Source organism: Rutidosis leptorrhynchoides, chromosome 11, assembly GCF_046630445.1.
Source record: "Rutidosis leptorrhynchoides isolate AG116_Rl617_1_P2 chromosome 11, CSIRO_AGI_Rlap_v1, whole genome shotgun sequence".
NCBI classification, from domain to species: Eukaryota; Viridiplantae; Streptophyta; class Magnoliopsida; order Asterales; family Asteraceae; genus Rutidosis; species Rutidosis leptorrhynchoides.
Genome location: NC_092343.1, coordinates 335,284,201 through 335,428,379, shown reverse-complemented (window position 1 = coordinate 335,428,379; position 144,179 = coordinate 335,284,201). Strand labels below are relative to the sequence as shown.

Here is a 144,179-nt window from a genome sequence, read left to right as displayed (position 1 = left end):
TAGATTTTACTCGAATGGGTTCTCTGTCCTTCCTGCTCAAGGCATCGGCTACCACATTTGCCTTCCCCGGGTGGTAACGAATCTCAAAGTCGTAATCATTCAATAATTCAATCCACCTACGCTGCCTCATATTCAGTTGTTTCTGATTAAATATGTGTTGAAGACTTTTGTGGTCGGTATATATAATACTTTTGACCCCATATAAGTAGTGCCTCCAAGTCTTTAATGCAAAAACAACCGCGCCTAATTCCAAATCATGCGTCGTATAATTTTGTTCGTGAATCTTCAATTGTCTAGACGCAAAAGCAATCACCTTCGTTCGTTGCATTAATACACAACCGAGACCTTGCTTTGATGCATCACAATAAATCACAAAATCATCATTCCCTTCAGGCAATGACAATATAGGTGCCGTAGTTAGCTTTTTCTTCAATAACTGAAACGCTTTCTCTTGTTCATCATTCCATTCAAATTTCTTCCCTTTATGCGTTAATGCAGTCAAGGGTTTTGCTATTCTGGAAAAGTCTTGGATGAACCTTCTGTAGTAACCAGCTAGTCCTAAAAACTGGCGTATGTGTTTCGGAGTTTTCGGGGTTTCCCACTTTTCAACAGTTTCTATCTTTGCCGGATCCACCTTAATACCTTCTTTGTTCACTATGTGACCGAGGAATTGAACTTCTTCCAACCAAAATGCACACTTTGAAAACTTAGCGTACAATTCTTCCTTCCTCAATACTTCTAACACCTTTCTCAAATGTTCATCGTGTTCTTGGTCATTCTTTGAGTAAATAAGTATGTCATCAATGAAAACAATGACAAACTTGTCAAGGTATGGTCCACACACTCGGTTCATAAGGTCCATGAACACAGCTGGTGCATTAGTTAAACCAAACGGCATGACCATAAACTCGTAATGACCGTAACGTGTTCTGAAAGCAGTCTTTGGAATATCATCTTCTTTCACCCGCATTTGATGATACCCGGAACGTAAGTCAATCTTTGAATAAACAGACGAGCCTTGTAGTTGATCAAATAAGTCATCGATTCTCGGTAGTGGGTAGCGGTTCTTGATGGTAAGTTTGTTCAACTCTCGGTAGTCGATACACAACCTGAATGTACCATCTTTCTTCTTGACAAACAAAACAGGAGCTCCCCACGGTGATGTGCTTGGTTGAATGAAACCACGCTCTAAAAGTTCTTGTAATTGGCTTTGTAGTTCTTTCATCTCGCTGGGTGCGAGTCTGTAAGGAGCACGAGCTATTGGTGCAGCTCCTGGTACAAGATCTATTTGAAATTCAACGGATCGATGTGGCGGTAATCCCGGTAATTCTTTCAGAAATACATCAGGAAATTCTTTTGCGACGGGAACATCATTGATGCTCTTTTCTTCAGTTTGTACTTTCTCGACGTGTGCTAGAACAGCATAGCAACCTTTTCTTATTAGTTTTTGTGCCTTCAAATTACTAATAAGATGTAGCTTCGTGTTGCCCTTTTCTCCGTACACCATTAAGGGTTTTCCTTTTTCTCGTATAATGCGAATTGCATTTTTGTAACAAACGATCTCTGCTTTCACTTCTTTCAACCAGTCCATACCGATTATCACATCAAAACTCCCTAACTCTACTGGTATCAAGTCAATCTTAAATGTTTCGCTAACCAGTTTAATTTCTCGATTCCGACATATATTATCTGCTGAAATTAATTTACCATTTGCTAATTCGAGTAAAAATTTACTATCCAAAGGCGTCAATGGACAACTTAATTTAGCACAAAAATCTCTACTCATATAGCTTCTATCCGCACCCGAATCAAATAAAACGTAAGCAGATTTATTGTCAATAAGAAACGTACCCGTAACAAGCTCCGGGTCTTCCTGTGCCTCTGCCGCATTAATATTGAAAACTCTTCCACGGCCTTGTCCATTCGTGTTCTCCTGGTTCGGGCAATTTCTAATAATGTTGCCCGGTTTTCCACATTTATAACAAACTACATTGGCATAACTTGCTCCGACACTACTTGCTCCGCCATTACTCGTTCCGACACCATTTGTTCCTTTCGTTCTATTAACCCCTGGTCCGTAGACCTCACACTTCGCCGCGCTATGACCATTTCTTTTACACTTGTTGCAAAATTTAGTGCAGAACCCCGAGTGATTCTTTTCACACCTTTGGCATAGCTGCTTCTGATTGTTGTTGTTGTTGCGGTTATTATTGTTGTTGTGATGATTGTTGTAGTTGCTGTTGTTGTTGTTGTTGTTGTTGTTGGGCCGTTTGTTGTAGTTGCGATTGATGTTGCGATTGTTGGGATAATTGTTGCGATTATTTTTGTAATTGCTGTTGTTGTTGTATTGGTGATTCTTATCACCGTTTTCCTCCCACTTTCTTTTGAATTGCTTCACATTGGCCTCTTCAGCAGTATGTTCTTTAATTCTTTCTTCAATTTGGTTCACGAGTTTGTGAGCCATTCTACATGCCTGTTGTATGGGGGCGGGCTCGTGTGAACTTATATCTTCTTGGATTCTTTTCGGTAATCCTTTCACAAACGCGTCGATCTTCTCTTCCTCATCTTCGAATGCTCCCGGACACAATAGGCACAATTCTGTGAATCGTCTTTCGTACGTGGTAATATCAAATCCTTGGGTTCGTAACCCTCTAAGTTCTGTCTTGAGCTTATTGACCTCGGTTCTGGGACGATACTTCTCGTTCATCAAGGGCTTGAATGCTGACCACGGTAGTGCGTACGCATCATCTTGTCCCACTTGCTCTAGATAGGTATTCCACCATGTTAACGCAGAACCTGTGAAGGTATGCGTAGCGTACTTTACTTTGTCCTCTTCAGTACACTTACTTATGGCAAACACCGATTCGACCTTCTCGGTCCACCGTTTCAATCCGATCGGTCCTTCGGTTCCATCAAATTCCAAAGGTTTGCAGGCAGTGAATTCTTTGTAGGTGCATCCTACACGATTTCCTGTACTGCTAGATCCAAGGTTATTGTTGGTATGTAGCGCAGCCTGTACTGCGGCTATGTTTAAAGCTAGAAAAGTACGGAATTCCTCTTCATTCATATTCACGGTGTGTCGAGTAGTCGGTGCCATTTCCTTCAAAATAGTTAAATGGAACAAGTTAATCATACAGAATATTAAGAGTAGTTAATAGTATTTCGTAGCATAATATGAACTCATTTATAAAAGCTTTTTCTTCATATTAGCGTTTTATAAGTTTAAATTCGGGTAGTACATACCCGTTAAGTTCATACTTAGTAGCTAATATACAATTCAACTACTACAATTCTATATGAAAAACTGATTATAATAATATTTCGCGTTCAAACTTTTATACAATATTTTACAAACTTACAATACCGCTTATTTTACATAAAGCATGAAATATAGCACACAATAACTTTGATACAAGATAGTTGTGAAGATAATTCTAGCTAGTACACAAGTCGTTCAGCAAAGGCAATAAAGACACGTAATTCATACGTCCAGAAACAAGTCATGCATTCTGGTTTTACTAGGACTACTTCCCATCCTTGGTCTTGTGCAACATAACCGTTATGGCCGTTGATAAGACAGCGTGTTGTAACGTCGTCAAAGGGACGAGGGTTACGTAATGTCCAACAGTCCCGTAATAATCTAAAAACCTCATTTCTTACCCCAATTACCGACTCCGTCACTTGTGAAAACGTTTTGTTTAATAGTTGTAGCCCGATGTTCTTGTTCTCACTTTGGTGAGAAGCGAACATTACTAATCCGTAAGCATAACATGCTTCTTTATGTTGCATGTTAGCCGCTTTTTCTAAATCACGAAGTCCAATATTCGGATATATTGAGTCAAAATAATTTCTTAACCCGTTGCGTAAAATAGCATTTGGGTTCCCCGCAATATATGCGTCAAAATAAACACATCGTAACTTATGGGTTTCCCAATGTGATATCCCCCATCTTTCAAACGAAAGTCTCTTATAAACCAAGACATTCTTGGAATGTTCTTCGAATGTCTTACAAACTGATCTCGCCTTAAATAGTTGTGCCGAGGAATTCTAGCCGACTCTAGACAAGATTTCATCAATCATGTCTCCGGGTAGGTCTCTTAAAATATTGGGTTGTCTATCCATTTTGTGTTTTTAAACTGTAAAATAGACAAGAGTTAGATTCATAAAAAAATACTTATTAATACAAGAAATTTTTACACATATCATAAAGCATAAGAACACTATATTACATATATTACACCACACGAATACAACTATCTAATTCCGACTCGCTCGTTTCTTCTTCTTCGGTTTTGGTTCGTTTTGCCAAGTTTCTAGGGATATATGATGTTCCCCTAATACGAGCCGCCGTTGTCCACATTGGTTTAGAAAAACCTGGTGGTTTAGAGGTTCCCGGGTCATTGTTACAACTTAAGGACTTCGGGCGTTGACGATACATATAAAGTTCATCGGGGTTGGAATTAGATTTCTCTATTTTTATGCCCTTTCCCTTATTATTTTCTTTTGCCTTTTTAAATTCAGTTGGGGTAATTTCTATAATATCATCGGAATTCTCGTCGGAATCCGATTCATCGGAGAATTGGTAATCCTCCCAATATTTTGCTTCCTTGGCGGAAACACCATTGACCATAATTAACCTTGGTCGGTTGGTTGAGGATTTTCTTTTACTTAACCGTTTTATTATTTCCCCCACCGGTTCTATTTCTTCATCCGGTTCCGATTCTTCTTCCGGTTCCGATTCTTCTTCCGGTTCCGACTCTTCTTCCGGTTCCTCTTCGGGAACTTGTGAATCAGTCCACGAATCATTCCAATTTACATTTGACTCTTCATTATTATTAGGTGAGTCAATGGAACTTGTTCTAGAGGTAGACATCTATCACATAATATCAAACGCGTTAAGAGATTAATATATCACATAATATTCACATGTTAAAAATATATAGTTTTCAACAAAATTTGTTAAGCAATCATTTTTCAAGTAAACACGGTCGAAGTCCAGACTCACTAATGCATCCTAACAAACTCGATAAGACACACTAATGCAAAATTCTGGTTCTCTAAGACCAACGCTCGGATACCAACTGAAATGTCCCGTTCTTATTGATTAAAAACGTTCCATATTAATTGATTTCGTTGCGAGGTTTTGACCTCTATATGAGACGTTTTTCAAAGACTGCATTCATTTTTAAAACAAACCATAACCTTTATTTCATAAATAAAGGTTTAAAAAGCTTTATGTAGATTATCAAATAATGATAATCTAAAATATCCTGTTTACACACGACCATTACATAATGGTTTACAATACAAATATGTTACATCGAAATCAGTTTCTTGAATGCAGTTTTTACACAATATCATACAAACATGGACTCCAAATCTTTTCCTTATTTTAGTATGCAACAGCGGAAGCTCTTAATATTCACCTGAGAATAAACATGCTTTAAACGTCAACAAAAATGTTGGTGAGTTATAGGTTTAACCTATATATATCAAATCGTAACAATAGACCACAAGATTTCATATTTCAATACACATCCCATACATAGAGATAAAAATCATTCATATGGTGAACACCTGGTAACCGACATTAACAAGATGCATATATAAGAATATCCCCATCATTCCGGGACACCCTTCGGATATGATATAAATTTCGAAGTACTAAAGCATCCGGTACTTTGGATGGGGTTTGTTAAGCCCAATAGATCTATCTTTAGGATTCGCGTCAATTAGGGTGTCTGTTCCCAAATTCTTAGATTACCAGACTTAATAAAAAGGGGCATATTCGATTTCGATAATTCAACCATAGAATGTAGTTTCACGTACTTGTGTCTATTTTGTAAATCATTTATAAAACCTGCATGTATTCTCATCCCAAAAATATTAGATTTTAAAAGTGGGACTATAACTCACTTTCACAGATTTTTACTTCGTCGGGAAGTAAGACTTGGCCACTGGTTGATTCACGAACCTATAACAATATATACATATATATCAAAGTATGTTCAAAATATATTTACAACACTTTTAATATATTTTGATGTTTTAAGTTTATTAAGTCAGCTGTCCTCGTTAGTAACCTACAACTAGTTGTCCACAGTTAGATGTACAGAAATAAATCGATAAATATTATCTTGAATCAATCCACGACCCAGTGTATACGTATCTCAGTATTGATCACAACTCAAACTATATATATTTTGGAATCAACCTCAACCCTGTATAGCTAACTCCAACATTCACATATAGAGTGTCTATGGTTGTTCCAAAATATATATAGATGTGTCGACATGATAGGTCGAAACATTGTATACGTGTCTATGGTATCTCAAGATTACATAATATACAATACAAGTTGATTAAGTTATGGTTGGAATAGATTTGTTACCAATTTTCACGTAGCTAAAATGAGAAAAATTATCCAATCTTGTTTTACCCATAACTTCTTCATTTTAAATCCGTTTTGAGTGAATCAAATTGCTATGGTTTCATATTGAACTCTATTTTATGAATCTAAACAGAAAAGTATAGGTTTATAGTCGGAAAATTAAGTTACAAGTCGTTTTTGTAAAGGTAGTCATTTCAGTCGAAAGAACGACGTCTAGATGACCATTTTAGAAAACATACTTCCACTTTGAGTTTAATCATAATTTTTGGATATAGTTTCATGTTCATAATAAAAATCATTTTCTCATAATAACAACTTTAAAATCAAAGTTTATCATAGTTTTTAATTAACTAACCCAAAACAGCCCGCGGTGTTACTACGACGGCGTAAATCCGGTTTTACGGTGTTTTTCGTGTTTCCAGGTTTTAAATCATTAAGTTAGCATATCATATAGATATAGAACATGTGTTTAGTTGATTTTAAAAGTCAAGTTAGAAGGATTAACTTTTGTTTGCGAACAAGTTTAGAATTAACTAAACTATGTTCTAGTGATTACAAGTTTAAACCTTCGAATAAGATAGCTTTATATGTATGAATCGAATGATGTTATGAACATCATTACTACCTTAAGTTCCTTGGATAAACCTACTGGAAAATAGAAAAATGGATCTAGCTTCAATGGATCCTTGGATGGCTCGAAGTTCTTGAAGCAGAATCATGACACGAAAACAAGTTCAAGTAAGATCATCACTTGAAATAAGATTGTTATAGTTATAGAAATTGAACCAAAATTTGAATATGATTATTACCTTGTATTAGAATGATAACCTACTGTAAGAAACAAAGATTTCTTGAGGTTGGATGATCACCTTACAAGATTGGAAGTGAGCTAGCAAACTTGAAAGTATTCTTGATTTTATGAAACTAGAACTTTTGGAATTTATGAAGAACACTTAGAACTTGAAGATAGAACTTGAGAGAGATCAATTAGATGAAGAAAATTGAAGAATGAAAGTGTTTGTAGGTGTTTTTGGTTGTTGGTGTATGGATTAGATATAAAGGATATGTAATTTTGTTTTCATGTAAATAAGTCATGAATGATTACTCATATTTTTGTAATTTTATGAGATATTTCATGCTAGTTGCCAAATGATGGTTCCCACATGTGTTAGGTGACTCACATGGGCTGCTAAGAGATGATCATTGGAGTGTATATACCAATAGTACATACATCTAAAAGCTGTGTATTGTACGAGTACGAATACGGGTGCATACGAGTAGAATTGTTGATGAAACTGAACGAGGATGTAATTGTAAGCATTTTTGTTAAGTAGAAGTATTTTGATAAGTGTATTGAAGTCTTTCAAAAGTGTATAAATACATATTAAAACACTACATGTATATACATTTTAACTGAGTCGTTAAGTCATCGTTAGTCGTTACATGTAAGTGTTGTTTTGAAACCTTTAGGTTAACGATCTTGTTAAATGTTGTTAACCCAATGTTTATAATATCAAATGAGATTTTAAATTATTATATTATCATGATATTATCATGTATGAATATCTCTTAATATGATATATATACATTAAATGTCTTTACAACGATAATCGTTACATATATGTCTCGTTTAAAAATCATTAAGTTAGTAGTCTTGTTTTTACATATGTAGTTCATTGTTAATATACTTAATGATATGTTTACTTATCATAGTATCATGTTAACTATATATATATCCATATATATGTCATCATATAGTGTTTACAAGTTTTAACGTTCGTGAATCACCGGTCAACTTGGGTGGTCAATTGTCTATATGAAACATATTTCAATTAATCAAGTCTTAACAAGTTTGATTGCTTAACATGTTGGAAACATTTAATCATGTAAATATCAATCTCAATTAATATATATAAACATGGAAAAGTTCGGGTCACTACACTCTGGACTTCTGGAAAGTTTATTTTCAGATAGTTCGTCTCGAGTATATGACTTTTCATTTAAGACTCACCTAAATCCGATATACGGTTTAGGATTTATAGCCTTTTTAAAACCACTACACCTTTGTAACGTTGTGCTGAAAATTCTGACCTACTCGCACTTAAACCGTCGCACGGTTAAACGAAGATGAGTTAGGTTCTGAAAATTTGTCAGCGGTTAGAGGACTCACATACGGAGCCTTGGACACTAACTACGCATCTTTTCGTTTTGTATATAGGTCGTAGCAGCTTATCGAAGTCAGCCTTTTGTTTCGATCTCTATTCTTGTTAAACTTACTTAGCTTTTATGATGATGAATGATGATGATGACACTTAAACGTAATTTATGTTGTGACCTGAACTTTTCCATGAGTATATATTAATTGAAAACTATATTTGCATGATTAAATGTTTCCAACATGTTAAGCAATCAAACTTGTTAAGACTTGATTATTTAAAATGAGTTTCATGTAGACAATTGACCACCCAAGTTGATTGGCGATTCACGAACGTTAAAACTTGTAAAAACTATATGATGACATAAATATGGATATATATATAGTTATCATGATATTATGATAAGTATGTACCTCATTAAGTATTTTAACAATGAGTTATATACATAAAAATGAGACTATGGAATTAAGAAACTTGAAAATGGTATATATAACGATTATCGTTATAACAACGTCTTACTAATTACATATGAATCATTTTAAGATATTGATACACTATATATAAACACGTTAAATGATAAGTAAACATATCATTAAGTATAATAACAATGAGCTACATATGTAAAAACAAGACTATTAACTTAAGGATTTCGAAACGAGACATATATGTTACGATTATCGTTGTAACGACATTTAACTGTATATATATCATATTAAGATATATTAATACGTCATTATATCATGATAATGTAATAATTTAACATCTCATTAGATATAATAAACAATGTGTTAACAACATTTAACAAGATCGTTAACTTAAAGGTTTCAAAACAACATTTACATGTAACGACTAACGATGACTTAACGATTCAGTTAAAATGTATATACATGTAGTGTATTTAGATGTATTAGTACACTTTTGAAAGACTTCAAGACATATATCAAAGTACTTATACTTAACAAATATGCTTACGATTACATCCTCATTCATTTTCATCAACAATTCTACTCGTATGCACTTGTATTTGTACTTGTACAATACACAGCTTCTAAATGTATTTACTATTGGTATATACACTCCAATGATCAGCTCTTAGCAGCCCATGTGAGTCACCTAACCATGTGGGAACCATCATTTAACATCTAGCATGATTTATGAGCAAAGAAACAAAAACAAGAACTCCTTTTAACCCCACTCACCTTCACCACTCACCACCTACTCCATTTCACTTCCAATTTTCTTTCCAATTCTCTCTCAAAACACACACACTCTTCCATAAACGTCTAAGTTACTATTTTTCTAGCAAAAATTATCAAATACAAGCTTTGGTTATTACCTATAATCATCATAAAAACAATTACTCAAGAAACAATCAAGAACACTTCCAAGTTTACAAGTTTACTTCCAAGTTTCCTAATCCATTCCAAGCAATCATCTAAGATCAAGAAACCTTTATTATTTACAGTAGGTTATCTTTATAAATCAAGGTAATATTCATATTAAAGCTTTGATTCAATTTCTATAACTATAACTATCTTAATTCGAGTAATAATCTTACTTGAACTTGTTTTTGTGTAATGATTCTATTTCAAGAACTTCCAAGCCATCAAAGATCCTTTGAAGCTCAAGTTATTTTTTCATCATTTCCAGTAGGTTTACCTACTAAACTTGAGGTAGTAATGATGTTCATAACATCATTCGATTCATATATATATAACTACCTTATTCGAAGGTTTAAACTTGTAATCACTAGAACATAGTTTAGTTAATTATAAACTTGTTCGCAAACAAAAGTTAATCCTTCTAACTTGACTTTTAAAATCAACTAAACACATGTTCTATATATATATGATATGCTAACTTAATGATTTAAAACCTGAAAACACGAAAAATACCGTAAAACTGGATATACGCCGTCGTAGTAACACCGTGGGCTGTTTTGGGTTAGTTAATTAAAAACTATGATAAACTTTGATTTAAAAGTTGTTCTTCTAGGAAAATGAATTTTCTTATGAACATGAAACTATATCTCAAAATCATGGTTAAACTCAAAGTGGAAGTATGTTTTCCAAAATGGTCATCTAGACGTCGTTCTTTCGACTGAAATGACTACCTTTACAAAAACGACTTGTAACCTGTATTTCTGAATATAAACTTATACTTTTTCTGTTTTATATTCATAAACTTAAGTTCAATATGAAACCATAGTAACTTGAATCACTCAAAACAGATTTAAAACGAAGAAGTTATGGGTAAAACAAGATTGAATATTTTTGCTTGTTGTAACTACGTGAAAATTGGTAATAGATCTATATTAATCATATCCTAGCTAACTCATATTGTATTATACATGTATTCTAATATATTATGTAATCTTGAGATACCATAGACACGTATGCAAATGTTTTGACATATCATATCCACCCATGTATATATATTATTTGGAACAACCATAGACACTCTATATGCAGTAATGTTGGAGTTAGCTATATAGGATTGAGGTTGATTCCAAAAATATATATACTTTGAGTTGTGATCTAGCCTGAGACGTGTATACACTGGGTCGTGGATTGATTCATGATAATATATATCGATTTATTTCTGTACATCTAACTGTGGATAACTAGTTGTAGGATACTAACGAGGACAGCTGACTTAATAAACTTAAAACAGTAAAACGTATTAAAAATGTTGTAAATATATTTTGAACATACTTTGATATATATGTACATATTTGTTATAGGTTCGTGAATCGACCAGTGGCCAAGTCTTACTTCCCGACGAAGTAAAAATCTGTGAAAGTGAGTTATAGTCCCACTTTTAAAATCTATTATTTTTGGGATGAGAATACATGCAGTTTTATAAATGTTTTACAAAATAGACACAAGTGATCAAAATTATATTCTATGTTGAATTATTGAACCGAATATACCCCTTTTTAGCTTGGTAGCCTAAGAATTGGTGTTTATTATAATTGCCACCAATTGACGCGAATCCAAAAGATAGATCTATTAGGCCCAGCAAGCCTCATCCGAGTTACGGATGCTTTAGTACTTCGATTTATCATGTTCGATGAGAGTCCCAGAATGATGGGGATATTCTATATGCATCATGTTAAGGTCGGTTACCAGGTGTTCATCATATGAATGATTTTTATGCAGATTGCATGTTGTTTATGAGAAATGAAAATATGAAATCTTGTGGTCTATTATTACGATTTGATATATATGTAGGTTAAACCTATAACTCACCAACATTTTTGTTGACGTTTAAAGCATGTTTATTCTCAGGTGATTATTAAGAGCTTCCGCTGTTGCATGCTAATTTATGGACAAGAGTTGGAGTCAGCATGATTGTATAATATTGTTTAAAAACTGCATTCGAAGACTTAAATTGATGTGTAATATTATTGTAAACCATTATGTAATAATTGTGTGAAAACGCTATATTTTAGATTATCATTATTTGATAATCGTCGTAATATTTTTATACGTTTATCGATAAAATAAAGGTTATGGTTTGTTTTAAAATCAAATGCAGTCTTTGAAAAACGTCTCATATAGAGGTCAAAACCTCGCAATGAAATCAATTAATATGGAACGTTTATAAATCGATATGTACGGGACATTTCAATTTATGCACTTTTAAACTTATGGGGACAACATACTGGCCCAGTGACCTTTGACTTAGGTTGACGACCTTTCGGACCGACTTACTACTTGCATACTTTTCGTATCGAATTTTACTGCTTATTCACTGTGAGTTATAGCATCCCTTTACTACTTTTTACTATTTTTGGGACTGAGAATAAAAAGCGCATGTATTCTCAGTCCCAAAAATAGTAAAAAGTAGTAAAGGGATGCTATAACTCACAATGAATAAGCAGTAAAAGTCGATACGAAAAGTGTCTTGAAGTCTTTCAAAAGTGTATGAATACATATTAAAACACTACATGTATATACATTTTAACTGAGTCGTTAAGTCATCGTTAGTCGTTACATGTAAATGTTGTTTTGAAACCTTTAGGTTAACGATCTTGTTAAATGTTGTTAACCCATTGTTTATTATATCTAAAGAGATGTTAAATTATTACATTATCATGATATTATGATATATTAATATATCTTAGTATGATATATATACAGTTAAATGTTGTTACAACGATAATCGTTACATATATGTCTCGTTTCGAAATCATTAAGTTAGTAGTCTTGTTTTTACATATGCAGTTCATTGTTAATACACTTAATGACATGTTTACTTATCATTTATCATGATTAAACATAGTGTATCAATATCTTAATATGATTCATATGTATTTAGTAAGACGTTGTTATAACGATAATCGTTATATATATCGTTTCGAGTTTCTTAATTCAATAAACTCAATTTTATGTATATAACTCATTGTTAAAATACCTAATGAGATACTTACTTATTATAATATCATGTTAACTATATATATAATCATATATATGTCATCATATAGTTTTTACAAGTTTTAACGTTCGTGAATTACCTGTCAACTTGGGTGGTCAATTGTCTATATGAAACCTATTTCAATTAATCAAGTCTTAACAAGTTTTATTGATTAACATGTTGGAAACACTTAATCATGTAAATAACAATTTCATTTAATATATATATAAACATGGAAAAGTTCGGGTCACTACAGTACCTACCCGTTAAATAAATTTTTTCCCGATATTTTAAGCAGTTGGAGGTGTTAACGTATCTTCTGGAAATAAGTGCGGGTATTTCTTCTTCATATGATCTTCTTGTTCCCAGGTGAACTCGAGTCCTCTACAAGCATTCCATCGAACTTTAACAATTGGTATCTTGTTTTGCTTAAGTCTTTTAACCTCACGATCCATTATTTCGACGGGTTCTTCGACGAATTGAAGTTTTTCGTTGATTTGGATTTCGTCTAACGGAATAGTGAGATCTTCTTTAGCAAAACATTTCTTCAAAATTGAGACGTGGAAAGTGTTATGTACAGCCGCAAGTTGTTGTGGTAATTCAAGTCGGTAAGCTACTGGTCCGACACGATCAATAATCTTGAATGGTCATATATACCTTGGATTTAATTTCCCTCGTTTACCAAATCGAACAACGCCTTTCCAAGGTACAACCTTAAGCATGACCATCTCTCCAATTTCAAATTCTATATCTTTTCTTTTAATGTCGGTGTAGCTCTTTTGTCGACTTTGGGCTGTTTTCAACCGTTGTTGAATTTGGATGGTCTTCTAGGTAGTTTATGGTATTATCTCCGGACCTGTAATCTGTCTATCCCCCACTTCACTACAACAAATCGGAGACCTGCACTTTCTACCATAAAGTGCTTCAAACGGCGCCATCTCAATGCTTGAATGGTAGCTGTTGTTGTAGGAAAATTCTGCTAACGGTAGATGTCGATCCCAACCGTTTCCGAAATCAATAACACATGCTCGTAGCATGTATTCAAGCGTTTGTATCGTCCTTTCGCTCTGCCCATCAGTTTGTGGATGATAGGCAGTACTCATGTCTAGACGAGTTCCTAATGTTTGCTATAATGTATGCCAGAATCTTGAAATAAATCTGTCATCCCTATCAGAGATAATAGAGATTGGTATTCATGTCTGGAGACGACTTCCTTCAAATACAGTCATGCTAACTTCTTCATCTTGTCATCTTCTCTTATTGGTAGGAAGTGTGCTGATTTGGTGAGACGATCAACTATTACCTAAATAGTATCAAAACCACTTGCAGTCCTTGGAAATTTAGTGAAGAAATCTATGGTAATGTTTTCCCATTTCCATTCAATGATTTCGGGTTGTTGAAGTAGACCTGATGGTTTCTGATGCTCAGCTTTGACCTTAGAACACGTCAAACATTCTCCTACGTATTTAGCAACATCGGCTTTCATACCCGGCCACCAAAAATGTTTCTTGAGATCCTTGTACATCTTCCACGTTCCAAGATGTATTGAGTATCTGATTTTATGAGCTTCTCTAAGTACAATTTCTCTCATATCTCCAAATTTTGGTACCCAAATCCTTTCAGCCCTATACCGGGTTCCGTCTTCCCGAATATTAAGATGCTTCTCCGATCCTTTGGAAATTTCATCCTTTAAATTTTCCTCTTTTAAAACTCCTTGTTGCGCCTCCTTTATTTGAGTAGTAAGGTTAGTGTGAATCATTATATTCATAGCTTTTACTCGAATGGGTTCTCTGTCCTTTCTGCTCAAGGCGTCGGCTACCACATTTGCCTTCCCCGTGTGATAACAAATCTCAAAGTCGTAATCATTCAACAATTCAATCCATCTGCGCTGCCTCATGTTCAGTTGTTTCTGATTAAATATGTGTTGAAGACTTTTGTGGTCGGTATATATAATACTTTTGACTCCATATAAGTAGTGCCTCCAAGTCTTTAATGCAAAAACAACCGCGCCTAATTTCAAATCATGCGTCGTATAATTCTGCTCGTGAATCTTTAATTGTCTAGACGCATAAGTAATTACTTTCGTTCGTTGCATTAATACACAACCGAGACCTTGCTTTAAGGCGTCACAATATATCACAAAATCATGATTCCCTTCAGGTAATGACAATATAGGTGCCGTAGTTAACTTTTTCTTCAACAATTGAAATGCTTTTTCTTGTTCATCCTTCCATTCAAATTTCCTCCCTTTATGCGTTAATGCAGTCAAGGGTTTTGCTATTTTGGGAAAATCTTGGATGAATCTCTTGTAATAACCAGCTAGCCCTAAAAATTGGCGTATGTGTTTCGGAGTTTTTGGGGTTTCCCACTTTTCAACGGTTTCAATCTTTGCTGGATCCACCTGAATACCTTCTTTGTTCACTATATGACCGAGGAATTGAACTTCTTCCAACCAAAATGCATACTTTGAAAACTTAGCGTACAGTTTTTCTTTTCTCAGCAACTCTAGTACTTTTCTTAAATGTTCTTGGTGCTCTTGATCATTCTTCGAGTAAATAAGTATGTCATCGATGAAAATAATGACAAACTTGTCAAGATATGGCCCACACACTCGGTTCACGAGGTCCATGAACACAGCTGGTGCGTTAGTCAATCCAAACGGCATAACCATAAACTCGTAATGATCGTAACGCGTCCTAAAAGCAGTCTTCGGAATGTCATCCTCTTTCACCCGCATTTGGTGATATCCAGAACGTAAATCGATCTTCGAATAAATCGATGAGCCTTGTAGTTGATCAAATAAGTCGTCGATTCTCGGTAATGGGTAACGGTTCTTGATGGTAAGTTTGTATAACTCTCGGTATTCGATACATAACCTGAATGTACCATCTTTCTTCTTGGAAAACAGAACAGGAGCTCCCCATGGTGATGTACTTGGTCGAATGAAACCACGCTCTAAAAGTTCCTGTAACTGACTTTGTAATTCTTTCATTTCGCTGGGTGTGAGTATGTATGGAGCACGAGCTATTGGTGCAGCTCCTGATACAAGGTCTATTTGAAATTCAACGGATCGATGTGGGGGTAATCCCGGTAATTCTTTCAGAAATACATCAAAAAATTCTTTTGCGACGGGAACATCACTGATGTTCTTTTCTTCAGGTTTAACTTCCTCGATGTGTGCTAGAATGACATAACAACCTTTTCTTATTAGTTTTTATGCCTTCAAACTACTAATAAGATTTAACTTCGCGTTGTTCTTTTCTCCGTACACCATTAAAGGTTTTCCCTTTTCACGCATAATGCGAATCGCATTTTTGTAACAAACGACCTCTGCTCTTACCTTCTTCAACTAGTCCATGCCAATGATTACATCAAAACTCCCTAAATCGACTGGTATTAAATCAATCTTAAACGTTTCATCACCCAGTTTAATTTCTCTATCTCGACATATATTATCTGCTGAAATTAATTTACCATTTGCTAATTCGAGTAAAAATTTATTATCTAAAGGCGTCAATGGGCAACTTAATTTAGCACAAAATTCTCTACTCATATAGCTTCTATCCGAACCCGAATCAAATAAAATATAAGCAGATTTATTGTCAATAAGAAACGTACCCGTAACAAGCTCCGGGTCATCCTGTGCTTCTGCCGCATTAATATTGAAAACTCTTCCACGGCCCTGCCCATTAGTATTCCCCTGATTCGGGTAATTTATGATAATGTGGCTTGGTTTTCCACATTTATAACAAACAGCGTTGGTATTAGTTGTTCCAACACTATTCGTTCCGGCATTACTTGTTCCGACACTATTTGTTCCATTAGTTCTGTTAAACTTTGGTCCGTAGACCTCACACTTTGTCGCGCTATGACCATTTATTTTACACCTGTTGCAAAATGTCGTGCAAAACCCCTGAAGATTTTCTTCACACCTATGACATGGCTGTTTTTGGTTTTTGTTGCCGTTGTTGTTATTGAGGTTGTTGTTGGGATTGTTATTGTTGTTGAAACGGTTGTTGTAGTTGTTATTGTTGTTGGGATGTTTGTTGTAATTATTGTTAGGATTGCGTTTATTGTTGCGATTGTTGTTGCGGTTGTTGGGATAGTTGTTGCGATTGTGGTTGTAATTGTTATTGTTGTTGTACTGGTGACTCTTGTCACCATTTTCCTCCCACGTCCTCTTGAGTTGTTTCGTGTTGGCTTCTTCGGCCGCCTGCTCTTTAATTCTTCCCTTAATCTAATTTATGAGTTTATGAGCCATTCGACTTGCCTTTTCTATCGAAGCAGGCTCGTGTGAACTCACATCTTCTTGAATCCTTACCGGTAACCCTTTTACAAACGCGTCGATCTTCTCTTCTTCATCTTCGAACGCTCCCGGACACAATAGGCACAACTCCGTGAATCGTCGTTCATACGTGGTAATGTCGAACCCTTGTGTTCTTAACTCTCTAAGCTCTACCTTGAGCTTATTGACTTCGTTTCTAGGACGGTACTGCTTGTTCATCAATTGCTTGAATGCCGACCACGGTAGTGCGTAAGCAGCATTTTGTCATACCTGTTCCACCACGTTAACGCAGTACCTGTGAAGGTATGCGTAGCGTACTTAACTTTGTCATCTTCAGTACAATTACTTATGGAAAACACCGATTCGACTTTCTCGGTCCACCGTTTCAATCCAATTGGTCCTTCGGTTCCATCAAATTCCAAAGGTTTGCAGGCAATGAATTCTTTGTAGGAGCATCCTACACGATTTCTTGCGCCGTTAGCTGCATTGCTAGATTCAGAGTTATTGTTGGTAGGTAGTGAAATGTCCCGTTCTTATTGATTAAAAACGTTCCATATTAATTGATTTCGTTGCGAGGTTTTGACCTCTATATGAGACGTTTTTCAAAGACTGCATTCATTTTAAAACAAACCATAACCTTTATTTTATCAATAAAGGTTTAAAAAGCTTTACGTAGATTATCAAATAATGATAATCTAAAATATCCTGTTTACACACGACCATTACATAATGGTTTACAATACAAATATGTTACATCGAAATCAGTTTCTTGAATGCAGTTTTTACACAATATCATACAAACATGGACTCCAAATCTTGTCCTTATTTTAGTATGCAACAGCGGAAGCTCTTAATAATCACCTGAGAATAAACATGCTTAAAACGTCAACAAAAATGTTGGTGAGTTATAGGTTTAACCTATATATATCAAATCATAATAATAGACCACAAGATTTCATATTTCAATACACATCCCATACATAGAGATAAAAATTATTCATATGGTGAACACCTGGTAACCGACATTAACAAGATACATATATAAGAATATCTCCATCATTCCGGGACACCCTTCGGATATGATATAAATTTCGAAGTACTAAAGCATCCGGTACTTTGGATGGGGTTTGTTAGGCCCAATATATCTATCTTTAGGATTCGCGTCAATTAGGGTGTCTGTTCCCTAATTCTTAGATTACCAGACTTAATAAAAAGGGGCATATTCAATTTCGATAATTCAACCAGAGAATGTAGTTTCACGTACTTGTGTCTATTTTGTAAATCATTTATAAAACCTGCATGTATTCTCATCCCAAAAATATTAGATTTTAAAAGTGGGACTATAACTCACTTTCACAGATTTTTACTTCGTCGGGAAGTAAGACTTGGCCACTGGTTGATTCACGAACCTATAACAATATATACATATATATCAAAGTATGTTCAAAATATATTTACAACACTTTTAATATATTTTGATGTTTTAAGTTTATTAAGTCAGCTGTCCTCGTTAGTAACCTACAACTAGTTGTCCACAGTTAGATGTACAGAAATAAATCGATAAATATTATCTTGAATCAATCCACGACCCAGTGTATACATATCTCAGTATTGATCACAACTCAAACTATATATATTTTGGAATCAACCTCAACCCTGTATAGCTAACTCCAACATTCACATATAGAGTGTCTATGGTTGTTCCGAAATATATATAGATGTGTCGACATGATAGGTCGAAACATTGTATACGTGTCTATGGTATCTTAAGATTACATAATATATAATACAAGTTGATTAAGTTATGGTTGGAATAGATTTGTTACCAATTTTCACGTAGCTAAAATGAGAAAAATTATTCAATCTTGTTTTACCCATAACTTCTTCATTTTAAATCCGTTTTGAGTGAATTAAATTGCTATGGTTTCATATTGAACTCTATTTTATGAATCTAAACAGAAAAAGTATAGTTTTATAGTCGGAAAAATAAGTTACAAGTTGTTTTTGTAAAGGTAGTCATTTCAGTCGAAAGAACGACGTCTAGATGACTATTTTAGAAAACATGCTTCCACTTTGAGTTTAACCATAATTTTTGGATATAGTTTCATGTTCATAATAAAAATCATTTTCTCAGAATAACAACTTTTAAATCAAAGTTTATCATAGTTTTTAATTAACTAACCCAAAACAGCCCGCGGTGTTACTACGACGGCGTAAATCCGGTTTTACGGTGTTTTTCGTGTTTCCAGGTTTTAAATCATTAAGTTAGCATATCATATAGAACATGTGTTTAGTTGATTTTAAAAGTCAATTTAGAAGGATTAACTTTTATTTGCGAACAAGTTTAGAATTAACTAAACTATGTTCTAGTGATTACAAGTTTAAACTTTCGAATAAGATAGCTTTATATGTATGAATCGAATGATGTTATGAACATCATTACTATCTTAAGTTCCTTGGATAAACCTACTGGAAAATAGAAAAATGGATCTAGCTTCAACGGATCCTTGGATGGCTCGAAGTTCTTGAAGCAGAATCATGACACGAAAACAAGTTCAAGTAAGATCATCACTTGAAATAAGATTGTTATAGTTATAGAAATTGAACCAAAGTTTGAATATGATTATTACCTTGTATTAGAATGATAACCTACTGTAAGACACAAAGATTTCTTGAGGTTGGATGATCACCTTACAAGATTGGAAGTGAGCTAGCAAACTTGAAAGTATTCTTGATTTTATGTAACTAGAACTTGTAGAATTTATGAAGAACACTTAGAACTTGAAGATAGAACTTGAGAGAGATCAATTAGATGAAGAAAATTGAAGAATGAAAGTGTTTGTAGGTGTTTTTGGTCGTTGGTGTATGGATTAGATATAAAGGATATGTAATTTTGTTTTCATGTAAATAAGTCATGAATGATTACTCATATTTTTGTAATTTTATGAGATATTTCATGCTAGTTGCCAAATGATGGTTCCCACATGTGTTAGATGACTCACATGGGCTGCTAAGAGCTGATCATTGGAGTGTATATATGATAGTGCTCCAAATGAACATATATTTAGTAGCAATATCCTCCCAATATGTAAATTAATTAGTTGTAATTGTCCTATTTTAAGTTGTAATCGTTTATATTAAATAAGTGCGAAGACAAAAGGCGAAAACGACGATTTGAAAACGCAAATGACCAAAAAGCTCAAATGTACAAGATACAATCCAAGTGGTTCAATTTATTGATGAGAGACGTCTAAAAATGACATGAGTACAAGTTGCAGAACGCAAAGTACACGATATAAAATAATACGCAAGGACGTTCGAAAATTCGGAACCGGGACCTGAGCCAACTATCAACGCCCGACGCAATGGACCAAAAATTATGAGTCAACTATGCACAAGAATAAAATATAATATATAAATAATTATATAAATTATTTATATATTATAAATATATATATAATCATGTCGACAAGCTATGAGACAAAGGATTCTGAGCTGGATTTTTAAACTCCACGACTCGCGGAGTTTGAAGGCCAAAAACTCCACGACTCGCGGAGCTGTCAGAAATCAAAACGCCTATAAAAGGCCATGCATTCTGCCGAAAAAAATAATAAAAAATAATAATAATAATACTCTGTAATAAATAAATAAATATATATATATATAATATATATAGTATAGGGTAGTTTTATATTAGATTAGTTCGGGTTATGTAAAGGTTATTTTACGGATTTTTGAAGTCGAAATTCTGTCCGTGTAACACTACGCGATAAATACTCAATGTAAGTTATGTTCTCCTTTTTAAATTAATGTCTCGTACTTAAGTTATTATTATGATTATTTGAGCCAAAGTAATCATGATGTTGGACTAAATATTAAAGACGGGGTAATTGGGCTTTGTACCATAATTGGGGTTTGGACAAAAGAACGACACTTGTGGAAATTAGACTATGGGCTATTAATGGACTTTATATTTGTTTAACTAAATGATAGTTTGTTAATTTTAATATAAAGATTTACAATTGGACGTCCCTATAAATAACCATATACACTCGATCGGACACGATGGGCGGGGTATTTATATGTACGAATAATAGTTCATTTAACCGGACACGGAAATGGATTAATAGTCACTAGAATTATTAAAACAGGGGTGAAATTATGTACAAGGACACTTGGCATAATTGATAACAAAGTATTAAAACCTTGGGTTACACGCAGTCGATAACCTGGTGTAATTATTAAACAAAGTATTAAAATCTTGTTACAGTTTAAGTCCCCAATTAGTTGGAATATTTGACTTCGGGTATAAGGTTAAATTTGCCGAGCTGTTTATAATTATGACCGATGAACTATTATGGACAAAAACCAGATAGGTTTCAAATACATCCAGGACAAAGGACAATTAACCCAGGACAATAAATTAAAATCAAAACGTCAAACATCATGGTTACGGAAGTTTAAATAAGCATAATATATTTTATTTCATATTTCCTCGTACTTTTATTTATTATCATTTTAATTATTGTTGTTTATTTTATATTGTTATTTAAATATCGTCATTTACTATACGCTTCGCTTAAAATATAAATCGACAAACCGGTCATTAAACGGTAAACCCCCTTTTATATATTATTATATATAATTATATATATTTTGTACAAATATAGTTGTTTAAAAATATAGTGTGCAATAAGCCCGCTCCCTGTGGAACGAACCGGACTTACTAAAAACTATACTACTCTACGATTAGGTACACTGCCTATAGTGTTGTAGCAAGGTTTAGGTATATCCCATTTGTAAATAAATAATTAAAACTTGTGTAATCTGTATCGCTTTTCGTATAAAAAATATAATACTATTTCGTACCCCCACGCTACCACATCAATATACCAATAGTACATACATCTAAAAGCTGTGTATTGTACGAGTACGAATACGGGTGCATACGAGTAGAATTGTTGATGAAACTGAACGAGGATGTAATTGTAAGCATTTCTGTTAAGTAGAAGTATTTTGATAAGTGTATTGAAGTCTTTCAAAAGTGTATAAATACATATTAAAACACTACATGTATATACATTTTAACTGAGTCGTTAAGTCATCGTTAGTCGTTACATGTAAGTGTTGTTTTGAAACCTTTAGGTTAACGATCTTGTTAAATGTTGTTAACCCAATGTTTATAATATCAAATGAGATTTTAAATTATTATACTATCATGATATTATCATGTATGAATATCTCTTAATATGATATATATACATTAAATGTCTTTACAACGATAATCGTTACATATATGTCTCGTTTAAAAATCATTAAGTTAGTAGTCTTGTTTTTACATATGTAGTTCATTGTTAATATACTTAATGATATGTTTACTTATCATAGTATCATGTTAACTATATATATATATATATATCCATATATATGTCATCATATAGTTTTTACAAGTTTTAACGTTCGTGAATCACCGGTCAACTTGGGTGGTCAATTGTCTATATGAAACATATTTCAATTAATCAAGTCTTAACAAGTTTGATTGCTTAACATGTTGGAAACATTTAATCATGTAAATATCAATCTCAATTAATATATATAAACATGGAAAAGTTTGGGTCACTACAGTACCTACCCGTTAAATAAATTTCGTCCCGAAATTTTAAGCTGTTGAAGGTGTTGACGAATCTTCTGGAAATAGATGCGGGTATTTCTTCTTCATCTGATCTTCACGCTCCCAGGTGAACTCGGGTCCTCTACGAGCATTCCATCGAACCTTAACAATTGGTATCTTGTTTTGCTTAAGTCTTTTAACCTCACGATCCATTATTTCGACGGGTTCTTCGATGAATTGGAGTTTTTCGTTGATTTGGATTTCATCTAACGGAATAGTGAGATCTTCTTTAGCAAAACATTTCTTCAAATAGTGTTATGTACAGCCGTGAGTTGTTGAGGTAACTCAAGTCGGTAAGCTACTGGTCCGACACGATCAATAATCTTGAATGGTCCAATATACCTTGGATTTAATTTCCCTCGTTTACCAAATCGAACAACGCCTTTCCAAGGTGCAACTTTAAGCATGACCATCTCTCCAATTTCAAATTCTATATCTTTTCTTTTAATGTCAGCGTAGCTCTTTTATCGACTTTGGGCGGTTTTCAACCGTTGTTGAATTTGGATGATCTTCTCGGTAGTTTCTTGTATAATCTCCGGACCCGTAATCTAACTATCCCCCACTTCACTCCAACAAATCGGAGACCTGCACTTTCTACCATAAAGTGCTTCAAACGGCGCCATCTCAATGTTTGAATGGTAGCTGTTGTTGTAGGAAAATTCTGCTAACGGTAGATGTCGATCCCAACTGTTTCCGAAATCAATAACACATGCTCATAGCATGTCTTCAAGCGTTTGTATCATCCTTTTGCTCTGCCCATCAGTTTGTGGATGATAGGCAGTACTCATGTCTAGACAAGTTCCTAATGCTTGCTGTAATGTCTGCCAGAATCTTGAAATAAATCTGCCATCCCTATCAGAGATAATAGAGATTGGTATTCCATGTCTGGAGACGACTTCCTTCAAATACAGTCGTGCTAACTTCTCCATCTTGTCATCTTCTCTTATTGGCAGGAAGTGTGCTGATTTGGTGAGACGATCAACTATTACCCAAATAGTATCAAAACCACTTGCAGTCCTTGGCAATTTATTGATGAAATCCATGGTAATGTTTTCCCATTTCCATTCTGGGATTTCGGGTTGTTAAAGTAGACCTGATGGTTTCTGATGCTCAGCTTTGACCTTAGAACACGTCAAACATTCTCCTACGTATTTAGCAACATCGGCTTTCATACCCGGCCACCAAAAATGTTTCTTGAGATCCTTGTACATCTTCCCCGTTCCAGGATGTATTGAGTATCTGGTTTTATGAGCTTCTCTAAGTACCATTTCTCTCATATCTCCAAATTTTGGTACCCAAATCCTTTCAGCCCTATACCGGGTTCCGTCTTCCCGAATATTAAGATGCTTCTCTGATCCTTTGGGTATTTCATCCTTTAAATTTCCCTCTTTTAAAACTCCTTGTTGCGCCTCCTTTATTTGAGTAGTAAGGTTATTATGAATCATTATATTCATAGATTTTACTCGAATGGGTTCTCTGTCCTTCCTGCTCAAGGCATCGGCTACCACATTTGCCTTCCCTGGGTGGTAACGAATCTCCAAGTCGTAATCATTCAACAATTCAATCCACCTACGCTGCCTCATATTCAGTTGTTTCTGATTAAATATGTGTTGAAGACTTTTGTGGTCGGTATATATAATACTTTTGACCCCATATAAGTAGTGCCTCCACGTCTTTAATGCAAAAACAACCACGCCTAATTCCAAATCATGCGTCGTATAATTTTGTTCGTGAATCTTCAATTGTCTAGACGCATAAGCAATCACCTTCGTTCGTTGCATTAATACACAACCGAGACCTTGCTTTGATGCGTCACAATAAATCACAAAATCATCATTCCCTTCAGGCAATGACAATATAGGTGCCGTAGTTAGCTTTTTCTTCAATAACTGAAACGCTTTCTCTTGTTCATCATTCCATTCAAATTTCTTCCCTTTATGCGTTAATGCAGTCAAGAGTTTTGCTATTCTGGAAAAGTCTTGGATGAACCTTCTGTAGTAACCAGCTAGTCCTAAAAACTGGCGTATGTGTTTTGGAGTTTTTGGGGTTTCCCACTTTTCAACAGTTTCTATCTTTGCCGGATCCACCTTAATACCTTCTTTGTTCACTATGTGACCGAGGAATTGAACTTCTTCCAACTAAAATGCACACTTTGAAAACTTAGCGTACAATTCTTCCTTCCTCAATACTTCTAACACCTTTCTCAAATGTTCACCGTGTTCTTGGTCATTCTTTGAGTAAATAAGTATGTCATCAATGAAAACAATGACAAACTTGTCAAGGTATGGTCCTCACACTCGGTTCATAAGGTCCATGAACACAGCTGGTGCATTAGTTAAACCAAACGGCATGACCATAAACTCGTAATGAACGTAACGTGTTCTGAAAGCAGTCTTTGGAATATCATCTTCTTTCACCCGCATTTGATGATACCCGGAACATAAGTCAATCTTTGAATAAACAGACGAGCCTTGTAGTTGATCAAATAAGTCGTCGATTCTGGGTAGTGGGTAGCGGTTCTTGATGGTAAGTTTGTTCAACTCTCGGTAGTCGATACACAACCTGAATGTACCATCTTTCTTCTTGACAAACAAAACAGGAGCTCCCCACGGTGATGTGCTTGGTCGAATAAAACCACGCTCTAAAAGTTCTTGTAATTGGCTTTGCAGTTCTTTCATCTCGCTGGGTGCGAGTCTGTAAGGAGCACGAGCTATTGGTGCAGCTCCTGGTACAAGATCTATTTGAAATTCAACGGATCGATGTGGGGGTAATCCCGGTAATTCTTTCGGAAATACATCGGGAAATTCTTTTGCAATGGGAACATCATTGATGCTCTTTTCTTCAGTTTGTACTTTCTCGACGTGTGCTAGAACAGCATAGCAACCTTTTCTTATTAGTTTTTGTGCCTTCAAATTACTAATAAGATGTAGCTTCGTGTTGCCCTTTTCTCCGTACACCATTAAGGGTTTTCCTTTTTCTCGTATAATGCGAATTGCATTTTTGTAACAAACAATCTCTGCTTTCACTTCTTTCAACCAGTCCATACCGATTATCACATTAAAACTCCCTAACTCTTCTGGTATCAAATCAATCTTAAATGTTTCGCTAACCAGTTTAATTTCTCGATTCCGACATATATTATCTGCTGAAATTAATTTACCATTTGCTAATTCGAGTAAAAATTTACTATCCAAAGGCGTCAATGGACAACTTAATTTAGCACAAAAATCTCTACTCATATAGCTTCTATCCGCACTCGAATCAAATAAAACGTAAGCAGATTTATTGTCAATAAGAAACGTACCTGTAACAAGCTCCGGGTCTTCCTGTGCCTCTGCCGCATTAATATTGAAAACTCTTCCGCGGCCTTTTCCATTCGTGTTCTCCTGGTTCGGGCAATTTCTAATAATGTGGCCCGGTTTTCCACATTTATAACAAACTACATTGGCATAACTTGCTCCGACACTACTTGCTCCGCCATTACTCGTTCCGACACCATTTGTTCCTTTCGTTCTATTAACCCCTGGTCCGTAGACCTCACGCTTTGCCGCGCTATGACCATTTCTTTTACACTTGTTGCAAAATTTGGTGCAGAACCCCGAGTGATACTTTTCACACCTTTGGCATAGCTGCTTCTGATTGTTGTTGTTGTTGCGGTTATTATTGTTGTTGGGATGATTTTTGTAGTTGCTGTTGTTGTTGTTGTTGTTGTCGTTGTTGTTGTTGTTGTTGTTGTTGGGCCGTTTGTTGTAGTTGCGATTGATGTTGCGATTGTTGGGATAATTGTTGCGATTATTGTTGTAATTGCTGTTGTTGTTGTATTGGTGATTCTTATCACCGTTTTCCTCCCACTTTCTTTTGACTTGCTTCACATTGGCCTCTTCAGCAGTCTGTTCTTTAATTCTTTCTTCAGTCTGGTTCACTAGTTTGTGAGCCATTCTACATGCCTGTTGTATGGAAGAGGGCTCGTGTGAAATTATATCTTCTTGGATTCTTTCCGGTAATCCTTTCACAAATGCGTCGATCTTCTCTTCCTCATCTTCGAATGCTCCCGGACACAATAGGCACAATTCTGTGAATCGTCTTTCGTACGTGGTAATATCAAATCCTTGGGTTCGTAACCCTCTAAGTTCTGTCTTGAGCTTATTGACCTCAGTTCCGGGACAGTACTTCTCGTTCATCAAGTGTTTGAATGCTGACCACGGTAGTGCGTACGCATCGTCTTGTCCCACTTGTTCTAGATAGGTATTCCACCATGTTAACGCAGAACCTGTGAAGGTATGCGTAGCTTACTTCACTTTGTCCTCTTCAGTACACTTACTTATGGCAAACACCGATTCGACCTTCTCGGTCCACCGTTTCAATCCGATCGGTCCTTCGATTCCATCAAATTCCAAAGGTTTGCAGGCAGTGAATTCTTTGCAGGTGCATCCTACACGATTTCCTGTACTGCTAGATCCAAGGTTATTGTTGGTATGTAGCGCAGCCTGTACTGCGGCTATGTTTGAAGCTAAAAAAGTACGGAATTCCTCTTCATTCATATTCACGGTGTGTCGAGTAGTCGGTGCCATTTCCTTCAAAATAGTCAAATGGAACAAGTTAATCATACATAATATTAAGAGTAGTTAATAGTATTTCGTAGCATAATATGAACTCATTTATAAAAGCTTTTTCTTCATATTAGCGTTTTATAAGTTTAAATTCGGGTAGTACCTACCCGTTAAGTTCATACTTAGTAGCTAATATACAATTCAACTACTACAATTCTATATGAAAAACTGATTATAATAATATTTCGCGTTCAAACTTTTACACAATATTTTACAAACTTACAATACCGCTTATTTTACATATAGCATGAAATATAGCACACAATAAATTTGATACAAGATGGTTGTGAAGAAAATTCTAGCTAGTACACAAGTCGTTCAGCAAAGGCAATAAAGACACGTAATTCATACGTCCAGAAACAAGTCATGCATTCTGGTTTTACTAGGATTACTTCCCATCCTTGGTCTTGTGGAACATAACCGTTATGGCCGTTGATAAGACAGCGTGTTGTAACGTCGTCAAATGGACGAGGGTTACGTAATGTCCAACAGTCCCGTAACAATCTAAAAACCTCATTTCTTATCCCAATTACCGACTCCGTCACTTGTGGGAACATTTTGTTTAATAGTTGTAGCCCGATGTTCTTGTTCTCACTTTGGTGAGAAGCGAATATTACTAATCCGTAAGCATAACATGCTTCTTTATGTTGCATGTTAGCCACTTTTTCTAAATCATGAAGTCTAATATTCGGATATATTGAGTCAAAATAATTTCTTAACCCATTGCGTAAAATAGCATTTGGGTTCCCCGCAATATATGCGTCAAAGTAAACACATCGTAACTTATGGATTTCCCAATGTGATTTCCCCCAACGAAAGCCTTTTATAAACTAAGGCATTCTTGGAACGTTCTTCGAATGTCTTACAAACTGATCTCGCCTTAAATAGTTGTGCCGAAGAATTCTGACCGAGCCTAGACAAGATTTCATCAATCATGTCTCCGGGTAGGTCTCTTAAAATATTGGGTTGTCTATCCATTTTGTGTTTTTATACTGTAAAATAGACAAGAGTTAGATTCATAAAAAAATACTTATTAATACAAGCAATTTTTACATATATCATAAAGCATAAGCACACTATATTACATATATTACACCACACGAATACAACTATCTTATTCCGACTCGCTTGTTTCTTCTTCTTCGGTTTTGGTTCGTTTTGCCAAGTTTCTAGGGATATATGATGTTCCCCTAATACGAGCCGTCGTTTTCCACATTGGTTTAGAAAAACTTGGTGGTTTAGAGGTTCCTGGGTCATTGTTACAACTTAAGGACTTCGGGGGTTGACGATACATATAAAGTTCATCGGGGTTGGAATTAGATTTCTCTATTTTTATGCCCTTTCCCTTATTATTTTCTTTTGCCTTTTTAAATTCAGTTGGGGTAATTTCTATAACATCATCGGAATTCTCGTCGGAATCCGATTCATCGGAGAATTGGTAATCCTCCCAATATTTTGATTCCTTGGCGAAAACACCATTGACCATAATTAACCTTGGTCGGTTGGTTGAGGATTTTCTTTTACTTAACCATTTTATTATTTCCTCCACCGGTTCTATTTCTTCATCCGGTTCCGATTCTTCTCCCGGTTCCGATTCTTCTTCCGGTTCCGACTCTTCTTCCGGTTCCTCTTCGGGAACTTGTGAATCAGTCCACGAATCATTCCAATTTACATTTGACTCTTCATTATTATTAGGTGAGTCAATGGGACTTGTTCTAGAGGTAGACATCTATCACATAATATCAAACGCGTTAAGAGATTAATATATCACATAATATTCACATGTTAAAAATATATAGTTTCCAACAAAATTTGTTAAGCAATCGTTTTTCAAGTAAACACGGTCGAAGTCCAGACTCACTAATGCATCCTAACAAACTCGATAAGACACACTAATGCAAAATTCTGGTTCTCTAAGACCAACGCTCGGATACCAACTGAAATGTCCCGTTCTTATTGATTAAAAACGTTCCATATTAATTGATTTCATTGCGAGGTTTTGACCTCTATATGAGACGTTTTTCAAAGACTGCATTCATTTTAAAACAAACCATAACCTTTATTTTATCAATAAAGGTTTAAAAAGCTTTACGTAGATTATCAAATAATGATAATCTAAAATATCCTGTTTACACACGACCATTACATAATGGTTTACAATACAAATATGTTACAACAAAATAAGTTTTTTTTGAATGCAGTTTTTACACAATATCATACAAGCATGGACTCCAAATCTCGTCCTTATTTAAGTATGCGACAGCGGAAGCTCTTAATAATCACCTGAGAATAAACATGCTTAAAACGTCAACAAAAATGTTGGTGAGTTATAGGTTTAACCTATATATATCAAATCATAATAATAGACCACAAGATTTCATATTTCAATACACATCCCATACATAGAGATAAAAATCATTCATATGGTGAACACCTGGTAACCGACATTAACAAGATGCATATATAAGAATATCCCCATCATTCCGGGACACCCTTCGGATATGATATAAATTTCGAAGTACTAAAGCATCTGGTACTTTGGATGGGGTTTGTTAGGCCCAATAAATCTATCTTTAGGATTCGCGTCAATTAGGGTGTCTGTTCCCTAATTCTTAGATTACCAGACTTAATAAAAAGGGGCATATTCGATTTCGATAATTCAACCATAGAATGTAGTTTCACGTACTTGTGTCTATTTTGTAAATCATTTATAAAACCTGCATGTATTCTCATCCCAAAAATATTAGATTTTAAAAGTGGGACTATAACTCACTTTCACAGATTTTTACTTCGTCGGGAAGTAAGACTTGGCCACTGGTTGATTCACGAACCTATAACAATATATACATATATATCAAAGTATGTTCAAAATATATTTACAACACTTTTAATATATTTTGATGTTTTAAGTTTATTAAGTCAGCTGTCCTCGTTAGTAACCTACAACTAGTTGTCCACAGTTAGATGTACAGAAATAAATCGATAAATATTATCTTGAATCAATCCACGACCCAGTGTATACGTATCTCAGTATTGATCACAACTCAAACTATATATATTTTAGAATCAACCTCAACCCTGTATAGCTAACTCCAACATTCACATATAGAGTGTCTATGGTTGTTCCAAAATATATATAGATGTGTCGACATGATAGGTCGAAACATTGTATACGTGTCTATGGTATCTCAAGATTACATAATATATAATACAAGTTGATTAAGTTATGGTTGGAATAGATTTGTTACCAATTTTCACGTAGCTAAAATGAGAAAAATTATTCAATCTTGTTTTACCCATAACTTCTTCATTTTAAATCCGTTTTGAGTGAATCAAATTGCTATGGTTTCATATTGAACTCTATTTTATGAATCTAAACAGAAAAAGTATAGGTTTATAGTCGGAAAAATAAGTTACAAGTCGTTTTTGTAAAGGTAGTCATTTCAGTCGAAAGAACGACGTCTTTATGACCATTTTGAAAAACATACTTCCACTTTGAGTTTAACCATGATTTTTGGATATAGTTTCATGTTCATAAGAAAAATCATTTTCCCAGAAGAACAACTTTTAAATCAAATTTTATCATAGTTTTTAATTATCAAACCCAAAACAGCTCGCGGTGTTACTACGACGGCGTATGTCCAGTTTTACGGTGTTTTTCGTGTTTACAGGTTTTAAATCATTAAGTTAGCTTATAAAATAGATATAGAACATGTGTTTAGTTGATTTTAAAAGTCAATTTAGAAGGATTAACTTTTGTTTGCGAACAAGTTTAGAATTAACTAAACTATGTTCTAGTGATTACAAGTTTAAACCTTCGAATAAGATAGCTTTATATGTATGAATCGAATGATGTTATGAACATCATTACTACCTTAAGTTCCTTGGATAAACCTACTGGAAAATAGAAAAATGGATCTAGCTTCAACGGATCCTTGGATGGCTCGAAGTTCTTGAAGCAGAATCATGACACGAAAACAAGTTCAAGTAAGATCATCACTTGAAATAAGATTGTTATAGTTATATAAATTGAACCAAAGTTTGAATATGATTATTACCTTGTATTAGAATGATAACCTACTGTAAGAAACAAAGATTTCTTGAGGTTGAATGATCACCTTACAAGATTGGAAGTGAGCTAGCAAACTTGAAAGTATTCTTGATTTTATGTAACTAGAACTTGTAGAATTTATGAAGAACACTTAGAACTTGAAGATAGAACTTGAGAGAGATCAATTAGATGAAGAAAATTGAAGAATGAAAGTGTTTGTAGGTGTTTTTGGTCGTTGGTGTATGGATTAGATATAAAGGATATGTAATTTTGTTTTCATGTAAATAAGTCATGAATGATTACTCATATTTTTGTAATTTTATGAGATATTTCATGCTAGTTGCCAAATGATGGTTCCCACATGTGTTAGGTGACTCACATGGGCTGCTAAGAGCTGATCATTGGAGTATATATACCAATAGTACATACATCTAAAAGCTGTGTATTGTACGAGTACGAATACGGGTGCATACGAGTAGAATTGTTGATGAAACTGAACGAGGATGTAATTGTAAGAATTTTTGTTAAGTAGAAGTATTTTGATAAGTGTATTGAAGTCTTTCAAAAGTGTATAAATACATATTAAAACATTACATGTATATACATTTTAACTTAGTCGTTAAGTCATCGTTAGTCGTTACATGTAAGTGTTGTTTTGAAACCTTTAGGTTAACGATCTTGTTAAATGTTGTTAACCCAATGTTTATAATATCAAATGAGATTTTAAATTATTATACTATCATGATATTATCATGTATGAATATCTCTTAATATGATATATATACATTAAATGTCTTTACAACTATAATCGTTACATATATGTCTCGTTTAAAAATCATTAAGTTAGTAGTCTTGTTTTTACATATGTAGTTCATTGTTAATATACTTAATGATATGTTTACTTATCATAGTATCATGTTAACTATATATATATCCATATATATGTCATCATATAGTTTTTACAAGTTTTAACGTTCGTGAATCACCGGTCAACTTGGGTGGTCAATTGTCTATATGAAACATATTTCAATTAATCAAGTCTTAACAAGTTTGATTGCTTAACATGTTGGAAACATTTAATCATGTAAATATCAATCTCAATTAATATATATAAACATGGAAAAGTTCGGGTCACTACAGGTAGCGCAGCCTGTATTGCGGCTATGTTTGCAGCAAGAAAGGTACGAAATTACTCTTCGCTCATATTCATGGTGTGTCGAGTAGTCGGTGTCATTTCCTTCAAAATATCCAACTGAGTTGAGTTAATCATACAGAATATTAAGAGTAGTCAATAGTATTTCGTAGCATAATATGAACTCATTTATAAAAGCTTTTTCTTCATATTAGCGTTTTATAAGTTTAAATTCGGGTACTACCTACCCATTAAGTTCATACTTAGTAGCTAATATACAATTCAACTACTACAATTCCATATGAAAAACAGATTATAATAATATATCACACATAAATATTCTTCAAACTTACAACATCGCTATATTACATATAACATGAAATATAGTAAACTTTGATACATGACAGTTTTGAACATAAATCTAGTTAATACGCAAGTTATTCAACAAAGGAAATAAAGACACGTAATTCATAAGTCCAGAAACAAGTCATGCATTCTGGTTTTACTAAGATGACTTTCCATCCTTGGTCTTGTGGAAAATAACCGTTATGACCATTGGCTAGGCAGCATGTTGTAATGTCGTCAAAAGGACGAGGGTTTCGTAATGTCTAACAGCCCCGTAATAATCTAAAAACCTTGTTTCTCACCCCAACTACTGAATCCGTCACTTGTGGAAAGGTTTTATTTAAAAGCTGCAATCCGGTGTTCTTTTTCTCACTTTGGTGAGAAGCGAACATCACTAACCCGTAAGCATAACATGCTTCTTTATGTTGCATGTTATAAGCACTTTCTAATTCACGAAATCCTATGTTGGAATATGTTGAGTCAAAATAGGTTCTTAACCCGTAGCGTAAAATTGCATTTGGGTTCCCCGCATTTAACGCTTTAAAGAAAACACGGCGTAACTTACGGTCTCCCCAATGTGATATACCCCACCTATCAAAGGAAAGCCTTTTATAAACTAAGGCATTTCTGGAAAGTCTTTCAAATGTTTGACAAGTTAATTTTGCCATAATTAATTGTGCTGATGAATTCTGACCAACTCTAGACAAGATTTCCTCAATCATATCCTCTGGTAGATCTTCTAAAATATTCGGTTGTCTACCCTTAACGTCAATTTTGTTTTTATACTGTAAAATAGACAAGGATTAGATTCGTAAAAGATAATTAACAAACAATACAAGTAATTTTTACATAGAACATAAAAGTACAAGCACACTACAATACATATAATATACAACATGATTACTACCCTCTAATCTAAATCACTGGTTTCTTCTTCTTCGGACTTGGTTCGTTTTCCTAATTTTCTAGGAATATATGGTGTTCCTCTAATACGAGCCATCGTTTTCCACAATGGTTTAGAAAAACCTGGTGGTTTAGAGGTTCCCGGGTCATTATTACATTTTAGAAAATACGGATGTTGCCGATACATATAAAGTTCATCGGGGTTGGAATCGGGTTTCTCTATTTTTATACCTTTTCCCTTATTATTTTCTTTCGCTTTATTAAATTGGGTCGAGATAATTTCAATAACATCATCGAAATCCTCATCGGGATCCGATTCATCGGAAAATCGGTAATCTTCCCAATATTTAGCTTCCTCGGCGGAAACACCATTGACCATTATTAACTTTGGTCCGTTGGTTGAGAATTTTCTTTTATTTAATCGATTTACTATAGGTATCAATATTTCTTCCTCCGGAACATCTTCTTCTTCCGGTTCCTCCTCTTCCGGTTCCTCTTCTTCCGATTCCTCCTCTTCCGGTTCCTCCTCTTCCGATTCCTCTTCTTCCGGTTTCTCTTCGAGAATTTGTGAATTTTCCTAAAATATATTCGATTCTTCATTATTATTAGGTGAATCGATGGGATTTGTACTAGTGGTAGACATCTATCACAGAATATCAAACACATTAAGAGGTTAATATATCACATAATATTTACATGTTAATAATATATACAGTAGTTTCCAACAAAAGTGTTAAGCAATCGTTTTTAAAGAAAACACGGACGAAGTCCAGACTCACTAATATATCCTAACAAACTCGATAAGACACACTAATGCAAATTTCTGGTTCTCTAAGACCAACGCTCTGATACCAACTGAAATGTCCCGTTCATATTGATTATTAACGTTCCATATTAATTGATTTCGTCGCGAGGTTTTGACCTCTATATGAGATGTTTTCCAAAGACTGCATTCATTTTTAAAACAACCATAACCTTTATTTTATCTATAAAGGTTTAAAAAGCATTACGTAGATTATCAAATAATGATAATCTAAAATATACCATTTACACATGACCATTACGTAATGGTTTACAATAAGAATATATTACATCAAAAATAAGTTTCTTGAATGCAGTTTTTACATAATATCATACAAGAATGGACTCCAAATCTTGTCCTGATTTTAGTATGCAACAACGGAAGCTCTTAATAATCACCTAAGAATAAACATGCTTAAAACGTCAACAAAAATATTGGTAAGAATATCCCCTATCATTTCGGGAAATCCTTCGGACATGATAAAAACGAATTCGAAGTACTAAAGCATCCGGTACTTTGGATGGGGTTCTTTAGGCCCAATAGATCTATCTTTAGGATTTGCATCAATTAGTAGATCGGTTTACTAATTCTTAGGCTACCAAGCAAAAGGGGCATATTCGGCTTCGATCATTCACCCATATAATGTAGTTTCATTTACTTGTGTCTATTTCGTAAAACATTTATAAAACAGCATGTCTATTTCGTAAAACATTTTTGTTGACGTTTTAAGCATGTTTATTCTCAGGTGATTATTAAGAGCTTCCGCTGTTGCATACTAAAATAAGGACAAGATTTGGAGTCCATGCTTGTATGATATTATGTAAAAACTGCATTCAAGAAACTTATTTTTGATGTAATATATTCTTATTGTAAACCATTATGTAATGGTCTTGTGTAAACGGTATATTTTAGATTATCATTATTTGATAATCTACGTAATTCTTTTTAAACCTTTATCGATAAAATAAAGGTTATGGTTGTTTTAAAAATGAATGCAGTCTTTGAAAAACGTCTCATATAGAGGTCAAAACCTCGCGATGAAATCAATTAATATGGAACGTTTATAATCAATATGAACGGGACATTTCAGTTGGTATCCGAGCGTTGGTCTTAGAGAACCAGAAAATTTGCATTAGTGTTTCTTATCGAGTTTGTTATGATGCATTAGTGAATCTGGACTTCGACCGTATTTTCTTTAAAAATGATTGCTTAACATTTTTGTTGGAAACTATATATTATTAACATGTAAATATTATGTGATATATTAATCTCTTAACATATTTGATATTGTGTGATAGATGTCTACCTCTAGCACAAATCCCATTGACTCACCTAATAATAACGAAGAGTCGAATATATATTGGCAAGATTCACAAGTTCCCGAAGAACCGGAAGAAGAGGAACCGGAAGAAGAGGAACCAGAAGAAGAGGAACCGGAAGAAGAAGAGGTTCTGGAGGGGGAATAGTAGGAACCACAGAAAACCGGTCAAATAAAAGAAAATCCTCAACCAATGGACCAAAGTTAATAATGGTCAATGGTGTTTCCGCTAAGGAAGCAAAATATTGGGAAAAATTACCAATTTTTCGATGAATTGGATCCTGACGAGGATTCTGATGATGTTATAGAAATTACCCCAACCCAATTTAATGAGGCAAAAGAAAATAATAAGGGAAAAGGTATCAAAATAGAGAAATCTGATTCCGACCCCGATGAACTTTATATGTACCGTCAACACCCGTATTTTCAATATCGTGACAATAACCCGGGAACCTCTAAACCACCAGGTTTTTCTAAACCAATGTGGAAAATGACGACTCCTATTAGAGGAACATCATATATCCCTAGAAGATTAGGAAAAAGAACCAAGTCCGAAGAAGAAGAAACCAGTGATTCAGATTAAAGGGGTGTGAGCATGTTGTGTAATAAATGTATTGTAGTGTGCTTGTACTTTTATGTTCTGTGTAAAAATTGCTTGTATTATTTGTTATTACGAATCTAATCCTTGTCTATTTTACAGTATAAAAACAAAATGGACGTTAAGGGTAGACAACTGAATATTTTAGAAGACCTACCAGAGGATATGATTGAGGAAATCTTGTCTAGAGTCGGTCAGAATTCATCAGCACATTTAGTTATGGCGAAATTAACTTGTCAAACATTTGAAAGACTTTCCGGAAATGCCTTAGTTTATAAAAGGCTTTCCTTTGATAGGTGGGGTATATCACATTGGGGAGACCGTAAGTTACGCCGTGTTTTCTTTAAAGCGTTAAATGCGGGGAACCCAAATGCAATTTTACGCTACGGGTTAAGAACCTATTTTGACTCAACATATTCCAACATAGGATTTCATGAATTAGAAAGAGCTTATAACATGCAACATAAAGAAGCATGTTATGCTTACGGGTTAGTGATGTTCGCTTCTCACCAAAGTGAGAAAAAGAACATCGGATTGCAGCTTTTAAATAAAACCTTCCCACAAGTGACGGATTCAGTAGTTGGGGTGAGAAACAAGGTTTTTAGATTATTATGGGGCTGTTGGACATTACGAAACCCTCGTCCTTTTGACGACGTTACAACATGCCACCTAGCCAATGGTCATAATGGTTATTTTCCACAAGACCAAGGATGGGAAGTCATCTTAGTAAAACCAGAATACATGACTTGTTTCTGGACTTATGAATTACGTGTCTTTATTTCCTTTGCTGAACAACTTGCGTATTAACTATATTTATCTTCAAAACTGTCCTGTATCATAGTGTACTATATTTCATGTTATATGTAATATAGTGAAGTTGTAAGTTTGAAGAATATTCGTATGTGATATATTATTATAATCAGTTTTTCATATGGAATTGTAGTAGTTAAATTGTATATTAGCTAATAAGTATGAACTTAACGGGTAGGTAGTACCCGAATTTAAACTTATAAAACGCTAACATGAAGAAAAAGCTTTTATAAATGAGTTCATATTATGCTACGAAGTACTATTGACTACTCTTAATACTCTGTATGATTAACTCGATTCAGTTGTCTATTTTGAAGGAAATGGTACCGACTACTCGACACACCATGAATATGAACGAAGAGGAATTTCGTACCTTTCTTGCTGCAAATATAGCTGCAGTACAGGCTGTGCTACATACCAACAATAACGCTGAATCTAGCAATGCAGCTAACGGCGCAAGAAATCGTGTAGGATGAACCTACAAAGAATTCACTGCCTGTAAACCTTTGGAATTTGATGGAACTGAAGGACCAATTGGATTGAAATGGTGGACCGAGAAAGTCGAATCGGTGTTTGCCATAAGTAAGTGTACTGAAGAGGACAAAGTTAAGTACGCTAAGCATACCTTCACAGGTACTGCGTTAACATGGTAGAACACCTATCTTGAACAGGTAGGACAAAATGCTGCTTACGCACTACCGTGGTCGGCATTCAAGCAATTGATGAACGAGCAGTACCGTCCTAGAAACGAAGTCAATAAACTCAAGGCATAACTTAGAGAGTTACGAACACAAGGGTTCGACGTTACCACATATGAACGACGATTCACAGAGTTGTGCCTATTGTGCCCGGGAGCATTCGAAGATGAAGAAGAGAAGATCGACGCGTTTATAAAAGGGTTACCAGTAAGGATTCAAGAAGATGTAAGTTCACATGAGCTCGCTTCTATACAGAAGGCAAGTCGAATGGCTCATAAACTCATAAATCAGATTGAGGGAAGAATTAAAGAGCAGGCGGCCGAAGAAGCCAACATGAAATAACTCAAGAGAAAGTGGGAGGAAAACGGTGACAAGAGTCACCAGTACAACAACAATAACAATTACAAACACAATCGCAACAACTATCCCAACAACCGCAACAACAATCGCAACAATAACCGCAATCCTAACAATAACTACAACAAACATCCCAACAACAACAACAACAACTACAACAACCGTTTCAACAACAATAACAATCCCAGCAACAACCTCAATAACAACAACGGCAACAAAAACCAAAAACAGCCATGTCATAGGTGTGAAGAAAATCACCAGGGGTTTTGCACGACATTTTGCAACAGGTGTAAAATAAATGGTCATAGCACGACAAAGTGTGAGGTCTATGGACCAAAGTTTAATAGAACTAAGGGAGCAAATAATGTCGGAACAAGTAATGCCGAAACGAATAGTGTCGGAGCAAGTAATACCAATGCTGTTTGTTATAAATGTGGAAAACCGGGCCACATTATTAGAAATTGCCCGAATCAGGGGAATACTAATGGGCAGGGCCGTGGAAGAGTTTTCAATATTAATGCGGCAGAAGCACATGAAGACCCGGAGCTTGTTACGGGTACGTTTCTTATTGACGATAAATCTGCTTATGTTTTATTTAATTCGGGTGCGGATAGAAGCTATATGAGTAGAGAATTTTGTGCTAAATTAAGTTGCCCATTGACGCCTTTGGATAGTAAATTTTTACTCGAATTAGCAAATGGTAAATTAATTTCAGCAGATAATATATGTCGGAATCGAGAAATTAAACTGGTTAGCGAAACATTTAAGATTGACTTGATACCAGTAGAGTTAGGGAGTTTTGATGTGATAATCGGTATGGACTGGTTGAAAGAAGTGAAAGCAGAGATCGTTTGTTACAAAAATGCAATTCGCATTATACGAGAAAAAGTAAAACCCTTAATGGTGTACGGAGAAAAGAGCAACGCAAAGTTAAATCTTATTAGTAACCTGAAGGCACAAAAACTAATAAGAAAAGGTTGCCATGATGTGATAGCACATGTCGAGAAAGTCAATTCCGAAGAAAAGAACATCAATGATATTCCCGTCACAAAAGAATTTTCCGATGTATTTTCAAAAGAATTACCGGGACTACCTCCACACCGATCCGTTGAATTTCAAATAGACCTTGTACCGGGAGCTGCAGCAATAGCTCGTGCTCCATACAGACTCGTACCTAGCGAAATGAAGAAACTTCAGAGCCAATTACAAGAACTTTTAGAGCGTGGTTTCATTCGACCAAGCACATCATCGTGGGGAGCTCCTGTTTTGTTTGTCAAGAAGAAAGATGGTACATTCAGGTTGTGTATCGACTACCGAGATTTGAACAAACTTACCATCAAGAACCGCTACCCACTACCGAGAATCGATGACTTATTTGATCAACTACAAGGCTCGTATGTTTATTCGAAGATTGATTTACGTTCTGGATATCATCAAATGCGGGTGAAGGAGGATGATATTCTAAAGACTGCTTTTAGGACGTGTTACGGTCATTACGAGTTTATGGTTATGCCATTTGGATTGACTAACGCACCAGCTGTGTTCATGGACCTCATGAAACGAGTGTGTGGGCCATATCTTGACAAGTTTGTCATTGTTTTCATCGATGACATACTTATTTACTCGAAGAATGATCAAGAGCACGAAGAACACTTGAAAAAAGTGCTAGAGTTGTTAAGGAAAGAAAAACTGTACGCTAAGTTTTCAAAGTGTGCATTTTGGTTGGAAGAAGTTCAATTCTTCGGTCACATAGTGAACAAAGAAGGTATTCAGGTGGATCCAGCAAAGATTGAAACCGTTAAAAAGTGGGAAACCCCGAAAACTCCGAAACACATACACCAGTTTTTAGGACTAGCTAGTTACTACAGAAGGTTCATCCAAGACTTTTCCAGAATCGCAAAACCCTTGACTGCATTAACGCATAAAGGGAAGAAATTTGAATGGAAGGATGAACAAGAGAAAGCGTTTCAGTTATTGAAGAAAAAGTTAACTACGGCACCTATATTGTCATTACCTAAAGGGAATGATGATTTTGTGATATATTGTGACGCCTCAAAGCAAGGTCTCGGTTTTGTATTAATGCAACGAATGAAAGTAATTGCTTATGCGTCTAGACAATTGAAGATTCACTAACAAAATTATACAACGCATGATTTGGAATTAGGTGCAGTTGTTTTTGCATTAAAGACTTGGAGGCACTACTTATATGGGGTCAAAAGTATTATATATACCGACCACAAAAGTCTTCAACACATATTTAATCAGAAACAACTGAATATGAGACAGCGTAGGTGGATTGAATTGTTGAATGATTACGACTTTGAGATTCATTACCACCCGGGGAAGGCAAATGTGGTAGTCGACACCTTGAGCAGGAAGGACAGAGAACCCATTCGAGTAAAATATATTAATATAATGATTCACAATAACCTTACTACTCAAATAAAGGAGGCGCAACAAGGAGTTTTAAAAGAGAGAAATTTAAAGGATGAAATACCCAAAGGATATGAGAAGCATCTTAATATTCGGGAAGACGGAACCCGGTATAGGGCTGAAAGGATTTGGGTACCAAAATTTGGAGATATGAGAGAAATGGTACTTAGAGAAGCTCATAAAACCAGATACTCAATACATCCTGGAACGGGGAAGATGTACAAGGATCTCAAGAAATATTTTTAGTGGCCGGGTATGAAAGTCGATGTTGCTAAATACGTAGGAGAATGTTTGACGTGTTCTAAGGTCAAAGCTGAGCATCAGAAACTATCAAGTCTACTTCAACAACCCGAAATCCCAGAATGGAAATGGGAAAACATTACCATGGATTTCATCACTAAATTGCCAAGGACTGGAAGTGGTTTTGATACTATTTGGGTAATAGTTGACCGTCTCACCAAATCAGCACACTTCCTGCCAATAAGAGAAGATGACAAGATGGAGAAGTTAGCACGACTGTATTTGAAGGAAGTCGTCTCCAGACATGGAATACCAATCTCTATTATCTCTGATAGGGATGGCAGATTTATTTCAAGATTCTGGCAGACATTACAGCAAGCATTAGGAACTCGTCTAGACATGAGTACTGCCTATCATCCACAAAATGATGGGCAAAGCGAAAGGACGATACAAACGCTTGAAGACATGCTACGAGCATGTGTTATTGATTTCGGAAACAGTTGGGATCGACATCTACCGTTAGCAGAATTTTCCTACAACAACAGCTACCATTCAAGCATTGAGATGGCGCCGTTTGAAGCACTTTATGGTAGAAAGTGCAGGTCTCCGATTTTTTAGAGTGAAGTGGGGGGATAGACAGATTACGGGTCCGGATATAATATAAGAAACTACCGAGAAGATCATCCAAATTCAACAACGGTTGAAAATCGCCCAAAGTCGACAAAAGAGCTACGCTGACATTAAGAAAAAAAGATATCGAATTTGAAATTGGAGAGATGGTCATGCTTAAAGTTGCACCTTGGAAAGGCGTTGTTCGATTTGGTAAACGAGGGAAATTAAATCCAAGGTATATCGGACCATTCAAGATTATTGATCGTGTCGGACCAGTAGCTTACCGACTTGAGTTACCTCAACAACTCGTGGTTGTACATAACACTTTCCACGTCTCGAATTTGAAGAAATGTTTTGCTAAAGAAGATCTCACTATTCCGTTAGATGAAATCCAAATCAACTAAAAACTTCAATTCATCGAAGAACCGGTCGAAATAATGGATCGCGAGGTTAAAAGACTTAAGCAAAATAAGATACCAATTGTTAAGGTTCGATGGAATGCTCATAGAGGACCCTAGTTCACCTAGGAATGAGAAGATCAGATAAATAAGAAATACCCGCATTTATTTCCAGAAGATACGTCAACACCTCCAACTGCTTAAAATTTCGGGACGAAATTTATTTAACGGGTAGGTACTGTAGTGACCCGAACTTTTTCATGTTTATATATATATATTAAATGAAATTGTTATTTACATGATTAAGTGTTTCAAACATGTTAAGCAATCAAACTTGTTAAGACTTGATTAATTGAAATAGGTTTCATATAGACAATTGACCACCCAAGTTGACCGGTGATTCACGAATGTTAAAACTTATAAAAACTATATGATGACATATATATGGATATATATATAGTTAACATGATATTATGATAAGTAAACATATCATTAAGTATGTCAAACCCCGTCCAAGTCCCCCTGGACGAAATCATCAATATCTGGTTCCATTGCGATGATCGACGCCAAGTAATGCCCTTAACATGAGCTAATGCACAGCGGAAGACTTAATTTGTACCTGAGAATAAACATGCTTTAAAATGTCAACACAAAGTTGGTGAGATATATAGGTTTGATGCTAGTAGCGTTATAACAATGGACCACAAGATTTCATGTTTATACATAATACACTCCTCGTGTATGGAAAAGTCGTTGAGCACTTGGTAACCATACTTAACATTTAAATTACAGCAGCATATTCTTAAATAAACCCTACACCGTACCAAGTGTAGTAACGAAACGAAGTACTGTGCAACCGTTTAAAACTGGTCGTCCAGCCCGGTTGGGGTTGTCAGGCCCGATAGATCTATCAACAGGATTCGCGTTTAAGCTCCTCACGTAAATATTAGCTACCAAGTATAAAGAAATATGCCATGGTACAACTCAACGTAGATTTTATTTTTGATCACTTGTGTCCATAATGTAAATCATTTATAAAAACAGCGCATGTATTCTCAGCCCAAAAATATTTAGAGTTTAAAAGGGATCTATATACTCACCATACTGTATTTTGTAGTAAAAATACATATAACACCATTGATCAATTATAAGGTTGGCCTTGGATTCATGAACCTATATCAGGTATATATATTAACACGTATAATTGTAACCGAACAAATTTATATATTATATCTGGAAATATATATTTTATTTTAATATTTATATAGTTTTATTTACATATGTTTTTAATTCGTTATATATAATTATTTATATAAATAAATAGTTATATGTAACATCATGGTATTTGTAATAAATATACTCTTATTTTAAAAAAATTTATTTGTAACATTGATATTGTTATTATGAAAGTAATAATAATAATGAAAGTAATAATAATATTATTGTTAATAATAATAATCTTAAATGATAATTTTAATAATAATAATAATAATACTAGTAAAAATTAATAATAACTATGTTAATAATAATTTCACTAAAAATATGATAGTTTTAACAATCATGATAATAATAATATTTATATTGTTAATAATGATAATCTTAATAATGATAATAATAATTAATAATAATAAATAGAATAGGTTACCTTAAAAGAATTTGGCCAAAAAAATATAAAGCCACAAGAGGGACTCGAACCCTAGACCTTCCGCTACCCCGACACTCCTCTTAACCAGCTGGGCTATTGCCCAATTTCTCAAATAAACGCATGTCCAATTTTATTTAACACATACTTTCTGTTTCCCCTATTTCTCCTTCATCTTCTTCAATGATTAATTCGAACAGGGAGATCAAAACTCAATTTAACGGATTTATAGACTAACTTAAGACTTATAAACAATAATACAATCATAAAGTGTGATCTTGGAAAAAAAAAAAAAAAAACAAAAAAAAAACAGAAACAGCTTGGTTGCTGCTATCGCAAGTTTTAAAAAAAAAAACAAAATTTGATTTTTGATTTTTAAACGTTTTTAGATAAAGCTTTTAACACAAATTGTGTTCCAAATCGTTCCTAAAAACTTTATAAGTTTCCAATTTAACCTGAAACATAACTGAAGGTTCGAATTTGATTAAAGAACGAAGGTTAACTTTTTAAATCCAAAACTTTGTCTTAAGAATTAGAAGTTAATAGAAGGAATTGGAAGCTAGGAATTTGCAGATAGTTTAAACGTTTTATTCCTAACACATCTACATTAATACATTTTACAAATTCATTCAAAGTCGAGGTTTTTGTATAATGAGTGAAGAACAGGGGTATCGATGAGGCTGTGTCCCCTTTATTTTCTGTTTTTAATCTTTGAAAAGTAGTGATATAATATATAGTGTGGAGAAAGTGAGATAATTGAATTACAGTGTGGATTGAATCGATCATATACAGGATTATATTGACAGGATATTCGGTTCAGTGAATTACAAAACAGAAAATTACAATTTTTAGATAAGAACATGTAACTATATTTGGATTGTTTTTGATGACAGATGTCGACTGAAATTTTTCAGTACAAATTACCAACAGTAAACCAAATTATGCACAGTTTGATGATGTTTACTTGAAACTGTTTTCCTTCTTTTGATATATAAAATGGTATATAAAAATAAATAGATAGATTAGAATGAATCAATAATGGTAAATAAATAAAATTTATAAAAGGTTAATTCGTTTGTTAACATATTTTGTTTATTTTCTGAATTGAATTCGATCCAATCAAAGACAGGATTAAAGATTGATAGGAATTGGAAACTGATTTCGATCTTATTCTGATTTTGTATCTAAAACATTAATACTAATAATTATTATATAAATGTAATGATAACAAAAATAGTACTTTTATTATTTAAAAAAAAATAACAATAATAATACAAATTACAAATATAATGGTAATTATTAATAATTTTGTAAATACTGATATATAATATTTTAACTTGTAATTATAAATTATTAATTAAGTAATATTTAATAATCATATTATGTAATAACTTTTACTGAATCTTTAATATTTATAATTTTTATACATAGAACGTATATTTTATATCTATATATATATATATATATATATATATATACACTTAATTATTTTGTATCTTATTTTACATATATAAATCTAATATTTAATTTATATTTTATAATTTCAAATTATTATATATATACATTTATATATCTACATATTTATTTACAACAATCGTTCGTGAATCGTCAGGCTTGGTCAAAAAGGTAACTGATTGTCCGAATATAGATTTCAACTTTCTAGACTCAACATTACAGGTTTTTGATTATCGTGTCGGAAACATATAGAGATTAGGGTTCAAATTTGGTCGGAAATTTCCGGGTCATTACAGTACCCACCCGTTAAAGAAATTTCGTCCCCGAAATTTGATGGAGGTTGTCATGGATAACAATAGGAATATTTTCACGACGAACATGAGGTAATATTGGAGTTTTATCATTATTGAGAGATTTTGAATAAAATGATTCGATCATGTGAAACGCACGAGTGGAGCTATCACAAAAGAGTGAGATGAGTAAATAAATATATTCGTTTCAAACGATGACGTAGTTACTATTGACTTCCGTGATTTAAGGGATATAAAGAAAATCTTACGTAATAAGATTTGGTTCTTCGGCGATCAGGATCTTCTTTGATTTAATGCGGCAATCTGTTTCGATTTCTTTGTCGGATATTTCACTATATCTCCATTCCCTTCTTTCCTTATTTCCATACCTCACATCTCTTATTCTTTCTTCCTTAATTCATACCTTAAAGCATTCGTCTTTATGCTCTATCCCATTCTAATCCTTGATATCCTCCTAACTTTCATATCTATCATTTTTTTTTTCATCTTCCACCAGAATAATCTATTTACTTCTACTATACTCTTGTGTTCATAGTGTTTCTAGTTCTCCCGTGTCTCTATATTGCTATTTGTATTGATATACACAGTTTGTAATTTCCGAGTAGTTATTGAGTTTTATATCTTCCCTTATACTTCGATGTCCCTGCTTCTGTCCTCTATAATCATTGTCATCCACAGTTAATGCTCTCTCCTAATTGCTGTGATTTTTACTTCAATTTTTATTTCGGAGCTTCATTCTTTTTCTTTTCCTCTTCTTCAACTATGCATCTCTTGTAATGGTCCAGAATTCACACATATAGATTTCGGAATGAACATTGTTAAGGTTTTGAGAAGGAAATGGTATTGGCACGATCTTGATTTGTCAAATTACCAGAATATCTGAAAAGATAGAACTATCAAGATGATATGTTCTTTATATGTTTGAAGATTGGATAGAATGTAAGAGCCGTGTAACATGGCACATGATGATGGTACTGTGAATCATTACATTCCATTAGAAACTTAACATAACTTACTGTAATATAATGAAGTTGATCAAGTTTCATTATATTATACTAATTCATGCATCAGTTCCTAACACTACTTCAAAACATTCATATTTTAAATTTGGAGGTTTCAGAATTTAGAAACTAACACAGTTTCTTTTATGATGTGATACAGATAGCGCGAGAAGATAGATGATTTCCGATAAGAATAGTTATAAAAATATCTTCAGAAACATTGAGGATATTTATAATGAAAGATATTATAATATCTTGGAACTTCTAATGCCGAAGGATGATGATGAAGAATAGTGTCAGCAAAGGTTTTAGAGTAAGGAGTAGGGTATGTACTAAGGATTTCAGCAGGCACTGAATCTTTTAAATTCTTTGAAGTCAAACTTATTCTTTGTGATTTGTCCACGGCTTACTTCATAGTTTCGCATAATCCGCTTTTCGGTACTAAATTTTCTATTGAGTGTTTCCAATACTCCGTTCTTTATCATCAACTTTTGGCTATTAAGACCATCTACAACATGCTGCTTCGTCAGTATTCTCAAAGTTAACGGATCTGGGTCATCGGTTATCAAACTGAGGTGGTTTCAGGAGAATTGTATTTTTAGATGGTTAAACGCTGATGATGGAATATAAAAGATTCTTCGGTAACGACAGCGAAAGAATAACGTGTATATATATCGAAACTAACCTTTCTGAGAAGTCGAGGTTAACTTGCTGGAGCTGTGACAAAATTGGCTAATTTGAAAAGGGATTGCAAAGTTATTTTGGGTAATAATAACACTAAAGAAATTAACACTGCTGCGTGTTAAACGTTGACTCAGTCTCCGAGAGTCTTACAGGAGCATAAGTCTTTTCTTCCGTAGATGAAACGCGGTTGGTTCATCCTCTCGATTGAGGGGTTTTCAAGAATCATGAAAGATTTGAACACGCATTGTAATTGTCGAGATACAAATGAGATTTAAGATGAAATCAAGTGGCAAGCTTGAAGAATTATTTAGTTTTATATGTTATAATCAATATTTTAATTTAATTCATTTTAATTGTCCAAAGTTAGCAGTCCAATAATCCGATGGTTCAATGATTCATATATAATTTAATATATAATATTCGAATTAAATAATACGTATCGTGACCCGTGTACCGGTCTCGGTGTCGATCACAACTCAAAGTATATATATTTTGGAATCAACTCCGACCCTGTATAGCCAACTCCCACCTTCACATATAGAGTGTCTACGGTTGTTCCGAAATATATATATATAGATGGGTCGATATGATAAGTCGAAACCTTGCATACGTGTCCCGTTATTTAAAGTGCGTAAAATAAATAAATGTATATCATGACCCATTATACAACGTGTTGTCTCAGAATTAATCCGACGTATTGTTGTACATGTGTCCCGACAGTATGTACAGTGCAGAAATTTAAAATTGCGAGAATGTAAATTGCAATAAATTAAATGTTAATCAGTTAGCTGGGAACAGTTAGCCGGAACAGTTAGCGTGTAATCCTATCACAATTTCAATTAATTAATTCATTTGTTTCTAACACTTTTTATTTTTGTCCAATGTTTTCCTCGTTATGCCACTTGTTGGATTCTGATAGGTTAAAATCCAAATATGAATATTGAATAGAGATGGTTATTCTGTGGTGAACAGATACGTATATCGGTAGTCGTAAGTAGGATAGTAAATGATCGTTGAATCAGATTCGAAGAATGTACAATGTAACTTATTAATGTGAATTCTAAATATTCCTCAGGTACTACCCACCCGTTAAAATATTTTCATCATTAACAGTTTGTACGAAAGAATTTTTAATTACAATTTTTATAAAAATATACTTGCATATATATTTTCTTCAGACGTAATTATGGATTTAATGAGTCAATAAGATATTAAACTCATTTGATTTATCGTTAATACTGAATTATATGATCTCTAAAACATTAGAGATTTCATAATCACCATGTCGAACGAAGATATATGAGGTAGAACGTTACGTAAAGCGAAGGTAATCGATGTAAAACGATATGTAGAACGAGAATTATACTTGAAGTACAGATGATGATATTGAGGCGTGTGATGTTGATATCCGAGGTACAGATCGTGATGTTGAGATTTACGACGTGATTGTGGTTGAGGTGTTAAGAGTATTGTCGGCGTTGATGATGGTGGTACGGTTATGCTGCTGGTGCTGCTGCTGGTGTTTGTAACCTCCGCACCAGATTTTCCAAAGCCATTACTCGAGCACGTAGTTCGTTAACTTCTTATATTATGTCGAGATGATTGACGATTGAAACGAGCGGGTGAGTAAGATTCAAATATAGGAGAATATATAATCGTGACGAGATATTCTAGAAATGAGAGGGTAAATGGTTTCTCGAACAGGTTCGCCGGTAAGTGCTTCCAGGTTCATCGCCAAGAGGGCAATTTGAGAAGGATCTTTGATGTGAAATGATTTTCGAATATAGGATGATATTCTACCTTCATAGAATATCTATAATACTAAAGATTTCGTAGCCTACAGAGGAACTTACGGCATATGACAAGCAAGTCTACAGATGCGCTAAGATATGAATTTTTGTCTATACACTATCGATGCACTAAATGCAGTAAGACGTGTCTAGACTAAAGAATGATAAGCAGACAATTCCCTAAGGATGATAAACAGATGGTTTCCGACTAGAAATGATAAGCAAAACTTTTGACAGGCAGACACGATCAAAGTCCAGACTTACTAATGTATCCTAACAACTACCAGTTAGACACACTAATGCAAGGTCTGGTTCGCTAAGACCAACGCTCTGATACCATTCTGTCAAACCCCGTCCAAGTCCCCCTGGACGAAATCATCAATATCTGGTTCCATTGCGATGATCGACGCCAAGTAATGCCCTTAACATGAGCTAATGCACAGCGGAAGACTTAATTTGTACCTGAGAATAAACATGCTTTAAAATGTCAACACAAAGTTGGTGAGATATATAGGTTTGATGCTAGTAGCGTTATAACAATGGACCACAAGATTTCATGTTTATACATAATACACTCCTCGTGTATGAAAAAGTCGTTGAGCACTTGGTAACCATACTTAACATTTAAATTACAGCAACATATTCTTAAATAAACCCTACACCGTACCAAGTGTAGTAACGAAACGAAGTACTGTGCAACCGTTTAAAACTGGTCGTCCAGCCCGGTTGGGGTTGTCAGGCCCGATAGATCTATCAACAGGATTCGCGTTTACGCTCCTCACGTAAATATTAGCTACCAAGTATAAAGAAATATGCCATGGTACAACTCAACGTAGATTTTATTTTTGATCACTTGTGTCCATAACGTAAATCATTTATAAAAACAGCGCATGTATTCTCAGCCCAAAAATATTTAGAGTTTAAAAGGGATCTATATACTCACCATACTGTATTTTGTAGTAAAAATACATATAACACCATTGATCAATTATAAGGTTGGCCTTGGATTCACGAACCTATATCAGGTATATATATTAACACGTATAATTGTAACCGAACAAATTTATATATTATATCTGGAAATATATATTTTATTTTAATATTTATATAGTTTTATTTACATATGTTTTTAATTCGTTATATATAATTATTTATATAAATAAATAGTTATATGTAACATCATGGTATTTGTAATAAATATACTCTTATTTTAAAAAAATTTATTTGTTACATTGATATTGTTATTATGAAAGTAATAATAATAATGAAAGTAATAATAATATTATTGTTAATAATAATAATCTTAAATGATAATTTTAATAATAATAATAATAATAATACTAGTAAAAATTAATAATAACTATGTTAATAATAATTTCACTAAAAATATGATAGTTTTAACAATCATGATAATAATAATATTTATATTGTTAATAATGATAATCTTAATAATGATAATAATAATTAATAATAATAAATAGAATAGGTTACCTTAAAAGAATTTGGCCAAAAAAATAAAAAGCCACAAGAGGGACTCGAACCCTAGACCTTCCGCTACCCCGACACTCCTCTTAACCAGCTGGGCTATTGCCCAATTTCTCAAATAAACGCATGTCCAATTTTATTTAACACATACTTTATGTTTCCCCTATTTCTCCTTCATCTTCTTCAATGATTAATTCGAACAGGGAGATCAAAACTCAATTTAACGGATTTATAGACTAACTTAAGACTTATAAACAATAATACAATCATAAAGTGTGATCTTGGAAAAAAAAAAAAAAAAAAAAACAAAAAAAAACAGAAACAGCTTGGTTGCTGCTATCGCAAGTTTTAAAAAAAAAAACAAAATTTGATTTTTGATTTTTAAACGTTTTTAGATAAAGCTTTTAACACAAATTGTGTTCCAAATCGTTCCTAAAAACTTTATAAGTTTCCAATTTAACCTGAAACATAACTGAAGGTTCGAATTTGATTAAAGAACGAAGGTTAACTTTTTAAATCCAAAACTTTGTCTTAAGAATTAGAAGTTAATAGAAGGAATTGGAAGCTAGGAATTTGCAGATAGTTTAAACGTTTTATTCCTAACACATCTACATTAATACATTTTACAAATTCATTCAAAGTCGAGGTTTTTGTATAATGAGTGAAGAACAGGGGTATCGATGAGGCTGTGTCCCCTTTATTTTCTGTTTTTAATCTTTGAAAAGCAGTGATATAATATATAGTGTGGAGAAAGTGAGATAATTGAATTACAGTGTGGATTGAATCGATCATATACAGGATTATATTGACAGGATATTCGGTTCAGTGAATTACAAAACAGAAAATTACAATTTTTAGATAAGAACATGTAACTATATTTGGATTGTTTTTGATGACAGATGTCGACTGAAATTTTTCAGTACAAATTACCAACAGTAAACCAAATTATGCACAGTTTGATGATGTTTACTTGAAACTGTTTTCCTTCTTTTGATATATAAAATGGTATATAAAAATAAATAGATAGATTAGAATGAATCAATAATGGTAAATAAATAAAATTTATAAAAGGTTAATTCGTTTGTTAACATATTTTGTTTATTTTCTGAATTGAATTTGATCCAATCAAAGACAGGATTAAAGATTGATAGGAATTGGAAACTGATTTCGATCTTATTCTGATTTTGTATCTAAAACATTAATACTAATAATTATTATATAAATGTAATGATAACAAAAATAGTACTTTTATTATTTAAAAAAAAATAACAATAATAATACAAATTACAAATATAATGGTAATTATTAATAATTTTGTAAATACTGATATATAATATTTTAACTTGTAATTATAAATTATTAATTAAGTAATATTTAATAATCATATTATGTAATAACTTTTACTGAATCTTTAATATTTATAATTTTTATACATAGAACGTATATTTTATATCTATATATATATATATATTCATTTTTAATTACACTTAATTATTTTGTATCTTATTTTACATATATAAATCTAATATTTAATTTATATTTTATAATTTCAAATTATTATATATATACATTTATATATCTACATATTTATTTACAACAATCGTTCGTGAATCGTCAGGCTTGGTCAAAAAGGTAACTGATTGTCCGAATATAGATTTCAACTTTCTAGACTCAACATTACAGGTTTTTGATTATCGTGTCGGAAACATATAGAGATTAGGGTTCAAATTTGGTCAGAAATTTCCGGGTCATTACAAAGTATATTAACAATGAACTACATATGTAAAAACAAGACTACTAACTTAATGATTTTGAAACGAGACATATATGTAACGATTATCGTTGTAACGACATTTAATGTATATATATCATATTAAGAGATATTCATACATCATAATATCATGATAATATAATAATTTAAAATCTCATTTGATATTATAAACATTGGGTTAACAACATTTAACAAGATCGTTAACCTAAAGGTTTCAAAACAACACTTACATGTAACGACTAACGATGACTTAACGACTCAGTTAAAATGTATATACATGTAGTGTTTTAATATGTATTCATACACTTTTTAAAGACTTCAAGACACTTATCAAAATACTTCTACTTAACAAAAATGCTTACAATTACATCCTCGTTCAGTTTCATCAACAATTCTACTCGTATGCACCCGTATTCGTACTCGTACAATACACAGCTTTTAGATGTATGTACTATTGGTATATACACTCCAATGATCAGCTCTTAGCAGCCCATGTGAGTCACCTAACACATGTGGGAACCATCATTTGGCAACTAGCATGAAATATCTCATAAAATTACAAAAATATGAGTAATCATTCATGACTTATTTACATGAAAACAAAATTACATATCGTTTATATCTAATCCATACACCAATGACCAAAAACACCTACAAACACTTTCATTCTTCAATTTTATTCATCTAATTAATCTCTCTCAAGTTCTATCTTGAAGTTCTAAGTGTTCTTCATAAATACTACAAGTTCTAGTTTCATAAAATCAAGAATACTTCCAAGTTTGCTAGTTTACTTCCAATCTTGTAGAGTGATCATCCAACCTCAAGAAATATTTCTTATTTATAGTAAGATATCTTTCTAATACAAGGTAATACTCATATTCAAACTTTGATTCAATTTATATAACTATAACAATCTTATTTCGAGTGGAAATCTTACTTGAACTTGTTTTCGTGTCATGATTCTACTTCAAGAACTTTCAAGCCATCCAAGATCCTTTGAAGCTAGATCCATTTGTCTCTTTTCCAGTAGATTTATCCACAAAACTTGAGATAGTAATAATGCTCATAACATCATTCGATTCATACATATAAAGCTATCTTATTCGAAGGTTTAAACTTGAAATCACTAGAACATAGTTTAGTTAATTCTAAACTTGTTCGCAAACAAAAGTTAATCCTTCTAACTTGACTTTTAAAATCAACTAAACACATGTTCTATATCTATTTGATAAGGTAACTTAATTATTTAAAACCTGGAAACACGAAAAACACCGTAAAACTGGACATACACCGTCGTAGTAACACCGCGAGCTGTTTTGGGTTTGATAATTAAAAACTATGATAAAATTTGATTTAAAAGTTGTTCTTCTCGGAAAATGATTTTTCTTATGAACATGAAACTATATCCAAAAATCATGGTTAAACTCAAAGTGGAAGTATGTTTTTCAAAATGGTCATCAAGACGTCGTTCTTTCGACTGAAATGACTACCTCTTACAAAAATGACTTGTAACTTATATTTCCGACTATAAACCTATACTTTTTGTATTTATATTCATAAAATAGAGTTCAATATGAAACCATAGCAATTTTATTCACTCAAAACGGATTTAAAATGAAGAAGTTATGGGTAAAAGAAGATTGGATATTTAAAATGAAGAAGTTATGAGATATTTCATGCTAGTTGCCAAATAATGGTTCCCACATGTGTTAGGTGACTCACAAGGGCTGCTAAGAGCTGATAATTGGAGTGTATATACCAATAGTACATACATTTAAAAGTTGTGTATTGTACGAGTACGAATACGGGTGCATACGAGTAGAATTGTTGATGAAACTGAACGAGGATGTAATTGTAAGCATTTTTGTTAAGTAGAAGTATTTTGATAAGTGTCTTGAAGTCTTTCAAAAGTGTATGAACACATATTAAAACACTACATGTATATACATTTTAACTGAGTCGTTAAGTCATCCTTAGTCGTTACATGTAAATGTTGTTTTGAAACCTTTAGGTTAACGATCTTGTTAAATGTTGTTAACCTATTGTTTATTATATCTAAAGAGATGTTAAATTATTACATTATCATGATATTATGATATATTAATATATCTTAGTATGATATATATACAGTTAAATGTTGTTACAACGATAATCGTTACATATATGTCTCGTTTCGAAATCATTAAGTTAGTAGTCTTATTTTTACATATGTAGTTTATTGTTAATACACTTAATGACATGTTTAATTATCATTTATCATGATTAAACATAGTGTATAAATATCTTAATATGATTCATATGTATTTAGTAAGACGTTGTTATAACGATAATCGTTATATATATCGTTTCGAGTTTCTTAATTCAATAAACTCAATTTTATGTATATAACTCATGGTTAAAATACCTAATGAGATACTTACTCATCATAATATCATGTTAACTATATATATAATCATATATATGTCATCATATAGTTTTTACAAGTTTTAACGTTCGTGAATCACCGGTCAACTTGGGTGGTCAATTGTCTATATGAAACCTATTTCAATTAATCAAGTATTAACAAGTTTGATTACTTAACATGTTGGAAACACTTAATCATGTAAATAACAATTTCATTTAATATATATAAACATGTAAAAGTTCGGGTCACTACATCATGAACCTATATCATTTGTATATTTATTAATACACATAATCGTAATCGAACAACTTTATTTATTATATCTTAATTTATATATTATATATTTAATTTATGTATATATTCAAAAATGATTAATATCTATATAGTTATATTAATATATATATATATCTGATTTGTAATATATTAAAAATACTTAATTTGTTATTTATGAATATTTACATAAAATTATTAATATGATTAGTACATACTTATAACCTTAATAATACCTTTAAAACTTTTATTTTCATAATAATTTTAATGTTAATAATATTGATAATACTAATAATAATAATACTGATAGCTTTAGTGATAATAACATAATGTTTGTTATCAATGATTAAAATTTTTATTAATAGCAATACTAATAGTGGTAATTATATTAATAATAAAAATGTTAATATTTATAATGATACTTATGTTTGTAATATAAATAAAAATTCTAATAATTATGAAATGGTATTAATACTAATAAAAATAATAATAAAGTTAATATTCATAATCATAGTGGTAAGGGTAATATCTATAATGATAATAATAGTGATTCTAAGGTTTTAATAAAAATACTCTTATTGATTTTGATATAAATAATAATAATAACAATAACAATGTTAATGAATATGTAATAATAATAATCTTAATCATAACCATGATAATAATAATAATAATAATAATACTTATTCTATTAAAATAACTAAGTTCATAATACTCATAATAATAATACTAATAATAATAATAATAATAATAATAATAATAATAATAATAATAATAATAATAATAATAACATTAATAATAGTAACAATAATAATTTATAACAATAACAACAACAACAACAATAATAATAATAATAATAATAATAATAATAATAATAATAATAATAATAATAATAATAATAATAATAATAAAAATGACAAGTAAACTACCTTAAAAATTGGACCAAAAAGGAATATTGTGACCCTGCCAGGGTTCGAACCCAAGACCTCTCGCTCAACCCACAACACTTCATACCATTACTCTATCTGCTTTCTTTCTGTTTTAATCTTAACCTTATTTCTATTTATCCCGTTTATTTTTATTTCGGCCCAACATTCAAGCAATCCAAATAGAAGGTGATTTAACTCGGTCCAACAGTTTAAAATAAGCCCAAGAGAGGAAACACCCATGGCCCGTCATGATAAATGGATCATGAACCCATATATTGATTTAATAAGCCCGATATAAAAAAAAAATTCTGTTGCTCGATTAGGATAAATCACGGCCGCCAAGTTCTTCATCCTTCATCGTTTCCCTTTTTTTTTTCACCGTCGCTGTAGCAGTAACAGTATCGCAATTATATCATCATACATTACTTTCTTCATCATTCGATATAATTATCAATAATAGCAATCGTAACCATCATCATAAGATTATCATCATCAACACCACATCTCATCATCATCATTCCTCATCATCATCATAATCATTATCGAGTATCACGGTTACTGTTAACCTCATCATCATGCATAATCTTCATCTTCAACACCCATCATCATCTTTTTCGTGTGTTAATACAGAAACAGCAGCATCCGAAGAAAAAAAAGGGTTTTGCTAAGTTAAATCGAATAATTAGTGACAGAAAACTATCTGGAAGCAGCGGCAATTAAACAGAAATACACAGGAGTAGCTACAGTAGATTGCAGGCGAGTTTCAAAGGGGTGTTCTCAGATTTAGTTGCAACAGAAGACCATGCTTTATTAGTTTTCATATGTAGCTGGGTCTTCTTTTTGGATCGACTGGAACAGAAGCACGTAGAAATAGATGCAGTTAGCAACTTCTGAGGTTTTAAATGGCTTTTATATTGATCAATAATGGTGTGAAGGTGGTTTACGGTGGTTGTAATGACCCGGAATTTTCCGACCAAATTATACTTATGAGATTAATATTTACATAAATTAAACCATACCAACATGATAAGAAATCCAAATTGTTGAGACTTGTGTTTTTGAAAAGAGTTTTACACAACGTTTGACCGTCCAATATGACCGATGATATCACGAACTATATAACATACGATAATTATATGTTTGTGTATATATATGTATTTATATATATTTAACATGATTTAAGGATGGTTTAACATCTCATTGTGTACTAATGACAATGAGTTATAAGTATATTTTGAAACTACTAACTTAAGTTTTCAAAACGATGACTATACGTAACATTCTTTGATATATATACTTATAATCTATAATGCTTATACATGTATCGTATATATAATGTATTTAATCACTTTTTAAGGACTTAAATACATAAAACAATATAAGTATATTCACAAAAGATAGCTATATTTGAATTCTCGTTCCGTTTCCTCAAGATTTCTATACGTATATCTAGGGTATATGTACCCGTATCATACCCAGCTTCTATATGTATTTACTATTGGTATATACACATAAAATCAACATCCTAATCAACATTATTACTGCCCTAGATATGAGGTAACTAGGATTTGTCAAGTAGTATGAATTATTAGTAAGAAAACAAAATTAGGAATCCTTTTCTTTCTTTATAAACTAAAAACGTTTTTATAAATGAACACCATTTCTTCACTCCATTTTCTCATATCTACACCCTCATTTATCTCTCAAAATACTCCTAACTTCATACTTGATCATCTCCAAGCATTTTCCCCATCATTTAGCTTCAATTACAAGCCTTAAACACCATAAGAAAACTCTTTCAAGAACATATCAAAATAACCACCCATTTGAAGAAGTTTACTTCCAACCTTTTGATCTAACTCCACCACTCTTTGATTCCAAGATTATTTTTTATATTTTGCAGTAACTTTTTCCAAGTAACTTGAGGTAGTAACCTTGTTCATAATCTTATTCAATTCATATTCATATAGCTATCTTATTTTGTGGTATAAAATTTTAACAACAAGAACATGGTTTGAATGATTTCAAACTTGTTCGCAAACTAAATAGATCCTTCTAACTTGACTTTTAAAACACTTCAAGACCTGTAATATATCATAATGATATGCTAACCTAACAAAATATAACTTGGTTTTACAAAGAACATCTTAAAAACTGAATCTACGTCGTCAGAGTGCAACCGGGGGCTGTTTTGGGTTGGATAATTAAAAACCATCTTGAACTTTGAATTGGAAGTTCATGTTCTGGAAAAATGATATTTCTTATGAATATGTTAACACATAAAAATTTCATGGTTTAACTCAAAGTGTAAGTATTTTTAGAAAAATGATCATTAAATGTTGTTTTTATGATGGAAAATGATCACTTTCATAAGTTTCACCAAAGTTTGACCTATGACCTATGATTTCGAATATAAACTAAGGTATTTTCAGTTCATATTCTTAAAATTTGATTCGATCCAAGGAAGTGGCAAGTTGAACCAACAAAAACGGAGTTGTAATGAAGAAATTACGACTAAAACAAGATTGGGTATCCGAAGCTAGTTTAGCTACGAAAATATTTGGAGAAAAAGTAAATTAATCATATCTTTTCTAATTAATATGATATTTTATATATAATTACTTTTGATTTGATTTTATATATTTCAGGACCACCCGTAAACAACACGAGAAGATTAATCATAAGACCTCATGATTGTACGCAACACGTCATTTGACAACACGGTACTTTATGTACGCAACATGTCATTTGACAACATGGTACCATGGGTCGAGATTAATTCTGATCAATATGAATACGATGGGGTCTTTATTTATTTTATTTAAGCAACTAATTGTGGACCACTAACATCGGACTGCTAACTACGGACTAAGAAAATATTAAAAGTATTAAAAGTATATATATATGTAACGATTACTTAAAAAGAAAATATGTTGATATATTATATATATGGTTAGGTTCGTGATATCTATCGGAGACCAAGTCGAATTAAATACCTTCAAGGCAAAAGTGAGTTTCATTTGCTCCCTTTTTAATTGCTTTTGCAATATATATTTTTGGGCTGAGAATACATGCGCTGCTTTTATAAATGTTTACAAAATAGACACGAGTACTTAAAAATATATTCTACGTTGAGTTGTACCACTGGCATATTTCCCTGTAGCTTGGTAACTACTATTTACATGGGTATTGTAAACGCGAATCCTGTTGATAGATCTATCGGGCCTGACAACCCCAACCGGACTGGACGACCAGTATTCAACGGTTGCACAGTACTTCGTTTTGGTGACTACACTTGGTACGGTGTAGTGAGATTTCATAATAAAGGGAATATGCGACGTTGATTAAATGTTAAGTATGGTTACCAAGTGCTCAACCACTTAGAATGCTTTACATACACTTGCGAGTGTATTATGTTTATGATTATGAAATCTTGTGATCTATTAACATATTGAAATGATTGTTATGATAAACCTATGAACTCACCAACCTTTTGGTTGACACTTTAAAGCATGTTTATTCTCAGGTACGAATTAAGTCTTCCGCTGTGCATTTGCTCAATATAAGGACATTACTTGGAGCCGATCATCGTAATGGGACCAAATGTTGATGACTTCGTCCAGGTGGATTAGGACGGGTCCTTTCAGTGGTAACATAAATAGGAGAGAGATAGAGAGAGTAAGTGATATAGAGAGAGATTTAGAGAGTGAAGAGGTGGTTTTTTGTGTGATTTCATTGAACAAGAAATATAGAGAAAGAGAGGGGTGGCTAGGGTGTCTCACGGTGATGGTGGCCGGCGGTGATGAAATTGGTAAGTCAAAGGTGTTGATCACAACTAGAATAGATGAAAGCAAAGACTCTTGGCTTTTTGGGTTAATAAACGTACAGAAACATAAACATGTTGTGTAGTTATGTATGTATATAATATAAATATATATATATATGCATTATTAATTCAAAAGTTAATCATTTTAAGATACAGAAAGTGATTGGGTTTGGTGGCTTTTGATCAAGATTGAAACAGTTTCGATATATTTTAAATGGTGGGTGTAAGATAGCAAAAAGTCTTTAATGTTTGTTGTCCCACTCCATAATCATAATCATCAAAAATTCGCTTGTCTCCTTTTATGATTCAAGTTGCATACTAAGTGATAATGACACTCAATTAACAGTATTAGTTAACTAAATTTGTATTCCAAAGTGGTTATATTTGTAGGTTGAACAATAATAGGAAAGAAAACGAATGGTTGCAGTTTGGCTAGTAGAACATAAACGTTAACAGCTATAAAGTTGGTGGTTGTGGTGTTTGATCGAAAAAGAAAACAGACTAATAAAATGAACTGGGTTTATGGTAGAAGGAGAGTGGTGATAATTAATCTCTTGTATATGTTTATATATATATATTCACTTACATATGAATGATAATGATTTGTTGTAGGAGTCAAAAGGAACCACAGTATTCGATCATATACTGTGAGGCTTGTGATAATTTAACAAGGACATATAACAAAATATTAGTATAGTAATATATGTATATATGTGAAGTGTTAAAAAAAATTTCGTGCAACACAGTATAGCCATCTCACAAATTGAATCACTCTACCGACAACAATTCACAGAATAGTATATCGTGCTCCATTGAAAATTAGTGGCGGATAAAAGTACTCAGAAAAATCTCATATTTTAAAATTAAATAGCTTTATTTATTTTGATCATTATGGTATAAAATTCAGTCATTAACTATTAAATAAAAATTACATTAATTATTCACTCCCAACCCCAAGTAAAATATGATAAATGTAAAAATTAACAATTAGCTCCTAAATATACTTTTAATAAGCCTATAATTTATATCACTCATTTTCGGATCACCGATTATTTTAAAATTATATAAGTTTGAATTTAACTTGCTTAATATCAATCGGAACATCAAACGAGTATTACAATCATTTAATAATTATTTTTAATATACTTTATTTATATATAGAGATATATTTTAAATCATAATTATTATTATATCCTATTTTTATTTTATTAATTTTTAATAACAATAACATATAATACATCAAATTATATTTTGAATTATTATTTATATATACATACACACGTATCTATTTACAATTAATTGTTCATGAATCGTCGAGAGCAGTCGAAGGTAAATTGAATATATGAACATCGTTTCAAAATTTTCTAGACTCAACATTACATACTTTACTTATCGTATCGAAATCATATAAAGATTAAGTTTAAATTTAGTCAGAAATTCCCGGGTCGTCACAAATGGTGAGCCAAAATTCGTCTGGGTTACTTCAACAACCCGAGATCCCACAATGGAAATGGGAAGGGATGACAATGGATTTCATCCCGAAGCTACTGAAAACAGTAGGCAGTTATGACACTATCTGGGTTATCGTTGACCGCCTCACCAAATCTGCTCACTTTCTAGCCATGAAAGAAACCGATACAATAGACAAACTTACACGACGATACATAAAGGAAATTCTATCCTGTCACTTCGGTGATTCAAATTCTATCTTAAGGACTAGCCAGGAATCTTATTTGATACTCATTCTTACGCGACTCTAAATCCTAACTTATTCCGAGAGATTCCTTAATCAATGATAATCACACCATCACCCTTCTTACTTCGATATTAGCCATACCAGTTCAAAATTTCTAAAATCAACGGGTAGTTAATTCCCATCCTCATACTCTCCCATTCATATCTCACTTATAAGCAACAACTTCACACTTAAGCATTTTTGGTCAAAGGACTCATGCCCTACTAATAGTCATCAACCACATTTAAATTCAACAGTTTTCATTACCTCGTGACATTGATGCTCAAATGTCACCCGAAATTTTCAAAAATCTTTTACTCAATCTTTTTTCAACTTGTAACCTCCGAAATATGAAAATTTTGTTTGCCAAAATTTTACTCACACTATTTTACCGTGCGATCCTCTCAAAGTTTTATAAAATTAGATTTATTTGCCATTCGAGCAAATTTTTGAAATCGTATATGTTACATAAAATAAAGTAAATGATTACTTATTTTTTACTAGTACATGTGAAATTTTACTTTCGCTTTTACAAATCAATTCTTTTATTCGAAAGATATGTTACTTAGAACAGTACATGTTATACATAACTCCAGTTTACTAAGAACTTCGTTTCTTTTCTTACATTGTCACCTTAAACGATTTCTGTAAAATTTTTGTTGCTTGTTATATAAAAAATTTTCGTTGCTTATTCGTATCCAAGTCATCGTGAAGACTTTACAACCGTCGAAATCGAGAGATTCATGTGTGTGTATGTGATGAAGGCACTTACTACCACGTCATGCAGAGCCTTCGGGCATCCACTAACACTTAAACCATTCAAAATTTTTGCGTCATCCCAAGGATACTATTTGCCACACCTGTTAGAACGATACTCTTTATTACATAACTCTAAGTCCTGACATATTCCAAGGGATTCTCATCTAGCGATATTAACACCATTAGTATTCCGACTCTAGTATTAGTCATAACCTGTTTGGCATTTTGCAAAGTTAAGAAGCGATTAACTTCTCATCCTCATGCTCTATCCTTCATACCTCACTTTTTAGCAACGGCTTCGCACGTGAACATTTTTGGCCCAAAGACTTGTGTCCTGATAATTATCAAAACTACATTTAATTCATTAGTTTTCATTACCTAGTAACATGTCACCCGATGATTCAAAAATTTTTAACTGGAACTTTTTCAACTCGTAACCTCTGAAATACGAAAAAAACTATGTTTATCAAAATTTTTGAACATTGCTTATTTGTGCGGTCCTCATGAGATTTATGGACAAATGAAAGTAATAAAGTTTTTCTGTCACTTATGCAATTTATAAAATCATATATGTATAAATTTACCCTTACTTATTTTGGGTTAGTACATACTAAGTTATACCTTCGAGATATTCAAAAGTCGCTCCTTTATTGAGTTGGTTAACTTAAGTCAAATAGTTTTGTGTAAAATGGTACACGTTGTACATACTTCTAAATTTACTAGAAACTTCGTTCCGTTCATGTTGTCACATCAAACGCTTAAAGGTTTTTCAAAACTTCTTTGGTTGATTTTATTAAAGGTTTTCGTATTAGTCTACACCATGTATGGATCACACTTCTTCTCGTCCTCCGTTTAGAGATAAAGCTTACCATTAAGATCTTTGTTAAAAACTCTTGAGCCACTTTGGATGGCGGTTTTATAAAGTTTGTTAGGAAGTCGTTGCGCTCATAAAATTGTTCTTTTTAAGGTTAGACTTGGCAAAAATGCGGGACGATAAATTAGTTTCTGAGGCACCCTCAGTGGTCACCCTGTTGTAGGAAAGGCACTGGGTGGACTTCTACTCTCAATATTTCATGACTAAACGCAACACCCTCGTAAACATCATCTCCATGAATCAGTATGTTGAGATACAGGAATCATTTTTGAGATTCTTTTCACTTAGGGTAAACCATTCTTTATGACCAAGGGATCACATATCTTCTCATCCGCGCATCCCCTTAAGTATAAAGATAAATTCAGAACAAACCGCTCGAAGAGTTCACCCTGGTTCAAAGATCACACCTTACGTGCGATTTTCTTTCGAAAATGTAATGTAAAATACTTTAGGAATCTATGAATCTTGTTATCCTCTTGGAAAGTGGCTGCTTAAAACATCTACGACACTGATGTGGTTACTCTACATATTCCTTCCTTCGTTGGTTACAACTATATATTGTTCTAGTTAATGTTAACCCTAACTTCAACATGTAACTGAAAGGATAAAGTTACATTATGGAACTGTGCTTTCATTCCATCTAAGGATAAGTTCATATGCAGTATGATAAACTGGGTGATATCCTTCATTGTTCGTTCAGACCGTCCTGAAGACACTATAAATAATTGTGGCTTGCATTGCATATAAGTTCGATTAGTCACTTTCAGCTAAAATTTCAATTCATTTAGTCAAATGAAATGTTCTTAAATATCGGGTTCTTTATGCCTATGGTCTTCTTCCAAAATTTAGGGGTTAGTAAAATCCGTGGCTAACACTATCCAGACATCAAATCACATGGTTGTGATCACCATGTTTTCAATTCTACCTGTCAGCTTATATTGTGACATAAGCGCTCAATGTTTTAGATGAGTTTGGTAACATTCATGATGCATTTCATGCATCCAGCTTACTGAAGATGCCTGTAAGGCTAAAAACATCATCTTTCCTTTTGTGGATATATATTCAGATGACATACTCATGTTAACCAGAAACGAAATCAATTTGTTGATCTCTTAGGACAAGAGACTTAATTAATGGCATATACCTATTCTTACTTTTATACGCTGAAGTACCTTTCAAGGTAAATAACTCACTTCTGAGTCCATGAGTCTCACGAAACTTGATATGCTCCTTCTTATTCAAATATGGTACCATTGTTGGTCACTCCACAAAATTTCGGGACGAAATTTCCTTTAACAGGTGGGTAATGTAACGACCCGGCTTTTTCGATTTGCTTTTGTGCTTTCACGAAACTGCGTATTTGTGCGTACTGAGCTAGTTTATGCTATGGGATCTTAATTCATGATTAATTACTTTCATTATTATCATACAATGTGCTATTAAGTGTGTAATCACTTAACTTGATCCCCGAAAGCTTTTACGATCGCTAGTGTTCACTTGACGTATGAAACTAGCTATGTACTATGTACACGCTTAACTTTGGTCATAATTGGAATATTATGACTACGAAACATTAATTGTTATTTTATAATAACAATTACTTGGGTTTTTGGATGCTTAATTACGCTTAGTAATTTACTAGAACACACTAGTTAGTCTTTTTGGACTTTCTACCTTGTTGGACTTAAGCCCACCCTACTCTAGTTAGTGGATTATTTAATTAGCCCAATTATTAATGACTAGTGACCCAATAATATGTAAGACAAATACCCATTTATTAGAGGGAACATACAAGCATTTTTGTTAACCATTATCCTTAATGTTGCATGGGATCCTAACATAAGCACCAACTTTAGACAACCATTAACCATAAAGCAAAAAGTTGTCCCCCTTTGTCCCCTCTAGAACCTACGGCCACCACCACCATGAGGCACCCTCACCTCCTATAAATACTAAGCCATTTTCTCACAATTCACACTTGCTCTCATTCACAATTTACACACACTTGTTCATTTATTTTCTCTCTAGTATTTCTCACTCAAAAATTGTAAGTTTCAAGTTTTATTCTTCTTATTTTCTTCTTCTTAAAGTCGACATCATCATCATCATATGAAGATCAAAGCTTTTTAGCTTTTGATCTTGTTACATCTTGTAGATTCAAACATGGATTTGAATCCTTCAAGAACATGGAAGATTCAAGCTTTCTAGCTTTGAATCTTCATTTATTTTGTAGATCTAAATCTTTTTAGCTTTTAATCTCTTTATTTTGTTGTAAAGATTCAAACTTGTGTTTGTAGTCTTCATGTAACTTGAAGATCTAGCTTCATGCTTCAAGGATCTTCAAGAACAATCAAGATTCAAGCTTTCTAGTTTTGAATCTTCATTACTTTTATTGGATCTAAGTTTTCTAACTTATGATCTCTTTTATTTTATTGAAAGATCAAAATTTGTGTTTGTGGTCTTCATGGAACTTGAAGATCTAAGCTTTATGCTTCAAGATCTTCAAGAACACCAAAGATTCAAGCTTTCTAGGTTTGTAATCTCATAACTTGTGTGAAAAGAATCCAAGCTCTCTAGTTTAGGGTTCCATTACTTTGTTTGATCAAATTTATGTTCATATTTTTTTGATTGAATGAAAGTTTGTAGCTTTTGTTGTAGATAGAACTTGTGTTTGTGTTAAGACTAAGAACATTATGTAACCTTGGTTCATCATCCTTCTAAAACTCTTAAGTGAGTTGTATTCTTACTTGGTCTTAACATTTTGTGTGATTATAGTTAAATCTTGGTCAAAGTGATGCTAACACATCATTGAGTTGTACACTTGAAGCTACAAGCATCAAGGATGAGAACCATGATGAGCATCAAGCACCAAGAATTCCACCGGAGCACTTGTTTACTGTTTTTCGGGGTCTTATCAGACTCTCTGGACTTCTGGAAAGTTGATTTTCAGATAGTTCGTATCAATTAGATGACTTTTCGTTTAAGACTCACCTAAATCCGATATACGGTTTAGGATTTATAGCCTTTTTAAAACCACTACACCTTTGTAATGTTGTGCTGAAAATTCTGACCTACTCGCACTTAAACCGTCACCACGGTCAAACAAAGACGAGTTAGGTTCTGAAAATTGGTCAGCGGTTAGAGGACTCACATACGGAGCCTTGGCCACTAACTACTCATCTTTTCGTTTTGTATAAAGGACGTAGCAGCTGATCGAATTCAGCCTTTTGTTTCGATCTCTATTCTTGTTAAACTTACTTAGCTTTTATGATGATGAATGATGATGATGATGACACTTAAACGTAATTTATGCACTTTTAAACTTATGGGGACAACATACTGACCTAGTGACCTTTGACTTAGGTTGACGACCTTTCGGACCGACTTACTACTTGCATACTTTTCGTATCGACTTTTACTGCTTATTCACTGTGAGTTATAGCATCCCTTTACTACTTTTTACTATTTTTGGGACTGAGAATACATGCGCTTTTTACTGTTTTACATACTAGACATGAGTACTTAAACTTTACATATGTGTGGGTAACATAACGGCATAAAGATTCCCCTTAGCTCGGTAACGTTTAATCATTGGTTTCCTAACCGTGAACGCGAATCTTAGATATGGATCCATAGGGTTTGACAACCCCACAAGGGCTAGTCGCGCTAGCAGACAACGGGTGTTTAATAATTCGAGGACAAACGCACTCGCCAAGTGCACTTTTAGGGGGTGATATACATACGTTAAGTATAGTTACCGGGTGCCCACGGTTAAGCATATACTGTTCATACTGTTTTGAATTACTGATTTAAACTGCTGGTTGAAGCACTGAAATCTCGTGGTCTACATTACATTACTGATTACAAATAAAATATAGCTCACCAACATTCGTGTTGACTTTTAAGCGTGTATTTCTCAGGTGCTTAGACGTTGTTGCTTCTGCTGTTAGACTTGATGTCTTGGTGTTTTAGACTTGTCGTTACAGACCTGTTGTGTAGACTTCCGCTGCATTTCTTAGAGATGTCTCAATCGTGAAACTTTTATTTTGCATTCGTAACTTACGTTATTTTCAAACAATGACTTTGTAACGACTTTTGGGTCACATACTTATGTTAATGCTTCTATTTATAGGAAGCACGTTATCTCTGTAAAACGCTATCTTTTTATGAATGCAAAACTGGTTTTTAAACAACATATAGTGTTTGACCTTGTAATGATCCTGTTATTGATGAACCGTACACGATGATTTTGTACGGGGCATCACACATCAATAACCACATAATAAATGCATGCTTAGGAATGCATTGCGAGAACCAAACCACGTGAAACCAAACCACCTATTGGGCTCGAGGCCAAATAGCCTCCCATATGCACGTAACAGAACCTACTCGATCGACATTATCAATACCTCTCCAAATCAGTTTATTATCCAAATCAGTAAGTTGAGTTGTATGCCTGCAATCGAAGGATATTTCTGGTTCCAGTAAATCATTATTTTATTTACTATTTTATTTTTTAGTAATTCCTTACACAATTTAAAATTCCTATTTTATTTTATTGAATTTCAATAATGATTTAAGAGTTTCTTATGGTTTTTAAAGTCTTTGTATATAGCGGTTACATTTTACTTTAAAAATGACGATTATCTAATTATGTCGTATTGTCCTTTGTTTGTGTAGTATTGTTTATGTTTTAGATTCGTTTCAAGGTAACTTTATTTTGTTCGTTGTTTGTTATGATAGATTTGGTTGTTTGTGTGTTTTGTCGATTGTGGTTGTTATAGTTTTCCCTCAAATCATATTTAGATAGCCTTGGTAGGTTTTTGTTGGTTTTAGCTTTATAAGTTCGATTTGAGTTGTGTTGTGATGTATCATTCTTGTTAGGTCCTTCACTTGTGATGAATAGTCCTTGTGTTAATTTAAAGTTATTTTTTTTCATGGAAAAATAAACAAATAAAATGTAGTCTACATAATGATGTTAAAGGTGTGCTTGACATAACCCATAGAATAATCCTAACATGGCTTGTTATTATTCGTCACGTAATGTACGTTTTTTTGTTCGCAGAGGAAACCTCCTTAGCGACAACTATACATGTCCTTATTAGCGAGTAAAACTCATGTGTGACGAACTCCCCGAGCGACGAGACCCATAACCGTGTGAATTGTGCACATTGGCGACCATCTAGTTAAGAGACCAATTAATTCAATTTTCGGCGTTACCAAGAATTGAACTTGAGTCTCGTGCTTTATTGAGAACTCGGTGGCCACTTGAGCTATGTCCAAGTGGTTACCATAATGTACGATGTCCACATAAACTACTAACCTCAATAGGTGTGCTTCTATTAACCTACAGAACTATAACCTGATTTGTTAAAACATTAACGGTTGCAAATATATTAAACGATTAATATGTGTGCTTTAGTCACCGATGACTTTTAAACGCTCCGTAACATCTTTAAATTTTATCATTTGAGTCTATTAATTAGAAAGCATGATTTTTATTAGAAAAAAATTATCCTAATGTAAAGAGAAAACGGTGCAAGATCACACACAACAAAAACTATAGCAACTATGTAATAGACTAATAGTAAAAAAAAATTAGAATAGAACCCCGACATCTTTGACTGTAGGGCTCCTCGAATACCACTAGACTATAATCTCTTAGGTAAAAAGTCTCTCTGGATAGTTTTAATAAATTCTTTCCCGTTCATAAAAACTGAGGAAGTTACTCTGGCATTACTGCTACTTAGAACACAAAGGAGGTGGTGTATGATGCAAAGTGATCAAAACGATAGAGCATATGTAAAAGATGGATACATCCGGCACCACTGACCGTATACATATGCCAAACTTATAGTACCAATTTTTATAATCGTGTTTATATCACTGAAAAATGGATGGTGCTTGGAGCAACCAATTTATCTATACCAATATATAAAACTCGTGCAATATGCTGATAAATCATATTCGGATTAAAACTGCCACATGTCAAAGTACATCCTTAATTATGCCAAGTGTAAACATCATATTTTTCTCTATAATAAACTTACCATATTTTTCTTCACACCATATTTTTCTCTAGAATAAACTCATAAATTTTAAAAAAATAAATTTACCATATTTTTCATTAAAATACACATCTTTAAAACATACAAAATGAAAACTTACCAATGGGTTATCATATATATATATATATATATATATATATATATATATATATATATATATATATATATATATATATATATATAGGGGCAGGATCAATGGAGAAGTAACCAATCGGGGGGAAGCGGGGGAAGCAAAAAAAAAAAAGTTTTTTTTTTTGGATTTTTTTTTCCCGGCATCAAAATCACACGAAAATATGAACATTTAGAAAAGACACTTCGTGATGAATGTTATTATTTAGGCGGAAAAATGATCGACAAAAATAACATTCAAGATAATATTGTTCGTGAAGAATATGAACGTTTTTCTTCTTCATGTTTTGTGAAGTAAAATTTAGCCCGATTTAGAGTTTAGGGTTTAGGGTATGGTGTTTTGGGTTTATTCCATAAAACCAAAACACCAAACCCTAAACCCTAAACCCTAAACCGTTCGTGTTAAAAACTCAATCTAAATCCTAAATCTAAACCCTAAATCTAAACTCTAAACCCTAAATTTCTAAACCCTAATATCTAAACCCTAATATGTAAAACCTAATATCTATACCCCATTAGCTAAAACCTCAACATACGCTCAAAAAACACGATAATTGTTATATATTACTTCTTCGAGCATTTTCCCGTCAAAATAAAAACATTTATCACAAAATGTCTTTATTAAATGTTCATATTTTCATCTCATCTATAATGTTCGTGAACAAAGTTTTTTCAAAAAACGAAAAAAAAAAGTTTTTGCTTCCCCCCGCTTCCCCCCGATTGGTTACTTCCCTCTTGATTCTGCCACTATATATATATATATATATATATATATATATATATATATATATATATATATATATATATATATATATATATAATATATATATATATATATATATATATAGGGGCATGATCAATGGGGAAGTAACCAATCGGGGGAAGCGGGGGGAAGCAAATTTTTTTTTCTTCGTTTGTTTGGAATTTTTTTTCCGGCATCAAGATCACACGAAAATATGAACATTTAGAAGAGACACTTCGTGATGAATGTTATTATTTAGGCGGAAAAACGATCGACAAAAATAACATTCAAGATAATATTGTTCGTGAAGAATATGAACGTTTTTTTTCCATGTTTTGTGAAGTAAAATTTAGCTCGATTTAGAGTTTAGGGTTTGGTGTTTTGTACACCAAACCCTAAACCCTAAACTCTAAACCGTTCGTGTTAAAAACTCAATCTAAATCCTAAATCTAAACCCTAAACCCTAAATTTCTAAACCCTAATATCTAAACCCTATAAACCCTAATATCTAAACCCTAATATCTAAACCCCAATAGTTAAAACCTCAACATACGCTCGAAAAACACGATAATTGTTATATATTACTTCTTCGAGCGTTTTCCCACCAAACTAAAAACATTTATCACAAAGTGTCTCTACTAAATGTTCATATTTTCATCCAATCTATAATGTTCGTGAACAAAGTTTTTTCAAAAAACTAAAAAAAAAAGTTCTTGTTTCCCCCCGCTTTCCCCCGATTGGTTACTTCCCTCTTGATCCTACATATATGTATGTACACACACACACACACACACACACACACACACACACATATATATATATATATATATATATATATATATATATATATATATATATATATATATATATATATATATATACACACACATACATACATATATGTCTACGTCGTAACAGTCAGTTTCAGAGTAAACAGTTCTTGCCCATCCGACAGACTCATAAACTTAGTATCTTTATCTACAACGATCTTCACCATAATATATACTTATGCATTTATGCTATTGTTATACATTCAACCATTGCGAAAACGTATATTTGCAACTTCCATCTAACGGACGGGCTCATAAAATTGATAACATAATTCGCTTTCTTAATTCAACCATTGCGAAACATATACTTACGAAAACGTATATTTACAGCTTCCATAATTCACTTTCCTAATTCGGTTTCACAAACCTAACCGATACCGACACCTAGTCTCAAAACCAAGAACCGAAAAAGAACCCCTGTCAGCACAATCTTCGGTGCTAGTACCGATTCGATTTTGGTTTTTCGGAATTTTAACTCATCCTTGCCCAAAATAACGTATGCGTACTAGCAATTAGCGAAGGGCATACATGAATTTCTGTTTGTTGGTTTACCTAGATGTGACATAAGTTGTCTAGAAACAGGACTTCAGCTTATCTAACCCCAACATTCAGAATTTATTTTGTTATAACACAAGTCTTAACAATTTTTTATTTTTTTTTAACATCATCCAGGGACAAGTCTAACAAATTTCCTCCCCAGAGAGAGTTGAATGCACAATGTCAAGAAGAAACCGGGGAACATTCTTTAAAATTTAAATCAAGTTTTAGGTCTCCAACATTAATTTCATGATGAGTCTCAAACATAGAAAAGATCTTGTGTCCAAATGCCATAACAAATAAGAAAAGCATAATAAAATCATAGTAATCTAGTACAGAATACATGTCGAAGGAAACCAAATGAAGACCGTCTACAACTTGTGAATAAGAAGACTCCCATTTCATAAGCGGCTGATAACAGCTTCAACTTCAGCCGGTGTATACAAGTGATAAGTAGGAGCAACCTTCGCAATATCGACATTGTTTGGAGTTACCTGAACTCAAAACAATTTTTTTAAGACGTAAAATCTTACTTGTTAACAAAGCACCTTCCAATTGCATATAAATAAAAAAATGTAAGTCAATAGTCAAGATTAAATTCAGCTTATTACATGCAACTATGCGAGGAGCTTTTATACATAGAAGGTTACACGTCATAAAAAGGATTATAGAAATTAGGTATTTACTAAAGGTTAAAAACAAGGCTATAATTTGATATTTTGATTAGGCATGACAAATGAGACTTGATAGAACAATTCATCGGTTCGAGTATTTTTATTTCAGTTTAACCAAATTCAACAAATAATATATTAATTTGTTAGTAATATATATAGACAAAAACCAAATTTAAAATCGATTTATTACGATTATATAATGGTTAACTTATGATTTTTTGATTTATTCGGTCTAACCAAATTCGGCTTTTGGTTCATTTTCGGTTTTGAAATTAAATTCGGTTCCATTTTTCGGTTTTTCTTCCAAAAATTTATCGGAACTGAACCAAGTGAACCGAATAAACTAAAGAAACTGAACTGATGAACACCCCTATTAATTGCTAGAGGACTCAACTTATGGAAATTACAATACTGACCTTTTCTTCCATGACTTGTTTCAGGATCGAAAGAGCAATTGTTTCAGCTTCTTTTAGTGTCAAGTCCTGCAAATACACATATGATAAAAATCACACAATCAGTATTCAGTAATCAAGTATCTCAGTCAATGAAAGTCAAAATGCTTTTAGAAAAATGATTATATTCATCACCTTGTTATATTGCTCCTGCAGAGAGCTGTCAGCACCTTCAGAACCTGAGCCTATAGCTTTTCCATTGCATTGCCAAAATGTTCCAGAAGGATCCGTATAGTATCTACATATAACACACACCTTTAAACTAACTTTGTCTGCAACATAAATAGGTAAGATATATATTCCACATAGAGTATATTAGTTTGCATTATAAAGTGGAAAAGAAGTTAAACATATATTATGAAGTGTAACACTGAACTTGTTTCTTCCTTTGTTGTAAACAATGAATGAATTCTATCATGGTTGAAAAAATGGTAACTCGGGGAGTACTCTGATGTTGACCAAATTTGACTATGACTGATTTTGACTGAAAACTTGTATGCTATAGACAGATAAATGGCAATAGCGGTACATTAAGAAATGACCCAGATAAATTATTGGTACTTACAGGCTGGGACCATTTTCATCGTGGCCTGCAATAAGCAGAGATACCCCAAAAGGCCGAGACTGCAAAAAAAAAAAAAAAAACAATAAAAAAATGAACATGTTAGTTAATGTCTTGATGACTGTTAAAAAAAAGGGAAAATAATAATTCAGATCCTTAAATAAAAATAAAAAGTAGTAATAAATGGAATTGCTAACCATGGATTCTTCTTCTCCTTCACCAAATCGCAGTGCCAGATCACAAAGGGCTTGAGTAGTTGACTCGACAGTCATCGGTTCACCGTACGAAAACCTATGATTCTAAAATGAAAAAAAAAAAAAAAAAAAAACTAAAATCAGCATTAAATCGTAACAAATCGGTTTATAATCAACTATAAACTAATGTTAATAATTGATGCTTAAGTTACCTGTGTTTCAACTCGTGCATGTTCAACAAGTGTACGAGCATCTGCAATTAATCCACTCATCGCACAACCAATATGCTCGTCAATTTCCATTATTTTCTCAACACTGCTAGGCTCCTGTTACCACAAGAACTATGTTGGACTTTTGAGATTTGCATAGCCACCAATTAGTATTTGATCGCTTAAAAGTTCATATGATTTACATTATATACTTTCTCACAGCTTATAAATACAATTTGGTTGAGACATGGGCATGTAATAGTTATATCAATCTATAACTATCTGTTCTAGAGAAACACTTAAATAACTAGTAGCTTCAATTTCAATTTATTAATATTTATTAAGATTGTCATCTTGCCGCATCACACCTTTTATAAAATAAAAACAAGACCATAGTCTTACTGCAAACATGAACTAATCCTTACAACCCTATCGGGCAATTTAAACTTTCTACCAACGGTGCCGCATATAGTTCTGAATCATATTAAGTTTGTACATGCACAACATTACACAACTTACTTATAAAACATCAAACCGAACACTCAACAGAAAACACATATAAACTTGTTGTTTTCCGGTCTCTAGAACACCAGAAACCTGGGAAAAAGGCAGATGGTGAACTGCTTTAACCTCAAGTTATTCATTTTATGAATATATTATATTTATATATAAAAATAAAATAAAGTATTCCTCTCTTTCCTCCACATTTTACAACTAGAATACTAACCATGAAATAAACACCACAAACAGAAAGACAATACAAACTAGACAAATAATCACCAAGGCATCTAAATTCAATTACATATTACATATGTATGTAATAACAGATAAAAAACCATTAATAAGAAATTCGATAAATAACCATACAGGAGCTAGAAATTTAACCACAAATTTCCTGTAGCAAAAATGATACATGTGCCATAGTGATTGATAGTCTACAATATACCGAAAAGCTAAAATAGAGATTTACCAGAAGAGGAGAGGTAATACGCTTTTCGACAGCAAGAACAACCCCTTCCTTGGTCTTCAACCCAATTGCTGTCGAACCCAACTGCAATCATAATTGAAAGCCACACAGTCATATTAAAAAAACATTAATCATCAATCAATATAAATATTCAAATTCCATATTAGAACAATTGCAATTATATCCATGGTACTAACAACATCAAATCAAAGCAAAAGATTTTACCTTTATTGCCTCAATTGCATACTCAACTTGAAACAACCTGCCTTCAGGAGAAAAAGTGTTGACACCCCTGTCATACTCAGTCCTACACAATCATCATCAGTACATCAATATTTCAAACCATAAATCAATACAAGACATACATACAGTCCAAATTTAAAAGAGAAATGTAAGAACTTCAAAAAAGATAGATATTAGGGCAACAAAAAATGACATGAGGAAATATGAAAAGCAGATTGTAATATCAAAATGCGGTTACCTGGTTAGAAACATCTTCGATTGAGTGTTAAAGGTTCAATAGATCTCTGCAATTCATCAACGTGTGAATCAATTACTGATAAAAAGGTTCTAGAAATGCAATCAATCAGAATTAAGGGTTTCAATTAGCCGACAAAACGATGAAAAAACACAATTTGAGAATTGAACGTTAATCATCAGTAAGGGGGACTAAACACAAACGTACCTGTGTGCAGGCGATTAGTGATATTTGATTGTATTTGGTTAGTCTATTTATGAATCTGGTATAAGCCCCTTCTTGGGAAGCAAGCTAACAGCAGTGGCTTTCTGGTAAACGGGTCGGATCCTGAGCTTTTACCGGCCCAAACAGTATAATTGGGCCATTGGGGTTAGCAATGTAGTACTTTTTAAGCCCAAAATAGTAACCTCGATATAAAGACTCTTTTTCATAGACATTGTTGGTTGGGCACCGTTTTTTTTTTTTTTTTTTTTACATCAAAATTTTATTAAAACTCACACCCCCTAAGACCACCATGACCATGCGTGTGAGGTAGTGTCAAATTTTGTACATTTTAGTAAAAAAATGGGTTTTTGACTGTGATGTGGTAAAGTCAGTATTTAAGTTTGATTAACCCCAAATGTCAAATATTTGTGAGGTGATATGGTAAAATATAATTGAAAATTGAGTGGAAAAAAATAAAAATTAAATCTATAAAATCATTTATTGGTCCCAACGCTTTTGTCTGATTTCGTTGGCTACATGACTAACGACGAAGGGATGATGCTGCGTTAATACCGTCACTCGAGTCACCCCATGTCCAGCTCATCTAACGTCGCTGGGTAGGGATGGCGATGGATGTCCGATCCATTAGATATTCACCCTATCTGATCCATTAAAATGGATATGGATGATAAATGGATATGGATGATCTTAATGGATGATAAATGTAACATCCCGCCTTTTTCCGTTTACTTTCCCGTTATACTATTTAAATCCCGTTATATGTTTATAACATCTCCCGTTAATACGTGTTTTAAAAGTATCTCGTCTAGGTAATTCACGCACCCGCAACCGAACTTGAGGGACTAGTTTTGCCAAGTGATCAAAGATGTGACTAGCTTTTGACTAGTCAACACCCCTTCCACCATCCATTATCCCTTTCATTTCTCTTTTCATTTAATACTTTTCATTTTTCTCTCAAACACTCATACAAAGATTCATCATCTAAAATCGTTCAAGCAAGCATCAATCAAAACAAATTGCATATTTGGAATCCTTGCAACTTCCTCTTCGATTCCATACCGATTTCGTTACAATTGGGTAACTTTCTAAAATCACTAGATTTTGTGTTCTTGATGTTTTTAAATTATAAAGTTGTTAATTAGTGTCTATGGCTCAAGTCTAACATGAGTATATGATTTATATGTTCGATTTCGTTATTTGAAGTAACTAGTTTGAATATGAACTTTGGTGTGTTTGATTTGGTGATTTGGTTGTTTGAATGTTGTTAAAAGTTATAAATGCATGTATTAAATGTGTTCCTAGTATCACTAGCTTCAATTTGATGTGTAGGTTGTTTTAGAAAACTTCATAAACATGATTAGTGATTTTGATGTTGTTGGTTAGGGTTTGATAGAATTTAATGTGAACATTTAATGCTTTGAATGACATGAAATGTTATTTGTAAGTGTTAGGTTGTATTGTATGCTTGATCACCTTCGAAACGGCATATCATTCATGTAAATTGTTTGCCGAATCATCAAATTTCATTTATGAACTTGAATGCATTTAATGAGGAGCTTTGAATGTGATTTCGGTTGTTGTAAAAGTAAATGTGATTGTTGAAATGTGTTTAGTTGTTTTCCTTGTCAAAATACCTTTCCGATGATATAAGATACATGTTTTGGTTGTTTGCGGGTCATAAATGGTGATTGTTTGAAGTTAGGTTCGTGCATAAAACTTAAAAACTGCCAGATTTCTCTGCACATCATTGAGTAGAGATTTTTGTGCTAAATTAAGTTGTCCATTGACGCCTTTGGATAGTAAATTTTTACTCGAATTAGCAAATGGTAAATTAATTTTAGCAGATAATATATGTCGGAATCGAGAAATTAAACTGGTTAGCGAAACATTTAAGATTGATTTGATACCAGTAGAGTTAGGGAGTTTTGATGTGATAATCGGTATGGACTGGTTGAAAGAAGTGAAAGCAGAGATCGTTTGTTACAAAAATGCAATTCGCATTATACGAGAAAAAGGAAAACCCTTAATGGTGTACGGAGAAAAGGGCAACACGAAGCTACATCTTATTAGTAATTTGAAGGCACAAAAACTAATAAGAAAAGGTTGCTATGCTGTTCTAGCACACGTCGAAAAAGTACAAACTGAAGAAAAGAGCATCAATGATGTTCCCATTGCAAAAGAATTTCCCGATGTATTTCCGAAAGAATTACCGGGATTACCCCCACATCGATCCGTTGAATTTCAAATAGATCTTGTACCAGGAGCTGCACCAATAGCTCGTGCTCCTTACAGACTCGCACCCAGCGAGATGAAAGAACTGCAAAGCCAATTACAAGAACTTTTAGAGCGTGGTTTCATTCGACCAAGCACATCACCGTGGGGAGCTCCTGTTTTGTTTGTCAAGAAGAAAGATGGTACATTCAGGTTGTGTATCGACTACCGAGAGTTGAACAAACTTACCATCAAGAACCGCTACCCACTACCGAGAATCGACGACTTATTTGATCAACTACAAGGCTCGTCTGTTTATTCAAAGATTGACTTACGTTCCGGGTATCATCAAATGCGGGTGAAAGAAGATGATATTCCAAAGACTGCTTTCAGAACACGTTACGGTCATTACGAGTTTATGGTCATGCCGTTTGGTTTAACTAATGCACCAGTTGTGTTCATGGACCTTATGAACCGAGTGTGTGGACCATACCTTGACAAGTTTGTCATTGTTTTCATTGATGACATACTTATTTACTCAAAGAATGACCAAGAACACGGTGAACATTTGAGAAAGGTGTTAGAAGTATTGAGGAAGGAAGAATTGTACGCTAAGTTTTCAAAGTGTGCATTTTGGTTGGAAGAAGTTCAATTCCTCGGTCACATAGTGAACAAAGAAGGTATTAAGGTGGATCCGGCAAAGATAGAAACTGTTGAAAAGTGGGAAACCCCGAAAACTCCGAAACACATACGCCAGTTTTTAGGACTAGCTGGTTACTACAGAAGGTTCATCCAAGACTTTTCCAGAATAGCAAAACCCTTGACTGCATTAACGCATAAAGGGAAGAAATTTGAATGGAATGATGAACAAGAGAAAGCGTTTCAGTTATTGAAGAAAAAGCTAACTACGGCACCTATATTGTCATTGCCTGAAGGGAATGATGATTTTGTGATTTATTGTGACGCATCAAAGTAAGGTCTCGGTTGTGTATTAATGCAACGAACGAAGGTGATTGCTTATGCGTCTAGACAATTGAAGATTCACGAACAAAATTATACGACGCATGATTTGGAATTAGGCGCGGTTGTTTTTGCATTAAAGACTTGGAGGCACTACTTATACGGGGTCAAAAGTATTATATATACCGACCACAAAAGTCTTCAACACATATTTAATCAGAAACAACTGAATATGAGGCAGCGTAGGTGGATTGAATTATTGAATGATTACGACTTTGAGATTCGTTACCACCCGGGGAAGGCAAATGTGGTAGCCGATGCCTTGAGCAGGAAGGACAGAGAACCCATTCGAGTAAAATCTATGAATATAATGATTCATAATAACCTTACTACTCAAATAAAGGAGGTGCAACAAGGAGTTTTAAAAGAGGGAAATTTAAAGGATGAAATACCCAAAGGATCGGAGAAGCATCTTAATATTCGGGAAGACGGAACCCGGTATAGGGCTGAAAGGATTTGGGTACCAAAATTTGGAGATATGAGAGAAATGGTACTTAGAGAAGCTCATAAAACCAGATACTCAATACATCCTGGAACGGGGAAGATGTACAAGGATCTCAAGAAACATTTTTGGTGGACGGGTATGAAAGCCGATGTTGCTAAATACGTAGGAGAATGTTTGACGTGTTCTAAGGTCAAAGCTGAGCATCAGAAACCATCAGGTCTACTTCAACAACCCGAAATCCCGGAATGGAAATGGGAAAACATTACCATGGATTTCATCACTAAATTGCCAAGGACTGCAAGTGGTTTTGATACTATTTGGGTAATAGTTGATCGTCTCACCAAATCAGCACACTTCCTGCCAATAAGAGAAGATGACAAGATGGAGAAGTTAGCACGACTGTATTTGAAGGAAGTCGTCTCCAGACATGGAATACCAATCTCTATTATCTCTGATAGGGATGGCAGATTTATTTCAAGATTCTGGCAGACATTACAGCATGCATTAGGAACTCGTCTAGACATGAGTACTGCCTATCATCCACAAACTGATGGGCAGAGCGAAAGGACGATACAAACACTTGAAGACATGCTACGAGCATGTGTTATTGATTTCGGAAACAGTTGGGATCGACATCTACCGTTAGCAGAATTTTCCTACAACAACAGCTACCATTCAAGCATTGAGATGGCGCCGTTTGAAGCACTTTATGGTAGAAAGTGCAGGTCTCCGATTTGTTGGAGTGAAGTGGGGGATAGACAGATTACGGGTCCGGAGATTATACAAGAAACTACCGAGAAGATCATCCAAATTCAACAACGGTTGAAAACCGCCCAAAGTCGACAAAAGAGCTACGCTGACATTAAAAGAAAAGATATAGAATTTGAAATTGGAGAGATGGTCATGCTTAAAGTTGCACCTTGGAAAGGCGTTGTTCGATTTGGTAAACGAGGGAAATTAAATCCAAGGTATATTGGACCATTCAAGATTATTGATCGTGTCGGACCAGTAGCTTACCGACTTGAGTTACCTCAACAACTCGCGGCTGTACATAACACTTTCCACGTCTCGAATTTGAAGAAATGTTTTGCTAAAGAAGATCTCACTATTCCGTTAGATGAAATCCAAATCAACGAAAAACTTCAATTCATCGAAGAACCCGTTGAAATAATGGATCGTGAGGTTAAAAGACTTAAGCAAAACAAGATACCAATTGTTAAGGTTCGATGGAATGCTCGTAGAGGACCCGAGTTCACCTGGGAGCGTGAAGATCAGATGAAAAAGAAATACCCGCATCTATTTCCAGAAGATTCGTCAACACCTTCAACAGCTTAAAATTTCGGGACGAAATTTATTTAACGGGTAGGTACTGTAGTGACCCGAACTTTTCCATGTTTATATATATTAATTGAGATTGATATTTACATGATTAAATGTTTCCAACATGTTAAGCAATCAAAATTGTTAAGACTTGATTAATTGGAATATGTTTCATATAGACAATTGACCACCCAAGTTGACCGGTGATTCACGAACGTTAAAACTTGTAAAAACTATATGATGATATATATATGGATATATATATATATATATATATATATAGTTAACATGATACTATGATAAGTAAACATATCATTAAGTATATTAACAATGAACTACATATGTAAAAATAAGACTACTAACTTAATAATTTTTAAACGAGACATATATGTAACGATTATCGTTGTAAAGACATTTAATGTATATATATCATATTAAGAGATATTCATACATGATAATATCATGATAATATAATAATTTAAAATCTCATTTGATATTATAAACATTGGGTTAACAAAATTTAACAAGATCGTTAACCTAAAGGTTTCAAAACAACACTTACATGTAACGACTAACGATGACTTAACGACTCAGTTAAAATGTATATACATGTAGTGTTTTAATATGTATTTATACACTTTTGAAAGACTTCAATACACTTATCAAAATACTTCTACTTAACAAAAATGCTTACAATTACATCCTCGTTCAGTTTCATCAACAATTCTACTCGTATGCACCCGTATTCGTACTCGTACAATACACAGCTTTTAGATGTATGTACTATTGGTATATACACTCCAATGATCAGCTCTTAGCAGCCCATGTGAGTCACCTAAAACATGTGGGAACCATCATTTGGCAACTAGCATGAAATATCTCATAAAATTACAAAAATATGAGTAATCATTCATGACTTATTTACATGAAAACAAAATTACATATCCTTTATATCTAATCCATACACCAACGACCAAAAACACCTACAAACACTTTCATTCTTCAATTTTCTTCATCTAATTGATCTCTCTCAAGTTCTATCTTCAAGTTCTAAGTGTTCTTCATAAATTCTACAAGTTCTAGTTACATAAAATCAAGAATACTTTCAAGTTTGCTAGCTCACTTCCAATCTTGTAAGGTGATCATCCAACCTCAAGAAATCTTTATTTATTACAGTAGGTTATCATTCTAATACAAGGTAATAATCATATTCAAACTTTGGTTCAATTTCTATAACAATAACAATCTTATTTCAAGTGATGATCTTACTTGAACTTGTTTTGGTGTCATGATTCTGCTTCAAGAACTTCGAGCCATCCAAGGATCCGTTGAAGCTAGATCCATTTTTCTCTTTTCCAGTAGGTTTATCCAAGGAACTTAAGGTATTAATGATGTTCATAACATCATTCGATTCATACATATAAAGCTATCTTATTCGAAGGTTTAAACTTGTAATCACTAGAACATAGTTTAGTTAATTCTAAACTTGTTCGCAAACAAAAGTTAATCCTTCTAACTTGACTTTTAAAATCAACTAAACACATGTTCTATATCTATATGATATGCTAACTTAATGATTTAAAACCTGGAAACACGAAAAACACCGTAAAACCGAATTTACGCCGTCGTAGTAACACCGCGGGCTGTTTTGGGTTAGTTAATTAAAAACTATGATAAACTTTGATTTAAAAGTTGTTATTCTGAGAAAATGATTTTTATTATGAACATGAAACTATATCCAAAAATTATGGTTAAACTCAAAGTGGAAGTATGTTTTCTAAAATGGTCATCTAGACGTCGTTCTTTCAACTGAAATGACTACCTTTACAAAAACGACTTGTAACTTATTTTTCCGACTATAAACCTATACTTTTTCTGTTTAGATTCATAAAATAGAGTTCAATATGAAACCATAGCAATTTGATTCACTCGAAACGGATTTAAAATGAAGAAGTTATGGGTAAAACAAGATTGGATAATTTTTCTCATTTTAGCAACGTGAAAATTGGTAACAAATCTATTCCAACCATAACTTAATCAACTTGTATTGTATATTATGTAATCTTGAGATATCATAGACACGTATACAATGTTTCGACCTATCATGTCGACACATCTATATATATTTCGGAACAACCATAGATACTCTATATGTGAATGTTGGAGTTAGCTATACAGGGTTGAGGTTGATTCCAAAATATATATAGTTTGAGTTGTGATCAATACTGAGATACGTATACACTGGGTCGTGGATTGATTCAAGATAATATTTATCGATTTATTTCTGTACATCTAACTGTGGACAACTAGTTGTAGGTTACTAACGAGGACAGCTGACTTAATAAACTTAAAACATCAAAATATATTAAAAGTGTTGTAAATATATTTTGAACATACTTTGATATATATGTATATATTGTTATAGGTTCGTGAATCAACCAGTGGCCAAGTCTTACTTCCCGACGAAGTAAAAATCTGTGAAAGTGAGTTATAGTCCCACTTTTAAAATCTAATATTTTTGGGATGAGAATACATGCAAGTTTTATAAATGATTTACAAAATAGACACAAGTACGTGAAACTACATTCTATGGTTGAATTATCGAAATCGAATATGCCCCTTTTATAAAGTCTGGTAATCTAAGAATTAGGGAACAGACACCCTAATTGACGAGAATCCTAAAGATAGATCTATTGGGCCTAACAAACCCCATCCAAAGTACCGGATGCTTTAGTACTTCGAAATTTATATCATATCCGAAGGGTGTCCCGGAATGATGGGGATATTCTTATATATGCATCTTGTTAATGTCGGTTACCAGGTGTTCACCATATGAATGATTTTTATCTCTATGTATGGGATGTGTATTGAAATATGAAATCTTGTGGTCTATTATTATGATTTGATATATATAGGTTAAACCTATAACTCACCAACATTTTTGTTGACGTTTTAAGCATGTTTATTCTCAGGTGATTATTAAGAGCTTCCGCTGTCGCATACTTAAATAAGGACGAGATTTGGAGTCCATGCTTGTATGATATTGTGTAAAAACTGCATTCAAGAAACTTATTTTGTTGTAACATATTTGTATCGTAAACCATTATGTAATGGTCGTGTGTAAACAGGATATTTTAGATTATCATTATTTGATAATCTACGTAAAGTTTTTTAAACCTTTATTGATGAAATAAAGGTTATGGTTTGTTTTAAAATGAATGCAGTCTTTGAAAAACGTCTCATATAGAGGTCAAAACCTCGCAACGAAATCAATTAATATGGAACGTTTTTAATCAATAAGAACGGGACATTTCACGCCATATACCCGCGCGGCGCGCCAAAGTGGTCTGTCCAACTTTGTCAATTTTCGAATAATGTTTGCTATGCTATGCACATCCGATTCACATGTAACTTGTTCTAACATGCTCATATATGATTAAAAACCTCAGAAAAATAGTTCGGGACCCGACCCGAACGTGTTGACTTTTTCGTTGACTTTGACCGACCAAAGTTTGACTTTTTGTCAAACTTAACCAAATGATTATGCAACATTCCTAACTTGTTTCTATACTTGTATCTTGCATGAAACTTGACAAATTGATTCACATGCTACATAATCGAGTCGTAACGAGCCATAGGACTAATTGAACATCTTTGACCAATCGTGACTATCGTTATTGATACAACCTATTTGTTTAGGTCAAGACTAGCATTGTTCTTTGCACACGTTACTTGTCGAAGTACTTATTTACTCTTGCGCTCAAGGTGAGATCATAGTCCCACTTTTACTTTTTTGAACTTGTATTTGGGATGAGAAAACATAAATGTTTCTTTTTTAACTAAGTGAACACAAGTACCGGAAAACAAACATTCTACATACGAGTTTAGAACGAAATCCTCAATTCGATTATCATTAGTTACACTTGCAGGGTGTAAGTGTAGGCGTGAACTTATGTTGTATGGCCATATGGGTTTGACAAACCCTCATCTCGGACGGTTCGCTACCGTCCACAGATGAAATATATTTTCGAGAAACAGTGTTGTTCTAGCACTATTAATGGGGTTCAACGGACAGAATGTTAAGCCTTGATAATTGGGTGCTCGTGAATATTAACTTTTAGAATGTATTACTATTTATCATTGATGTAAATCTTGTGGTTCGACTTACTTTTACTCACTTACTTACTTAAACCTATGATTTCACCAACGTTTTCGTTGACAGATTTCTATGTTTTTCTCAGGTCCTTGAACATTAGGTGATACATGCTTCCGCTCATTCTTTTGATACTTGCTTTGGATGTCGAGTATACATGCATACGTGGAGCGTCTTTTGACTACTTTAAACTGTGTCGCACGTGTTTCATTTGTACTTAAACATCGTTATGTACTAGTTATGGAAACTACTTTTGTAAACTCTGAAACATCCACACTTATGAAATGAATGCGAGATATTTTTGGTCAAACTTTGTCTTAAAGACTTATGACTATGTAATGGGACCTACGTAGACGGCGCCGTCAAACATGGTTTGGTCGGGTCGCTACAGATGGTATCAGAGCATTGGTTGTAGGGATTTAGAGTTCATTGGTGTCAACCCCGAGTAATAGGGTACATTAGTGAATCTATACTACAACCGGCATATAGACTCGAAGTAGGAATTACTTGACTACTTGTGCATTTATACTCGAACTCTTCTATCATACCTAACTCATATTCGATCTTGATCTTACGTTGATAAATTTTATTGACGCGCCACCTTGACCATATGAAGTAATGTCGAATGCACATATGAATTAGGGTAATATAATTTTCGGGATTATATTACGGTGACTCATATGAACATTCCGACATTATGACATAGAGAATTTAAGGCGAGTCAAGGATAATTTTCTCTCTATCTTTATTCCATATCACGGTTAGTATTATTTAGAATACTAACCAACGGTATTCTTTTGTTTTGAAGGAACAATGCCTCATCGTCGTGTGCCACGCCATGAGACTCCCGAACAAGCTCTACAACGAATGATAGCCACCGCCGTAGAGGCGGCTATGGCCGATCACTCCACCACCAACAACAACAACAACCAAGGGGCCGGTAACTCTAGCGAAGGGTGCTCCTACAAGGCTTTTATGGGGTGCAAACCTCACACTTATGATGGAACCGGGGGACCGGTTACTCTTACTCGATGGTTCGAAAAAACGGAGGCCGTCTTTAGCATAAGCGGTTGTCGGGACCAAGACAAGGTCAAATACTCCTCTCACACTTTCACCGGTGTCGCCCTCACATGGTGGAACACCTATATACAATCGGTGGGTACCGATGAAGCTCATGCACTCTCTTGGGCCGATTTAAGGGAAAAGATGATTGTTGAATATTTTCCTCGCGAAGAAACCCGAAAGCTCGAACAAGAGCTAAGAACTTTGAAGGCGGTCAGAAACGATCTCAAGGCCTACAACCAACGCTTCGCCGAACTATCCTTGATGTGTCCTAATCTCGTGAACCCCGAATCTCAAAGGGTTGAACTCTATATGGACGGTCTTCCAAAAAGCATCAAACAAGGAGTGATGTCATCTAAACCCGTTAATCACCAAGCTACTTTGAACATGGCCCGCCAATTGATTGAAACGGTTGATGAAATCGTAGTGCCGGCTCCTAAGGCCAAAGACAAATTGGGTGGCAACAAAAGGAAATGGGAAGCCACTCCATCAAGCAACTACAACAACAACACCTTCACCAAAAAGCCTTTCAACAACGACGGCAAGAAAGGTTATGCCGGAACTCAACCTTTTTGCAACAAATGTCACAAGCACCACTCGGGTGAATGTGGCAAGCTAATTTGCCACCGGTGCCAAGGAGTTGGTCATAAGGCCAACAATTGCACAAGCGCCGCCCCCATCGCTCGAAAAGGGCCCAATCCTCCAAAAACGGTCACTTGTTACGAATGTGGACAAACGGGCCATTATAGAAACGCATGCCCGAAGAAGAAAGATAACCCCAATACGTGCGGCCGAGCTTTCAACATCAACACCGAGGAAGCCCGAGATGACAATGAATTAGTCACGGGTACGTTTCTTCTCGACAACACTTATGTTACTTGTTTATTCGATTCGGGTGCCGATAAATGCTTTGTATCCAAGATTTTGATTCATTCTTTTAGCACTCCACCACTCCCACTAGATACCACTTATACCATTGAAGTGGCCAACGGGAAACTATTAAGTGCCGACACATATTACCGGGGGTGCACATTAAACATTGTGGGTAATGAGTTTGAAATTGACTTGATACCCATGGAACTAGGAAGCTTTGATGTAATAATCGGTATGAATTGGTTAGCCAAAACGAAATCTCACATCCTTTGTGATCTTAACGCAATCCGAATTCCTATCGAGAATGGTGAACCTTTGATTGTTTATGGTGATAAGAGTTGCACCGGACTCAACCTCGTTTCGTGCATTAAAGTTAGAAAACTACTCCGTAAGGGTTGTTTTGCGATCCTTGCTCACATTAAGAAAGTCGAGTCCGATGATAAGCATATCGATGATGTGCCAATTGTTAGTGACTATTCCAATGTATTTCCCGACGAATTGCCGGGTTTTCCACCCCATCGACCGGTTGAATTCCAAATCGATCTTATTCCGGGAGCCGCACCCGTAGCACGTGCACCATATAGACTCGCTCCCTCCGAAATGCAAGAATTGCAAAGTCAAATCCAAGAACTAATTGATCGTGGTTTTATCCAACCTAGCCATTCACCTTGGGGCGCTCTGATTTTGTTTGTTAAAAAGAAAGACGGATCCCTACGAATGTGCATTGATTATTGTGAACTAAACAAATTGACGGTTAAGAACCGATATCCTCTTCCTCGCATCGATGACCTCTTTGATCAACTACAAGGGTCTTGTGTATATTCAAAAATTGATCTCCGCTCGGGTTATCATCAATTAAGGGTTAAGGGGGACGATGTCTCCAAAACCGCTTTCCGAACTCGTTATGGTAGTTATGAATTCCTTGTCATGCCATTTGGTCTCACTAATGCATCGGCGGTGTTCATGGATCTTATGAACCGCGTGTGCAAACTGTATCTTGACAAATTCATTATCGTGTTCATCGATGATATTTTGGTTTATTCTAAAAGCGAAGAAGAACACGAGGAACACCTCCGACTTGTGCTTGAACTTTTAAGACAAGAACGACTCTATGCCAAATTCTCCAAGTGTGAATTTTGGTTGAAGGAAGTTCAATTTCTTGGTCATGTTATAAGTGATCAAGGTATTAAAGTCGATCCATCAAAAATCGAAGCCATTAGTAAATGGGAGACTCCTACTACTCCTACTCACATTTGTCAATTCTTGGGTCTCGCCGGATACTATCGTAGATTCATCAAAGATTTCTCTTTGGTCGCTCGTCCTCTAACCGAGTAAACTCATAAGGGAAGAAAATTCGTTTGGGCAACCGAACAAGAATCTGCATTTCAAATTTTGAAAATGAAGCTAACCACCGCTCCTATCTTGTCACTTCCCGAAGGCAACGATGATTTTGTTGTGTATTGCGACGCCTCGAAACATGGTTTTGGGTGTGTGTTGATGCAACAAACGAAAGTCATTTCTTATGCTTCTCGACAACTCAAAATTCATGAACGAAACTACACGACACATGATCTCGAACTCGGGGCCGTTGTCTTTGCACTAAAAATGTGGAGACACTATCTTTATGGAACCAAGAGTACTATCTTTACCGATCACAAAAGTCTCCAACACATCTTCGATCAAAAGCAACTAAACATGAGACAACGAAGGTGGATTGAAACTTTAAACGATTACGATTGCGAGCTTCGCTACCATCCCGGAAAGGCAAATGTAGTAGCCGATGCCTTAAGTCGAAAGGAAAGAGCGGTGTCTCTTCGTGTACGATCTTTAAACATTACCATTCACACAAACCTCAATAGCCAAATTCGGGTAGCCCAAGATGAGGCTCCCAAGGATGAAAACGTTTCACACGAGCTCTTGAATATTCTCGTCTCTCGATTCGAAGTTAGGGAGACCGGACTTCGATATTTCGCCGGAAGGATTTGGGTGCCTATATATGGGGACCTACGAAGTCTTATTTTAGATGAAGCCCATAAGTCACGATACTCGATCCACCCCGGTGCCAATAAGATGTACCATGACCTTAAATAACAATATTGGTGGCCGAACATCAAAAGGGACGTAGCTACTTATGTTTCCAAGTGTTTGACATGTTCCAAAGTCAAAGCCGAACACCAAAGACCGTCCGGATTACTTCAACAACCCGAAATCCCGCAATGGAAGTGGGAAAGGATAACGATGGATTTTATCACCAAACTTCCAAAAACGTTGGGCGGTTATGATACTACTTGGGTTATTGTTGACCGTCTCACCAAATCCGCACACTTCCTTGCCATGAAAGAAACGGACAAAATGGAGCAACTTTCACAACTTTACATCAAGGAGATCGTAGCCCGACACGGTGTACCTTTATCGATTATCTCCGACCGAGATGGCCGTTTTGTTTCTAGATTTTGGCGTACCTTGCAAGAAGCGTTGGGAACGCGTTTAGACATGAGCACCGCATATCATCCTCAAACCGATGGACAAAGCGAACGTACCATTCAAACCTTAGAGGACATGTTACGAGCTTGCGTGGTTGATTTTGGAAAAGCTTGGGACAAGCACTTACCTCTCGCCGAGTTCTCTTACAACAATAGTTATCACGCGAGTATTAAAGCCGCACCTTTTGAAGCGCTATATGGCCGAAAATGTCGTTCACCTCTTTGTTGGGCCGAGGTAGGCGACGTGCAAATCACCGGACCCGAACTCATTCAAGAAACTACCGAGAAGATTGTACAAATCCGAGATAGGCTTCGGACGGCCCGGAGTCGTCAAAAGTGCTACACCGACAAAAGACGCAACGACCTCGAATTTCAAGTCGGTGACCGGGTAATGTTAAAAGTCGCACCTTGGAAAGGTGTAATCCGTTTTGGGAAACGCGGGAAGCTAAATCCGCGGTATATTGGTCCTTTCGAAATCTTGGAGTATATTGGAACCGTTGCTTATCGTTTAGATCTCCCACCTCAATTGAACTCCGTTCATCCTACCTTCCATGTATCTAACTTGAAAAAGTGTCTTGCCGAACCCGATATCGTCATCCCTCTCGAGGAACTTACTATTGATGACAAACTTCATTTTGTGGAGGAACCGGTTGAAATTGTGGACACTTCCGTCAAGACTTTGAAACAAAGCCGAATTCCGATTGTTAAAGTCCGTTGGAACGCCAAAAGGGGACCCGAGTTTACTTGGGAAAGGCAAGATCAAATGCAAAAGAAATACTCTCACTTGTTCCCGGTTCCGGAAACGCAAGATTCCGAGGAAGAAACAACGACTACTACGCCTACTTAAATTTCGGGACGAAATTTCTTTTAAGGAGTAGGTAATGTAACATCCCGCCTTTTTCCGTTTACTTTCCCGTTATACTATTTAAATCCCGTTATATGTTTATAACATCTCCCGTTAATACGTGTTTTAAAAGTATCTCGTCTAGGTAATTTACGCACCCGCAACAGAACTTGAGGGACTAGTTTTGCCAAGTGATCAAAGGTGTGACTAGCTTTTGACTAGTCAACACCCCTTCCACCATCCATTATCCCTTTCATTTCTCTTTTCATTTAATACTTTTCATTTTTCTCTCAAACACTCATACAAAGATTCATCATCTAAAATCGTTCAAGCAAGCATCAATCAAAACAAATTGCATATTTGGAATCCTTGCAACTTCCTCTTCGATTCCATACCGATTTCGTTACAATTGGGTAACTTTCTAAAATCACTAGATTTTGTGTTCTTGATGTTTTTAAATTATAAAGTTGTTAATTAGTGTCTATGGCTCAAGTCTAACATGAGTATATGATTTATATGTTCGATTTCGTTATTTGAAGTAACTAGTTTGAATATGAACTTTGGTGTGTTTGATTTGGTGATTTGGTTGTTTGAATGTTGTTAAAAGTTATAAATGCATGTATTAAATGTGTTCCTAGTATCACTAGCTTCAATTTGATGTGTAGGTTGTTTTAGAAAACTTCATAAACATGATTAGTGATTTTGATGTTATTGGTTAGGGTTTGATAGAATTTAATGTGAACATTTAATGCTTTGAATGACATGAAATGTTATTTGTAAGTGTTAGGTTGTATTGTATGCTTGATCACCTTCGAAACGGCATATCATTCATGTAAATTGTTTGCCGAATCATCAAATTTCATTTATGAACTTGAATGCATTTAATGAGGAGCTTTGAATGTGATTTCGGTTGTTGTAAAAGTAAATGTGATTGTTGAAATGTGTTTAGTTGTTTTGCTTGTCAAAATACCTTTCCGATGATATAAGATACATGTTTTGGTTGTTTGCGGGTCATAAATGGTGATTGTTTGAAGTTAGGTTCGTGCATAAAACTTAAAAACTGCCAGATTTCTCTGCACAGGTAATGGCGCGGCGCGCCATATACCCGCGCGGCTCGCCAAAGTGGTCTGTCCAACTTTGTCAATTTTCGAATAATGTTTGCTATGCTATGCACCTCCGATTCACATGTAACTTGTTCTAACATGCTCATATATGATTAAAAACCTCAGAAAAATAGTTCGGGACCCGACCCGAACGTGTTGACTTTTTCGTTGACTTTGACCGACCAAAGTTTGACTTTTTGTCAAACTTAACCAAATGATTATGCAACATTCCTAACTTGTTTCTATACTTGTATCTTGCATGAAACTTGACAAATTGATTCACATGCTACATAATCGAGTCGTAACGAGCCATAGGACTAATTGAACATCTTTGACCAATCGTGACTATCGTTATTGATACAACCTATTTGTTTAGGTCAAGACTAGCATTGTTCTTTATCCACATTACTTGTCGAAGTACTTATTTACTCTTGCACTCAAGGTGAGATCATAGTCCCACTTTTACTTTTTTGAACTTGTATTTGGGATGAGAAAACATAAACGTTTCTTTTTTAACTAAGTGAACACAAGTACCGGAAAACAAACATTCTACATACGAGTTTAGAACGAAATCCTCAATTTGATTATCATTAGTTACACTTGCAGGGTGTAAGTGTAGGCGTGAACTTATGTTGTATGGCCATATGGGTTTGACAAACCCTCATCTCAGACGGTTCGCTACCGTCCACAGATGAAATATATTTTCAAGAAACAGTGTTGTTCTAGCACTATTAATGGGGTTCAACGGACGGAATGTTAAGCCTTGATAATTGGGTGCTCGTGAATATTAACTTTTAGAATGTATTACTATTTATCATTGATGTAAATCTTGTGGTTCGACTTACTTTTACTCACTTACTTACTTAAACCTATGATTTCACCAACGTTTTCGTTGACAGATTTCTATCTTTTTCTCAGGTCCTTGAACATTAGGTGATACATGCTTCCGCTCATTCTTTTGATACTTGCTTTGGATGTCGAGTATACATGCATATGTGGAGCGTCTTTTGACTACTTTAAACTGTGTCGCACGTGTTTCATTTGTACTTAAACATCGTTATGTACTAGTTATGGAAACTACTTTTGTAAACTCTGAAACATCCACACTTATGAAATGAATGCGAGATATTTTCGGTCAAACTTTGTCTTAAAGACTTATGACCATGTAATGGGACCTACGTAGACGGTGCCGTCAAACATGGTTTGGTCGGGTCGCTACAATAAATGGATATTGATATGGATATCGATGATGTGAAAAATTAATGAATCGGGTATGGATGATAATTTATAATTCATAGATATATCTATTATCACCTGAAATACATATATACATATAAATATAGTACATAAATTCTATACAAATACATTTACATACCTTTATACATACGTACTATAAACTATTAAATGTTATTAAATTTGTGTTTTACATATATAATGTTATTAAATTGTTATATACTACTCTATGAAAGTGCATTAATCTTAGGAATCAAAGTCTTGAGAGTAACGCTTCTCTGTTGTATAAGTACAAGTAATTATTTGAGTTTAATAAAATGTTTTACTCTAAAAAAATTTGTTGTATTGTAAATATATTTATGGATATGGATAATATCCATTAACCCGCTTCATCCACGATTATGGATATTGATGGATGAAAATATAATTAAATGGATATGAATATGGATTAAAAAAAATAAATGAATATGACCTCACCTGATCCATATCCGATCCATTGTCATCCTTACCTGGGTGACGCTGGGATAATAATGGTCTAACAAGCAACAAGAGGGATAGTGCATTAGTGCACCAACAATTACAATGGATTTAATGGCCAGGAGTTCCAATGTACATCAAATTTTCCTCTAGTTCTAATTCAAGAATACGAAAAATTACAAATAGAATTAAAAAGTAAATATTTCTTCATGTCTTCCTCGAGAAAAAGACGCTATTTATGTATCTCCAAAGGTGCCACATCAATACCGCAAAAATTGCATATAAATTTATCTTCGACTCTTCTTTGGCTCGCCAGTTGTCAATCCAAGATAGAACCTCATTCCAATTCGCAAACGTGGGAAAGGGAGCTCAACCCATATACAAACTCTTCGCCACAAATATGCAGCTACATTACACTCAAACAAAATATGATGTATCGTTTAAAGATCTTGGTGACACAAGACGCATTTAAGGAGTACAAGATTTGTAAATCGGATCTCCACGGGTTTGGAGAAAAAGCTTAGTGAAGCAAACTCCCGATTAATGAATCCGTGAATGGATTAATGTGGATTAGTAAATATCCACCCGAACCACTATAAATCCTTGTGTTTATGTTTTTTACTTTACTTTTTTCACATTACTTCAAACATAAACACTACACGCATTGAGTTTGAGTTTATTAAGTTGATCAAGGTTGATTAAATCTTGTTAATCATCGAAAAAGTTTAAAAACGTATTAAGTAACTATTCACCCCCGCTAATTATTTACATAAAGTATTGTAAAGATTTTCCATTTTGGTTAAATAAATAAAAATAAACTTTAAATTTGGAAAAAATTTCGGAGTATCTTGTATCTGTTATGAACTTATGATCAACACATGTCAATAAATTTGGTGTCTTTTTAATCATCCTTAATTTTTTTTTTCCTACTAACATAGCGATTACTATAATAAGGGAACCTTCATCAGAAAATGAAAATCCCTCAAACAAATACACGCGGACAACAAAAACGAACACGAATGGGCTCGAAAAAATAAAACCAACTAGGCAACCTAAAAATTAGCTAACTTTAACGAAGCCAAACGATACCTATGACGAAAGAAAATACAATATACAAGAGCAAAATCTAACAAACATCACGAGAGCCTAAAGCAACAAGATAGACAACTAAAAGACACGATTTAAACGACTTGAGAAGGTCGTTTTTAATTCCTTTCATCTGGTAGAGAAGTCATCCCGTCCACTTTGTCGATGTGCACTCCTTTACCTCTCCTAGATTTAAAATTATACGAAATAACATTGTCCGATAATCATCCTTAAAGATGCAAGTCAAAAGCGGATCCTTAACGATCACTGTAACGACCCGTCAAAATCGCTATTGATGCGGCACGTTAATCATTGATTCCACAGTGAGGTTTTGACCTCTATATGATACGTTTTGATAAAATATTGCATTCATTAAAATAAGTGACTTTCTAAACATAGAAAGTTATAAACATGTGGGCGAGTGCTTAGGTATAAGCAAAACCCCGAAATACATAAGTCTTTAATTTACAGGTTGACATCACAGTCCAATTATTTATTACACAACGCAGTTTTATTTTGAATGCAATAAACTTTGTACAAAGCATGAGAGACTCCATGCAGGCAACAAGCACATCACAGCGGAAGCATTCTAAGGACCTGAGAATAAAACATGCTAAAAAGTCAACACGAATGTTGGTGAGTTATATGTTTAATTGCTCGAGTCATAAACATATATAAAGATAGACCACAAGATTTCATCAAAAGTTTATCAATAGATTCTACGTAACAGAGCACCCTGGTAACTAAACTTAATGCTATAGTGATAATTACCCCATTCGTTTTAATACACGCAAACCAACGTGTCTTAAACTCAAATAACATACGTCCATTAAAAGGCTAGCGCTCTAGCTCGACGGGGATGTCAAGCCCTATGGATCCATATACAATTATTCGCGCCCACCAGTCCATATCCTATGTACTGGCAGCTACTAGTTACCAAAGCTAAGGGATTTCTGGTTTAACTCAGTGTAGAATTTAGTATGTACTTGTGTCTTATCGCGTTTAAAATAAATTGCATGTATTCTCAGCTCAAAAATATTTAAAGTATTTAAAAAGGGATCTATAACTCACAGTTCAATATTGAGACTCAATATTGTTGGCAAATTGCGTAGACGTAATGATGGTAGAAGACTGTATGGTTGGCCTTGGATTCAAGAACAATACCCCGAACAATACCCAATATTTCCTTAGCTTAAAGCGGTTTGAAACCCGAATTAAAACACCCTCGAATATACTTTATTATTATTAAACTTAAATTAAAATTATAATTATAATTATAAATTAAAATTTAAATTACATATGAAAATAAAATATGAATTATATCGTAGAACAAACTGGCCTTTTATAGTACTTTTCGATTTACTGTAGCTCATGCGATCGCATGAGTTTTCAGGGTTTTTGCCATGCGATCGCATGACCGCCTTTTTCGTTTTTGTTTGCTAGTTCGTCGACATCAAATAGTATTTTACTGTAGCAATAGTATTTACTGTAGCAAATAGTGTTTACTGTAGCAAATCATTGTAGCAAAATAGTGTTTCACTGTAGCACTGTAGCAAAATACGGTTTTACTGTAGCAAATAGTGTTTTACTGTAGCAAAATAATTTTTACTGTAGCAAATAGGGTTTTACTGTAGGAAAGTCGTTTTTACTTGTACATATATATATATATATATATATACATACATATAATTGTTCATGAATCGTCGAGAGTAATCAAAGGTAATTGTATATATGAAACAGTTCTAAAATTTTGAGACTCAATCTAACAGACTTTGTTTAGCGTGTTAAATCGTATAGAGAATTAGTTTAAATAAGTCAAAAATTTTCGGGTCATCACAGTACCTCCCCCTTAAAGAAAATTTCGTCCCGAAATTTTGAGTAGTACCTGTTTCATGAGCGATATCAGTGAACAAATGTGGATACTTTTGCTTCATCTGATCTTCACGTTCCCAAGTAAACTCGGGCCCTCGTCTTGCGTTCCAACGAACCCTAACTATCGGTATTTTGCTTTGTTTTAATTGTTTGACCTCACGGTCCATGATTTCAACAGGTTCTTCGATAAAATGGAGTTTATCATTGATTCGTATTTCGTCAAGAGGAATTACGACATCCTCTTTAGCTAAACATTTCTTCAAATTTGACACGTGAAATGTGTTGTTAACACTACTAAGTTCTTGCGGTAGCTTTAATCGATAAGCAACTGTTCCAATTCTTTCGGTGATTTCAAAGGGTCCTACGTACCTAGGACTTAGCTTTCTTCGTTTACCGAATCGTACAACGCCTTTCCAGGGTGACACTTTCAACATGACTTTGTCGCCCACTTGAAATTCTAGCGGTTTTCTTCTTACATCAGCATAACTCTTTTGGCGACTCATGGCCGTTTTCAATCGCGATTGTATTTGAATGATCTTTTCGGTGGTTTCGTGAATAATTTCTGGTCCAGTAATTTGTCTTTATCCTACTTCACTCCAACATATAGGAGATCTGCACTTTCTACCGTAAAGTGCTTCAAATGGCGCTGCGTTGATGCTCGTATGATAGCTGTTATTGTATTAAAATTCTGCCAACGGTAAGTGTCGATCCCAACTGGTTCTAAAGTCAATCACGCATGCCCATAACATGTCTTCCAATGTTTGTATTGTTCTTTCACTTTGACCATCTGTCTATGGGTGATAAGCGGTGCTCATATCTAATCGAGTTCCCAATGCTTTTTGTAATGACTGCCAAAAACGTGATGTGAATCGGGTTTCGCGATCAGATATGATAGAGATGGGTACACCATGCCTGGAAACTACCTCCTTCAAATATAGGCGTGCTAATCTTTCCATACTGTCTGTCTCCTTTATTGGTAGAAAGTGAGCTGATTTAGTTAGACGATCAACTATCACCCAAATAGTATCATGACTACTTGTAGTCCTTGGCAATTTCGTAATGAAATCCATAGTTATTCTTTCCCATTTCCACTACGGAATTTCTGGTTGTTGCAGTAATCCTGACGGCTTTTGGTGCTCAGCTTTGACCTTTGCACACGTCAAACATTTGCTTACATAAGTAGCAATTTCTGTCTTCATATTAGGCCACCAATAAAACTTCTTGAGATCGTGGTACATTTTCCCGTTTTCTGGGTGAATTGAGTACCTCACTTTGTGTGCTTCATCTAGTACTAGTTGCCTTCGATTACCATGTTTTGGTACCCATATCCTATCAGCAAAATACAGGGTTCCATCGGCTTTTACTTCAAGCTGTTTTTCTAACCCTCTGCTCATTTCGCCTTTTTCATTTTCTTCTTTTAAAGCCTCTAACTGTGCTGCTTGAATTTGCTTTGTGAGATCAGTACGAATTGTAATATTCAAAGCTCGGACCCTAAGAGGTTTTACTCTTTCTTTTCGACTTAGGGCATCAGCTACAACATTAGCCTTTCCGGGGTGGTAACGGATTTCACAATCGTAATCGTTTAACAACTCTACCCAGCGACATTGCCTCATATTGAGTTGTTTTTGATCAAAAATATGCTGAAGACTCTTATGGTCTGTGTACACTGTACACTTGGTGCCATATAGATAGTGTCTCCATATTTTGAGTGCAAAAACTACTGCTCCAAGTTCCAAATCGTGCGTCGTATAGTTCTTTTCATGAATTTTTAGTTGTCGTGAGGCGTATGCGATGACTTTTGTGCGTTGCATTAATACACATCCTAAACCTTGGCGTGAAGCATCACAATAGATCACGAAATCATCATTTCCTTCCGGTAATGACAAAATGGGTGCAGACGTTAACTTATTCTTTAATAACTGGAATGAGGATTCCTGTTCTGTGGACCAATCATACTTCTTTCCCTTTTGTGTCAATGCAGTTAAGGGTTTGGCGATTCTAGAGAAATCTTGAATGAATCTTCGGTAGTAACCAGCAAGACCTAAGAATTGACGGATTTGTGTTGGAGTCTTCGGTGTTTCCCATTTACTAATGGCTTCGATCTTGGCGGGGTCAACTTTAATTCCATGTTTACTGACAACATGGCCCAAAAATTGTACTTCTTGTAACCAGAAATCACACTCCAAAAACGCTACGTACAATTCTTCTTTCTTGAGTATCTCTAGTACCAGTCTTAAGTGTTGCTCATGTTCTTCCTTGTTCTTTGAGTAAATCAATATGTCGTCGATAAAAACAATGACAAATTTGTCTAAATACGGTCTACAGATGCGATTCATTAGATCCATGAATACTGCTGGAGCATTAGTCAATCCAAAAGGCATGACTAAAAATTCATAGTGACCGTAACGGGTTCTGAACGCGGTTTTAGGAACATCTTCTTCCTTCACTCTCAGCTGATGATATCCGGAGCGTAGATCAATCTTAGAATAAACACTTGATCCTTGCAATTGATCAAACAAATCATCAATCCTCGGTAATGGGTACCGATTCTTGATCGTTAATTTGTTTAATTCTCGGTAATCTATGCACATTCTCATAGATCCATCCTTCTTCTTGACGAACAGAATAGGAGCACCCCAAGGTGAAAAACTAGGACGAATAAATCCACGGTCCGATAATTCTTACAACTGGTCTTGTAATTCTTGCATTTCTGAAGGTGCAAGTCTATATGGAGATCGGGCTACAGGTGCAGCTCCTGGTATGAGATCAATCTGGAATTCTACACATCTGTGTGGAGGTAGCCCCGGTAATTCTTCTGGAAATACTCCGGGATATTCTATTACAACCGGCATGTCATTAATGCTTCTTTCTTCAGTATCGATCTTCTTTACGTGTGCCAGAATAGCATAACAACCTTTTCTTATAAGTTTCTGGGCCTTCATACAGCTGATAAAGTTCAGCTTTGAGTTGTTCTTCTCCCCATAAATCATTAATGACGTTTCATCCTTACGAGGGATGCGGATTGCTTTATCAGCACAAACAACTTCCGCTCTTGTTTTGGACATCCAGTCCATGCCAACGATTACATCAAAACTTCCTAATTCTACGGGTATCAAATCGATTTTGAAGGTTTCACCAGCGAGATTCATTTCGCAACCATGGTAAATTTTATTGGCTTTTATCAGTTTACCATTAGCTAATTCAATAGTATATTTATCGTCTAGAGGTAATGATGCACATTTTAGTTTAAAACTAAAGACTTTACACATATAACTTCTATCAGCACCCGTATCAAACATAATAGAAGCTAGTTGATTATTAACGGTAAACGTACCCGTGACAAGATTAGGATCCTCACGTGCTTTACTGGCACTAACATTAAATGCCCTCCCACATGCAGGTTCTTTGTTCTTCTCCTTATCAGGGCATTGATTTATAAAGTGACCAGACTTCCCGCATCCATAACATTTCTTGACATCGGTCGATTTTGTCTTTACTTCAGAAACGGTGGCATAACAATCTTTCGCCACATGTCCTTTCTTGTTGCACTTATCACAGACCACTTGGCAATAACCTGCATGATGTGTGTAACATCTTTTGCAGAACGGATGGGGTCCCTTATAGTTTGGACTACCAGTTGCCCCATCTTGTTTACCTTTAAAAGTTTCTTGTTTCTTCAGTTGAGTACTTTTGCCCTTATAGTCTTCCCATTTCTTCTTTACTTCAGTTGTCTTAACTTCGGTAATTGGTGCCTTAATCGAACTCTCTGTGATCTGGTCCATGAGTTGGTGTGCCATTGTCATGGCTTCCTGCATCGTATTTGGTTTGGACGATGTAACATTTCCTTTGATATTGATCGATAAACCGTCAATATACATTTCTATCTTTCGTTTCTCGTTTGGCACCAATTCGGGACACAATAAGGCTAGTTCCATGAAACGCTTTTCATAGTTATTGAGATTCACGCCGATAACCTTCAGATTACGTAACTCAGATTTCATTTTTCTGATCTCGTTTAGAGGACAGTACTCCTCGATTAGCATCTTTTTCAGTTCTTCCCAAGAGATATCATATGCCGTATCTATTCCTTCTGCTTTAGCATAATTGTTCCACCAAGTAAGTGCATGTAACGACCCGGAAAATTTCGACTAAATTTTAAACCAAATTTTCCGATGACTTCCCTATTTCCTTTTAGATTCTTCCACATGTGTTACTGTGTGTGATTGATAATTATTATTGAATTATTGTATCTGTTTGTGTTTACTTTCTTTTTCTCCTAATAAATCATCTTACGGAGTACATAAATATACATATGTGGTATATGCATCATAATTACCCTACCAACTAATTATTTTCTGTCTCAATTCACAAACAAACAATCATCCAAACTGTTTACCTTTTGAATTTATGAAATTTTATTTGTTATTAGCCTACTTTATGTTACCTATTATATTCTATCATTGTCTAGTTAATACCTTTATCAATCTATATTATAGATATACTGCGCAAGAACTATGCCATCTTAAATCCACTTGTGTTGTCTGATTCATTATATGATTCTTATTTCCATCTTTCAATCTATATATACACATATATATTTGTGCATATAAAAGACATGAAGTTAAACAACCATCACCACCACTCTCTACAAAATCATCTCACCTTCACTTTCAAATCCCATCCATTTTCTACCATCTCCTCGGTTGTTTGTTATTTCCGAGAGTTATCAACCAAATAAACCCCCACCTGCTACTTCACACAATCACCTTCATCACCATCACGAACTCACCAATTTCTTTATCTCTGGGTTCGGTGATCACAAACCTATAATGGTTTTCTCCTGTTCCGAACTAAGACCAAAACAAAACAAACACATATTACTATTACGTGATTACACAAAGACAAGTACCATCATCGGTTGCTATTACTCGTTAGGTGTACTTCGGATTCTAATTGAGTTGCAACCAAAACCCACCATCACCTTTCACCATCTCGCTTGCTTCTTGTTTCGCAACCACATAACAACCGCTGTTATCTTCTTCTTTGTGACCACCATCGACAAACCAACCCTAATCTCACTTGATCACACTCTCAACGAAACCACTACCAAAGTGAAAATCACCCTTGACATAAACCACGTACACACTTGTTTTCTTGTTTTCTGTTGTGAACCGAAAAACCACCTTTACGAAACCCGTCACCACTATCATCGCCATACTTACAACCTTCTACAACTCGCTTTTATTTTTGTTTCTGTTTATAGAACACCATCGATATAATTTTCTGTTTACCACTGCCACAATCTTGTCGTCATCACCACCATCAAAGATCACCTTGCTGTTTTCTGTCGTATTTCTATCCTTCAGAACAGTTACTGCATCACTTATGCCTTTCGTTTTCGTTTTAAACTGAAATTCAATTGATAGTGGTTATGGCGATGAACTGAATTGCTAGTGCGTATTTTTTTTCTTTGCCGACAATTCCTTAAGAGCCCCACTTGTGCAACTTAATGATTAAATGTCGGCTGTATTAATGTTGCTCACTTTCTACTATCGGGTTTAATATAAAAAAAATATATATAACCGAAACCCTTTGATGCTCGATGGACTGGTTACTTCTTTTGGACTGTTAGTGGTTCCATTTTATCAAGCAATTGGACATTATTTGTTGGGCCTTAGAAAAGTAAATAACTCAAGACTATATATCTCTTAATTGAAAACGTGAAACATGAACTGGACTACTACACAAATTCGTTCTGGGTTTCTGTTTTCCTATTGGGCCGTAAGCCCATGTCTGTTGGACTGCTGATCGAAGCCTTTTTCACAGCAACTGCACTATATTTTTTTTTTATAAAACGCGAATGAATGAGGTTAGTTGATATGGTATAATGATGATCGAAAATAAAGATGAGGAATAAGTAAATGGGTTTAATGAAGAAAGTAGAAACAGGAAGCGGGTCAAAAGAATTAGTATGGTATAAGAAAGATCAGACAGGGATGGTTTAAGTGTTGTGTTGGTGAGCTAGAGGTCTCGGGTTCAATCCCTACTTGGTGCAATTTCTTTTTAAAAAGGGTTTCTAAGGTAGTTTATAATTTTAAAATCATTGTTATTATTATTTTTGTTAAGTTAGTCATTATTATTACCATCATAATACTTATCATTATTATTATTATTATTACTATTATTAGTATTATCCTTAAAAATTATTATTTTTGAAATTATTATTATCATTATTATATTTGTTATTTGTTTTATTAAAATTATTATTTAAAAATATCATTAATATTATTATTAGTATTATTTTTATTAAAAATTATCATTTATATTAAAAGTATCATCATTACTATTATTATTATCATTATTAGAAAAATTATCATATTTATCAAAATTATTATTATTATTATTATTAATTTGAAATTAATATTACTATTATTATTATCATAATAAATATTATTATTATTATTATTGAAAAATAAAACAACTTTTAGTTATTATTATTATCAATATTATTTCGTCAAATAACTATTAGTCATATAAAGCTATATTTACTACATATAACATAACTATATTAATATCTTAATAATAAATATTAATAAATGTAACTTATTAAGGGTTTTAATGAAACACTTAATTAAGATAACAATTATATCACTATTAATATGTAAATTTGTTCGACTACAATTATATGTGTTAATATATATATATAAATGATATAGGTTCGTGAATTCGAGGCCAACCCTATAATTGTTAAATGACGTCATATGTATTTTTACTACAAAATACAGAATGGTGAGTTTCATTTACTCCCTTTTTAATTGCTTTTGCGATATATATTTTTGGGACTGAGAATACATGCAATGCTTTTACAAATGTTTTACGAAATAGACACAAGTACTTAAAAATACATTCTACGTTGAGTTGTACCATGGCATATCTCTTTATACTTGGTAGCTAATATTTACGCGAGGAGCGTAAACGCGAATCCTGTTGATAGATCTATCGGGCCTGACAACCCCAACCGGGCTGGACGACCAGTTTTAAACTGTTGCACAGTACTTCGTTTCGTTACTACACTTGGTACGGTGTAGGGTTTATTTAAGAATATGCTGCTGTGATTTAAATGTTAAGTATGGTTACCAAGTGCTCAACGACTTTTTCATACACTTGCGAGTGTATTATGTTTATGATAACGGAAATCTTGTGGTCTATTAATATATTAAAAAGATTGTTATGATAAACCTATGAACTCACCAACCTTTTGGTTAACACTTTTAAGCATGTTTATTCTCAGGTACGAATTAAGTCTTCCGCTGTGCATTTGCTCATTATAAGGACATTACTTGGAGTCGATCAACGCAATGGGACCAGATGTTGATGATTTCGTCCAGGGGGATAAGGACGGGTTGTTACATGTGGTATCAGAGCATTGGTCTTAGCGAACCAGATCTTGCATTAGTGTGTCTGACTGATAGTTGTTAGGATGCATTAGCGACTCTGGACTTTGACCTTAGTTGCATATTATAAGTATTGTTTATCATTCCTAGTGGAATATTTCCTGCCTGTCATTCCTAGGTCTAGACACGACTACCTGCACTTATTCGATAGATAGTGTATAGTTAAATTCATATCCTAGAGTATCTGTTACTGTAGACTTTATCTGACACGTTTCTTTAAATCTCTCCGTAATCTACGGGATCTCCTGTACTATACATAGATATTCAATGTAATTAGAATATCATCCGATATCTGAAAATCATTTCATATCGAAAAATCCTTTATTCAATCGTATGCAATGGAACTCACCATTAGATCAAGTCCCTCGGATTTTGATATGGATATTCACTCCAGCTCCAGAAGCAGCGTCACCAGAATGAATCAACCAATCAGCCGTCTCCAATTCATCTGATGAGTTCGTAGTCGACTTAACCAATAGAGACGAGAAGAAGGCGATCCCTTCCATCCACTACATTTCCCTCTTGGCGAAGAACCTGATGCACTTACCAGCGAACCTATTTGAAACACCATTTTCACCCTCATTTCCCGAATACCTCGCCACGATTATCTTCTATCTAAAATTTTAAACCTTATTCATCCGCTCGTTTCGATCGACAACCATCCCGGAATAATAGGAGAAGTCAACGAACCTCGCGCTCAAGTAATCAATTTGGAGAATATGGTGCAAAACCTACCAGCTCCAGCAATATCACCGACACCAACAGTACCACCAGCATCGGCACTGGTACCACCATTAACACAAGCCTCAACCTCACACGCCACAATATCACCATCTGTACTTCGAGTATGATCTTCGTTCTACATATCGTTCTACATCGATTATCTTCGCTTTACGTATCGTTCTACCTCATTTATCTTCATCCAACACGTCAATTATGTAATCTCTAATGTTTTAGAGATTATGTATTCTAGTTCTAACGATAAATCAAATGAGTTTAATATCTAATTGACTAATTAAATCCATGATTACATCTGAAGAAAATATATATGCAAGTATATTTTCATAAAGATTGTAATTAAAAATTTCTTTTGTACAAACTGTTAATGGTGAAAATATTTTAGCGGGTGGGTAATACCCGAGGAATATTTGGGTTTCACATTAATAAGTTACAATGTACATTTTTCGAATATGATTCAACAGTCATTTACTATCCTACTTACAACCACCGATATATGAATTCGTTCACCGAAAAATAACCATTTTCATTCAATTTCATATTTGGATTTTGACCTATCAGAATCCAACAAGTGGCATAATGAAGAAAATATTGGACAAAATAAAAAGTGTTAGAAACAAACAAATTAATTATGAAAAACTCTGTTAGGAATCCACGCTAACTGTTCCTAGCTAACTGTTCTTGGCTAACATTTAATTTATCGCAATTTACATTCTCGCAATTTTATTTATTGTTATTTAATTTCCGCACTTTACATACCGTCGGGACACATGTACAACAATACGTCGGATTAATTCTGAGACAACACGTTGTGCAATGGGTCATGATATATATTTATTTATTTTACGCACTATAAATAACGGGACACGTATGCAAGGTTTCGACTTATCATATCGACCCATCTATATATATTTCGGAACAACCATAGACACTCTATATGTGAAGGTGGGAGTTGGCTATACAGGGTTGGAGTTGATTCCAAAATATATATATGGTTTGAGTTGTGATCAATACTGAGACCGGTACACGGGTCACGATACGTATTAATTAATTCGAATTATATATATTTAATTTATATATGAATTTAGTGGACCATTGGACAATCGGACTATTGGACTGCTAACTTTGGACAATTAAAATGAATTAAAATATTGATTATAATATATGAAACTAAACATTTCTTCAAGTTTGCCACTTGATTTCATCTTAAACTTCATTTGTACTTCGACAATTACAATCCGCGTTCAAACCTTTTATGATTTTTGAAAACACCTCGATCGAGAGGTTGAACCAACCGCACCTCATCTATAGAAGAAAAGATCTTTGCATGTAGTTATGCACCTGAAAAGCCCTCGGAAACTTGAGTAAACGTTTAACACGTATATGTGCTAGCTCCTTCGGCGTTGTTACTTCCGAAAACAACCTTACAATCCCACTCCCAATTTGCCAAATTTTGTCACAGCTCCAACAAGTCAACTCCGACATTTCATCCGTAACAACCTTATTATAATTTTTATATATATTCGTACTCTTTCATCGTTACCGGAGAACTTTTCATATTCCACCATACTACCATCAGCATTTAACCATCTAAAAACACAATTCTCCTGAAACCACCTCGGTTTGATAACCAATGACCCAGATCCGTTAACTTTGAAAATGCTGACGAAGTAGCAGGTTGTAGATGGTCTTAATGGTCAAAAGTTGATGATAAAGAAGGAAGTGTTAGGAACGCTCGATAGAAAATTTGGTACTGAAAATCGGATTGAGCACACCATGAGGGAGTCTGTGGACAAATCACCAAAATTAAACCTATACTTAACAGATCCAGACGATTCAGTATCTGAAGAAATCTCTAGCTCCTTAATTAGTCTAAATCCTTGCGGACGAAATTCTTCATCATCTTCTGATCTTAAATAATTTAAATTCTAAGATATCATCGTATCTTTAGTTATAAATATCTTAGATATTTCTGAAGATACCTTCATAAATATCTTTATTCTAAATTATCTATCTCTTCGTGATATCCGTGTTACGTCATAAAGAAAACTATCTTAGTTTCTAAATTTCTATAAAATTTGAGTTTAAATTTATGGATGATTTTTGGAGAAGTGTAGGGAATTGAAGCATGAATTAGTATAATATAATGACGCCCGACCAACGTGATTATATTACAGTAAGTCATGCTAAATTTCTAATGTAACGTGATGATGATTCACATACCCTATCCTCAACATGTGTCATGTTACACGACTCTTTCATTCTACTTAATCTCTAAGCATATCACGGAATTATTTCCTTGATAATTCTGTTCTTCCATGATTTCAACAGTTGCTAATAAATCGTGCTATCACATTTTCTTTCTGAATAGAAGATTTCCTCAAATTCCTTGAATTCCGGGAATCCACCATGACTACGTCAGAAGTTAAGACAAAACTTTTCACCCTTTTGTGGTAGCTTCACTCATATGCTTCGTATGATCGAATTGTTATATCTATATTACTCAATGATAATAAGACTTCATTATCACTTCATGTTCGTCATAAAAACAATTTTATTGTTAGCCATGACGACCTCACCCAAATTTCGGGGACGAAATTTTTTTAACGGGTGGGTAATGTAACGACCCGGAAAATTTCGACTAAATTTTAAACCAAATTTTCCGATGACTTCCCTATTTCCTTTTAGATTCTTCAACATGTGTTACTGTGTGTGATTGATAATTATTATTGAATTATTGTATCTGTTTGTGTTTACTTTCTTTTTCTCCTAATAAATCATCTTACGGAGTACATAAATATACATATGTGGTATATGCATCATAATTACCCTACCAACTAATTATTTTCTGTCTCAATTCACAAACAAACAATCATCCAAACTGTTTACCTTTTGAATTTATGAAATTTTATTTGTTATTAGCCTACTTTATGTTACCTATTATATTCTATCATTGTCTAGTTAATACCTTTATCAATCTATATTATAGATATACTGCGCAAGAACCATGCCATCTTAAATCCACTTGTGTTGTCTGATTCATTATATGATTCTTATTTCCATCTTTCAATCTATATATACACATATATATTTGTGCATATAAAAGACATGAAGTTAAACAACCATCACCACCACTCTCTACAAAATCATCTCACCTTCACTTTCAAATCCCATCCATTTTCTACCATCTCCTCGGTTGTTTGTTATTTCCGAGAGTTATCAACCAAATAAACCCCCACCTGCTACTTCACACAATCACCTTCATCACCATCACGAACTCACCAATTTCTTTATCTCTGGGTTCGGTGATCACAAACCTATAATGGTTTTCTCCTGTTCCGAACTAAGACCAAAACAAAACAAACACATATTACTATTACGTGATTACACAAAGACAAGTACCATCATCGGTTGCTATTACTCGTTAGGTGTACTTCGGATTCTAATTGAGTTGCAACCAAAACCCACCATCACCTTTCACCATCTCGCTTGCTTCTTGTTTCGCAACCACATAACAACCGCTGTTATCTTCTTCTTTGTGACCACCATCGACAAACCAACCCTAATCTCACTTGATCACACTCTCAACGAAACCACTACCAAAGTGAAAATCACCCTTGACATAAACCACGTACACACTTGTTTTCTTGTTTTCTGTTGTGAACCGAAAAACCACCTTTACGAAACCCGTCACCACTATCATCGCCATACTTACAACCTTCTACAACTCGCTTTTATTTTTGTTTCTGTTTATAGAACACCATCGATATAATTTTCTGTTTACCACTGCCACAATCTTGTCGTCATCACCACCATCAAAGATCACCTTGCTGTTTTCTGTCGTATTTCTATCCTTCAGAACAGTTACTGCATCACTTATGCCTTTCGTTTTCGTTTTAAACTGAAATTCAATTGATAGTGGTTATGGCGATGAACTGAATTGCTAGTGCGTATTTTTTTTCTTTGCCGACAATTCCTTAAGAGCCCCACTTGTGCAACTTAATGATTAAATGTCGGCTGTATTAATGTTGCTCACTTTCTACTATCGGGTTTAATATAAAAAAAATATATATAACCGAAACCCTTTGATGCTCGATGGACTGGTTACTTCTTTTGGACTGTTAGTGGTTCCATTTTATCAAGCAATTGGACATTATTTGTTGGGCCTTAGAAAAGTAAATAACTCAAGACTATATATCTCTTAATTGAAAACGTGAAACATGAACTGGACTACTACACAAATTCGTTCTGGGTTTCTGTTTTCCTATTGGGCCGTAAGCCCATGTCTGTTGGACTGCTGATCGAAGCCTTTTTCACAGCAACTGCACTATATTTTTTTTTTATAAAATGCGAATGAATGAGGTTAGTTGATATGGTATAATGATGATCGAAAATAAAGATGAGGAATAAGTAAATGGGTTTAATGAAGAAAGTAGAAACAGGAAGCGGGTCAAAAGAATTAGTATGGTATAAGAAAGATCAGACAGGGATGGTTTAAGTGTTGTGTTGGTGAGCTAGAGGTCTCGGGTTCAATCCCTACTTGGTGCAATTTCTTTTTAAAAAGGGTTTCTAAGGTAGTTTATAATTTTAAAATCATTGTTATTATTATTTTTGTTAAGTTAGTCATTATTATTACCATCATAATACTTATCATTATTATTATTATTACTATTATTAGTATTATCCTTAAAAATTATTATTTTTGAAATTATTATTATCATTATTATATTTGTTATTTGTTTTATTAAAATTATTATTTAAAAATATCATTAATATTATTATTAGTATTATTTTTATTAAAAATTATCATTTATATTAAAAGTATCATCATTACTATTATTATTATCATTATTAGAAAAATTATCATATTTATCAAAATTATTATTATTATTATTATTAATTTGAAATTAATATTACTATTATTATTTTCATAATAAATATTATTATTATTATTATTGAAAAATAAAACAACTTTTAGTTATTATTATTATCAATATTATTTCGTCAAATAACTATTAGTCATATAAAGCTATATTTACTACATATAACATAACTATATTAATATCTTAATAATAAATATTAATAAATGTAACTTATTAAGGGTTTTAATGAAACACTTAATTAAGATAACAATTATATCACTATTAATATGTAAATTTGTTCGACTACAATTATATGTGTTAATATATATATATAAATGATATAGGTTCGTGAATTCGAGGCCAACCCTATAATTGTTAAATGACGTCATATGTATTTTTACTACAAAATACAGAATGGTGAGTTTCATTTGCTCCCTTTTTAATTGCTTTTGCGATATATATTTTTGGGACTGAGAATACATGCAATGCTTTTACAAATGTTTTACGAAATAGACACAAGTACTTAAAAATACATTCTACGTTGAGTTGTACCATGGCATATCTCTTTATACTTGGTAGCTAATATTTACGCGAGGAGCGTAAACGCGAATCCTGTTGATAGATCTATCGGGCCTGACAACCCCAACCGGGCTGGACGACCAGTTTTAAACGGTTGCACAGTACTTCGTTTCGTTACTACACTTGGTACGGTGTAGGGTTTATTTAAGAATATGCTGCTGTGATTTAAATGTTAAGTATGGTTACCAAGTGCTCAACGACTTTTTCATACACTTGCGAGTGTATTATGTTTATGATAACGGAAATCTTGTGGTCTATTAATATATTAAAAAGATTGTTATGATAAACCTATGAACTCACCAACCTTTTGGTTAACACTTTTAAGCATGTTTATTCTCAGGTACGAATTAAGTCTTCCGCTGTGCATTTGCTCATTATAAGGACATTACTTGGAGTCGATCAACGCAATGGGACCAGATGTTGATGATTTCGTCCAGGGGGATAAGGACGGGTTGTTACAGTGCACCATCTTGAAACGTGCACGAAGCATACTTTGACTTGTCTCCGTTCGCACAATTACTGATTTTGAAAACGGACTCCATCTTTTCAAACCATCGGGTTAGACCGACTGGTCCCTCGGTTCCACTAAACGTCTGTGGTTTGCATCCTTGAAAAGTTTTGTATGAGCATCCGTTTCGTGAGTTTGTGTTTACGGCTGCTGCTTTGGCTGCTGCTTCGGCTGTTGCTTTTGCTGCCTCGGCTGCAGCAATTCTTTCATTCACACGTTTCTCGGCTAGTTGCTCAAACTCAGCATCCGACATTTGAGACATGTTTCTTCAATAAACACAACAGAGATAATTTAATCATATAGAATATTATAGGTAAAATGAGTTGTCAATAGTTAATCGTAGCATATTAATAATATGAACCAATTATTATAAAAGGTTTTTCTTCTTATTAGCATTTTATAATTATTTCTAGGGTATTACCTACCCGTTAAGTTCATACATAATAGCTAGTACAAGGAATAAACTACTAAAATCCTAATAATATTCCACTATGAAAAATTATAGCGAGTTACTACATTATTATGTAATAATAATAATAAGAAGTAGTAATAATACAAATAATCATTCCATGCATTTATTATTAATAAACCAAAATAATACAATACCATACAATACTGATATTTTACATATGCTTATTTTACATAACAAGATAGAGTAGCACACATAAGCAATAAAATAGCGCATGGAAGATTTATGGTTGCGAGGTCGTTTATTCAGAACTATCGGAAACTTCTTCCCATTTGGTTCTCTCTGCCAATTGTTTGTGTGCACATGGTCCGACAGACATTCTGGCAGTGTATTTTATTTTTAGTTGGGGTTTTGAGGTACTCGTTGCCTCAGTGGGTTTAATACAATAAGGGTGGTTACGGATCGAATGGTCCTGTTCTTTTTTAATAATTAAGGACATTTTATTATTGTGGTTGTTTTTATTATCTATAGCAAGTTGGAATTTCTCCTTAGTGATCTCTTTTATTTCATTAGCGAAATCATCCTCCTTACTGATCTCGTCTGATGACGAACTGTCTGAGTCATGTGTAGGAGAATATGATGACGAACTGCAAGAATATGTACCGGTGGTCATGAATCGAAATCTGCCAGGCGTAATCGGCACAACCCGCCCATCGACGGTATATCTGGACCAAAATCCATATTTGTTTAGAAATGGATGATCCTCGTTCACTCCAGGGATCATGGGTCCATGCCAACGATACTGTGGCTCCGAAAAACTAAAGCTGGGTGGAGCTGGAACCTCCTCTGGGTTTACCGGGAGTTGAGATTCCCCGGCTAACACAATTTCTTCTTTAATAGGTATTGGAACGCCCTTTTCAGTTGTGGATATAATATATTCAGTGTCCGATTCCGAGTCGTACTAAATGATAGGATTAGAAGAAGTCATCTATCACATAATTGAAACAACAATTACGTTAGCATATAAATATATCACATATAATGTTTTTGACCAAATGATAAGCAAAAATCAGTAAAAACAGATATGGTCATAGTCCAGACTGACTAATGCATCCTAACAATTACCAGTTAAACACACTAATGTAATTTTTGGTTCCCTATGACCTCAAGCTCGGATACCAACTGTAACGACCCGTCAAAATTGCTATTGACGCGGCACGTTAATCATTGATTCCACAGTGAGGTTTTGACCTCTATATGATACGTTTTGATAAAATATTGCATTCATTAAAATAAGTGACTTTCTAAACATAGAAAGTTATAAACATGTGGGCGAGTGCTTAGATATAAGCAAAACCCCGAAATACATAAGTCTTTAATTTACAGGTTGACATCACAGTCCAATTATTTATTACACAACGCAGTTTTATTTTGAATGCAATAAACTTTGTACAAAGCATGAGAGACTCCATGCAGGCAACAAGCACATCACAGCGGAAGCATTCTAAGGACCTGAGAATAAAACATGCTAAAAAGTCAACACGAATGTTGGTGAGTTATAGGTTTAATTGCTCGAGTCATAAACATATATAAAGATAGACCACAAGATTTCATCAAAAGTTTATCAATAGATTCTACGTAACAGAGCACCCTGGTAACTAAACTTAACGCTATAGTGATAATTACCCCATTCGTTTTAATACACGCAAACCAACGTGTCTTAAACTCAAATAACATACGTCCGTTAAAAGGCTAGCGCTCTAGCTCGGACGGGAATGTCAAGCCCTATGGATCCATATACAATTATTCGCGCCCACCAGTCCATATCCTATGTACTGGCAGCTACTACTTACCAAAGCTAAGGGATTTCTGGTTTAACTCAGTGTAGAATTTAGTATGTACTTGTGTCTTATCGCGTTTAAAATAAATTGCATGTATTCTCAGCTCAAAAATATTTAAAGTATTTAAAAAGGGATCTATAACTCACAGTTCAATATTGAGACTCAATATTGTTGGCAAATTGCGTAGACGTAATGATGGTAGACGACTGTATGGTTGGCCTTGGATTCAAGAACAATACCCCGAACAATACCCAATATTTCCTTAGCTTAAAGCGGTTTGAAACCCGAATTAAAACACCCTCGAATATACTTTATTATTATTAAACTTAAATTAAAATTATAATTATAATTATAAATTAAAATTTAAATTACATATGAAAATAAAATATGAATTATATCGTCGAACAAACTGGCCTTTTATAGTACTTTTCGATTTACTGTAGCTCATGCGATCGCATGAGTTTTCAGGGTTTTTGCCATGCGATCGCATGACCGCCTTTTTCATTTTTGTTTGCTAGTTCGTCGACATCAAATAGTTTTTACTGTAGCAAATAGTGTTTTACTGTAGTAATAGTGTTTTACTGTAGCAAATAGGGTTTACTGTAGCAAATCACTGTAGCAAAATAGTGTTTCACTGTAGCAAAATACGGTTTCACTGTAGCAAATAGTGTTTTATTGTAGTAAAGTAATTTTTACTGTAGCAAATAGGGTTTTACTGTAGGAAAGTCGTTTTTACTTGTACATATATATATATATATATATATATACATACATATAATTGTTCATGAATCGTCGAGAGTAATCAAAGGTAATTGTATATATGAAACAGTTCTAAAATTTTGAGACTCAATCTAACAGACTTTGTTTAGCGTGTTAAAATAATAAATCGTATAGAGAATTAGTTTAAATAAGTCAAAAAATTTCGGGTCATCACAGTACCTCCCCCTTAAAGAAAATTTCGTCCCGAAATTTTGAGTAGTACCTGTTTCATGAGCGATATCAGTGAACAAATGTGGATACTTTTGCTTCATCTGATCTTCACGTTCCCAAGTAAACTCGGGTCCTCGTCTTGCGTTCCAACGAACCCTAACTATCGGTATTTTGCTTTGTTTTAATTGTTTGACCTCACGGTCCATGATTTCAACAGGTTCTTCGATAAAATGGAGTTTATCATTGATTCGTATTTCGTCAAGAGGAATTACGACATCCTCTTCAGCTAAACATTTCTTCAAATTTGACACGTGAAATGTGTTGTTAACACTACTAAGTTCTTGCGGTAGCTTTAATTGATAAGCAACTGTTCCAATTCTTTCGGTGATTTCAAAGGGTCCTACGTACCTAGGACTTAGCTTTCTTCGTTTACCGAATCGTACAACGCCTTTCCAGGGTGACACTTTCAACATGACTTTGTCGCCCACTTGAAATTCTAGCGGTTTTCTTCTTACATCAGCATAACTCTTTTGGCGACTCATGGCCGTTTTCAATCGCTGTTGTATTTGAATGATCTTTTCGGTGGTTTCGTGAATAATTTCTGGTCCAGTAAGTTGTCTTTCTCCTACTTCACTCCAACATATAGGAGATATGCACTTTCTACCGTAAAGTGCTTCAAATGGCGCTGCGTTGATGCTCGTATGATAGCTGTTATTGTATGAAAATTCTGCCAACGGTAAGTGTCGATCCCAACTGGTTCCAAAGTCAATCACGCATGCCCGTAACATATCTTCCATTGTTTGTATTGTTCTTTCACTTTGACCATCTGTCTATGGGTGATAAGCTGTAATGACCCGGACTTTTTCGATCGATCTATACTTATAAGATTAATATTTACATAAATTAAACCTTACCAACATGATAAGCAATCCAAATTGTTGAGATTTATGTTTTTGAAAAGAGTTTTACACAACGTTTGACCGTCTAGTTTGACCGATGATATCACGAACTATATAATATATGATAATTATACGTTTGTGTATATATATGTATATATACATATTTAACATGATCTAAGGATGTTTTAATATCTCATTTTGTATTAATAACAATAAGTTATAAGTATATTTTGAAACTACTAATTTAAGTTTTCAAAACAATAACCATACGTAACGTTATTTGACATAAAAACTTATGACCTATAATGTTTATACATATATCGTATATGTAATGTATTTAATCACTTTTTAAGGACTTAAATGCATAAAACAATATAAGTATATTCACAAAAGATAACTATATTTGAATCCTCGTTCCGTTTTCACAAGATTTCTATACGTATATTTAGAGTATATGTACTCGTATCATACCTAGCTTCTATACGTATTTACTATTAGTATATACATATCAAATCACCACCAACCAGCCCTTGTTCATGCCTTATGTATAAGGTAATTACTTTGTATGATTGTATGACTAATTACACAAGATTACAAGCTTGGAAATTTGTCCTTGTTCCCCCCTTGCTCACGTTTTAAATGGCCATCACCAAGCCATGTTTAGCTCACCATTTCTACTCCTAAACTACTCTCTAATTCACCTACTTACAAGTCATAAGAAACCCATAACCATTCAGCTAGTATCCATGAAGATCTAGCCATAAAAACAACACTTAATCACCATAGGAAAACCCTTACAAAAACACTTCAAGAATCCTTCCAAGAACACAAGTTTACTTCCAATCTTTCATCCAACTCCACCACTCTTTTGGTTCTAGGTTTTTACTTCTCTTTTACAGCAATCTTGTCCAAGTAACTTGAGGTAGTAACTTTGTTCATAACCTTATTCGATTCATATATATATAGCTATCTTATTTTATGGTATACAATTGTAACAACAAGAACATAGTTTGAATGATTTCAAACTTGTTTGCAAACTAAATAGATCCTTCTAACTTAACTTTTAAAATACTTAAAGACCTGTAATATATCATAAATATATGCTAATTTAACAAGGTATAACTTGGTTTTTCAAAGAACACCTTAAAAACTGAATTTACGACGTCGGAGTGCAACCGGGGGCTGTTTTGGGTTGGATAATTAAAAACTATTTTGAACCTTGAATTGGAGGTTTATTTTCTGGAAAAATGATATTTACTATGAATATGATAACACATAAAAATTTCATGATTTAACTCAAAGTATAAGTATTTTTAGAAAAATAATCATTTAATGTTGTTTACATAAGGGAAAATGATTAACTTCATAAGTTTCACCAAAGTTTGACCTATGACCTGTGATTTCGAATACAAACTAAGGTATTTACAGTTCATATTCTTAAAGAAGGACTCGATCCAAGGAAGTGGCAAGTTGAACCAACGAAAACGGAGTTGTAACGAAGAAACTATGACCAAAACGAGATCGGATATCCAAAACTAGTTTAGCCACGAAAATAATTGGAGAAAAATTTAATAAATCACATCTTTCTAAAATAACATGATATTTTATATATATGTACTCATAATTTAATTTTATATATTTCAGGATCACCCGTAAACAACACGAGAAGATTAATCATAAGACCTCATGCACGTACGCAACACGTCATTTGACAACACCGGTACTTTATGTACGCAACACGTCATTTGACAACACCGGTACCGTGGGTCAAGATTAATCCCGACCAATACGATTACGATGGGGGTTTTATTTATTTCGATGGGGGTTTATTTATTTATTAAACACCTAAATATGAACCATTAAAATTGAATTGCTAACTACGGACTAAGAAGACATTAAAAGTATTATAAGTATATATATACGTGACGATTGTTTAAAATGAAAATATATTGATATATTATATATGGATAGGTTCGTGATATCAACCGGAGACCAAGTCAAAATATATATATCTTCAAGGCAAAAGTGAGTATATAGTCCCACTTTTAAACTCTAAGTATTTCGGGATGAGAATACATGTATTTTATGTTTTACGTTATGGACACAAGTAACTGAAAAATATATTCTACGTTGAGTTGTACCACTGGCATACTTCCCTGTAGCTTGGTAACTATTATTTACAGCGGTATTGTAAACGCGAATCCTGTTGATAGATCTATCGGGCCTGACAACCCCAACCGGACTGGACGACCAGTATTCAACGGTTGCACAGTACTTCGTTTCGTGACTACACTTGGTACGGTGTAGTAAGATTTCATAATAAAGGGAATATGCGACGTGATTAAATGTTAAGTATGGTTACCAAGTGCTCAACCACTTAGAATATTTTTATTAAAATGTTTACATATGAAATCTTGTGGTCTATATTTATATCGCTGCCGGCATTAAACCTATATCTCACCAACTTTATGTTGACGTTTTAAACATGTCTATTCTCAGGTGATAACTAAAAGCTTCCGCTGCAACATGTTGAACTTAAACAAGATCTTGAGTATGCATATTTGTGTCAAAAATAAAACTGCATATCGGAGGATTTGTAATGTAAAATATGCTAGAAATCGTATTGTTATCATCATATGTAAAGTTTGTAAGTCTAAGATTATCGCTAAACGATAATCATCTTTATATTGTCTAAAGCTTGTATTAAAATAAGAGTTATGGTTTGTAATGTAAAATAAATGCAGTTGTTCTTTTAAAAATGTCGCATATAGAGGTCAATACCTCGCAATGAAATCATACGTTATCTAACTCGTTCTTATGGTTAAGGACGGGTTATGACATGTGGTATCAGAGCGGTGGTCTTAGCGAACCAGGTTTGCATTAGTGTGTCTAACTGATAAGTCGTTAGGATACATTAGTAAGTCTGGACTTTGACCGGGTCTGATTTAAAAACCATTGCTTATCATTGTTGGTTAAAATTTATATGTAAATATTATGTAGTACTAATGGGTTAGTTGTTGTGTGATAGATGTCGGGCTCAAAACTTGTCATCACATTCAGCGACTCCGAACCAGAATCTTCAGATGGTGTTCCAGGCATTAACCTATCCGATGACGAAAATAATATCTTTGGGGAAGACTCACAAATTTCGGATGAACCGACTATAGAGAACCCGGAAAGTGAACCCGAGGAGGAAAGTGAACCCGAGGAAGAAAAACAGGAAATTACGAAAGACAAGTTCGAACTAGGAAAGAAACGAAAGGCTAATGAATTAGAAAATTTAAATCCCGAGTTTAGTGAGGATGATGTGGCACCAACTCCACTAGACACTACCACCCCTATTCCCACTATTCCTATTCGTTCTATCCCGGCATCTAGTTCTTCAGCCCCACAGCCAAAATATAGGCAGACAGCCAGGATAAGCGTTAAGCGATTCTTTGAACCTAAACGTCCTAGAAAATAGACCAAACGATGCGCTGCCGTATTAAACCATGGGAACATATAATGTTTTGTATAATATTATTAGTGTGGTTTGCTTAATGTTCGATGTAAGATAAGCATATGTAAAATAGTGAAGTATGAAATGCAATAATTTTCCATGGTTAAGTATTATTTAGATGGTAGTAATTGGTTCTGTACTAAGCTATTAAGTATGGACATTAACGGGTAGGTACTACCCTAGATATAATTATAAAATGCTAATAAGAAGAAAAGGCTTTTATAATAATACCTGGTTCATATTATTAATAAGCTATAATGTACTGTAAATATACACTACATCTATAATATTCCATGTGAATAATTATTTTCTTTTCATTCTTATAGAAGAATATGGCGCGATTGAATCGAATGACGGAACAAGAAGTTGAGGAATTCATCAACCAGCGAGTGAACGACAGAATGTTATGGGTCGAGGCTGCAAGAGCTGCCGCAGTTAACCCAAATCCTCGTATAGGATGCACCTACAAAACTTTTCAAGCTTGCAAGCCCTCATCATTCAGTGGAACAGAAGGACCGATCGGTTTAACCCGGTGGATAGAAAAGATGGAGACTGTGTTTAAAATCAGTGGTTGTGTTGAAAAGGACATGACCAAGTATGCATAGTGCACTTTACAAGATAGTGCACTCACGTGGTGGAAAAATTATGTGAAGGCTGTAGGAGGAGATGTAGCTTATGATACTCCATGGGAAGAATTCAAAATAATGTTAATCAACGAGTATTGTCCAAGGAACGAGGTTAGGAAGTTGGAAGATGAATTACGAAGCCTGAAGGTTGTTGGTACTGAAATCACCAACTACAATCAGCGATTCATGGAATTAGTTTTGCTATGTCCTGAATTGGTTCCAACCGAAGAACGGAAGATTGAAATGTACAAAGATGGTTTGCCCAAAAAGGTCAAGGCAAATGTTACAGCATCGAAACCTAAGACAATTCATGAAGCTATAACCATGGCAAACGAGCTAATGGATCAGGTCATCATGGATAAGAAAGTATCCAATACTGATGTGAAGGTATCAGGTAACAAAAGAAAGTGGAATGGAAATTATGATCGAGGTAACCAACAACAATCTTTTAAGAACCAAGAAATCACGCAAGGTGCGGGTAGTGGTTTAAGCTTTGGTTACAAAGGACAAAATCCTTTATGTAACCGATGCCACAAACATCACTCTGGCTACTATAATGTGGTATGCAACAAATGTAATCGAAAGGGTCATCTTGCTGAAGATTGTAGGGCTCTCGTTACAAATACAAATGGTACCAAGACTCCTGCCACCAATGTAAATAGAACTGCTTTGGCTACCATTACTTGTTATGGGTGTGGAAAACAAGGTCACTATAAGAGCCAGTGCCCGAATCCTGAGAAGAATATCGGACCTGCACGTGGGAGAGCATTTATTATTAATGCTAGAGAGGCATGTGAAGACCCGGAGCTTGTTACGGGTACGTTTACCATTAATAACTTATCAGCATCTATTATATTTGATACTGGTGCCGATAGAAGTTACGTGAGTAGAGACTTTTACGCTAAATTGAATTGTTCATCGTTACCTCTAGATGCTAAGTACATGATTGAGTTAGCTAATGGTAAACTAATTAAAGCCGATAAAATTTGTCGTGATTGTAAAATAAATTTAGCCGGAGAAACGTTTAAAATTGACTTGATACCCGTAGAATTAGGAAGTTTTGATGTAATAGTATGCATGGACTGGACGTCCAAAGTAGGAGCTGAAGTTGTGTGTGCCAAGAAGGCAATTCGCATTCCTTGTAAGGATAAAATGCCGGTGATGATTTATGGAGAGAAGGGTAACTCAAAGCTAAAAATCATTAGCTGTTTGAAAGCCAAGAAGTGTTTAGAAAAGGGATGTTATGCTATTCTAGCACATGTTATTAAAGTCGAAAAGAAAGAAAAAGAGAAGTGCATCAACGACGTGCCTGTGGCAAGAGATTTTCCTGAAGTTTTTCCTGAAGAGTTGCCGGGATTACCTCCATTTAGATCTGTAGAATTTCAAATAGATTTATTACCAGGAGCTGCACCAATTGCCCATGCTCCATATAGACTTGCACCGTCCGAGTTAAAAGAACTTCAGAGTCAGTTAAAAGAATTACTGGATCGTGGATTCATACGACCAAGTACTTCACCGTGAGGAGCTCCGATTCTATTTGTTAAAAAGAAAGATGGATCTTTTAGGATGTGTATAGATTATCGTGAATTAAATAAGTTAACTATCAAAAATCGGTATCCACTACCGAGAATTGACGACTTATTTGATCAACTCCAAGGATCATGTGTGTACTCGAAAATTGACCTAAGATCGGGCTATCATCAATTACGCGTCAAAGAAGAAGATATACCGAAAACTGCTTTTCGGACACGTTACGGTCATTACGAATTTTTGGTCATGCCGTTTGGATTGAAGAATGCGCCAGCTGTATTCATGGACCTCATGAATCGAGTTTGTAGTCCATATTTAGATAAGTTTGTTATTGTTTTCATTGATGACATTCTTATCTATTCCAAGAGTGAGCAAGAGCATGAGCAGCATTTAAGGTTGATATTAAAGTTGTTGAGAAAAGAACAACTATATGCTAAATTTTCTAAATGTGCTTTCTGGTTGAAAGAAGTGCAATTTCTTGGCCACGTTGTTAGTAGCAAAGGAATTCAGGTTGATCCAGCAAAAATTGAAGCCATTGAAAAATGGGAGACTCCTAAGATACCAACGCAGATACGCCAATTTTTGGGTTTAGCCGGTTATTATAGAAGGTTTATTCAAGATTTTTCCCGAATAGCTAAGCCGTTGACAGCGTTAACGCAAAAAGGGAAGAAATATGAATGGACTTCTGAGCAGGAGAGTGCATTTCAATTACTAAAGAAGAAGTTAACTACGGCGCCTATTTTATCGTTACCTGAAGGGAGCGATGATTTTGAAATATATTGTGATGCTTCGCGACAAGGTTTTGGTTGCGTTCTTATGCAACGGAAGAAAGTTATTGCATACGCATCCCGACAATTGAAGATTCACGAGCGGAATTATACGACGCATGATCTAGAACTGGGAGCAGTCGTGTTTGCATTGAAGATATGGAGACACTATTTGTATGGGGTTAAATGCACTGTGTTTACTGATCATAAAAGCCTTCAACATATTTTTGATCAGAAACAGCTGAACATGAGGCAACGTAGGTGGGTCGAGTTAATAAATGACTATGATTGTGAAATTCGTTATCATCCCGGGAAAGCGAATGTGGTGGCTGACGCACTAAGCAGAAAGGAACGAGAACCAATTCGAGTACGAGCGATGAACATAAAAATTCGTATGAATCTCAACTCACAAATCAAAGAAGTTCAACGAGAAGCACTTACTAAAGAAAATATAGGAAATGAAATAATGAAGAAGTATGAGAAGCAACTCGTTATACGGGAAGATGGAATTCGATATTTTGCAAATCGTATTTGGGTACCAAAGTTGGGTGGATTAAGGAAGTTGATATTGAACGAGGCACATAAGACAAGATACTCGATACATCATGGAGTTAGAAAGATGTACCAAGATCTTAAGACACATTATTGGTGGCCTAATTTAAAGACAGACATTGCAACATATGTTGGGGAGTGTTTAACTTGTTCCAAAGTCAAAGCAGAACACCAAAAGCCGTCAGGGTTACTTCAACAACCAGAAATCCCAGAATGGAAATGGGATGGTATTACCATGGATTTCATCACGAAGTTACCAAAGATTGCCTGGGGATACGACACCATTTGGGTGATTGTTGATCGTCTTACCAAATCTGCACATTTCTTGCCTATAAAGGAAACGGATAGAATGGAGAAATTATTACGATTATATATAAAGGAAATAGTTTCAAGGCATGGAATACCTATTTCCATTATATCTGATCGTGATAGTAGATTTACCTCAAAGTTCTGGCAATCACTACAGGAGGCACTAGGAACTCGTTTGGATATGAGTACCGCATATCATCCGCAAACCGACGGGCAGAGTGAAAGAACAATTCAGACTCTTGAAGACATGCTCAGGGCATGTGTGATCGATTTTGGAAACGGATGGGATAAGTATTTACCGTTAGCAGAATTCTCGTATAATAATAGTTATCATGCGAGCATTAAAGCTGTGCCATTCGAAGCATTGTACGGAAGGAAGTGTAGATCTCCTATTTGTTGGAATGAAGTAGGAGATCGACAATTAACTGGTCCCGAGATCATACACGAAACGACTGAGAAGATAGTACAAATCAAGGAGAGATTGAAAACAGCCCGTAGTCGCCAAAAGAGCTACGCCGATGTCCGAAGGAAACCATTAGAGTTTCAGATCGGTGACATGGTTATGTTAAAAGTGTCACCTTGGAAAGGTGTAATACGTTTTGGAAAAAGAGGTAAACTGAACCCAAGGTATGTAGGCCCGTTCAAGATCACCGAACGCATTGGACCGGTAGCTTATCGACTCGAGTTACCGCAACAACTCGCCGGAGTACATAATACATTTCACGTCTTGAACCTTAAAAAGTGTCTTGCAAAGGAAGACCTCACCATTCCTCTTGAAGAAATTCAAGTTGACGAGAAACTACAATTCATAGAAGAACCAATCGAGATCATGGACCGTGAAGTTAAACTGTAATGACCCGCACTTTTTCGATCATTCTATATTTATAAGATTAATATTTACATAAATTAAACCTTACCAACATGACAAGCAATCCAAATTGTTGAGACTTATGTCTTCGAAAAGAGTTTTACACAACGTTTGACCGTTCAATTTGACCGATGATATCACGAACTATATAACATACGATAATTATACGTTTATGTATATATATGTATTTATATATATTTAACATGATCTAAGGATGTTTAACATCTCATTGGGTACTAATAACAATGAGTTATAAGTATATTTTGAAACTACTAACTTAAGTTTTCAAAACGATAACTATACGTAACGTTCTTCGACATAAATACTTATAACCTATAATACTTATACATGCATCGTATAGATATGTATTTTATCACTTTTAAAGGGCTTACATACATAAAACAATATAAGTATATTTACAAAAGATAGCTATATTTGAATCCTCGTTCCGTTTTCTCAAAGATTTCTACACGTATATCTAGGGTATATGTACCCGTATCATACGCAGCTTCTAGATGTATTTACTATTGGTATATACCAATAAAAATCTGCTCCTTAGCAGCCTTAAATGATTAAGAAACATGTGGAAGCAACCATTTGTCAAGTAGCATGAATTATTTAGCAAGAAAACAAAGTTAGGTATCTTTTTTTCCTTTATAACCTAAAAACGTTTTTATGCATGCACACCATTTCTTCACCCCATTTTCTCATACTTACACTCCCATTTCTCCCTCAAAATACTCTTAACTTCATACTTGATCATCTCCAAGCATTTTCCCCATCATTTAGCTTCAAAAACATCACTTAATCACCATAAGAAAACCCTTACAAAAACACTTCAAGAATCCTTCCAAGAACACAAACTTACTTCCAATCTTTCATCCAATTCCATCACCCTTTTAGTTCTAGGTTCTTACTCCTCTTTTACAGCAACCTTGTCCAAGGAACTTGAGGTAGTAACTATGTTCATAACCTTATTCGATTCATATATATATAGCTATCTTATTTTGTGGTATAAAATTTTAACAACAAGAACATAGTTTGAAAGTTTTCAAACTTGTTTGCAAACTAAATAGATCCTTCTAACTTAACTTTTAAAATACTTCAAGACCTGTAATATAACTTAATTACATGCTAATTTAACAAGGTATAACTTGGTTTTTCAAAGAACACCTTAAAAACTGTTTTTACGACGTCGGAGTGCAACCGGGGACTGTTTTGGGTTGGATAATTAAAAACCATCTTAAACTTTGAATTGGAAGTTTATCTTCTGGAAAAATGATTTTTAATATGAATATGATAACACATAAAAATTTCATGATTTAATTCAAAGTATAAGTATTTTTAGAAAAATAATCATTTAAGGTTGTTTACATAAAGGAAAATGTTTAACTTCATAAGTTTCACTAAAGTTTCACCTATGCCGTGTGATTTTGAATACAAACCAAGGTATTTTCAGTTCATAGTCTTAAAGAGGAACTCGATCCAAGGAGATGGCAAGTTGAATCAACGAAAACGGATTTGTAACGAAGAAACTATGACCGAAACAAAATTGGTTATCCAAGACTTGTTTAACTTCGGGATTAATTGGGAAAAATTAAATAAAATCACATCTTTCTAAGATAACATGATATTTTATATATATGTACTTATAATTCAATTTTATATGGTTCAGGATCACCCATAAACAATACGAGAAGATTAATCATAAGATCCCATGTTTGTACGCAACACGTCATTTGACAACACCGGTACTTTATGTACGCAACACGTCATTTGACAACACCGGTACCGTGGGTCAAGATTAATCTCGACCAATACATATACGATGGGGTTTTATTTATTTCGTTGGGGGTTTTATTTATTTCATTGCGGGTATATTAAACATCTACAAATGAACCATTAAAATTGAATTACTAACAACGAAATGCTAACTACGGACTAAGGAATTATTCAAAGTATTAAAAGTATAACAAGTATATATATGAGACGGTTGTTTAAAAAGAAAAGGTATTGATATATTATATATGGATAGGTTCGTGATATCAACCGGAAGACCAAGTCAAAAATATATATATCTTCAAGACGAACGTGAGTATATAGTCCCACTTTTAAACTCTAAATATTTCGAGATGAGAATACATGTATTTTATGTTTTACGTTATGGACACAAGTAACTGAAAAATATATTCTACGTTGAGTTGTACCACTGGCATACTTCCCTGTAGCTTGGTAACTAATATTTACAGCGGTATTGTAAACGCGAATCCTGTTGATAGATCTATCGGGCCTGACAACCCCAACCGGACTGGACGACCAGTATTCAACGGTTGCACAGTACTTCGTTTTGTGACTACACTTGGTACGGTGTAGTAAGATTTCATATTAAAGGGAATATGCGACGTGATTAAATGTTAAGTATGGTTACCAAGTGCTCAACCACTTAGAATATTTTTATTAAACTGTTTATATACGAAATCTTGTGGTCTATATATATATATTGCTGCCGGCACTAAACCTATATCTCACCAACTTTATGTTGTAACATCCCGCGTTTTTCCGTTAAATTTAATTTTAACACCGTCTTTTTTTTTAAAACATAATCTTTCGTATTTAAAGTAATAGTTTCCGTGAGTAACGTTCATTATATTTCCGCTATTTAATTATAACATCACTCGGTTACTCGAGCGTTTTTAAAATATTTCGTTGGTTAATTCCCGCACCCGCTTTGAAACTTGAGGGACCGAAGTTGTCAAGTGGGCAAACTAGTTGACTAGGTCAACTAGTCAACCCACCATTCTCATCCATTCAATCCCTCCATCTCTCTCCCTTTTCTCTCTAGCTCAAGAACCCCATTTCTCCCAACTTCACTAAATCATCATCTAAATTCGATCTAGGAGGCTTACAACAAAACAAATTACATTTTCGTGATCCTCTCTTCATCCTCTACGATTTGATACTAACTACACCGATTTTGGGTAACATTTCTAAAACTCTAGATTTCTTTAAATTCGTGTTTTTGACTTGAAATGTTGTTAGTTAGTGTCTATGGCTCGTGTCTAGCATGATTATATGATTTGTATGCTCGATCTTGATGTTTTGGTGTAACTAGCTTGAAAATGAAAAGTGGATGCTTAATCCTTGATTTTGGATGAGTTAATGTTGTTAGATTGTTAAAGTGCATGTTTTAATTGTGTTACTAGTATCATTAGCCACATTTGGGTGTGTAGGTTGATTAAGGAAACTTCAAAAACCCGATTAATGATTTTGTGATGTTTGACTAGGGTTTGATAGTTCTTGACATGAACTTTTGGATGCTTAAATGCCATGGAATGTTAATTGTTAGTGTCTAGTAGTAATGTATGCTTCATTACCTTCAAAACGGCATATCGTATGTGTAAATTGGATTCCCGAATCATAAAATACGTTTTACGAACTTGAAACTTGAAAATAAACCTTTCTCGATCAATTGACGAGTTTTCGTTTATTGTAAATGATGTTTTTGATTGATGATATGTGGTTAGTTGTATTCCTTGTCGAAATAGCTTTCCGATGATATAAAATACATGTTCTAATTGTTTGCGGATCATAAAATGTGATTGTTTGTGTTTTGGTTCGTGCATACTTTGAAAACTGACCAGAAATCCCTGCACAGAGGGTGGCGCGGCGCGCCCCTACCCCGCGCGGCGCGCCAAATGGCCTGGCCAGAATTCTGTCCAACTTGGTCAATTTTTGAATAATGTTTGGCATGCTACGCACCTCCGATTAACATGTAACTTGGCCAACATGCTCATATATGATTTCTAAGATTAGAAAAATAGTTCGGAACCCGACCCGAACGTGTTGACTTTCGTTGACTTTGACCGACCAAAGTTTGACTTTTTGTCAAACTTAACCAAATGATTATGCAACCTTCCTAACTTATTTATATACTTGTATCTTGCATGAAACTTGGCAATTTGATTTCACATGCTAAATAATCGAGTCGTAACGAGCCATAGGACTAATTGAACATCTTTGACCTATCGTGTTTACCGTTATTGATACAACCTATTGTTTAGGTCAAGACTAGCATTGTTCTTTGCACACGTTTACTTGTTGAAGTACTTTACTACTCGTGCACTCAAGGTGAGATCATAGTCCCACTTTTACTCTTTTTGAACTTACATTTGGGATGAGAAAACATAAACATTTCTTTTACTAAGTGAACACAAGTACAGGAAAACAAACATTCTACATACGAGTTTAGAACAAAATCCTCAATTCGATTATCATTAGTTACACTTGCCGGGTGTAAGCGAGAACTTATGTTGTATGGATCCATATGGGTTTGACAAACCCTCATTCAAACGGTTCGCTACCGTTTACGAATGAAATATATTTTCGAGAAACAGTGTATGTTCTAGCACTAAGTGATGGGGTTCAATGGAAGGAAATGTTAAGCATTGATAATTGGGTGCTCGTGAAACAAACTTTTGGAATGTATTACTATTATTTCATTGATGCAAATCTTGTGGTTCACTTGTACTTACTTACTTAAACCTATGATTTCACCAACGTTTTCGTTGACAGATTTCTATGTTTTTCTCAGGTCATGCACGATATGTGAAACATGCTTCCGCTTACTATTTGATACTTGCATCCGATGTCGAGTATACATGCATTTCATGGAGCGTCTTTTGACTTTACTTTAAACCGTGTCGCCTAGATTTCAATCGTACTTATAACGTTGTAACTTAACTTTTGGTTGAACAATCCTTGTAAACTTTGAAAAAATCTTTATTTTGAAATAAAGGCGACATATTTTGGTCAAACGTTATCTTAAAGACTTATAATCAGGTAATGGGACCCACGTAGCCGACGCCGTCACTTGACGATTTGTCGGGGTCGCTACAGTTGGTATCAGAGCCTTGGTTGTAGGGATTTAGAGTTCATTTGTGTCCACCCCGAGTCATAGGGTACATAGGTGAATCTAGACTACAACCGGCATATAGACTGAAGTAGGAATTATTTGACAAATTGTGCATTTATACTCGAACTCTTCTATCATATCTAACTCGCATTCGATCTTGATCTTACGTTGATAAATTTTGTTGATGCGCCACCTTGACTTTATGAAGTAATGTTAAATGCACATGAGAATCAGGGTAATATAATTTCCGGGATTATATTACGGTGATTCACATGGACGTTCCGACATTATGACGTAAAGAATTTAAGGCGAGTCAAGGAAAAATTTCCTCTCTATCCTATTTCCATACTCCGGTTAGTATTGTTGAAAATACTAACCAACGATATTCTTGTCTCATGAAGGAACAATGGCTCACCAAGGTCAACACAATACTCCTCTCGAAACTCTGGAACAAGCTCTTCAACAAATGATAACCACCGCCGTGGGTACGGCCGTGGCCGATCACTTTTCTAACAACAACAATCATGGGGCCGGTAATTCAATCGAGGGTTGCTCCTACAAGAACTTCATGAAGTACAATCCTCCCACTTTCAATGGAACCGAAGGACCGGTTGCTCTCACCCGATGGTTCGAACAAACAGAAGCCGTTTTTAGCATAAGCGGTTGTCGGGACCAAGATAAGGTCAAGTTTTCCACCCTCACTCTCACCGGTATTGCTCTCTCACGGTGGAACACGTATGTACAATCGGTGGGTATCGATGAAGCCCTTACACTCTCTTGGACCGAATTAAGAGAAAGAATGACCACCGAATACTTCCCGCGCGAAGAGACTCGAAGGCTCGAACAGGGGCCAAGAAATTTAAAAATAGCCCGAGATGACCTCGAAGCTTATAATCAACGGTTTGCCGAACTAACCTCAATTTGTCCAAACCTCCGGGCTCCCGGGCCCCAAGGAGTTGAGTTTTACATGGATGGCCTCCCTAAGAGCATTCCACACGGGGTAATGCCATTAAGACCCGCCGACCTACAAGAGGCTGTGATGATAGCCCGCCGATTTATAAAAGCGGTGGATGAAATTGAAGCGCTGGCACCAACGGCCGAGGCCCAACCAGTTAACAACAAAAGAAAACAGGAAGCCTCTCCATCAAGCAACCACAACCACAACGACTCCACCAAGAAGCCTTTCACCCCCGGCGGCAGGAAAAATTATGCTGGAACACGACCTTTTTGCAATACGTGCCACAAACATCATTATGGAAAATGTGGCGGACCATTTTGCATCAAGTGTCAAAGAAGTGGCCATGTGGCCCATAGTTGTAAGGGTGCCGCCCCCGTCGCTAAAAAGGTGCCCAGTGCACGCAGAAGGGGTGCTTGTTTTGAATGTGGACAACTGGGTCATTTTAAGAATGCATGTCCCAAGAAGAACGCCCACCCTAATGTACGCGAATGAGCTTTCAACCTTAACACATAGGATTCCCGGAACGACAATTAGTTACGGGTACGTTTCTTCTCAACGACTCTTATGTTTCATGTTTATCCGATTCGGGTATCGATAAATGTTTTGTATCCAGGGCTTTGGAGCCTACTCTTTGCACTCCACCCCTCCCCCCCTAGATATTACTTACGCCATTCAAGTGACCAACGGAAAACCATTGCGTATCGATAAATTTTATCGGAGGGAGTACGTTAAACTTATTGGGTAGGTAATTTGAACTTCGAGTTGACACCTATAGAACTAGGGAGCTCGGAACCTATTCGAAAAAAAAAAAAAAAAAAAAAAAAAAAAAAAAAAAAAAAATGTTTCCCCATCATCTTGTATAGATTATTGTGAACTGAGTAATTTTCGGTTGGAAACCGATACCCTCTCCCTCGCATCCATGACCTCATGATTATTTGCACAAATCCCGTATGTCCCAAATCGACCCCCGTTCCGGTTATCATCAATTGGGGGTTAAGTGAGACGATGTCTCCTAAGCCACTTTCCGAACTCGCAACGTTAGTTGTAAATCTTTCTTAGTACCATTCGATTTATTTAGGACTCTGTCCGTATTCACGAACCTCCTAAACCACGTATGCGAACTTATCTAGACAAATCGGTTATCGTATTTATAGATGACATCTTGAGTTATTCAAGTAAAGAAGGAAAACGAACAACATCACCATCTTACGCTCGAACTTTTGAGAAAAGAGCAACTCTATACCAAATTCTCCGAGTGAGAATTTCTGTTGAACGAAGTACAATTTTCTAAACCATGATGTGAATGGTCTAGGCATTTCAATCAATCTCGAAATCAAGCCACATGTAATCAGGAAACTCCCCCGACTCAGACTTGTATTCGTAAAGTCTTAGATCTCGCCGGTTATTACCGAAGATTCATTTCTGCCTTTTCTCGTGTTACACGACTTTTAACCTCGTTAACTCACTGAGGGAAAAATTTAAACCCCCCCCATGTCCGAACCTTGAGCGTGATACTTCACACCAACATTTCTAGTTAAAAATCGTATAGCACCAGATGGAACTCAATTATGAAAATATTTCTACATGAACGCCGGAAGGCATGCTCTCTCGACTCAAAATCAGTGTAACTGAAATTCGTTATGTTGCGCGAAGAATTCTAATACTAAATTGTGGATCCGATCAATTTTCTCGTCATCACATACCACGCTACATATCTCTGTTATTTCACCGTTACCGTCTGATATTACTGGAGCTTAAGATAACACACGATCCAATGATACTTCACTCTTCTTTGACTTAATGTCATTGTGTTTCTAATAATCGGCCAACTATTATTCAACCCAGAACTAAACAACTACGTGTACGATCTCGTTTCTCTTTCAGACTTCAACTTTTGACAACTAGAGGCACGTTATGGCAACCTCGAGATGTAAACTCATCCTATTCTAAGTCCTCATTTCACTACTATCTTTACCGTTCGCATTTCCGTTTAAAGAAACTCCTTGTAACATTTCTCCATGGATAGAGAAACTCCTCATATTACATAAGTATTCGCCACGAGGGTGAATAGTCCTAACGAACATTTTTTTTTCGAACCCTAACTGACTCGTTCAAACATATCTTAAGAGATTCTATTCCAACACGGTGTATCTTTGTTAATTATCCCGTATCGAAATACTCGTTTCACTTCTAGTTTTACAAGAAGCCTCGGGACCGCGTTTAGACATGAGTACCGCGTACCATCCACAACCCGACGGACCGAACAAACATGCGATTTAAACCTTGGAAACCATAATACGAATTTGTATTACCAACTTCAAATTTACTTGAGAAAAATATTTTCCTTTAACCGAATCCTCGTACTACAATGATTTTCATTCGAGTTTTAACGTCACTCCTTTTGAAACCACGTGTGACCGGAAACGTCACTCTCCTTTGTCGAACCAAGTAAACGATGATCAATTCACCGGGGCCGAGGTTATTCATGAGCAACCGAGAAAATTTATTCATATTCAGGCAAAACCCTACGCGACTCGTAATCACCAAGAGCTGCGCCGATGTTAGACGTAAACATTTCAAATTCCACGTGGGAAACCGCGTCACGTTAAGAGTCGCACCTTGGAAGGGTGCAATCCGTTTCGGGAAAACGTAGGAAGCTAAATCCGCGATATTTTGATCCTTTAAATTCTTGGGGTGTTTTGGACCCGTAGCTAGCCGTTTAGACTTTTCCGACTCATTTTGGGTCTCCGTTTATCCTACATTCAATGTATCAACTCAAAGACGTGTTTTGCGAAACGAGAACTTGTTATCTCCTTTGATGAACTCACTATCGACGATAACCCTCACTTCCTAGGAGGACCGGTTGAAACTATGAATCATGGAAGCCAAACCTTAAAACAACATATGATCCCGACCGTCAAAATTCGTGGAAATACTCAAGGAAGTACCTTCACTTATTCGTAGAATTTACAACGCAAGGTCTCGAGTAAGATTCAACAACTACTACTTCCAACTAAATTTCGGGACGAAATTTCTTTTGAGGTGTGGATAATGTAACATCCCGCGTTTTTCCGTTAAATTTAATTTTAACACCGTCTTTTTTTTTAAAACATAATCTTTCATATTTAAAGTAATAGTTTCCGTGAGTAACGTTCATTATATTTCCGCTATTTAATTATAACATCACTCGGTTACTCGAGCGTTTTTAAAATATTTCGTTGGTTAATTCCCGCACCCGCTTTGAAACTTGAGGGACCGAAGTTGTCAAGTGGGCAAACTAGTTGACTAGGTCAACTAGTCAACCCACCATTCTCATCCATTCAATCCCTCCATCTCTCTCCCTTTTCTCTCTAGCTCAAGAACCCCATTTCTCCCAACTTCACTAAATCATCATCTAAATTCGATCTAGGAGGCTTACAACAAAACAAATTACATTTTCGTGATCCTCTCTTCATCCTCTACGATTTGATACTAACTACACCGATTTTGGGTAACATTTCTAAAACTCTAGATTTCTTTAAATTCGTGTTTTTGACTTGAAATGTTGTTAGTTAGTGTCTATGGCTCGTGTCTAGCATGATTATATGATTTGTATGCTCGATCTTGATGTTTTGGTGTAACTAGCTTGAAAATGAAAAGTGGATGCTTAATCCTTGATTTTGGATGAGTTAATGTTGTTAGATTGTTAAAGTGCATGTTTTAATTGTGTTACTAGTATCATTAGCCACATTTGGGTGTGTAGGTTGATTAAGGAAACTTCAAAAACCCGATTAATGATTTTGTGATGTTTGACTAGGGTTTGATAGTTCTTGACATGAACTTTTGGATGCTTAAATGCCATGGAATGTTAATTGTTAGTGTCTAGTAGTAATGTATGCTTCATTACCTTCAAAACGGCATATCGTATGTGTAAATTGGATTCCCGAATCATAAAATACGTTTTACGAACTTGAAACTTGAAAATAAACCTTTCTCGATCAATTGACGAGTTTTCGTTTATTGTAAATGATGTTTTTGATTGATGATATGTGGTTAGTTGTATTCCTTGTCGAAATAGCTTTCCGATGATATAAAATACATGTTCTAATTGTTTGCGGATCATAAAATGTGATTGTTTGTGTTTTGGTTCGTGCATACTTTGAAAACTGACCAGAAATCCCTGCACAGAGGGTGGTGCGGCGCGCCCCTACCCCGCGCGGCGCGCCAAATGGCCTGGCCAGAATTCTGTCCAACTTGGTCAATTTTTGAATAATGTTTGGCATGCTACGCACCTCCGATTAACATGTAACTTGGCCAACATGCTCATATATGATTTCTAAGATTAGAAAAATAGTTCGGAACCCGACCCGAACGTGTTGACTTTCGTTGACTTTGACCGACCAAAGTTTGACTTTTTGTCAAACTTAACCAAATGATTATGCAACCTTCCTAACTTATTTATATACTTGTATCTTGCATGAAACTTGGCAATTTGATTTCACATGCTAAATAATCGAGTCGTAACGAGCCATAGGACTAATTGAACATCTTTGACCTATCGTGTTTACCGTTATTGATACAACCTATTGTTTAGGTCAAGACTAGCATTGTTCTTTGCACACGTTTACTTGTTGAAGTACTTTACTACTCGTGCACTCAAGGTGAGATCATAGTCCCACTTTTACTCTTTTTGAACTTACATTTGGGATGAGAAAACATAAACATTTCTTTTACTAAGTGAACACAAGTACAGGAAAACAAACATTCTACATACGAGTTTAGAACAAAATCCTCAATTCGATTATCATTAGTTACACTTGCCGGGTGTAAGCGAGAACTTATGTTGTATGGATCCATATGGGTTTGACAAACCCTCATTCAAACGGTTCGCTACCGTTTACGAATGAAATATATTTTCGAGAAACAGTGTATGTTCTAGCACTAAGTGATGGGGTTCAATGGAAGGAAATGTTAAGCATTGATAATTGGGTGCTCGTGAAACAAACTTTTGGAATGTATTACTATTATTTCATTGATGCAAATCTTGTGGTTCACTTGTACTTACTTACTTAAACCTATGATTTCACCAACGTTTTCGTTGACAGATTTCTATGTTTTTCTCAGGTCATGCACGATATGTGAAACATGCTTCCGCTTACTATTTGATACTTGCATCCGATGTCGAGTATACATGCATTTCATGGAGCGTCTTTTGACTTTACTTTAAACCGTGTCGCCTAGATTTCAATCGTACTTATAACGTTGTAACTTAACTTTTGGTTGAACAATCCTTGTAAACTTTGAAAAAATCTTTATTTTGAAATAAAGGCGACATATTTTGGTCAAACGTTATCTTAAAGACTTATAATCAGGTAATGGGACCCACGTAGCCGACGCCGTCACTTGACGATTTGTCGGGGTCGCTACATATGTTGACCTTTTAAAACATGTCTATTCTCAGGAGATTACTAAAGCTTCCGCTGCATAATGTTGAATTTGAGCAGGATCTTGCGTACGCATATTTGTGTCAAAAATAAAACTGCATACCCGAGGATCTGTGTTGTAAAATATGCTAGAAACCGTGTTGTTATCATTATATGTAAAGTTTGTAAGTCGAAGATTATCGCTAAACGATAATCATTTTTATGTTGTCCAAAGCTTGTACCAAAAATAAGAATCATGGTTTGTAATGTATAATATATGCAGTTTTTCTTTTAAAAATGTCGCATATAGAGGTCAATACCTCGCAATGAAATCATACGTTATTTAACACGTTCTTATGGTTAAGGACGGGTTATGACATGTGGTATCAGAGCGGTGGTCTTAGCGAACCAGGTTTGCATTAGTGTGTCTAACCGATAAGTCGTTAGGATACATTAGTAAGTCTGGACTTTGACCGGGTCTGATTTAAAAACCATTGCTTATCATTGTTGGTTAAAATTTATATGTAAATATTATGTAGTACTAATGGGTTAGTTGTTGTATGATAGATGTCGGGCTCAAAACTTGTTATCACATTCAGCGACTCCGAACCAGAATCTTCAGATGGTGTTCCAGTCATTAACCTATCTGATGACGAAAATGATATCTTTGGGGAAGACTCACAAATTCCGGATGAACCAACTATAGAGAACCCGGAAAGTGAACCCGAGGAGGAAAGTGAACCCGAGGAGGAAAGTGAACCCGAGGAGGAAAGTGAACCCGAGGAGGAAAGTGAACCCGAGGAAGAAATACAGGAAATTACAAAAGACGAGTTCGAACTAGGAAAGAAACGAAAGGCTAATGAATTAGAAAATTCAAATCCTGAGTTTAATAAGGATGATGTGGCACCAACTCCACTAGACACTACCACCCCTATTCCCGCTATTCCTATTCGTTCTATCCCGGCATCCAGTTCTTCAGTCCCACAGCCAAAATATAGGCAGACAGCCAGGATAAGCGTTAAGCGATTCTTTGAACCTAAACGTCCTAGAAAATAGACCAAACGATGCGCTGCCGTATTAAACCATGGGATCATATAATGTTTTGTATAATATTATTAGTGTGGTTTGCTTAATGTTCGATGTAAGATAAGCATATGTAAAATAGTGAAGTGTGAAATGCAATAATTTTCCATGGTTAAGTATTATTTAGATGGTAGTAATTGATTCTGTACTAAGCTATTAAGTATGGACATTAACGGGTAGGTACTACCCTAGATATAATTATAAAACGCTAATAAGAAGAAAAGGCTTTTATAATAATACCTGGTTCATATTATTAATAAGCTATAATGTACTGTAAATATACACTACATCTATAATATTCCATGTGAATAATTATTTTCTTTTCATTCTTATAGAAGAATATGGCGCGATTGAACCGAATGACGGAACAAGAAATCCAGGAACTCATCAATCAACGAGTGAACGACAGAATGTTATGGGTCGAGGCTGCAAGAGGTGCTGCAGTTAACCCAAATCCTCGTGTGGGGTGCACTTACAAAACTTTTCAAGCTTGCAAGCCCTCATCATTCAGTGGAACAGAAGGACCGATCGGTTTAACCCGATGGATAGAAAAGATGGAGACTGTGTTTAAAATCAGTGGTTGTGTTGAAAAGGACATGACCAAGTATGCATCATGCACTTTACAAGATAGTGCACTCACGTGGTGGAAAAATTATGTGAAGGCTGTAGGAGGAGATGTAGCTTATGATACTCCATGGGAAGAATTCAAAACAATGTTAATCAACGAATATTGTCCAAGGAACGAGGTTAGGAAGTTGGAAGATGAATTACGAAGTCTGAAGGTTGTTGGTACTGAAATCACCAACTACAATCAGCGATTCATGGAATTAGTTTTGCTATGTCCTGAATTGGTTCCAACCGAAGAACGGAAGATTGAAATGTACAAAGATGGTTTGCCCAAAAAGGTCAAGGCAAACGTTACAGCATCGAAACCTAAGACAATTCATGAAGCTATAACCATGGCAAACGAGCTAATGGATCAGGTCATCATGGATAAGAAAGTATCCAATACTGATGTGAAGGTATCAGGTAACAAAAGAAAGTGGAATGGAAATTATGATCGAGGTAACCAACAAAAATCTTTTAAGAAACAAGAAATCACGCAAGGTGCGGGTAGTGGTTTAAGCTTTGGTTATAAAGGACAAAATCCTTTATGCAACCGATGCCACAAACATCACTCTGGTTACTGTAATGTGGTATGCAACAAATGTAATCGAAAGGGTCATCTTGCTGAAGATTGTAGGGCTCTCGTTATAAATACAAATGGTACCAAGACTCCTGCCACCAATGCAAATAGAACTGCTTTGGCTACCATTACTTGTTATGGGTGTGGAAAACAAGGTCACTATAAGAGCCAGTGCCCGAATCCAGAGAAAAATATCAGACCTGCACGAGGGAGAGCATTTGTTATTAATGCTAGAGAGGCGTGTGAAGACCCGGAGCTTGTTACGGGTACGTTTACCATTAATAACTTATCCGCATCTATAATATTTGATACTGGTGCCGATAGAAGTTACGTGTGTAGAGACTTTCACGCTAAATTGAATTGTTCATCATTACCTCTAGATGCTAAGTACATGATTGAGTTAGCTAATGGTAAACTAATTAAAGCCGATAAAATTTGCCGTGATTGTAAAATAAATTTAGCCGGAGAAACATTTAAGATTGATTTGATACCCGTAGAATTAGGAAGTTTTGATGTAATAGTCGGCATGGACTGGATGTCCAAAATAGGAGCCGAAGTTGTGTGCGCCAAGAAGGCAATTCGCATTCCTCGTAAGAATAAAACGCCAGTAATGATTTATGGAGAGAAGGGTAACTCAAAGCTAAAACTCATTAGTTATTTGAAAGCTCAAAAGTGCTTGAAGAAAGGGTGCTATGCTATCTTAGCACATGTTAATAAAGTCGAAAAGAAAGAAAAAGAGAAGTGCATCAATGACGTGCCTGTGGCAAGAGATTTTCCTGAAGTATTTCCGGAAGAGTTGCAAGGATTACCTCCATTTAGATCTGTAGAATTTCAAATAGATCTTGTACCAGGAGCTGCACCGGTTGCCCGTGCTCCATATAGACTTGCACCGTCCGAGTTAAAAGAACTTCAGAGTCAGTTAAAAGAATTACTGGATCGTGGATTCATACGACCAAGTACTTCACCGTGGGGAGCTCCAATTTTATTCGTCAAGAAGAAAGACGGATCTTTCCGAATGTGTATAGATTATCGTGAATTAAATAAGTTAACTATCAAGAATCGGTATCCACTACCGAGAATTGACGACTTATTTGATCAACTCCAAGGATCATGTGTGTACTCGAAAATTGACCTAAGATCGGGCTATCATCAATTACGTGTCAAAGAAGAAGATATACCGAAAACTGCTTTTCGGACACGCTACGGTCATTACGAATTTTTGGTTATGCCGTTTGGATTGACGAATGCGCCAGCTGTATTCATGGACCTCATGAATCGAGTTTGTAGTCCATATTTAGATAAGTTTGTTATCGTTTTCATTGATGATATTCTTATCTATTCCAAGAGTGAGCAAGAGCATGAGCAGCATGTAAGGTTGATATTAGAGTTGTTAAGAAAAGAACAGCTATATGCTAAATTTTCTAAATGTGCTTTCTGGTTGAAAGAAGTGCAATTTCTTGGCCACGTTGTTAGTAGCAAAGGAATTCAGGTTGATCCAGCAAAAATTGAAGCCATTGAAAAATGGGAGACTCCTAAGACACCAACGCAGATACGCCAATTTTTGGGTTTAGCCGGTTATTATAGAAGGTTTATTCAAGATTTTTCCCGAATAGCTAAGCCGTTGACATCATTAACGCAAAAAGGGAAGAAATACGAATGGACCTCGGAGCAGGAGAACGCATTTCAATTACTGAAGAAGAAGTTAACTACGGCGCCTATTTTATCGTTACCTGAAGGGAACGATGATTTTGAAATATATTGTGACGCTTCGCGACAAGGTTTTGGTTGTGTTCTTATGCAACGAAAGAAAGTTATTGCATACGCATCTCGACAATTGAAGATTCACGAGCGGAATTATACGACGCATGATCTAGAACTGGGAGCAGTCGTGTTTGCGTTAAAGATATGGAGACACTACTTATATGGGGTTAGATGCACTGTGTTTACTGATCATAAAAGTCTTCAACATATTTTCGATCAGAAACAGCTGAACATGAGGCAACGTAGGTGGGTCGAGCTGATAAACGACTACGATTATGAGATTCGCTATCATCCCGGGAAAGCGAATGTAGTGGCTGACGCATTAAGCAGAAAGGAACGAGAACCAATTCGAGTACGAGCGATGAACATAAAAATTCGCATGAATCTCAACTCACAAATCAAAGAAGTTCAACGAGAAGCACTTACTAAAGAAAATATAGGAAATGAAATAATGAAGAAGTATGAGAAGCAACTCGTTATGCGGGAAGATGGAATTCGATATTTTGCAAATCGTATTTGGGTACCGAAGTTGGGTGGATTAAGGAAGTTGATATTGAACGAGGCACATAAGACAAGATATTCGATACATCCCGGAGTTGGAAAGATGTACCAAGATCTTAAGACGCATTATTGGTGGCCTAATTTGAAGACAGACGTTGCAACATATGTTGGGGAATGTTTAACTTGTTCCAAAGTCAAAGCAGAACACCAGAAGCCGTCAGGGTTACTTCAACAACCAGAAATTCCAGAATGGAAATGGGACGGTATTACCATGGATTTCATCACGAAGTTACCAAAGACTGCCTGGGGATACGACACCATTTGGGTAATTGTTGATCATCTTACCAAATTTGCACATTTCTTGCCTATAAAGGAAACAGATAGAATGGAGAAATTATTACGATTATATATAAAGGAAATAGTTTCAAGGCATGGAATACCTATTTCCATTATATCTGATCGTGATAGTAGATTTACCTCAAAGTTCTGGCAATCACTACAGGAGGCACTAGGAACTCGTTTGGATATGAGTACCGCATATCATCCGCAAACGGACGGGCAGAGTGAAAGAACAATTCAGACTCTTGAAGACATGCTCAGGGCATGTGTGATCGATTTTGGAAACGGATGGGATAAGTATCTACCATTAGCAGAATTCTCGTATAATAATAGTTATCATGCGAGCATTAAAGCTGCACCATTCGAAGCATTGTACGGAAGGAAGTGTAGATCTCCTATCTGTTGGAATGAAGTAGGAGATCAACAATTAACTGGTCCCGAGATCATACATAAAACTACTGAAAAGATAGTACAAATCAAAGAGAGATTGAAAACAGCCCGTAGTCACCAAAAGAGCTACGCCGATGTCCGAAGGAAACCATTAGAGTTTCAGATCGGTGACATGGTTATGCTAAAGGTGTCACCTTGGAAAGGTGTAATACGTTTCGGTAAAAGAGGTAAACTGAACCCAAGATATGTAGGCCCGTTCAAGATCATCGAACGCATTGGACCGGTAGCTTATCGACTCGAGTTACCGCAAAAACTCGTCGGAGTACATAATACCTTTCACGTCTCGAACCTTAAGAAGTGTCTTGCAAAGGAAGACCTCACCATTCCTCTTGAAGAAATCCATGTCGACGAGAAACTACAATTCATCGAAGAACCAATCGAAATCATGGATCGTGAAGTTAAACGGCTCAAGCAGAGCAACATACCGATCGTTAAGGTTCGTTGGAATGCTCGAAGGGGTCCCGAGTTTACTTGGGAACGAGAGGATCAAATGAAACAAAAGTATCCACACTTGTTTCCCGATGACGCAAAATAGGTACAATTTTAAAATTTCGGGACGAAATTTATTTAACGGGTAGGTACTGTAATGACCCGCACTTTTTCGATCATTCTATATTTATAAGATTAATATTTACATAAATTAAACCTTACCAACATGACAAGCAATCCAAATTGTTGAGACTTATGTCTTCGAAAAGAGTTTTACACAACGTTTGACCGTTCAATTTGACCGATGATATCACGAACTATATAACATACGATAATTATACGTTTATGTATATATATGTATTTATATATATTTAACATGATCTAAGGATGTTTAACATCTCATTGGGTACTAATAACAATGAATTATAAGTATATTTTGAAACTACTAACTTAAGTTTTCAAAACGATAACTATACGTAACGTTCTTCGACATAAATACTTATAACCTATAATACTTATACATGCATCGTATAGATATGTATTTTATCACTTTTAAAGGGCTTACATACATAAAACAATATAAGTATATTTACAAAAGATAGCTATATTTGAATCCTCGTTCCGTTTTCTCAAAGATTTCTACACGTATATCTAGGGTATATGTACCCGTATCATACGCAGCTTCTAGATGTATTTACTATTGGTATATACCAATAAAAATCTGCTCCTTAGCAGCCTTAAATGATTAAGAAACATGTGGAACCAACCATTTGTCAAGTAGCATGAATTATTTAGCAAGAAAACAAAGTTAGGTATCTTTTTTTTCCTTTATAACCTAAAAACGTTTTTATGCATGCACACCATTTCTTCACCCCATTTTCTCATACTTACACTCCCATTTCTCCCTCAAAATACTCTTAACTTCATACTTGATCATCTCCAAGCATTTTCCCCATCATTTAGCTTCAAAAACATCACTTAATCACCATAAGAAAACCCTTACAAAAACACTTCAAGAATCCTTCCAAGAACACAAACTTACTTCCAATCTTTCATCCAATTCCATCACCCTTTTAGTTCTAGGTTCTTACTCCTCTTTTACAGCAACCTTGTCCAAGGAACTTGAGGTAGTAACTATGTTCATAACCTTATTCGATTCATATATATATAGCTATCTTATTTTGTGGTATAAAATTTTAACAACAAGAACATAGTTTGAAAGTTTTCAAACTTGTTTGCAAACTAAATAGATCCTTCTAACTTAACTTTTAAAATACTTCAAGACCTGTAATATAACTTAATTACATGCTAATTTAACAAGGTATAACTTGGTTTTTCAAAGAACACCTTAAAAACTGTTTTTACGACGTCGGAGTGCAACCGGGGACTGTTTTGGGTTGGATAATTAAAAACCATCTTAAACTTTGAATTGGAAGTTTATCTTCTGGAAAAATGATTTTTAATATAAATATGATAACACATAAAAATTTCATGATTTAATTCAAAGTATAAGTATTTTTAGAAAAATAATCATTTAAGGTTGTTTACATAAAGGAAAATGTTTAACTTCATAAGTTTCACTAAAGTTTCACCTATGCCGTGTGATTTTGAATACAAACCAAGGTATTTTCAGTTCATAGTTTTAAAGAGGAACTCGATCCAAGGAGATGGCAAGTTGAATCAACGAAAACGGATTTGTAACGAAGAAACTATGACCGAAACAAAATTGGTTATCCAAGACTTGTTTAACTTCGGGATTAATTGGGAAAAATTAAATAAAATCACATCTTTCTAAGATAACATGATATTTTATATATATGTACTTATAATTCAATTTTATATGGTTCAGGATCACCCATAAACAATACGGGAAGATTAATCATAAGATCCCATGTTTGTACGCAACACGTCATTTGACAACACCGGTACTTTATGTACGCAACACATCATTTGACAACACCGGTACCGTGGGTCAAGATTAATCTCGACCAATACATATACGATGGGGTTTTATTTATTTCGTTGGGGGTTTTATTTATTTCATTGCGGGTATATTAAACATCTACAAATGAACCATTAAAATTGAATTACTAACAACGAAATGCTAACTACGGACTAAGGAATTATTCAAAGTATTAAAAGTATAACAAGTATATATATGAGACGGTTGTTTAAAAAGAAAAGGTATTGATATATTATATATGGATAGGTTCGTGATATCAACCGGAAGACCAAGTCAAAAATATATATATCTTCAAGACGAACGTGAGTATATAGTCCCACTTTTAAACTCTAAATATTTCGAGATGAGAATACATGTATTTTATGTTTTACGTTATGGACACAAGTAACTGAAAAATATATTCTACGTTGAGTTGTACCACTGGCATACTTCCCTGTAGCTTGGTAACTAATATTTACAGCGGTACTGTAAACGCGAATCCTGTTGATAGATCTATCGGGCCTGACAACCCCAACCGGACTGGACGACCAGTATTCAACGGTTGCACAGTACTTCGTTTTGTGACTACACTTGGTAAAGCTTCCGCTGCATAATGTTGAATTTGAGCAGGATCTTGCGTACGCATATTTGTGTCAAAAATAAAACTGCATACCCGAGGATCTGTGTTGTAAAATATGCTAGAAACCGTGTTGTTATCATTATATGTAAAGTTTGTAAGTCGAAGATTATCGCTAAACGATAATCATTTTTATGTTGTCCAAAGCTTGTAACAAAAATAAGAATCATGGTTTGTAATGTATAATATATGCAGTTTTTCTTTTAAAAATGTAGCATATAGAGGTCAATACCTCGCAATGAAATCATACGTTATTTAACACGTTCTTATGGTTAAGGACGGGTTATGACATAAACGGCTCAAGCAGAGCAACATACCGATCGTTAAAGTTTGTTGGAATGCACGAAGAGGTCCCGAGTTTACTTGGGAGCGAGAGGATCAAATGAAACAAAAATACCCGCATTTGTTTCTCGATGACGCAAAATAGGTACGATTTTAAAATTTCGGGACGAAATTTATTTAACGGGTAGGTACTGTAATGACCCGGAATTTTTCGATCGATCTATACTTATAAGATTAATATTTACATAAATTAAACCTTACCAACATGATAAGCAATCCAAATTGTTGAGATTTATGTTTTTGAAAAGAGTTTTACACAACGTTTGACCGTCTAGTTTGACCGATGATATCACGAACTATATAATATATGATAATTATACGTTTGTGTATATATATGTATATATACATATTTAACATGATCTAAGGATATTTTAATATCTCATTTTGTATTAATAACAATAAGTTATAAGTATATTTTGAAACTACTAATTTAAGTTTTCAAAACAATAACCATACGTAACGTTATTTGACATAAAAACTTATGACCTATAATGTTTATACATATATCGTATATGTAATATATTTAATCACTTTTTAAGGACTTAAATACATAAAACAATATAAGTATATTCACAAAAGATAACTATATTTGAATCCTCGTTCCATTTTCACAAGATTTCTATACGTATATTTAGAGTATATGTACTCGTATCATACCTAGCTTCTATACGTATTTACTATTAGTATATACACATCAAATCACCACCAACCAGCCCTTGTTCATGCCTTATGTATAAGGTAATTACTTTGTATGATTGTATGACTAATTACACAAGATTACAAGCTTGGAAATTTGTCCTTGTTCCCCCCTTGCTCACGTTTTAAATGGCCATCACCAAGCCATGTTTAGCTCACCATTTCTACTCCTAAACTACTCTCTAATTCACCTACTTACAAGTCATAAGAAACCCATAACCATTCAGCTAGTATCCATGAAGATCTAGCCATAAAAACAACACTTAATCACCATAGGAAAACCCTTACAAAAACACTTCAAGAATCCTTCCAAGAACACAAGTTTACTTCCAATCTTTCATCCAACTCCACCACTCTTTTGGTTCTAGGTTTTTACTTCTCTTTTACAGAAATCTTGTCCAACTTTGTTCATAACCTTATTCGATTCATATATATATAGCTATCTTATTTTATGGTATACAATTGTAACAACAAGAACATAGTTTGAATGATTTCAAACTTGTTTGCAAACTAAATAGATCCTTCTAACTTAACTTTTAAAATACTTCAAGACCTGTAATATATCATAAATATATGCTAATTTAATAAGGTATAACTTGGTTTTTCAAAGAACACCTTAAAAACTGAATTTACGACGTCGGAGTGCAACCGGGGGCTGTTTTGGGTTGGATAATTAAAAACTATTTTGAACCTTGAATTGGAGGTTTTTTTTCTGGAAAAATGATATTTACTATGAATATGATAACACATAAAAATTTCATGATTTAACTCAAAGTATAAGTATTTTTAGAAAAATAATCATTTAATGTTGTTTACATAAGGGAAAATGATTAACTTCATAAGTTTCACCAAAGTTTGACCTATGACCTGTGATTTCGAATACAAACTAAGGTATTTACAGTTCATATTCTTAAAGAAGGACTCGATCCAAGGAAGTGGCAAGTTGAACCAACGAAAACGGAGTTGTAACGAAGAAACTATGACCAAAACGAGATCGGATATCCAAAACTAGTTTAGCCACGAAAATAATTGGAGAAAAATTTAATAAATCACATCTTTCTAAAATAACATGATATTTTATATATATGTACTCATAATTTAATTTTATATATTTCAGGATCACCCGTAAACAACACGAGAAGATTAATCATAAGACCTCATGCACGTACGCAACACGTCATTTGACAACACCGGTACTTTATGTACGCAACACGTCATTTGACAACACCGGTACCGTGGGTCAAGATTAATCCCGACCAATACGATTATGATGGGGGTTTTATTTATTTCGATGGGGGTTTATTTATTTATTAAACACCTAAATATGAACCATTAAAATTGAATTGCTAACTACGGACTAAGAAGACATTAAAAGTATTATAAGTATATATATACGTGACGATTGTTTAAAATGAAAATATATTGATATATTATATATGGATAGGTTCGTGATATCAACCGGAGACCAAGTCAAAATATATATATCTTCAAGGCAAAAGTGAGTATATAGTCCCACTTTTAAACTCTAAGTATTTCGGGATGAGAATACATGTATTTTATGTTTTACGTTATGGACACAAGTAACTGAAAAATATATTCTACGTTGAGTTGTACCACTGGCATACTTCCCTGTAGCTTGGTAACTATTATTTACAGCGGTATTGTAAACGCGAATCCTGTTGATAGATCTATCGGGCCTGACAACCCCAACCGGACTGGACGACCAGTATTCAACGGTTGCACAGTACTTCGTTTC

At 34.6% G+C, this 144,179-nt stretch overlaps 1 protein-coding gene across 1 annotated transcript; it reads right to left on the bottom strand.

The window, feature by feature from the left end:
* Window positions 1–71,671: 71,671 nt before the first annotated feature.
* On the bottom strand, window positions 71,672–75,266 carry LOC139876867 (proteasome subunit alpha type-5-like). The gene is made up of 10 exons (XM_071864255.1): window positions 75,215–75,266; window positions 75,011–75,056; window positions 74,755–74,836; window positions 74,533–74,613; window positions 73,566–73,679; window positions 73,357–73,458; window positions 73,163–73,221; window positions 72,733–72,835; window positions 72,562–72,627; window positions 71,672–71,965 (listed from the first exon to the last, which is right to left on the bottom strand). The coding sequence occupies exons 2-10, from the start codon at window positions 75,022–75,024 to the stop codon at window positions 71,873–71,875; spliced, it is 714 nt and encodes a 237-aa protein (XP_071720356.1). The 5' UTR covers window positions 75,025–75,056; window positions 75,215–75,266; the 3' UTR covers window positions 71,672–71,872.
* Window positions 75,267–144,179: the final 68,913 nt, after the last annotated feature.

What these genes read in the sequence shown, in the direction of transcription:
- LOC139876867 (XM_071864255.1), bottom strand. An exon ending in AAGGAGAAGAAGAATCCATG is followed by an intron (nt 73,222 to 73,356) that starts GTTAGCAATTCC and finishes TTTTTTTTGCAG; the next exon opens with TCTCGGCCTTTTGGGGTATC. An exon ending in AACAAGTCATGGAAGAAAAG is followed by an intron (nt 71,966 to 72,561) that starts GTCAGTATTGTA and finishes TTTTGAGTTCAG; the next exon opens with GTAACTCCAAACAATGTCGA.